Raw genomic sequence first — 135,161 nt, forward strand, 5'->3', positions numbered from 1 at the left:
AAATCTTAAAAAAAAAACACCACAGTTTTTAAAATGTTTATCATTTCATTTGATTCTTACAATGACTTTGATAGGTAGATCATTAGTATAATACTCATTTAGAAGTGGGTATTTGTCCTGTCTACACCCCTATATTATAATGTAGATTTTTTACTTGATGCATTAGTAGATTTCCATCAATAAAAGGTTTTTCTGTTTTCTACTGTATCATGGCAACTTTTATTTCAATCATTTTCATTTTTTATGAAAGCAAGAAAAATTCCAAAGTGTTAATAATACACCTTTAAAATGATACAAAATGCTTTTTTGTATTGTTTTGAGGGAGGAGAATATTTGAGGGAAACTTCAGGCATTCTGAAGATAAATATAATTGCTATACTTCCCCATAAGCAGAATACTATAATTTTCATCAAGAATATATTAACTGATTCATTTTTGTAAGAAATGTCATTCTTAGTAAATATTTATTATAAAAATTCTGCCATTTGAAATACTTCTTTACAAAGAAGGCTATAAATGTAATTTTAAAACAAATCAAGACAGAAAATAACAACAGATACCAACAATCTTAGATCTGCAAAATACCGTAAGAGAATACACCCTGAACGAAACTGCCAATGGCTGATTAAAAAAATCCATCTTCAAACATTAAACAACACTTGAAATGGGGAGAGCCTTCAGGAGGATGATATGAAGATTAAGTTTATGTAAATACTGTTGCCTATTAGGAAGGCTTACATCCTTCATGTTCACCTCTTAAAACTGTTGCTGTTCCCCTTATTTTTCCTTATATACATTGCTAAAAATATGGAGGAGGGCGAGAAAAGTGTGCATTTGCAAAATAACTTTAAAAAGTTCACTTATGTAGAATTTTTGTCACTGTTATTTTTCTATAATTTTTCAGTCACTATTTTAAAGCCCTACTATAACCCAGAACAAACATCAGAGTAACATATTTAAAGTAAATATACATGTGACTATAGAAGACAATATTTACAGAATCAAATAAAAACAGATGCCATGACTATAAAAGTGAATTAAAATGTTATGGTCAATAAAGTAAACTGAGTTCTTTAATTCTCAGCCTCTCCAGTCATCTGTATCTTTTATAGATAATATAATTTATAATTAAAAAGGTATTACCTTGTACACCAGGAAAAATGAAATGTCCAATATCACTACGCTTACCCTGAAGCCTCGTTTTCACATGATCTGGGTGATCAAAAGATATTTATATATGTAGATACTAATGACGTATAATATCAGCACATTAAAAACATGAGTTCTGATGATGCTCATTTACATAGGGCTGGGATTTCCCTTGCAGACCCATATCTCCTTCTTTGTGGGCTAAGACCCTTGTCTCTGATCACAATACATTTTTGTGGTTATTCTTGGAGCATGAATAATTCTTTCAGGAGACTCTAGGGTTTTGTTAATGAACAATGAGGAAGAATAATTGCAACAACTAGAAAAGTACCAAAATGTATTAGTAGTCTGGTTAGGAGATAGACCTTGAGGATTTCTACTTAATAGATTTAAAATAACTCCATTGAAATTTGCATGAATCATGCATTTACAGAGGAAGTCTTGTTCTGCCATCTCATGCAGTGGGGAGGCAGAGGCTTCTGACCTGGATAAATGGAGGGATCACTGGCCTGAGACTCAGGCCCCTGGTGTCCAGTCCAAGTTCAGCCACTTTGCTGTCTCCACCTGCTGAACATCAGTTCAGTTCCCACAAAGAAAATCAGATTTTCTTTATCTCAGAGTCCAGGTCCTAGCTAACTCAGTTCCAGAAGAAGAAGGCAATTCTCTCCTCCTTCAACAAAAATCTATTCATCTCCTGCTCTAGTATGTTTGACAGGATAAATAATCTATTTCCTTTCAGAGAAGTCCTATACTTTCCACATCTGTAGGTTTTCCTTCTATGTTCCAGGCAGATCAATGCAGTGTTGCGGCATTTTTACCGAAGTCCAGGTCATTCGGTCTGAAATATCCCCTGTGGGACACCAAGAGCTCAGCCAAGGCACCCTCTGCCAAGCCTTATGTACTTCCTAGTGTGGTTCTGGTCTCAGGATCCTCTGAGCCAATCTCCCTCCTCCCCAGTTGTAAGTTAAACTTCCTATTACAACTCACACAGCTATAAAAAAGAATAGAGATTACTTCTATAGACTACCATGAAGTGATCATCAAATATAATCTTAAGTGAAAAAGAAACAAGATGGGGAAAAGTATATACAGTGCTTTCTTCCAGTTTTATTGAGATGTAATTGACATTAGAGCATTGAGTAAGTTTAAGGTGTACATCCTACTAACTTGACTTTCACATATTGTGAAATAATTACACAATAAGTTTAGTTAGTAGCCATCATCTCATATAAATACAAAATTCCTTGTGGTGAGAACTCCTAGGATCCATTCTCTTAACAACTTTCAAATATACCACACATGAGTGTTAACTATATTCATCATGTTGTACATTATATCCCAGTAATAATTTATCTTGTGACTGGAAGTTTGTACCTTTTGACCACCTTCATCCAATTCCTCCACCTCCCAATATTTTATTATGGAAAATTTGAAACATAGAGTCAAGTTGAAAAAAAATACAATGAATATCTGCCTACAAACCTACTAGAGTCTATTATTAATGATGAACTATATTTGCTTTATCACATTTCTATACATCTATCTGTATTTCTGTCAATGTATTTGATGCTCATTTAAAAAATGAGTAACATATCTTTTCCTTATCCGTTTTTGGAAGATTTTATCTGTCATACGTTGCAATGATCTTTGCATCTGTCTTTTGACTTTTTTTATGGAACCTCGTTGCTTCTAAGCCAGTGTGCCAAGAAGCATGTTTCAGTAGAACACCGTACGTAGTAAGGGGGCATTTGAGCAAACTGTCCATTAGCTGATTAGAGGACACCAAGACTTAAACAGTTAAGTGGGAAGACAGGTTTGAGCACAAGGGAAAGTGCCTGGCGCCAGCCCTTAGCCGTTCGCAAACATACTAAAGCAGGGGCTGGGAATGGGGGTCCTGACTAATTTTCTGGGACAACTCAATCATGAGAAGACTTTCTATTCCCTCAGAAAGGCAGGCATGATATAATCGGTGTAACTTAGAAAGATCTTGGATGATTGAATTTTTGTTCTGCCAACACTTGGAAAATCCATTGAGAGGCACAGAACACTTGGGTCACTGATGTGTTTGCTGAGTGGATTGAGGCTGGTATAAGCCCCTGGAGGCTTACCTGCCAAAGCTGGCACAAAGGTAGGTGTCCTGAGCTCAGTAGATATGACTAAGTCAGGAAGCTGTTCCATAAAAAACTTAATAAAAGAAGAAGAAGGAGGAGGGGAAGATGTTTCACATTGCTAATCTAGGTTTTCAAAATAAAAAGATAAGGGTGCACTTAATTTTTGAACAAAATTTATTTCATCTCATAAAACCAACATATGCCCCTCAGAAAATTTGGACCATATAGAAAAGAACTCCACTTCAGCAGTGTCACTCCTATGTATATTCAAGAGAATTAAAAATTATAAATCTTCATAAAAACTGGTAAATAAATGTTCACAGCAGCATTATTCATGATAACCAAAAAGTGGAAATAACCCAAATGCCTATCGACTGATGAAAAGGTAAACAAAATTTGTGGTATAGCCACAATATGGAATATTATTTGGCAACAAAAAGGAATGGCACAATATGTTCAAAGGCTGAAAGAAAAGAAGTTCCAACCAAGAATACTCTACCCAGCAAAGTTCAGAATTGAAGGAGAGGTCAAGAGGTTTCTGACAAGCAAAAGCTAAAGGAGTTCATTGCTATGAAACTAGCCTTACAAGAAACATTTATCCCAAAGTGAGAAGAATTTGCTGAGTAATATTCAGGTGACCACTTTAGGGTAGAGATCATTCTGATGCTGATATTCCAAGGATGACACTGGATCATGAAATAGCTCTTTTTTCTCCAATTCCAAGGTGAACGATGCCAAACTACTACATTTTCTGCCCTTTGATTCCAGCTTTCTTATTGCTTTATCTGTATCTTTATAAGAAATCTCCCCCCTCACCAGCTTACTTGAGTTAACAAGAGTTAGTTTTTTTCAACCAAAAGACCCTAGGCAAAAAGGATATTTTTAAAATTTGATAATTCAACTTAAGTTCTTAAACATATGGACTACTGATATGTTTTCTGACAGAGACTATAGGGAATATTCTATTATATTAACTAATCCCCAACTGAATTCTATCTAAAGAGGCATTGATTAGTAAGGGCTCAGAACTAAATTGTTCTTCAAGTAAAATGGGGAAAGTGAAGCATAGAGACAAGACATATTTGTGAGAGAATAAATTAAAATCACCTGGAGATCTTGCTCTCAGCTGAGATGGAGGGTGGAGGCAGGAATAACAATGCATATGGGGCCAGAACCATGAGAATTTCAGTAGAAGGAAATCGAGGTTAAGACTGAGAGATGTGGGATGGAGAGAGTCTTTGACATCCAGCAGTAGTTCCCAAGTGACAGTCCATGGACAGGCTGCCTCAGATTAATCTGGGGAGATTTAACCACCTGTGGGAGTGGGGGCAGAATCATGGCCCTCCCCAAAGATGTCCAGACATGAATCCCTTGAACCTGTGAATGTTACCTTATGTCGCAAAAGGGAGTTTGCAGGTGTGATTAAGTTAAGGGCCTCGAGATGTTGAGCTTATCCGGCATTATCCAGATAGGCTCAATGTAGTCACAAAGGCCCTTAAAAGTGAAGGAGCGGAGGAGGGAGGCAGAAGGGATCAGAGTGAAGTGGTATCAGGAGAGATCATCCTGCCATTGGAGGAGGGCCTCCATGAGGAAGGCGCCATGAGCCAAGGAATATGGGTGGCCTCCAGAACTGGAAAAGGCAAGGAAATGAATCCTCCCCTAGAGGCTCCAGAAAGGAAGGCGGCCCAGTCAAGACTTTGATTTTTGCTCAGTGATACTCAGGTGGGAGTTCTGGCCTACGGCCCTGTAAGATAATAAATTTATGTTGTTGTAAGCCACTGAGTGTGATAATTTGTTACAGCTGCAATAGGAAGTGAGCACGCCATCTACAAGTTCCAAGGCTCCATCCTTGGTCATTCTGATTCAGCATTTTTTACAAAGCTGATATTTGTCCGGGTTTGGAGAATCCTGCTTCTAAGCTGTAAATATGGCTTTAAATCCATTTAGGAGAATGGATTTAGGGAATGTAAGCCATGTGGTTTTCCCTCTTGTCTTTGGGGATCTCATTTTTCTAAAGCACGTCCAAACAGTCTTCCTGATAGAGGAGAGTGTGAGCATGGCAAAGGGTCCAGAAAATCCAGAAATCAAGTCTTAACGTGTATTCATTTTCAGTGGATTTGGTAAATGTGTTATCACTTCACAGAATTCCGTTACGTTTGCCAACTACTTCATGGTACAGTTAATTCCAAACTGATCTCTCAGGGAAAGAGATTAAGGTTTGAAATCTCTTTTATAGTTAAAACCCTTTTTATTTCAAAATTCAATGTGTCTGGCCAGTATTTGGTAAGCATTCCCTGTGAGGCCCACGAAGCCCTCGTTCCCCTCAGGGACAGGTCAGCAATCCAGGGGTTTGCCAGGTGGCAGGCAGCCCTTGGTTCTGTGTTCTTACCTCCAAGCAGATCATCCTCACTATGGGGGTAAACACACCGACAGCATCACTGCAGTGGTTAAAACTGCTGCTTAGCTCAGACGAGTGCTCATGTTTTGTCATTAAAAAAACCTTGGCGTCTTATGTTTTGATGATCATAGCTCCAGCCTCTTCATCTTCGACTACCATTTTTGCTCTAATGAAGGTAAAAATAAGACAAAACAAAACAGAAACCCTCTAAGGGAGAAGTTTTCAACAGGGCCACACATTAGACTGACTTTTTAAAATAATTGTTGATGCCGAGTTTCCAGACATTCTGGTTCCATTGATCTGGGATGGGGCCCGGGCATCAATATTTTCTTAAAACCCTTGACTTCCCAGATGACTTTAATGTGAAGAGCCTCTGTTCTAAGGGACTTGAATCCTGGGGTGCCTCCCTTCTTTTGAGATTTGAAACCCCTGAGAATTCCTGCTGCTGGTGGTTGCGAGGTACTTCCTATTGGGGGGCCAGCAGCAGGCACTTTGGCCTCTACAACGTGGTTCCTTCTAGGATTGGGAGAGCAGATGGACAACGTACTCTTTTGAGTGGAGTTAAAGATTGCCTAGTGATCATGCCCTTGTTCCCAGTGGCTCGGGAACTGGTTACATTACGGCAGGTTACCCCAAGGAAAGGTGTACGATAATGACAGCCCCAAATCTAAATTTGCATGAACGTCTGGTACAGGAAATAGCTGTTAGCTAATGCACTAATTACGGCCCTATTTGTAGCTCTCCCGAGAAGAATAATCTCCAGCTGGCTTAAGCAGGACACGCTTGGAGAACTGATATTTTGGGGGAGACACTGTGCAGCTCGCACAGGATAGTCGGGAGATCCCAGCTCTGTTTTCACTTGCAGATCGGTAGCAGCGACAACTAAACGGAGACTAGAATTCCAGCCAATGCTGTCATGTCCCATGCTCAAGAGATATGACACAGCACTTTTCCATGTGTCCTATCAGTAAAATGGTAAATACAGAGAAAATGTTTCCTACCAGACTGGGAGGGAGGCAAGCACCCAAGGGGTGAAGCCAATGTTCCCTATTTATTTATTTTTAAGATTATTTATTTATTTGTCAGAGAGAGAGAGAGCACAAGCAGGGGGAGCGGCAGAGGGAGAAGCAGACTCCCCGCTGAGCAAGGAGCCCGATGCAGGACTCGATCCCAGGACCCTGAGATCATGACCTGAGCCAAAGGCAGACGCTTAACCGACTGAGCCACCCAAGTGTCCCAAATGTTCCCTATTTAGGCCACAGGGCCCATCTGTAGTCTGAAGTACAAACATAAATGGGGAAGACAAGGCCTCAATTGATGTGGGAAGCATTTGCTTGGGAGACTTGGCCTAAAAAAGGCAGCAAAACAGCAAAAAGTGGAGAGTCCTTCAAGTAAGATCCTATCTGCCTATATAAAGAGAAAGCCCTGATCTGAGCAAGATCAAGGTGTTGTCCGCAGGTGAGGAAGAATTGCATCTGCTCTAGCTAGTCACGCGTGCTGGTACTGTGGGGGTCACGGAGAGCAGGGACAGAGAAATGCCTTAGGTACACTGTAAAGTGCGGTGTGAATTGGGATGGTAGTGGTTCATTACTTAGAGGACTTTGCTGCTCAAAGTGTGGTCTTCAAACCAGACCATCAGCCTGGGAGCTTGCTAGAAATGCGACTGAATGTGTGGTTGGTTGGTTGGTTTGTTTAATTTTTTTAATATATTGTAAATGTACATACCAAAATCTGCCATCTTACCCATTTTTAAATGTACAGTTCAGCGGCATGAAGTACATTCACATTGTTGTGCAACCTCACACTCCATTCCAGAACTTCTCCATCTTCCCAAACTAGAACTCTGTACCCTGAATGTGCTTTTAAACAAGGTCTCCAGGTGATTCATATGCATAGAGAAGTATAAGGAACATTGATCTAGGGGACTTCTGGTAGTAGATCCTCTGATAAACTTGATTATAGTTTATTATTCAGTGGACACTGTGCTAAGCATTCTTTATCTCATTTAATCTCATTCTAGTTTTATCGCCTTTAATCCTCCAGCAACCTTATGAAGTAGGTACCGCCATGAACCCCACTTTACCGACAGGAAAACCTCTAAACATTTTACTCAAGATTGCACAGCAGGTAAGGGTCGGAGCTGGGGTTTCACTTAGCATCTGTGATTCCTGAGTGTATGCTTTCTTCCCTCTCGGCTTCCTCTGTGCCCAGAAAGGTCCTAGCTAGGTGCTTGCGTTTGAGCCTATGTGTTGAGGGAGAAAGGTGCCTGGATATGTAGAGAGAAGTCAAGTAAGATGCCACTGCAAGTAAATCTTTATTGCCATGGTTTTATACAACTCCTACCTCCAAGGCAGAGACTTGGAGAATCTGGGACTCTGCTCTCACAGCATTATTTTATCTTGTCTCTCCAGAAATTTTACTTTCTTAACCAAGATTTTCTTTCCTTTCTTAGGCATTTCCACTGATCCTATTTTTCTCTTTTCAGAACCTTCTGGAACAAACAGGAAGATGGAACAGGAAGTTGCTGCCGGGGAATTCTGTGCTGGGTAGAATGGTGCAGCCAGGCTCACGGCTCTCCGACCTCAAGCCCCGCGGTTTCAGGGCTCAGCATGACTCAGGGGTGCAAATTCTGGAAGGTCTGACCTGGCATGTGACTCAGGAGTTCTGAACGGTCTCCCTGGCTCATATCTGAAACTGGGAAGTTTACAAAACCCAAAAGCTTTTATAATCAGAGAAGATAAATTCCCTCCAAGGAAGAAAAACACAACGTTAAATTCCACGGAAAATGTCTGAAATTGTCTTACTCTTGTGTCAGCAACAAGGATGTCAGATGTGGCCAGAGGACAGCATGGCTGTCTAGCTGGATGAAGCCTGTTCTTCCAGAAAGTGAGCACCTAGAGGATGCCTCCGGTCATTAAAAGTTGTTTGAGAACCACATAAACTAAGATCTTTGTAATGATTGCTCAGCACTATTCATTGATCAAAGATCAAATGGACAAATGGTTCTCAACCCTGGATGCACAGTAGAATCAATCACTTGTGAAGCTTAAAAAATTTAAAAATCCCTATGCCAGGACCCATACCTAGAGATTCTGATTCAATTGGTCTGGGGTGATGCCCAGGCATTGGGATCCTTAATGTGTATCTAGGGCTTGAGAAGCACTGAATTAGACAAAGCAGAGCTAAATCATATAGTGCCCCAGATTGGTATCTGTGGTGCGAACACAGCATCTGGCATCCCATAAATGTTTATAGAACACATGTGTGGATAAATGAGCTAGTGTTAACACAGAAACCATATTAGTACTTGGGTAGTACTTTATGGATTCCAGAATACTCTTTCATATGCTTCTCTCATTTACATCTCATGGCTCCCCTGGAAAATACTGTTGTATGATGCCCATCTTACAGATGAGGAAACTGAGGCTGAATGAGATGAGGTGATTCCCCTCCCCCCATTTCCACAAAACAAATAAACTGTGTTTATTTAACTTTTGTCCACTCAGAAGTTTGATGACTATAAGGGTTAGACTGCTTGTTTGGTTGTGTGCTTTGGCAAGTATGGAATCTGCTCCTACTGCAACACTGATGTCTAATTTTAAACAATGCTTATTACAGAAAAATTCAAACAAAGGACGTAAAAAAATAGTATAATTAACTTTCATGTAATCATCAACCAGCCTCAATAATGATCAACTCAGGGCCAGTGTGATTTCATCTATATTCTCATCCACTGCTTCCTATTTTGAAACAAATCCCAGTAAATATTTCAGTATGTTTCTCTAAGGACTTGAAAGCAAAATAATCTCAAAATCGTTATCATACCTAAGAAATGAATAATAATCCCTTAATATCATCACATACCTGGTCAGTATTCACACATCTCTGATTATCTTTTTTTTTTTTTAATTTATTTGATCAGGGATCCAAGTAAATTCTATACATTGCAATTGCTTGATATGGATCTTAATCCTCTTTTAATCTGAGGGTTTCCCTTTCATCTCTTTTTGTTTTGTCTCCCTGTAATTTATTTTTGAAGAAACCAGGTCATTTGTCCCATATGGTCCCCATCCTGGATTTTGCTTGACTACAAACTCCTGCTGTCATTTAGCACGCTCCTCTGGGCCTTGTAGCTCCTGTAATTTAGTAGGTACCAGAAGTTTGATCAGATTCTGGTTGGATTTTTTTGTTTTTTGTTTTTTTTCCAAAACTCCATCCTAGGTGCTGGAAGGGTTTTGCCTGAGGGTAGCCATTTTGGAAACAAAACCAATTGTCAAGGCTAAACAGCCAACGCACATAAATTCATGGCCGGGGAAATAAGGAGGGAGCTGCGCGACTGTGCCGCCGAGTGCGGTGCGTGAGGATCCCCTTCCCAACTCCGGCGGCAGGCTGAGCCCTACCTCCCGCGATGTCCTGGCTTCACCTGTCTGTTCCTGCCTCTCCTTTCCTGATTCAACCACTCGGCGCCAGGACTTCTATGGGACCGGAAGTCAGCGTTTCCCTGAGACCAGACTGCAGGCTATTTCTAGCTGATTGATGAGGGATCAACATTTTCTGGCCGCGACTGCTGAGACTCAGAGCATTTGCTCAGGGCGACACCTAGTGGCTTTAAAAGCATAATTTTAAGGCGTAGAGGCCCTTTTTTAGTTTTTAAATATGTATTTTTATTGTAGTTTAGTTTTAAAATATGTATTTTTATTGTATTTTTTCAATTGCAAAACTATCCCATGAGGATTAGAAAACCTCAAAGGATATTGAGTAATAATAGCCTTGGTGATAAGATTTGTTTTTTCGAGATTTCCCTCACAACTTTCCTGGGGCGCTCTTCCCACTTAGTGGGGAGTCTGCTTCTCCCTCTGCCTCTGCCCCTGCTTGTGCTCTCTTTCTCTCTTAAATAAATAAATAAAATCTTTTAAAAATTAATTAATTAATTAAAATTAAAATACGGATCAAAGGTTTGAGTTCTATAGAAATAAACGCTCACATTTAAAGCAATGATTGTTAAAGATTTATGAAACACTAATTATACCTGCATGTGTATTCTATGTCCAGCAGCAGGCATAATTGTTTAATAAATAACAACAAAGCCCCAAAATACTTACGAATTGAAGACATGTCAAAAATCTCAAAACAGAAAAAGACTTTCATGATTATTAATATATTCTTAGAAAACAATGTTTTTGGGGAGTATGAGCACTTCCTAAAATTATCCTTCCATTTTGATTAACATGGCTAAACTTTAATTCCTTGGATTGTCAATGTTTGGGGTTATTTATGCAATTATCCCAAAAGGTAGTGGCTTAAGACAACAATAACCATTTATTATATTTCATGATTCTGTGCATTAATGGGGCTCAGCTGGGTGATTCTTCTGCTCCATGTGTTATCAGTCGGGGCTGCTATTGGCTGGGTTGGAACACCAGCAAACCTAGCTTTGTTCAGTTATAGGTGTGTTCCTGGTGGTCTTTGGCTGTATGGTGTTGACTGCACAAAACATTTATGGATGTGGTTTAAATTATTCATTTCTACTAGCATTTAAGAACTACCATTTGTCAAATTTTGGTGTAGTATCAAAGAAAACTGTTTGATTACACACAATTATCTGAAAAGGTTATTAAAATACTCCATTCTTTTTCAATTACATATCCATATGAGGCTGGATTTTTTTTCATATACTTCAGCCAACAAAACATCACAGCAGATTGCCAGCAGAAGCAGATATAATAACCCAGCTGTCTTCTTTTTTTATTTTTTTTATTTTTATTTTTTATTTTTTTAAAGATTTTATTTTTATTTGACAGAGAGAGACACAGTGAGAGAGGGAACACAAGCAGGGGGAGTGGGAGAGGGAGAAGCAGGCTCTCCGCTGAGCAGGGAGCCCGATGCGGGGCTCGATCCCAGGACCCTGGGATCATGACCTGAGCCGAAGGCAGACGCTTAACGACTGAGCCACCCAGGCGCCCCTCCAGCTGTCTTCTAATAAGCCAGACATTGAAGAGATTTTCAAATATGTAAAACAATGCCACTCTTCTCACTATTTTTTTTGTTTTGTGATATATAGTTAATCTTTTTTAAAATGTGTTATTTATTATCAATTTCTTGATTTTGATAAATCACTGTAATGAAGTAAGATGGAGGAGGGTGATGGGAACATGGGATCTCTCTGCATTATTTAACTTCTTATAGTCTATAATTACTTCAAAATAAGAAGTTTAAAAATATGTTACTTATGTTGACATTTAATAAATATATTGTTCTTTTTAAACAATTAATAAGTATCTTAACTATTTCTCAGTTTCAATTTCTAATACAGTAAACATCAACAGATATAACCCATATAAGGAAAAGCTCTTTGGGACCTTCAATAATTTTTAACAGTGTAAAAGGATCCTGTGATCAAAAACTTTGAGAATCGCTGCAATGTAGGTAATGGAGGAAGTGGAGAGAATGAGAAATAATATGGCTTAGACTAGGGAAGAGTAAGAAGAAGTTCCATTCTGGATGTGTTTTGAAGGCAAAGTCAACAAGATTTGTGGATGGATTGGTTGTGGGAAATGAGAAAAAGAAGTTTTTGGGGTTTTGTGTGGGTTTTTTTTTTTTTTTTTTTGCTTGTTTTGCATAAGGAAACTGGTAGGATGAAACTGACATATAATCAGATCATAAGAGGAAAAGATTTTGGGGGGAATATAGGAGCTTATTTTGTAAATGTTAAGTTTTGAATGTCCATTAAAGCTCCAAGTGAAGTAGGTATGTTTCATTTCTCTCCATCAGTCTGTTAATACTACTTGTGGGTATTTGGCAGTTTCCTCATCTTAAATCTAAATTGTTAGGTTTCTGAATTGGCCTCTCATACTTACAGTTAAACCAGTGCAAAAAGTGCTTAGAGTCTTACCAAATAATCACCCTTCACTATTGCAGGGTAAACCAGTTAGCTCAGCAGGACTCAAGCCTGGCTGCACATTAGAATCACCTGGGGAGCATTTTAAACATTCCGATAGCATGGCCTCAAGAGATTTTGATTTAGTCCATCTGGAGTGAGGCCACAGGCAGCCTATGTTTTAAAAGCTCCCCAGAGGGTGCCTGGCTGGCTCAGTTGGTTTACCGACTGCCTTCAGTTCAGGTCATGATCCTGGAGTCCTGGGATTGACTCCCGAATCAGACTCCCCGCTCGGCAGGGAGTCTGCTTCTCCCTCTGACCCTCCCCCCGCCTCATGCTCTCTCTGTCTCATTCTTTCTCTCTCAAATAAATAAATAAAATCTTTAAAAAAAAAAAATGAAATCTCCCCAGATGATTTTAATTAGCAGTTTAAGGCCACATCACTGGATTAGAGGTATGATTTTGCTATTTCTTCCTTACACAATTTTAAAATTCCTTTTAAATTAAAACTCCCTTGAAACAACTCCCTACTAATTCACTATGCTAATGGAGAAAGGAAATCTTTTCTGAGCCTTGAGTGTGCGCATAGGACTTGCCCACTGCGGGACACAGAGCCAGAAAGCTGTAAGACAGCAAACAGTGAGTGCCCCTGAGGAAGGCAAGATGCTTCCCAGAAAACTGGTTAGAATGAGCAGAACAGCCTGATATGAATCTGTGATTGTGCTATCTACACTCAAGAAAGGACCTCCGGGTTTAGCAATCAACCCACAGAGCTCCACTACAACCAACCGGTTCTGGATCGACAAGCCAAGGACTTGTTTCAACTACCCATCGCTTGTGAAGCTTTGTGACTTTTGCCTTGATAAGCCTCACCCTTGCCTTTGTTTGGAGAGAGATGGTCTTTGTGGGCCATTGCCCAGATGTGAGTAAATCCCCAAAGCTCTATCTCACTGACACTGAGTTATCCTTTTGTTTGTTTTATGAGTTATTCCTTTGAAGCCTCAGAATATTTGCTTACCTTTAATCACAATGAAGTGGGGAATGTCATGAAATGGCATGAAAATAACAAGCACTTTATTTGTTGAATTTGAGCCGTTTGCACAAGATATGTCAGACAGATATAAACATGAATTCAGGGGCGCTTGGGTGGCTCAGTGGTTTAAGCGTCTGCCTTCAGCTTGGGTCATGATCTCAAGGTCCTGGGATCGAGCCCCATGTCGAGCTCTGCCGGGAGTCTGCTTCTCTCCCTCTGCCCCTCCCCACTGCTGGTGCTCTCTCTCTCTCTCAAATAAATAAATAGAATCTTAAAAAAAACATAAATTCACTAGTATATTTGATCTCTTAGTTACTAATTCAGGCAAGATAAACACATGGGTCATATGTATTCACTAAAATATCTTAACTCTTCTCTGGATTGTACTCACCGAAGGAAATCCAGACTTTTCTAGAGTAGTAGAATAAGAAAATAAAACATTTTCCAAGAAGCAAGTTGTGTTCGTTTTCTATGCTGTGGAGCAAATGACCACAAACTTAGTGGCTTAGAACAACATACCTTTATTATCTAATAGTTTTTGTGGGCCAGGAGTCTGGGCATGGCTTTACTACATCCTCAGCTCAAGGTCTCACACACCTGCAGTCAAGGTGTTGGCCAGGCTGCATTTCCATCTGGAGGCTCAATTACATCTGGAATAATCTGCTTCCAAGCTAAATCAGGTTGTTTGCAAAATGTGTTTCCTTACAGCTGTATGATTGAAGACCCTGGCTTTGTGTAGCTACCCATTGGAAGCCATCTGTAAATCCTACAAGCCACCCAAAGTTCCTTGCCACATGGGTTCCTTCAACATCACCTGTTGCTTCGTCAAGACAGCTAGGAGCATCTTTTGCTCCAGTCTACTAACAAACATTTTTATATAATGTAATGTAATCACAAGATTAACACCCACCACTTTTGCCATATTCTGTTGGTTAGAAGCAAGTCACAGGTCCTGCCTGCATTCACGGGGAGGCATCACACAAAGGCAAGAACACCAGGAGGCAGGAAATCATTGAGGGCAGGAGGCACTTTAGAGATTGTTTGCCACAGAAGAAAAAGGGCTCGCTCAATGTCAAACCAAACAGATGATGTAGTCCTGGCAAAACTGGAAAGAACACTGGCTGGAGCAGGGATCACGGGTCCTGGCCCTGGCCGTGTCATTAACTAGATCATTTACGCAGCTAGCTTTCTGGACCTCAACTTCCTTACTTTAAAAATAAAATGAGGTGGGAAGACTCTAAGTCAGAAAGGTAGATTAAAATAGCACAGAAATACCAACATTCACCCTTAGCAAAAATTACAGATGATTACACTCAGAGCTTGTGAGTTCATGGATGTGCTCAGTCCTAAAAAGCAAGCTGCCATTAAAACGTTCACACCTGTGTCAACTTGACCATGGATGCCCAGATTTTTGGTTAGATGTTATTTCTGAGTACACCCAATGAGGTTAACATTTGAATTGGTAGACTGAGTAAAGCAGATTGCCCTCCCTAATGTGGGTGGGCCTCATCCTATTCCCTGTAGGCCTGGATAGAATAGAAGGCTGGGTAAAAAAGAATTCTCTCTCTCTGCTTGACTTTCTTCTTTGAGCTGAGACCTCTGTCTTCTCCTGCCTTTGGATTCAAGCTCAGACTGTACTTAAACCATCGGCCCTCCTGGTACTTAGGCCTACAGACTTGGATTGGGACCACACCACGATCAGCTCTCCTGGGTCTCCATCTTGCTGACTGCACGTCTTGGGATTTCTCAGCCTCCATAATCATGTGAGCCAATTCCTTATAGGAAATCTTCTTATAGACTGATACGGTACTCTGTGACAAAGTAATCCATTCCTGGGATTTTATCTTAAGACAATGTATAATTCCAAAGACTTTTGTAAAACAAGCTATATGTACAAAGTTATTAACCACGGTGTTATTGATAATAATGAAAAACTAAAAACAATGTACATGTTTCACCCCTGGAGAGTGGCTGAACAAATTATAGTGCGTCCAATTGGAAGAAAATTATGCAGCCATTAAACTAATAATCATGAGGACTATGTAGCAACACAGGAAAGTATTTACAAGTAGATGTGATTTTATTTCTTAAAAAAGCAGAACATTAAATTATATAAAAACTATAGTTATAACAAGAAAAAGTAAATAATGAAAAGAATCCATGTTTGGGTCATGGGATTGCACAATTTTTCATAACTTTCCTTTATCAGTAAGTTTTTTAAAAACAATAATTAAGGGGCGCCTGGGTGGCTCAGTCATTAAGCATCTGCCTTCAGCTCAGGTCATGATCCCAGGGTCCTGGGATCGAGCCCTGCATCGGGCTCCCTGCTCAGCGGGAAGCCTGCTTCTCCCTCTCCCACCCCCCTTGTTTGTGTTCCCTCTCTTGCTGTCTCTGTCAAATAAATAAAATCTTAAAAAAAAAACACAATAATTAAAATGTATAAAATGAAAACAATGAGGGGATTGAATTATCAGTGGTTCTTAACTGGGGTAGACTTGAGAATTTAAAATATTTATACCTGGGTCTTACCCTGTGAAACTTCTGAGATGGGGATGGGGTACCTACATAAACACACATGCACACACACAAACACACAAACACACCCAAAGAGCTGATTCTGACGCACACTGGTAGGCAATTTCTCAGCCTAAAATTCCACAAACCTCTGGAGAATAAGGGAGCTATTCCAGGGACAAGCTCAGTCTTGGCTGTGAGGCACCGCGGGAGCCGGACACCAGGCTGCTCTTAGGGTGTGCCGGGCTTGCTGCAGCCACTGTCGTTAGTGTTTGTGGCCTGGGGGCAATCTGAGGCATCGCCCTCTGTGCAGGATTGCTCCACAAGGCGGAAGGCCTCCAGGAACTCATTGATGTCGATGTGGCCATCCTTGTTGAAGTCAATGCTCCGGGCAAGGTCACAGATGCAGTCATCTGTGATGTCAATGTTCATATGAGAGCTGAACAGCTTCCAAGTCTGCCTGAACTCGTCCAGTGAGATGAACCCTTAGCAGAGAGAGGAACTCATGTCAGTGAGTCAGTCTAATTTTCAATGTTCACTTCCTCTGACATTCTTGCAGGGACACCTGTTCCTTACTGTTGAACAGACAAAGATACCCAAGGCCTTGTATCTAGTTTAAACTCCCAAGGGGGTGGCACAAAACCAATGGATCACCAGTGGTTCTCAACTCGGAGCAGTTTTGCTTCCCTTCTTCTGGAGACATTTTTGATTGTCATGACCGGGGTGGTGGTGAGTGTTACTCGTATCTAGTACATAAATGCCAGGGATGCTGCTAAATATCCTACAATACACAGGATGGACCCCAAAACAAAGAAATATTCAGGCCAACATGTCAATAGTGACACTCCTGAGAAACCACACATTAAGTCATCCCAAACATATAATTTATTTTGCTTATTAAAAGCCTTTGGACCCATACACCTATGGTCAATTGATTTTTTTTTTTTACAAGGGTTCCAAGACCATTCAATGGGGAAAGAATTGTGTTTTCAACATATGGTAGTAGACAACTGCATATCCTCATGTAAAAGAATGAAGCTAAACCCCCTACCTTGCACTACCAACAAAAACTGACTCAAAATGAATCAAAGGCCTATTGGAAGAGCTAAAAGTATAAAACTCTTAGAAAAAAAACATAGATGTAAATCTCTGTGACCTTGGATTATGTCATGGTTTCTTAGATATGACACCAAAAACACGAACAACAAAAAAGATAAATTGGACTTTTTTTTTTAATTAAAAAACTTTGTGCATCAAAGGAAACTACCAAGAAAGTGAAAAGACAATCTATAAAGTTGGAGAAAATATTTGCAAATCATATATCTGATCATGGCATAGTATCTAGAACATATAAAGAACTCTCATAACTCAACAACAAAAAGATGAATAACTCAATTAAAAGATGGGCAAAGGATCTGAATCGACATTTCTCCAGAGAATATATAAAAATTTCCAATAAGCACATGAAAAGATGCTCAATATCATTGGTTATTAAGGAAAAGCAAATCAAAACCATGAGATACTGCACACCCAGCAGGAATGGCTATAAAATAGGGTGGGGGTTGCGAGTGTTGGTGATGATAGGAGGATAAGGAGAAACTGGAGCCCTCAAACCTTGTCAATAGGAGTCTGAAATGGTATAGCCACTGTAGAAAACAGTTTGGCAGTTCCTCAAAAAGCAAAACATAGTTTTATGATATGATTCAGCAATTGCACTCCTAGGAATACATCCAAGAGAATAAAAAAACATATGTTCACATAAAAAGTTGTACACAAATGTTCACAGCGTCATTATGCATAAAAGCCAAAAAGTGGAAACCATCTAAATGTCTATCAACTGATGAATGGATAAACAAAATGTGGTATATATATCCATACAATGGAATATTAGCCAGCTATAAAGAGGAATAAAGAACTAATACATGCTACAACATGGATGAACTGTGAATACATTACACAAAGTAAAAGAAGCCAGACACCAAAGGCCATAATATTGTAGGATTCCATTTATACAAAATGTCCAGACTAGGCAAATCCTTAGAGACAGAAAGCAGACTAATGGGTGTCAGGGGCTGATGGAGAAGGGACAGGGATAGAGAGTGACTGCTAATGGGTCTGGGTTTCTTTTTAGGGTGATGAAATGTTCTATAATTGGATAGTAGTGATGCTTACACAACCTTGTGAATATACTAAGAACCAGTGAACTGAACGTTTTAAGTGAATAAATTATACGGTATGTGAATTATACCTAAAAATAGGTGGGAAGAGAGTAGTAACATTGAAAAAGGTCTTTGGACCATTGGGGGAACTGGGTGAGAGCATCCAAGACATCCCTGTACATTTTTTGGTATGTCCTGTAAATCTGTAATTATTCCAAAATAAGGAGTTTAAAAAAGAATACTTCGGGAGTGAGATTGTAAAATTCTTTCTGCTCTAGGCACTCCTCATTACTTTATGGCTATTTTTGATACAACTATAAGGGACACCACATCTTCTAATCACAGTTTTTTCTATGAGAAGTTCTCATCCAGTTTGTCTGCATTCTCTGCCCTACCCCTCTTCTATATGGATTGCTCGTAGTGCCCAAATACTTTTCTAGTTTCTGCCATTTATTTATAAGCATAAGCATTATTTACTTTGCTCCGGAAGTGCCCGAGTTGAGAGCTAAATGATCAGGAAGGAGACTGAAGGGTGGGAGGTAAAGTACGTATTTTGCGTCAGAAGTGATAGGCTAGTGAGTGTCTTTACCTGAATGATCACTGTCTATGATCCTAAAGATGGTCTCCAGGTTAGATCGGTTCCGATACAGTGTTTCCAGCAAACTTGATTGTATGTTCTGCAAAAGAAAATACATGTTCTTTCTATATCTTATGTTTAGGCTTGCCCTAATATATAATTAACCCACAATCGACCCTGACAAGAAGATACGGTTGAAACAGACTGAAGAGATTTTATTCCCAACCCCTTCAGCCTACCAAATAATCTAAGGGTTTAAGAAGTACTTATAGACCATGATAAAAATGTTCTAAAACGGACCCTGGTAATGGCTGTACGTATCTGTGAATATATGAAAAACCGCGGAATTGTACAGTTTGAATGGATGAATTGTATGGCACGTGAATTATATTGAAATAAAGCCATTTTAAAAAGTACCTAGCCCAAGGCCTCACATACATTATACATTCATTAAGTATTTACTGAATAAATCCTTTTTTTTTTTTTTTTTTTAGTGAGGGAAGCAGGATGGTGCCAGGGAAGTCAGACAGACCTGGGTTTGAGTCCCAGTTCTACAATCTAGAAGCTCGGTGAGCAGTGCCTCGTAGGTATAATGGTGCTGATAATACCATACTCTTGGGGTAGGTATTTTGAGGATAAATTGAGGCAACATATGTAAGTCACTTAACACAAAACCTGACATATAAAAACTCAACAAGTAGTTCCCTTTTCTCATCTATCGTCTTTTCTGGGTTCTCAATATCTGACTGTTTCTGATTCAAAGTTCTCCATCGGGAGCTTCATGGGCCCCAGTATGGCTTCATCCAGCATCTTCACACCATTACCTCATGGCTCAATTGTTCTTTGGCCAAGCCCTCCAGCCAGGACTTGTACTCCAACGTGTTATCCATAGAACTGCTCACCAGCTGTGGCCTCAGCATCCGCCAGGGGAGTCCTAGACGCAGCACAGACTCCACGGCTTCTGCCCAGTCACTAAGGGAGATGAAACCTACAGCAACGAGAGGATTTGTTGACTTGTCACTTATAAGTCCAGTGTCCTGCCCCGCAGTGCAGACTTTTTTGTCCCAACATACTTCTTGCTGTCTGCAGGTAATAGAAATAATGGGCACTGTCACTATTTTTGTGGGTCCAGGTAGAGTTTGCTGGAAACTGGGGTTGCAAGATAAAATACAGGATGCCCAATTAAATAAGAATTTCAGAAAGACCACAAAGTATATGGCCCAAATATTGCATGGGACATAATTATATTTTAAAATTATTTGTTGTCTATCTATAATTCAAATTTAATTAGGCATCCTGTTTGTTTTTTAAGATTTTATTTATTTATTTGACAGAGACACAGCGAGAGAGGGAACACAAGCAGGGGGAGTGGGAGAGGGAGAAGCAGGCTCTCCGTGGAGCAGGGAGCCCGATGCAGGGCTCGATCCCAGGACCCCGGGATCATGACCTGAGCCGAAGGCAGACGCTTAACGACTGAGCCACCCAGGCGCCCCTAGGCATCCTGTTTTTGTTAAACATCCTGTTTTTGCTAAATCTGGCAACACTATTGAAAAGTCACATAATGCTCCTGTAAAGGATATCCTAAAACTATATGTATATATCTATATATATATAGATATATGTATATATCTCTCTCTATATAGCATTAGTTGTTGATACGTATATGAACAGATATTGCTGTGAATTTATGATTGTTACTACTATTTTCTAATAGGGCTATATATATGTGGTCAATGTCTATTAGACATTCTATTGAGTTGAACAAAGACAAAATTTCTAACTTTGATTATAGAACACAGAATAGATATGTACACACTAAGCAAAAACAAGAAGCCAAATCATTGATCTTTTGCTAATTTTGGATATATGCTTGTAACCTCCCCCACTAGTTGCTTTTTGCTTAGTTCTGGCCTTGTCACCATCCCTTTCATTCCATTTCTTTTCACCATCTCCGTCTATATTTATCTAAATTCACATTCTGTTAAAAGCTTGGAATTTTAGGGGCGCCTGAGTGGCTCAGTCGGTTAAGTATATGCCTTCAGCTCAGGTCATGATCCTGGTGTCCTGGGATCGAGCCCCGCATCGGGCTCCCTGCTCCGTGGAAAGCCTGCTTCTCCCTCTGCCCTTCACCCTGCTTGTGCTCTCTCCCACTTTCTCTCTTTCTCTCAAATAAATAAATAAAATCTTTAAAAAATAAATAAAAGTTTGGAATTTTTAAATTTAGAAAAGATAACTGGAGCATTAAGTTGAATAAAATGAAGAAAGTAGTCAAAGATGTCCTTTGGTCATTAGTTCAACAAATATTGGTTTGATAACTTCTGCGACACAGTTTTTCTTGGCCAGCTTCCTTTTAGGAATATTTTACTTGCTTGGTCTCACCGGTTCTTTTTGTTTTTGTTTTTCTTTTTTAAAAAATATTTTATTTATTTATTTGACAGAGAGAGGCACAGCGAGAGAGGGAACACAAGCAGGGGGAGTGGGAGAGGGAGAAGCAGGCTTCCCGCCGAGCAGCGAGCCCGATGTGGGGCTGGATCCCAGGACCCTGGGATCATGACCTGAGCCGAAGGCAGACGCTTAACGACTGAGCCACCCAGGCACCCCATGGTCTCACCGGTCTTATCTGCATCATGCTTCTTAAATTCACCAAGAAGATGGGAGGAATGAGCAAATAACTTTTCCCGCAGAGATCTCAGAGCTGACTCCTCTACTCTGCTAATCCTGGGACAGGAGATGAAAATAAACATTTTTAAGAAGTTAACATAGAGGAAATAGCCATGGGTTTGTTTTTCTTACCACACTCCTCTCTCTCTCTTAACATCTCAACCTCCCTAGAGCTCAGTTTGGGGAAGGAGAGCTCAGTTTTTGAAGGAAAACCTCCATCTCCTATTTCTCCCACTTCTCCCTGCTGGGTACAAATAGGACCTGCCCCTGTCCTTCCCAGTGCCGGATAGTGGTTACAGAAAAGTTCTGGAAAAAGACCACCTTTATGGTAAAGTTATCCTACTGTACTGCACCTCAATTTCCCCATCTGCAAAAGAGGGATAAAAATGGTACCTACCAAGAAAAAAAAAAAAAAAAGGAAAGAAAGAAAGAAACATGGTACCTACCTCATAGGATTATTGTGAAGATTAAAAAAGTAAATTCATATAAAGCACTTAGAAGAAAGCCCAGCACATTGAAAGCACTCAGTAAATAGTATCTGTTATCCTACTCATATGCTTTCCTTATAATTTATTATTATGTTAAATACGCACAAGGCAAGATTTATGAATAATGAAATAACACTAATTTAGTTTTTGCATTCTTATTGGATCAAAAGAGTAATGCTGGGCACAGCACTAGGCCCAAAGTAAGTGTTCAAATATGCGGAGTTGAATGAATAAAAAGATAAAAAGGGATAAAGGTAAAGAAAAAAAGAGATAAAGGTAAATCTATACTTTGTCCTGCCTCATTGAGGAACCAGCCATTCTATAAGTAATGACCAGATAACCTATCTTTCCCACACTAACAGTTCCACACACACATGTGCACACACATACACAGAGTTTCAATCATGTTTGATGAAAATCTTCCTTGCAGTTTAAGGTATTTAGCGTAATAGTCCTTAAGTGGGCTCCATAGACCTCCTAGGAGAGTGTGAACTGCCTAAAACTCATCCTTAAATGTATGGGTATGTGAGTGTATTTGCTTTTTCTGGAGGGAGTTCATTGTTTCATCAAAGGTTAAAAGAAGTATGGGACTCCCTGGGGCACCTGGGTGGCTCAGTCGGTTAAGCGTCCAACCCTTGGTTTTGGCTCAGGTCATGATCTCAGGGTTGTGTGATCGAGCCCCACATCAGTCTCTGCACTCAACGGGGAGTCTGCTAGAGATTCTCTTCCTCTCCCTCTGCCCCTCCCCTGCTTGTGCATGCTCTCTGTCCAATAAAAAAATAAGCAAATCTTAAAAAAAAAAAAGAAGTATGGGACTCCCTCTCCCCGCCAAAGTTTACAAACCATTGGTTTGGCAAAGCATTTAAACTATCTTCTGTTATGTTGTCATCATCCATCATTATCATGCAGGGATGTAGTATGGTGATGCTCTCAGGAGCTGTCTAGATGTACAAGGCTCTCTGTTTCTACATCAAGCAGCAAATGGTGAACACCAACTAAATGCAGGGCTTTCTATGGATTATCTCAGTCCTCCAACACCCACTGAGGTAGGTCCGATTATTATGCCCATTACAAAGTAACTAATCCAAGGTCAGATAGCTAATAAGGGGTGGGACCAGCAGTCAATCTTGACAGGTGAATTCTAGGCAAGCTAACCTATTATTGTGAGGTGTGGATGTGAACCAAAAGTAAATGGATGCCGAATGAGGCCTCTTCTAAGAAAAACATGATCTTGAGTTTATGGACACTGAGCCAGCAGTTATGGATGGTCAGGCACATTTCGCCCTTACTTCTGCTCCAGGGAGTTGAAGTTGTTGGACAAGTGATTTCTGGGAAAATTAGGTGATGTTTACTTGCTTTCATACAATCAATGAATACTTCAAAGAGCTCTTACAACACCTAAATCCCATGGAATCGGGCATTCCAGTTGCCCGGGGCCCCCCTCTGAGACTGTGGTGGTGAGGCTGCGGTGAGCCTAGGGCGGCTGAGTTTTGGTCAAGCTCCCCTGGTTGATGCCTCTGCACAGTGGGTTTGACTATCACTTAATGAGTTTAAATTCTCATATGAAACTTCTTCTTGAGTGATGCCGGCCTTGATTTTTTAATAACTTGAGGGTTTAATAACTCTTGATAGTTAATAACTCAAGAGCGATTTAAAATAAGGCACTTTTATAGCACTCACACAAGGCAGATGTTAAATATTAATGTGTTCTCTTTCCACTGGGTTTATGTTAACTTTGTTTTGATTTCTAATTAGTCCATCTGATAATTAAAGAAGCTTGCTCAGTAGCACTAAAACCGCATCTGTTAGCAGCTTATGTACTCTGAGACCATCTTCTTGGTGGGAGGCAGTACTGCAAGTCTGTGAAGGGTGTGATTTCTGAGATAAGACTGCTTGGCTCAAGGCTTGCCTTCACCGTGTGTTAGCTGTGGGACCATGAGCCAGCTGATTTAACCTGTGTTCCTCGATGATCTCCTCTATAAAACTGAAATTCGTATGTATTTCATAAGTTCATTGTGAGACAATACATATAAATTCTTTATAATAGCACTTAGTGGGTGGTAAGCTCTCAGCTAAGGTTAGAACTCAGAATCATCTCAACAGAAGCCATGTAAGTAATAATACACACTTCCTTCCCAGGAAGAAAAGGGCACCGTCAACAAATGTGTGGACTGAAACCCATCTGTCAAATCCCTAGAAAACAAAGAAACTTTGTCTGTGGCTTATGGGGCAAAACAAACTCTTTAAGGATGAGAGAAAATGTAAGAGTGACCCTGGAAAGACGCAGTGGCCTGGTATATGGACTTTACCCAAGATGCTCCCATTGAGAATAACTTCTGGAGGAAGCAAATTTGTTGCTTCCATTAATGGTGGGTAGGTACAGATCTTAAAGTGTATGGAGGAGAAGAAAGAGGACCCTACATTCTCCTATTGTAGACCTTATTGCTGATATAGCTAAATTTTGTTGTTGTCGTTTTTGTTGTTTTAAGTAGGCTCCATGCCCAGCGTGGAGCCCAATGTGGGGCTTGAACTCACAACTCTGAGAGCAAGACCTGAGCTGAGGTCGAGTCGGACGCTTAACCGACTGAGCCACCCAGGTGCCCCACACATTATGAATTCTCACTTAGAATTTGGATAAATGTAATGATGCTGGACATTTCAAAGTTTCTACAAACACCATAATTCTGTTTTTCTGAAAATCGTTCATTAAAAAGTCTTGCCTTTGCCTCATAGTCAGCATGTGGGTTGCCTTGTTAGCTTGATACTGCACGATGTATGGAGTCAGGGCCGGCCCCAGCTTGACGTAGGCACCTCTGTTACTGCCAACTTCATAGTAGTTGGAGGCAGAAAAGATGGTTAACACCTACATCAGAACAGAGAGAGAAAGGCATTCAGGTTCACTGAAGAACTCAAGAACCCTTCACCCTCCTCGACCCCACCCATGGATCTTTTCAATTTTTAAAGTCATCAATGCTAGTAAGGCAGGAGTTGTGATTCAAGCAGTAACAACTTGAATTCTGATGGGACATCCATAACATGATATCTTTTTTTTTTTAAGATTTTATTTATTTATTTATTTATTTATTTATTTATTTATTTATTTATCTGAGAGAGAGTGAGCGCGAGAGGGAGAACACCAGTGGGGAGGGGCAGAGGCAGAGGGAGAAGCAGACTCCCTGCTGAGCCGGGAGGACAGGAGCCTGGAGCCCAGGACTCCCAGGATCACGACTTGAGCTGAAGGCAGACGCTCAACCGACTGAGCCACCTGGGCGTCCCACAACACGATTTCTTCACATTTTTATCTCAAGGACAACAGCAGGGGTCAGACAAAACACTTCATTTGGTTCAACTTAGAGGCAAGCTGGATCAGATAAGTTGGGAAGGCCATTATAATCGGCACACCAGTTGTGAAAGCTGGTGTGAGGCCTCACTGCGGAGCTTCCCACAGAGAACTGTGTCTTCTAAGATGTTCTGTGAAAAAAGTTTCCACACTGTCGGTACATCGGGAAATGGTAGACACTGCATCTCTTCTTGGAGATTTACAAGGAATACAGGAAACTAAAGGTCTCGGAAGTCCTGCAGTAGACAAACTTGTATTAACCAAACGTTTCTTAGATTAGTTGATCTCACTTTTTGTTCCCCCCGCATGGAAACCTGTTATTCTCCTGAAGGGTTAGTTTTCCTGGCAATACTCTCATCCTAGCGGCACTGGGCTAGGCAAACGTTGTAGGATTAAGATGTGCAAAGATGAGTCAGGACATTAAATATGCTCCTGAGAAGACAAACAATCCTGAATCCCTGCTGGGGCGCAGTGCAGAAATCCTGTCACCCCGTAGTGATGTGACTTAAGGAGTGAAAATGTGGCTGGGAAAACCCCAGGCCATATTTCTGTCCTCAAGATGGGACAATATCTGCCCCTCTGTTCTCCTCTCAGGGCACTGCTGAGTGGTGGCAGCAATCAAATTTTGAGCTTTAAAGAGGCTGTGAAGGGCGCCTGGGTGGCTCATTTGGTTAAGCGTCTGCATTCGGCTCAGGTCATGATCCCAGGGTCCTGGGATTAAGCCCCTCGACAGGTTTCCTGCTCAGTGGGGAGCCTGCTTCTCCCTCTGCCCCTCCCCCACTCACGTGCATGCGCACGCGCGCTCTCTCTTTCAAATAAATAAAAATAAAATCTTTAAAAATAAAATACATTAACATACTTAATCTCAGGAAACCCTCAACAACTGAGGGTTCCTGGAGTGAAGGGAAGTGGAAGGGATGGGGTGGCTGGGTGATGGACATGGGGGAGGGTATGTGCTATGGTGAGCGCTATGAATTGTGTAAGACTGATGAATCACAGACCTGTACCCCTGAAACAAACAATACATTATATGTTAATTTAAAAAATGTGAAAAAAAGAATAGAAAAATAAAATTTAATATTTTTATTCTTTAAAAAAAATAAAATAACATACTTTGAAAACATTTGCCATAAATAAATAAATAAATAGGCTGTGAAAGTCAAGGATCAGTGACTGTAAAGGACCTAGCTGCCTTGAGCAAGTAAAACAAACACAAGGCACAGCTGACTGTGAGCAAACAAGCGCCTGAGCTCGTCCAGGCTGGGAGGAGTGGTCTGGACCACCCCCGCGCCACTGTGGCCCGGCGCCCACCTTGCGGCTGTGGCAGAACTCGTAGCCCTCAGGTTTGCACTCATGGGAGCGGATCAGGAACTGCAGGTTGTATTTCTGTAGCAACTGTTCTGTCACATTAGGTCCAAAATAACAGCCTCCTCCTCGAACGGTGTTAGCCTTGCAACCCTCCTGGGCCATGGGATCACTCCACAGGATATCGACCACCTGGAGAGACCAAGAGATGGTTTCTTTCCTAAAATCTAGACAGAGATGCAGAGTCATTCCTATGAAAAGAAGAAGAGAAGGAGGAGGAGTAAATAGCAGAGGAGGAGAGGAAGAAGAGCATACAAGTATTTGCATAAGTGAATAATTTTCCATGTGATCAATATTTGACATATGCTTTTATATTTTTAAAAGATTTTATTTATTTATTTGACGGAGAGACAGGGAGAGCGCAAGCTGGTGGAGAGGCAGAGGGAGAGGGAGAAGCAGGCTCCCCACTGAGCAGGGAGCCTGACTCAGGGCTTGATCCCAGGACCCTGGGATCATGACCTGAGCTGAAGGCACTTAACCGACTGAGCCACTCAGGTGCCCTGACATATGCTTATATTTTGAAACCCTGAGGTTCCAGAATTTTTTATTACTCACAGAAGGAGCCTGTGTATATGTGCATATTGTTTGACAAGCATGTTACCCACTTTGTTGGAAATAAATCTTATATGAAAGCTCAACATGTAAACCAGATAAAAAGGGAGCTGCTCTGGGAGAAATCTTCAGTTAGCCCCAGTGCTCCAGGCTCCTGGACATTTGCCCCAAAGAGAAGGCAGAAGTTGTGGGACTGGCAACATGATCTCTCATGCAGTGTTCACAACACCCGGGCTGTGGTCTGGGAAAGTGCAATCAAATGTTTCAGTTCTTCAAGTAATTTCAGCATTTTTAAAAGAATTTGCAGAAGAGCTGAACAACTTTTCCAGCAATTCAGGTTCTACCCTTTTGTTACTACTCAGGAAAACACTGATGGACAATCTTCTATAATTTACATGAAATAATCAGGTGTATTTTGGTTGTTGACACCCAATACTTTCTAAACGTACTTTTGAGGGGGAAAAGTGCATTTGATTTGTAAATATTGGAACACTATTATTGAGTCATGTTTTGCAAAAGGAGAGATTTGCATTTATTTTAAAATTTCCACTCTACATTGATGCTGAAGCCCAGGATCGATAGCTCAGGGAGAATGTAACGGAAACCCAACATCTCTCTCTCTGAGGTGTCTAGCCTCAGAGTCAGCTGCGACTCCTTTTTCTCAGCGCCCTCCATCCAATCAATCCTCAAGTTCTGCTAATTTTAGCTCTTAGCTAATTCTGCATTCTCTCCTTTTCTTTATTGGATAAACCATAAAAAACTGCCAGGGTTATAGTCAGAAATGGCTGAACACCAGCAAGTTCCCATAGTGCTACTAACTCCGCGGCGCAAGCTCACCACGTGGATCTCCCGCACGGATTACAAGCGCCCCTGCCACAGCCTTGTCCCGGCGGAATGTGCGCACCGGGCGGCTGCCAGGGTCCTATCTAGGCGAACACTGTGAATGCCTACCCTGTATTCATTCTCCTTCTTCCTTCCTGCTACCAGAACTCTGATGGGGAGTTTGGGGTGGCAATGGGCATCGCTGAACGCTTGCTTTCCCAGTCTCCCTCGCAGCGAGGGGCGGCTCTATGACACACTTCGGGAGATTCTGGAAAAGCCTTTAGTTGCCTAATAACAGAGGCCCATAGAAGCTGCTGACCTAACCCACTTGGCCTTGAGCAACATAGTCATCTTTCTGACACATTAAAAACAAAACATCACGGAATAGCATCCAGTAAGTCCTGGCTTACCATCCCACCCCAATGAGGCTAGGTCACTAAACCAAGTTTACTCAGGCAACAGAGCCCACCGGCCACAGCCGACCGACCTCTACGAAACTCTAAAATATGTGAGTTATTAGGCAAATACTAATATCCTTCTGGGCTGTTCTAACCCCAGGGGGAGAGGGAAAGGGGGTGGGAAAAAATCCCCTGAATTCACAGGGAGAGAAGAGATTCGTTCTGTGTAAAAGCCCCTCCCGAAGACAGCCAAATGCCAGGGAGCAGCCCCTGGCCACCCCCACCTGCTTCCACTCCTCCGGGGTGGGCTCGGGCGGCTCGTCGGCGTCCGAGTCGGCTTCTGGCGTGACGAGCAGCGGCTCCCCCTGCGCCCGGCTCCCCGGGAAGCCTGCCTGCTGCCGGCCCCTGTCCAGCTCCAGGTCCCCGGAGCGCCGCACCCGCCGGGCCAGCTCCTCGGCGTCGGCCGGGCGGCTGCAGGGGATGCTGGAGGAGCGGCCGGCGCGCGGCGCCCCGCAGGAGCCCAGGCGCAGGGGCGAAGCGGGGAGAGAGCGGCTCTGGGGCAGAAACCACGGGGTGGGTCGCCCCGCGCAGCTCGGCGGGGTGGCCTTCTCCTGCGTCGTCGCCGGTTTCCCGTTCTCCTTCCTCGTTTTGCGCCTCAGGGTGGAGACGATCTAAAAACGGCCAGAGAAGACACAGATGGCGGCATGAAACCCGAGGTGGTTTCTTGAGTAGCCCCTCTAGGTCAGCGCGCTCACTAGCGCTGCTCCTGCCCCCCGCGCAGGAGGAGCACAGGGCCGGCGAGGAAGCCTCTAGAAACGGTCAGGGCAGTTGGATACTGCTGTGATATTCAAGCACGTGATCCGTGGGCTTAAATTTTTTTTGTTTGTATTTCATTTTTCTTGTACTTCATATATGTTGTATTTTACAAAAGTTCTGATGTGTGACAAACTGGACATTTATAAAACCTGGTCCTCTGCCACAGGTAATTGGAGAAATCCTAAGCAAAGCCACTGTTTCCTCTAGGAGCCTAGTGAATTGTAGACAAGGATGGGAAAGGGCACGTCTCAGGAAGGTGAGCCTGTATGGACTTTCCTGTTGTTCAACCGGGTGCTAAAACAAAGGAGAAGAAATGCAGCTTGTGGTTAAACTATGTTGGAATAGGAAACACTCGTTGCTTTGCCGTGGGAGAGGCAGGACTTCGTGGCATCTCACAGGAAGTGCTATTTTACCTGTTGAGGAAGGGGAAGAGCACCTCTTTTCAGCCTGGACCTAACTGGAATGGGAATCTTTTGGCCAAAGAGACTGAGTATGGTCCCTGTCACTGACTCAGAGGCATCATGGTACTGGGACCAGGCTGACGATAGAGTCACAAGCTGGAAGAATTCTGATCATGGGAAAGAGAGGGGTCAGACCACAGAGCACAGCTGTGGCACCCAGCCCCCATTCCTGGCGTGCCTGAGTGCCACAGTGGAAACCGAGGCACACAACATTGGAAGGGTATCAACGACAGAGGTCTGACGCACAGCGGGAACTCTCTGCAAGCGCATAATCAAAGAATGAGAAGAAGAATCGATTTCTGCAAATCGATGTAAGGACTGTGATCCAAGGAAGCCATGTCTTGGTGTGGACTGGCTTAGGGCAAGGACAAAGGACACTCAGAGAGGGTCAGCAGAACCTGAATGATGTTTCAAGAGGAATCCAGATTGGATAGAACAGAACAGAGGTGTTCTCTAACTTTGGACAAGCTCCAATGACTTCCTAGGCAGCTTAGCCCGGGGCATAGAGGGTGAAAGGCCACCAAACGTGAATGGAGTGGTAACCCCCTCCTTCTCTCCTTGTTGCAACTCAGAGTGAGGGCCGGACCAGGTAACTGGTAACCTTTCCATGCTCAGGTAACTTTATTTTAAGGATGTTATTATCTGCCCTCAAGAGACATCCCTAACTTTGATTTTTAAGGAGAATAACAGCGTTAATATGTATTGCGCCCTTTGTAAATAGGTGTTATGCTGGGCACTTAACATGAATTCATTGATACCCTCAGGCCACCGCTATGAGACTGCATCCTCATTTATGGTTTTACACGAATTCATTGATTAGCCCTCACACCCTGTGAGATAGCATCCTCATTTATAGTACAGATGAGAAACGTGAGGCACAGAGTTACTAGAACATTACCAGGACTGAATCCAGATATCTGACTCCGGGGCTCCTACTCTTGTGTTTCCCTCCCAAGTGATCCCAGGACTACATGATGGCTACATCACCCCTCCCCAGAGCTTTGCAAACCAACTATTGGGAAGTTAGCTTTTTGCTAAGCTACGGAAGATAAACTGTTCTTTAGCATTCTTTCCCAAAGTCCCTACTTCTCCTGTATATATTAAATGTGATTCTTCCCATGATTCTTCCCATTAAATATGAATCTGCTTTATCGTGACTTGCTGTCTCTACCTCCAGACATAGATACAGCAAAACAGAATATTTGAATTAAAAAAAAAGTGAGGTGCCAGACATCATGCAGAATTGACAAAAGAAATACTAGAGCTAGTTTTAGGTCCCTTTGGGCCCCTCCTCCTCCATTAAGAACATGAAGGGGTTAAGATTATGGAGAAGCAGAGAGGGGATTTATAATGAGGATTTTTGGAGGAAGCTGTTGAAAATGTTGCAGGTGCCCCCCCTTCCACCTCTGCTAAGGAGTTATCCTTTTCCCTTTCCAACACTGAGTTTGTGGGTGCAGGGACACATATCTCATCTTTCAGTCACCAGACCACAAGGGGCCAGAGCCAGACCTTGATATATAGGACTTGAATCCAGAAACCTTGGACTGGATGCAATTATGGGATGAGACCTGAGTGTAGACTCCATTGCGGAGGGGATAAGCATGGTTCTACATGTGGCAAGCAGGATGTGCATAGAAATTTGGGGAGCAACAGGGACAGATCAAGGCAGAGTGTGGCTACCCAACATCTGTCTACTCTTCCTCCTTAGAAATAGAAACCCAGATTCTTACAGATACCACCTGGAATGAAGAATACACTTTCCAATCTGCCTTTCAGCTAAATGTTAACATGTGACAACATTCTGAACAGAAATAGGAACAAAAATTTTGTGTACACCTGAGTGTCCTTAAAGGGAAGAAACATGCCTTTCTTCTACACTGCTAGAACATGGTCGTGACGGTTTGGGCTCAGGTAGCCATGCTGGGTCATGATGCAGCATGGGGGAGCAACAAGAAAGTAGGAAACTCGGTCCCTAGTGACTTCGAGGTGTTACTCCCCCAGCCCCGGACTGTTGGCTTCCAGTGCTTATTTACAGAAAGGAAGAGATAATCATTAAGCCATTGTTATTTGAAGTTTTCTGTCACTTCAGCCAAATGTAGTTCATACCATTTCCACTTGCTGAGTACAAATTTTGTAAGGCACGTGTACACACATTTTCATTTAATCCTCACAACATCTAGGATACAGTCACTCCTATTCCTATTGTATAGATTCAGAAACTGAAGTTATAATAAATAACTTTTTCAAGGTAATATTCTATAAGTAGCAGAAACAGAATTTCTATCCATTTGTCTCCAACTTCATGGGTCATGGCATAACCACTCACCACACCTACTCAAGGGAAAAAGAACATATTTCCCTACTTCGGTATCTGTGTGGCAGACTACCACTCCCCCAAATCTAGTTTCCCCTTCTTTGCCATAGGAATGGAAACCCCAACTTTTGTACCATGCATGTGGCCAACCAGAGAGAAGACCGCATTTCCAGCCTCCCTTCCAGCAAGGTGTGATCATGGAACTATTTTCTCAACGATGGGAGGAGAGCAGAAGAGAGGTATACAACTTCTTCCCTGTATCTTTAAAGGGCAGAAATATTCTTCCCCCCCTTCCTTCCTCTCTCCTATTGCTTGGAATACAGATGTGGTGGCAAGCCACCTTGGCCTATACAGATGAGGGCATGGGAAAGACATCCTAAGGATGGCAGAGTAACAAGACAGAAGAAGGCTTGGTTCTTGGAAAACCTAGTAAAACGAAGCTGTACCTGCATGTTCCAAGACTCAAACCCAGGGTCAGTCTGATTCTAAAGCCATGCTCTTTCATTTATGTCTCATATAACACAGACTTAGATTCATTAGAGTTGCCCAAAGCACACTGGCTTGTGAAGTAATGAGTTCTCTGTCTTTGGAACTGCTCAGCCGAATGTTGTCAAGGATATTGCAGTAGGGACTCCTGTGTTTTGGAAGGGGTAGTTGGAGTACAGAAGCCATAGGACACCATTCAAGTATAAGAGTCTGTGTTTAAAATAGAATCTTTGTTTTCTAAATTTTTACTTCCAAAGTGAAACAGAAAACAGAGATGTGTGGATATTGGAGCTTAATGCATTCTGTCTCTCACCCCCTCCTCCTGCCGGTTCTTGTAAATCCCCTGAGGGAGGCACCATCTCTGGTTATCTCTGCATCTCCCCTACCACTTTCCCTGCACAAAGTAAGCCCTTTAAACATAGCTGTTGAGTTTAATTCGAAATTGATCTTCATCTTCCTATCTGCCGATTGCCTCCTCCCTGCATGAAGTAGGCTCTCAATATGCATTTGTTGACTTTAACTGAGTTATTTGAGAAATAAAGGCTCTTCACGTACAGTGATTGAGGGGTATTTATTAGAATCATCTAGATCAGGGATGGCAAGTAGATGGCTCTCGCTGCCACTCCCCACTATAATGTCTATAGCAAACATCACTAACAGATCATAGTGTACTTGCGCCTTGCCCCCAGACGTGGAATCTTAATCCTTCTCCTTTTAATGATTTAATGGCTTCTTTAATGATTTAATGGCGTCCCCTGGAGCCAGCATGCAAGATGACATTTATTTTATGCTGCCAGTGAAACTGGGTTAAATTATTATCAACTGGGTTGTTATTATTAACTGGGTTAAATTATGGTGAAATATGCAATATTTCATTACTCAGTCAGTACCTTGTGCCTGTCTAGTTTAGCCAAAAGCTCCAGGTCGGTCATGTCTGACACTCCGCCATGAAGAATCAGGACTTTCTCATCAACTAGAGTGGCCAGAGGAAGCCAACAGAAAACATCTTGCAGTATTTTTAGTATTTTCTTGCCATGTATCTGGAAAATGATATTAAGAAGCTATTAAGTTTCCAATGATACACTCAACTTATCTGAATTAAGAGAAACTTTTATTTATTTTTTTAAAAGATTTTATTTATCTATTTAATTGGCAGAGAGAGAGAGAGACAGCGAGAGGGGGAGCAGGAAAGGGAACACAAGCAGGGGGAGTGGGAGAAGGAGAAGCAGCCTTCCCGCTGAGCAAGGAGCCCGATGCGGGGCTCCATCCCAGGAGCCTGGGATCATGACCTGAGCTGAAGGCAGATGCTTAAGGACTGAGCCACCCAGGAGCCCAAAATTTTTAAAGGTAGCATACCTTATATTTATGCATCACTTCCTTGGTAAAGCCATATCTAGATTTAGAAGCAAAAATAGATATTAAATTTAGTGACAAGAGTTATGATATAACTGAATTTTTATAAAAATTCATATTCTATATACATATACATATACTTATATAGAAAAGAGACTGAGGAATAATTGCCAAAATGTTTACAATTATAGCATTATCTCGGTTCAAGAAATTATGGGATATTTTTATTTTCTTCCTTTTGCTTATCTGTATTTCTTACCTTTTCTAAAGAGTATGGATATGTGAAAAAAAATTAATGGTTTTATTAGGAGTAGGATAATGTGTAAGTTTTAAGGAAATATTTTAAATGTCAGACATTGTGTATTCCTTTATAAAATTGGAAAACTACTTTTATTTTTTTTTTTAAGATTTTATTTATTTACTTGTCAGAGAGAGAGCACAAGCGGGGGAGTGGCAGGCAGAGCAAGCAGAAAGAGAAGCAGGCTCCCCGCTGAGCAAGAAGCCCAATGCGGGACTCGATCCCAGGACCCTGGGATCATGACTTGAGCCAAAGGCAGACGCTTAACTGACTGAGCCACCCAAGCATCCCGGAAAACTGCTTTTAAAATGCACCTAACAAATCAGAAGCTCTGACAAAATAACTTCTTACAATCACAGGTAAGTGATTGTTTGTTACCGTAAGTTCACCATATAGTCCTCATGGTTTCCTCGGTTAAGATGGAACTCTTTTGGGTAAACCAACATGAAGGCGAAAAGAACCATCAGGATCTCTACTGAATCCTTGCCTCGATCCACGAAGTCACCATTGAAGACGTAGGCCTTCTCTGGTGACGGGAGGCCATTCTTCCCAACAAGACAAGTCCGAGAAGCAGCAACAAAGGAAGGGAACAGGAAATCAGGTTGAGCCACTGTGTATTTGACAGTTAATGTCAGATCGAAAAATGCTGTGCTTTCTGGCTCTCCTCCAAACATGAATTGTCAAAAAAAGATGCAAGTATTTTTTTATTGGTCTTATATTTCCTTTCTAGCCAGGCTGAGGTTATGACATGCTCATCAAAATAGTGCTTTATACAAAGCTGGAGTCTTGCCATGTGGTATGTGCAAAGGAAACCAAACTTGTGATCCAAAGGCCAATTTTAAGTTCTGGCCAAAATATCTTCTTTTTTTTTTTTTTTTAAGATTTATTCATTTATTTGAGAGAGAGAGAGAGAGCACACCCGTGGACTGGGGCGGGGGGCAAGGGAGAGGGAGAAAGAGAATCTTAAGCAGACTCCCCACTGAGTGCAGAGCCCAACGTGGGGCTCAATCCCATGACCCAGAGATCATGACCTGAGCCAAAATCAAGAGTCGGACACTCAGCCTACTGAGTCACCCAGGTGCCCCTGGCCCAATATCTTTAGTAATAACAGCAATAGCTGTCAGATTTCTCAGGATTAAACAAGACAGTAAGTGGGAAAATGCTTTGGGAAGCACAGTATATATAAAGTAACATTACATTAATAGGACATTCATATATGTTGTTACATGTTCTACATTTTATAACTAAAAACAGGAAAATAGCTTTCAGGTGCTTTGATAATCAACAATTTTCTTTATTTGGAAAAAAGGAAATCAATCACTAAATAATGATTCCTTTTCTTTATTAACCTCAGATTTTTAAAACAGTTTACAAAAATATACTAAAATATAATACAGTGCTATCTTTTATATTATGTATTTGCTACTATGTAATTTTTAATAATTTAAAATAATATTTTAAAAAATCCAAGCAATGGTTAAGCATTTGTTTAATAGATACTGCATCTGAACTTCTAGAATAAGCCTCAGAGCAAGACAGGATCTTAAACATTCATACCTTATAAAATATAAATATTAAGTCATCCAGCTGGCCATGTAAGTCTCCTAATAAAGATAGAAAAAGAATATCAGTTTCTGTTGGTCCTTACCACTGTGTCTCATTTTTACTGTAAAAAGGGAAATACCCAGAAAAATCTGACAAAGTGATGGTAACTCATTTTTCCATATGTAAGATAGAGATAAATATTAATTTCCCTTTTGCAGGGATAGTTAATATTGAAAGCAGAAAACACAGTATTCGTTTTCTACATGATTACCATAAATAGTAAAGGAAGCAAAGATAGGACAGAATAGTGCAGGGTTGCCAACTCCAATGAGAACTGGAGAGATTCTGCCCCATCCAAAGTAGGAAGCTGCTATTCACTTATGGGCTCCTGTTAGGAGATTTTTCAAGAGATGTTGGAAATCTGGATTTTAATATGAAATCCTCCAATTTTCAAACGTTGGAAATTAATTTTAAAAATTTAAGAACATTCCAGGCCAAGCAAGACCCATCTGCAGTTTGCATGTGGCCCTCGAGGTGCCAGTTTACGATCCTTGGCGTCTTACAGTCTGCATTCCCCTACGACATGGGACATCAGTCCGCGGCAGATGTGTCAACGTCACTGAAAACATCAGGATGTGGAAAGAATCATGATTGACAGGATTTCTCTCTGGCAGAAGACCATCTGTGGGTGGAAGGAATCATTTGCTGGGCCATTAGGGCCTGCTCAAGTAACAACAAATAAACTGTCTTCTGACAAAGGAGGATCTGGCTCTTTGCAGGGATTTTGCTCTGAATGGAGGTCTTGAGGGAGGGGGCAAATCTGAATTGCCTGGGAAAATAGAGCAGAGGCTGGGCCCTCTTGCCCAGTAGCCCTTCTTGGCACCGCCTCTATTTCGGTGAACGTGGAGCGAATGCATGAGCGCTGTCAGCGTGCATCCCATCTCCGGCCAGCCGGCCTCTAATCTCCCCATCCCAGGAGCTCTCTTGTTTGCATCTAGCACGTGGCGCCATCTCTGACCGGCTCTTACCGCACACAGTGACCTCCTCGCTGTAACAGGTGGAGACACGGTTGATGTTTGGCAGTTGCACCAGGTGTTTCCTGGTTTCGTGCAAAAGATTCAAGACGTAGCGAGCATGGAGCTGCTACTAGGAGGAAGAGGAGGGAGAAACAGAGCAACACTGATATTCCTGCAGCAAAATGGGCCTCGCCTTTACTGCTTAATGACTGACCCCAATCACCCGAGACCCCAAAACTGACCCAAGTAAACTGCCCCTGGGACCCAATGCATGAATCCTCTCTTTTTCACCCATCTTCTGCTCTCGTTTCTGCTTTTCATCGTCACCAAATATTGAACTAATTTCCTCTTTCCTATCAACTCGATGAAAGCTTTCCTTGCCTTTTGCTTGGGAGAGATGCATGTGTGTCTCAGCGAGGTGTGAGTTAAGTGCACGCATGTTGATGGTACTGAGTGATCCTTGACATTACAGGGGAAACCATCCCAACTCCTCCCGCAATGAATTCTCTTCATATGGAAGAAAGAAAGGGCTGGAATCCGGCATAGAACCAAAATCTGACCACTTCTCACACCTCTGCCTCTACCACCAGGGTTTCAAACCACTGTCGCCTTTTGCCTGGACCGTGGCAGGACCTTGACTGGTCTCCCTGCTTCAGCCCTTGCTCCCTACCCTCTATTCAGAAAACAGAATGATTATTTTAAAAAGCAAGCCAGATTATATCATTTCTATGCCAATGTCTCCCTATCTCTTTGAGAAGAGTAAGAGTCCAACCACCCTCCCCTCTGCCTCCATCCCCTACACTCTTCCCCGACTCCCTCCTCATCAGCGACAGTGGCCTTCCTGAGGTCCCATGACACTAACCCCCTAAGTCCAGGGCTGCTCCTTTTGGGTTGGGTCTGGCCTCCCTCTACATCCTACATGGAGTTGTTGGAGAGGCAGGGGCCCCAGAGTGAGCTTACTTGTTTCAGTCTGAAAGCTTCCACCAGGGCAGTCGCGTGGTCAGGAAGAAGTGGGAAGGAGAGACGTGGCCCTGTGTAGCTGTCCGGGACCTCTATAGATTCATAGTCACTGAGTTTCTCCATCTCAGCGTCCTGGGGGAATGTCTTCTCAGTGAACATGCGGTTCAGGAAGTCTCCTGGTCAGGACAGAGAGGGAAGGCCAGCTTGTGATCAGATGGGCAGTCCACGGGCAGCACAAACAGTCTTCCCCTGGACCATGCTTGACGTGGAGCGGGCCAGTCTGGTGTCGGCTCCAACACCAGGGAGGAGAAAGGAATGGGAGAGTGACAACAGATTAAGGTGGGCAGGAGAAGAGGTTATGCTTTTATGTCAATGCCATTTTACTTTTATTTTAAAAGATTGCGATGTGTCAGACTTAGAATGAACAGAAATTTAGGAGCCGAGGCTTGTAAGCAGGAGGAAAGGGAAAAGCCTTGGTGGAAAAAAGAAAAAGCTCACAGGCATTTTGGTGCACTGTGAGTGTGGCAGAAGCCATGAGACCTTCCAGGGCCCTTCAGGCAAGGGCCCATCGCCCATCCTCATCTCTGGCCCGGAAGCTCGGCAGGCCGATACTGTGGAATTAACAACCTTTCCGATCCACCCGGCCAGCGGCCTTCAACCAGTGAGCCTCAGGAGTTGACATATGAAGGCTCCGGTGCCCTGCCTTCAGTGGGATCATTCCAAGGCGTGGGTTTTGCACTGTTTCCCAGGCACACTGAGTTGCTAGCTTAGTAGCACACCCCCCCCTTTAATGGCGGCTTTCCCTTCCCTGAATTCCTTCCCCACTCCCTCGCCACCCCCCACTGTTCCCTGCATTTATTCCTTGCACCCAAATTCTTGTCTCCAGGTGTGCTCCTGGGAGAACCCAGAAGCTGCCATTGATTTGTCAGCCTCCTTGCTCGTTCCCTGGCTGTCACCGGATCTACGCTTCCTCTGCCGCCCCGCTCCGTCTGACATCTACGACCCTGAGACAGGAGGACGTGCTGTATGGCAGCTCGTACTCACGCTCATGGTTGCTGCTGGGGGTAAAGTGATCCACAAGGTAGCTGAAGAAGTCATGGAGCTGAAGAAGAACCAGAGACTCGGCTTTAGAGATGAGTGCCAAGAGAACCAGGAGGGGTCCAGATCCGCCGCGCCCCCTCCGGGCACCTGGGCCGTGCTGCCCCTGGGCTGGAAGGCAGAGCTCCGGGTGACTCCGCCCCCCATCCCGCCGCACCTTGACCTGGTCTTGCTGTCCCGCATACTCTATCGACTGGAAGATGCGCCAGGTGCAATGCCGCCTCATCTCCAGCCGTGCCGCGTAGCGCCGGTACCATCTCTGGATGAGGGTTGCTGCCCTGAAGGCTGTGACAGGGACGGAGAAGCGAGCCTGTGAGCCGGGACTCCCTGGGCCGAGGGGGGGGTAGGGGGCCGGGGGGGTAGGCGAAGGGCACCTCTCCTACCGTAAGGTGGGGGCAAGATGGGCAAAGCGCCAGCCATTGCGGCCGGTAGGAAGGATTTGCCTTACCACCGGCTGGGGTGCTCTTTTCCCCCTTCCCACCCCCCACCCCCCTTCATTCTTGCTTCGTGGTTATGCTACTATCACTGGAGGTTTACTGGAATTCCTACTTTTTGCTGAAAACACTATGGGTAGAGGTGGAAAGGTTGGATTGCCAGGATTCTCAAGAAATGCAACCTGGAAAGGTGGCAAGCGGGAGGCATCCTTGGAGAGTGGGACGATGCGGGGGTAGAAGGTGGGAGGACATTGTGACATTGTAGCAACAGACTGGCTATCAGGTGTCCTGGGTTCTAGGCCTGGAAATGCCCTCATCGGCTGTGTGGCTTCCCAGGAGTTTTACCTTCCTGGGCCTCAATGTCCCCATCTGGAAAGGGGGATGAACTAGAGGACTGGGGAAAACAAACAACAGACACACAGATGACTGCCTAGAATGTCAGGTGGCAGTAAGTGCTTGCTGGGCTGTGCGCTTGCTATCCCCAGACTTGTGATGGCCCTGCGGGCTGTCAGTGTCCCCATCACCATACTTGGGTGACCGCACTGACCATCCGATCTGCGGGTGGCCTTTGGGCCTCTCCTTCTGCCGGGACCTGTGCTAGGTGGCTGCGTCCCCAGGGTGACAGGAGGAGGCTTACTTCTTCCCATGACCTTTATCACCTGTGGTCAAGGACCACGGCCAGAGAAGAGAGCCACTTCACATAAATAACGAGGTTCTTCTTAAGCTCCTGGGCCTGACTGTGCCACTGGTGATGAATGGGGTATTTGTGGATAAAGCGGGATTAAAAAGGAAACCCTGCAGCTTAATTCAGGTCAACCTCGTGAACAATAGACAGATTGATTTAATATATTTAGCCTGCATTAGAGAGCTAATAGAACTCTGGCTGATTTCCCTAAGAGGAAAGTTGCTGGTGGAGTGGGAAAAGAGAACCAGGGAGGAACTTAAGCAAAGCTGAATGTGATTTCCTATGACAAAAAATGTCAAACTGTCGCTGTTTCTCAAAGGCACTTACCAAATGCTAAGTGACGAGGCTGAAGCTCTACGGCTGACGTCTGTAGACCCATGTTCAGAACAGTGAATGCAATGTCCGGAGTAAGTGCTACAGACCTTCTAGAAACTGACGGGAAGCACAGATAGCTGGACCTCGCCCTAGGCCTGCAGCGTTAGACTCTCTACAGGGAACCCAGGGGCCTTCAGGTCTCACAAGCTCCCCACATGGTTCTTATGTGCCGTGAAGTGTAAGCAATCCTGAGGAGTATCGGGGCCACGGAGGTTCTGTGAAAATGTTGTTTGCTAACACCTTGCTTCAACATTTCGAGGCGAGTGCTGCCAACTAGACATATTCCTTCCTCAGGGCTGAGAGAGCAGGCCATGCCTCTTTCCTACCTTTCCCCCCACCCAGTCCTGCCAGTGGTTACCTTTAACTGAGATAGGGGCTGTGAGGGGCAGGGTGGTCTAAGACCCTCTACCCCCTCCTTCCCAACAGCACAATCTAACACGCCTGGGTTCCTCTTGCCCCAGCTTTGTGTGCACTACATGCGGGGCTACAAGTTACAAATGTGCCTGGAGGTTAAAACGCCACGTTAAGAACAAGGCGACTGCATGGACAGGGAAAGACCAAGGGGCACCAAGGCACCAGATAGCAAATAAAGGGCTGTCTTGGCAGTATAGCCTCCTGGAGGGCCTGGCTGCTGTGGTCAGTAGAGCATGCGACTCTTTTCTCTCTCTCTCTCTTTTTTTTTTAAGTAGGCTCCACGCCCAGTGTGGGGCTTGAATGCACAACCTGAGATCAAAATCCTCATGCTCCCCCAACTGAGATAGCCAGATACCCCTAGAGCATGCAACTCTTGATCTCAGGGGTGTGAGTTTGAGCTCCACGATGGGTGTTGAGATTACTTTAAAAATAAAATCTTTAGGGGCGCCTGGGTGGCTCAGTCAGTTAAGCGTCTGCCTTCGGCTCGGGTCATGGTCCCGGGGTCCTGGGATCGAATCCCATGTCAGGCTCCTTGCTCGGCGGGAAGCCTGCTTCTCCCTCTCCTGCTCCCCCTGCTTGTGTTCCAACTCTCACTATCTCTCTCTCTGTCTAATAAATAAATAAAATCTTAAAAACAAAAACAAAAACAAAAACAAGAGCCTCCAGCCCCAGCTACCCAGAGAATCATGGACAAACCACCCAGCTGGACCCTTTGCAAATTCCAGACCCACAAAATCACGAGCAGATAAAACGGTTGTCTTAAGCCACTAAGTTTTGGGATAGTTTGTTATGCAGCAATAGATACTTGGAACAGGAATTATATAAATGCTTTACAAAGTTATAAAACAGATTTAAAGCAAAATGAAAAATAAATCGATCCCCAAAGATTAAAAGCAAAAGTTTAGGGGTGCCTGGGTGGCTCAGTCAGTTTAAGCTTCCAACTCTTGATTTTGGCTCAGGTAATAATCTCAGAGTGGTGAGAATGAGCCCGGTGTCTGTCTCCACGCTGAGCATTGAGCCTGCTTAAGATTCTTTCTCTCCCTCTCCCTTTTCCCCTCCCCCACAACTCACACATGCTCCCTCTCTCTCTCTATCAAAAAACCCCAAAGGTTAGACAAGTGAAACTAACCTTATATAAGTTGGAAACACAGAATAGAGTTACTTTAAATGACTTGAGAATTCAGTAATTTGTACATCCCTAGTGGACATATCCAAAGGACAAAAAGAACTACAAAGAAATCTTAAAGAATTTTCAGTAATCACATTGTTTATAATAGTATTGTTACTGTTCTGAAACTATTATTTATATATGGTAGGATAAAGTAAATAATAATAGTGTAAATAATAGTGTCATTAGGGAAAAAGATTTTTTTTTTAAAGATTTTATTTACTCATTTGAGACACAGAGATACAGAGAGAGAGAGAGAGAGTATGAGCAGGGGGAGAGGCAGAGGGAGAGGGAGAAGCAGGCTCCCCACTGAGCCAGGAGCCCGATATGGGGCTGGATCCCAGGACCCTGGGATCATGACCCGAGCTGAAGGCAGATGCTTAATATCTGAGCCACCCAGGCGCCCCAGGAAAAAGATTTTTAATGAAGAGATAGATATAAATATATCAAGGCTGTTAAGTAAAAATATTGTGTTCCTAAATATAAATTGGTCATGGTGAGTTTTTTTTCTCTAAATAATACATGTTTTCTGGATCTGTTCACTGAAAAGGGATAGAAAGGTGGAGGCCAACCAGGAAGCAATGAATACCCCACACCCTAAAGAAGTAGCTACTCTGGGGACAAAAAGGTACAAGATGACCCTGGGACATATTGTCAAGCTAGACAGCAAGGAAGCTTACAGAGATGCTGAAGCCCATGTAAACAAGGTGTAGTCACTATTCCCCTTGCTTTTCTCCTACAGACCTTTGGCTACCTCTCCTCAGCCTCCTTTGCTGACTCATCCTCTTCCACCTGATGCTTCAGCCCCAGAGTCCTTCATGGTTCTGTCCTAGGCCCTGGTCTCTGATTTGTCTTTACTCTCCCTCTAGGGTACTTCAGGGACCCATGGCCTCAATCACCACATAACATTCTGATGCCTTCCAATGCATATCTCTCCAGCCCAACCTTGCCTCCAAAATGCAGATGTGAATATGCACCCACCTTCTCAGTCCTTCTACCTGCATGTCTCACAGACACCTCAACCCCAGCAAGTATGAACTCATCATCTTCCCTCTAGTCAGAATTGGTTTTCCTCCACTATCTTTATGTCAGTAATTGGCAATAATTCCTGCCCAGTCTTGCTAGCCAGAAAACCGGAAGTCATTCTTGATCCATCCTTCTCCCTCACCCCATACATCTACTCAGTTGGATCCTGTCAGTGCGATCTCCTGAATATTGTTGGAATTCACCCTCTTCTATCCCTGCTGCCAACAACTCTGGACCAAGGTATCATCATCTCTTGCTTAGATGACTTCAGTAGCTTCTGGACTGTTTCTTCTTCTACTCTTACTCCCTCTGATCCCTTCTTCACAGAAGCCGGAGGTCTTTTAAATGTGTATATCTTACTATCAACGCCCTATTTTGAATTCTTCAGTGGTCCTTCATGCCTTTAGGGTAAAGTTTAAAATCCTATAGACGCTGAGTGATCTGGGCTCTGCCTACCTTGGCAGCCTCATGTCATGCCATCCTCCCTCTCGTTCATGTCAGACCATTCAGTTCCTCGAATATGACTCGCTCCTTTCTACCTCATGACCCTTGTACATACTGAACCCTCTACCTGAAATGCTCTTTCATCTGCTTGTTGCCCAATTTTATTTCATTCACTTGTGCATGTATAATTTGGGATAACCCCTAGTGGACAATACTAACTCCTCAGCACACTTTAATTCAGTCAAATATAGTTCGCCAGCTCCTAAGATGTTCAGCTGACATTCTGGTGGTTTCCTCATAAGGAGGAGAAGCTGGTTTTCAGGAGTTGCCTGAGGAGAAATATAATGGTTTCCTTCTTCCATTCTAAGAAGCCCCTCTCTATGCAATGTAGGCTTTGGGATACCTAGAGCAAGTTTGGGAGATGGGAAACACATACCTTTCTCTGCATTCTGGAAAGCAAAGTGATGTTGGGTTGAGGTACCGCTTCCCATAGTGTAGGTACAAGGTTTCTGCAGGACACAGATAGCAGGTCAGAGGGAGAGCAAGTTGTTTGCTGACAAAAGGAAGAGGGAATCTGAAAGAAGGGAATTCAGGCAGAGTATTAGTTAGGTAGACCAAATTATCTATGGACCTTGTCTCCCACATTATAAAAAACATGAGACTATCATATGAGAGCACGTTCCCCACCTCTGCAGTGTCAGTGAATGAGGTATTCCTCCCCCTGAAAGTTCCATTTGTCATCTCACCTCTCTCCCATATTTCCAGCCTTTCTACTAGCTTTTCCTTTTCAGTCTCGAAACATCCTGAAGTCTCTTCTCTTACAATCTCAAAGCTAATGATCATCATCATCATCCTTTGACTCCTATATCCCTCTAGCTACCAGCCAGTCCCCCTATTCTTCTCATTTAGACTTCTCTCAAGAGTAGACTACATATTTTCTCCTTAATTCCTCTTAAAACCACTTTTTACTTCTTACCTATTGATCAAAACCTTTCATGCTGATGTCTCCAATGCCTTCGTCTTTTCAGTCCTTACCTTGCCCAAACAGCAAAACCATCTGTCTCCAAAAGCCCCACCTTGATCAAAATTCTACTCCTTGGGTTTCTGTGATGGTGGGCTCCCTTGCATTTGCTCTACCTCTCTGACTATCTCTCTCCTTCTTGAGCTCACTTTTCTCTATCCTTTAAATGTCCATTTTTATTTGTCCTCTAGTCTCAAATGTCAGGTCTCCTTACTCTGAACATGGTCCCTGGATGACTGAATCAATGCTCACATATTCAACTATCGCTTCCCACCTCTCAAATCTATATCTCCATCCCAGATTATCCATACACGTTAGCCCCACATACCCAGCTTCCTGCTAAACTTTCACTGGGGTCGCTCATATTCCATGTGCCACACACAGAACTCATCTCCCTAAAAGCTTACTCCTCCAGCGTCATCTCTCTCCTCTTCTTTCTTCAAACTCTGCTCTTTGACTACCATGACCTATGCATTTTTGTTCTGACTTGGAATATTCTTCCTATCCCACTCCTCTTCCCTAACTTGGCTAACTTTACTCATTCCTTAAGGCTCACTTTGGACATCACCTTAGGGAAGCTAGTTTGACAGGCCCCTCCTGTGAGCTCCCGAATATCCTATTCACATCTCCATCACTGCAATAATATATTATAGTTTCCTATTTTATGTCACTATTAGACTACCAGTTCCTTGAGAGCAAAGACTGTGTCTGAGCAAATTCATCATTATATCTCTAGAAATTAGACATGGGTCTGACATGTGGCAGGGATTCAATAAATATTAATTGAATAAATTTTTATTTTTACAGTATTTATTTATTTATTGCCACATTTATGTTTATATAACAAAGACCAATCTTTTTCTAGCTCCTTTTCAGGAAGCAATGTGAGATGTACTGAGTTAATGTTGAGAGTGGATTCCACTATATTTTTCCCCTCCCTCACATCTCTCCACTCTACTTCCTCTATTTTTAAAGGTTATTGTATTGGGGATTGTCAAAGAGTTATTATCTTTTCCCTTGCAAATCAAAGAAAAGCCTCACCTTGCTTGTGTTAGTTAGCTTATTTTGACTAAATAATCAAAGAGAAAGACTATGACCTCTTTTGTATGTGTGTGCAAAATGATTCCCAGATATAATGGATATCATGAAACCAGAATCTGAGTAATGGGTCAAAATGAGTATCCATCATGACTAAATCAATCCAACTTTCTCTAGATACCTGAACAGTTTTAGAGCTGAAAGGGGCATCAGCAATGATTGAGTCCACCAACTCACTTACAACTTGTTTTGATAATCGGTAACTTGCCTGTGGAGACACATTGTGTGCTAAAGTGTTTGGGTTTTGGAAGTGCACAGATGCAGGTGAGCATTCCAGCTCAGCTTTTCACTAGACCTTGGTCGCTTAACCTCCCATAAACTCAGTTTTCTCATCTACATATATATTTGAGAATAATAAATAATGTATTTAAAGTGTTCTTAGAATATGGTAGAATCTCAATATATGTTGCTAGATTGGATCTGATATATTTATTTTAAAATATCAGTAACCAAAAACATGTCCCTGGCTTAAATTTAGGAGGCAGTAAAAGACATACTATCTCAATATAGCATTATTATGAACTGAATGTGTCCCCCGGAAATTCACAAATTGAAGTCCCAACTCCCAATGTGATGGTATTTGGAGGTGGGGCTTTTGGGAGGTCATTAGGTTTAGGTGAGGTCATGAGGGTGGTGACCACATGATGGGATAAGTGTCCTTATAAGAAGAGGAAGAGAGAGTAGATCTCTCTCTTTCTCTTTTTCTTTCTCTCTCTCTCTCTGCCATGTGAGCAAGGAGGTGGTCATTTGCAAGCCAAGAAGAGGGCAATCAGTACAAATCAAATCTGCTGGCATCTTGATCCTGGACTACTCAGCCTCCAGAACCGTGAGAAATAAATAATGTTGGTTAAACCACCCACCTGTGGTATTTTGTTATGGCAGCCCTAGCTGACCAAGACAAGCATAAATTGATTATTTCTGGGTCAAAGATTGTTATTATTAAATAAGTCCTCTATTGCCCTTCAGGGACCTTGTTTCTTATGAGTTTATAAATCCAAAAATGGTGGCAGAATAAGACAACCTTGTCTGTCACCTATCCTATAAAAAAGATGCTGAGATAGAAATATGACACTTCCATAGAGTGAGAAAGGAGTAACTATCATGGGTCAATAAATTATTTGAAACAACCTGTAGGGATGAAAGAAATGAAGACTCTCCTCAGGCAGCACATCTACTTGTAATTAACCCTGGTCATCAAGGGCAAAAAGGATGTGCCTTCATATATCGTGAAAGGGGGCAGGGTGCATCCAGACATCAGGATGGTGCATGGATGGTGGTAACTCCATTACAGGGTTGTGACAAGGGTGAAATGAGGTTATATATGAAGAGAACTTTGCAAATGTTTCTCACTGTAATGAAAATCATAGATGTGGAAACTCTTTAAATGACACTCTCAGAAATGTCTTAAAATATCTCTCTCCCAGGGGCACCTGGGTGGCTCAGTCGGTTAAGCAACCGACTTGATTTCTGCTCAGGTCATGATCTCAGGGTCGTGAGATCGAGCCCCACATAAGGCCCTGAGTGGGGCTCTGTGCCCAGCAGGGAGTCTGCTCAGGATTCTCTCTCTCCCTCTGCCCCTCTCCTACCTCCTGCTTGTGCTCTCTCTCTTCCCAAAATAATAACCACCTTAAATATTTTATCAGTACAGAATTAAGAAAATACATCATGGTACATTAGAAGTGGAATGAAACAGTATTCAGCCATGACAAAGAACAAGGCAAATCTATATGTAATGATATGAAAATATCCCCAAGATATATCATTACATGAAGAAAAGCAAATTGCAGAGCAGTATGCTTACTCTGATCTCATCTATATAAAAATATATCAGTAAATGTAAAATCAAATAGCATACACCAGACTGTCAATGGTGATTATCTCTGGGGAATGGGCTTATGTGACAAACTTTCATTTTTAACTTATATAGTTTTATTATAACTTTGATAATTAAAAATAAATAAATCATATTTTCCAAAAATTTTTCCATATAAGACAGAAATTAGAAAGTGACTCTGACTAAATAGGTAATACATATGGCTGCCTTAATAGAAGAAAGTGGTGTATCATTGACAGATCTGTAAAGAACATTCTAGAAGTCACTAAGAAAAATGAATGGAAAGGAAAACTAAAATCATTCTCAAGGGAAGAAGTGAAAGCTTCATAAAACTGAAAATGGAAAATGAGCTGATGTGATCTGAGATTGTTGAATCGACATCTTTTGGTAACGACTAACTGCTTTTCCTGCTAGTGATTTCTCAGGTAAATAGCACATCTACACCACCTAGGTGAGATCCCTGTCCTTCTAGGATTTGACTTAGCATCATCCATATATGACATTATCATTAAAAAAAAAAAGTTGGAGGGCACCTGGGTGATTCAGACAGTTGAGTCCCAGACTCTTGGTTCCAGCTCAGGTTATGATGTCCTGGTCTTGGGATGGGGCCCCGCGTTAGCTCTGCACTGAGCATGGAGCCTGCTTTGGATTCTCTCCCCCCACCCCCACGCTTGCTCACATGCCCGTGTTCTCTCTCTAAAATAAATAAAATCTTTTAAAAAAAATGTTGGTAATTGTTTATCTTCTCACTAAGTGAACCTCAAAACACACATGGCCAAGACCCTCCCCGGGTGAGTTGGTAACAGGGGCTTTCTCTGACCTCTGTCCTCCAACCAAGCCTGTATTTCTTTCCTGTGTAAGAACATATGTCTGTTGCCCTCATTTCTGTACTTTAGGCTGGAAAGAAAGCTCTTACCTTCTTTGATATTCTTTACTATGACATGAAGGAGGCAGAAGCCTCTTTAACACACAGGTGTGACCTCTATCCTGTCTTTCCAGTTGGCTGAGGGCTCCCCGGCTGATGTAGTTTCTTCCAGACCTACAAGTCTGGTAAAGAAGGCCCAGGCCCAGGCCGGCTTACCTTGTTCCAGAAAGGCAGTGAGGACATCCACAGCTGTGGCCAAGCGTGCAGGGCTCCCTGCCTCACGGCAGTAGGCACCCCTTCACCTCAATTGGATCAGGCCTGCGAGGAGGATTTGAAAGGGGATACTGCGTAGTCAGGGTGTCTCCCTCACACCTAGGCTTGACTCCTGCAGACAGTTTCTCCCTGGCTCTCTCCCACCCTAGCCCTGGGTCTAAGCCTTCTTACCCCCCCAGATTAGGAGGCTGTGTTTCTCAAGCCACGTAGGCGCAGCCTGAGCTCCTTAACCCAGAAATAGACGAGTGCTGACCACACAGGGCGTGAGGCTCAGAGCGGTCTGGACCCGGGGTCCTCCCTGCAGGCCCCCGGGACACCAGGCACTCTTTCCTCTGGCTGGCTTTTCTCTGTTGGCAAAACGTGATGGAAACATCTTGCCTTTTCTTGTCTACGTCTCTTACGTTTCTTGTTTACTTTTCTTAGGACATAACATAAACGATTAATATGTTAAAATACTAATCACTATTCCCAGACAACTTATTTGTCAATCTAAGATGCTCATGTGTATGCTGGTAGGTACTAAATGTGCCATGGGAATCTGCAAAGAAATTTATGCTTTATTTGCATCTGTTTAGGAGGTCAAGCTTGTTATTGTTATTCAAATCTTCTGTATCCTTATGTATTCCTCCCTATCTGTTCATCTTGGAAAAAAATGTTTCAAAGATTTCCATGATAAGTACAGATTTAGCCATTTATCCTTGGATTTCTGAATCTTTGCCTATGTTTTGTAGCTCTATATTAAATACATATTGAATCATATAAAATTGCCATTACATAATTATGTATTTATAATATATGAAGGCTTATGGATGCTTTTCTTGGTAGAGAGTGATTTATGCAAAATAAAATATCACTCTGCCAAAATCCATTTTGGCTTGAATTCTCTTTTGTCTGATATTGATATTTTCACATTGATTCACTTTATTTGGTGGTTGACTGCTAACATTTTCCCTCCAAATTCACTAAAAGTTAAAAGACTGATAAAATCCTGTATTATTGAGAGTATGAGAAAAGGAGCCTCTCCATATACTACTGATGGGAATGTAAATTGTTTCACTTTGTTGGAATTAAACTAGATTAAATTTTAATTGTGATTTATTAAGTTGTGTACTTATTTTTTAGCTGAAAAACATTATTTTTAAAATATTTTTTATTTGAATATAGTTGACACACAATGTTACATTAGTTTCAGGTATACAACATAGTGATTCAACAACTCTTTATGTTATGCTGGGCTCACAAGGGTAGCTACCATCTGTCACCATACAACGCTATTACAGTATCATTGACTGTATTCCCTATATTGTGCCTTTTCTTCTCATGACTTATTTATTCCATAACTGGAAACCTGTATCTCTACTCCCCTTTACCTATTTTGTCCATCCTCCCACCCTTTTCCTCTCTGGCAACCATCAGTTTATTCTCTATATTTACAGGTCTGATTCTGCTGTTTATTCGTTTTGTTTTTTATATATGAGTGAAATCATATGGTATTTGTTTTTCTCAATATGACTTATTTCACTTAGTATAATACCCTCTAGGTTCATCTATGTTATCGCAAATGGCACAATCTTATCCTTTTTTATGGCTGTGTAATATTCCACCAGATATATATACTGTATCTTCCTTACCCATTCATCTGTCCATGGACACTTAGGTTGCTCCCTTATCTTGACTATTGTTAATAATGCTGCAATAAATACAGGAGCAAATATATCTTTTCAAATTAGTGTTTTCATATTCTTTTGGGTAAATACCCAATAGTGGAATTATTGGATCATATGGTGATTCTAGTTTTAATCTTTTGAGGAACCTCCATACTGTTTTCCTTGGTGGCTATACCAATTTACATTCCCACCAACAGGGTATAAGAGTTCCTTTTTCTCCACATTCTCACCAATACTTGCTATTTCTTGTCTTTTTGATTTTAGACATTCTGATAGATGTGAGGTGATAGCTCATTGTGGTTTTGATTTGTATTTCCCTGATGATTAGTGATATTGAGCATCTTTTCATGTGTCTATTGCCCATCTCTATGTCTTTTTTGGAAAAATGTCTCTTCAGGTCTTCTGCCTTTTTTTTTTATATATATTTTATTTATTTATTTGACAGAGAGACAGAAAGAGAGCACAAGCAGGGGGAGCAGCAAGCAGAGGGAGAATCTCAAGGGAAGCTGGCTCTCCGCTGAGCAGGGAGCCCGACGCGGGGCTCGATCCCAGGACCCCAGGATCATGACCAGAGCTAAAGACAGATGCTTAACTGACTGAGCCACCCAGGCGCCCCTTCTGCCCATTTTTAAATTGGATTGTATTTATGGTATTGAGTTGTATAAGTTCTTTATATATTTTGGATATGAATCCCTTATTGGATATTTCATGTGTAAATATCTCCTATTCAGTGTTTTTTTTGTTTTGTTGATAGTTTCCTTTGCTGTACAGGTTTTTATTTTGGTGTAGTCCTAACAGTTTATTTCTGCTTTTGTTTCCCTTACCTTAGGAGATGTATCTAGAAAAATGTTGCTATGGCTGACGTCAGAGAAATTACTGCCTGTGTTCCCTTTTATTTTTTTTATTTTTTTATTTTTTTTAAAGATTTTATTTATTTATTTGACAGAGAGAGAGACAGCGAGAGAGGGAACACAAGCAGGGGGAGTGGGAAAGGGAGAAGCAGGCTTCCCGCCTAGCAGAGAGCCCGATGCGGGGCTCGATCCCAGGATCCCAGGATCATGACCTGAGCTGAAGGCAGACGCTTAACGACTGAGCCACCCAGGCGCCCCGCCTGTGTTCCCTTTTAGGTAGTTTTATGGTTTCAGGTCTCACATTTAGGTCTTTAATCCATTTTTAGTTTATTTTTGTGTATGGTGTTAGAAAGTGGCCCAGTTTCATTCATTTACATATAGCTGTCCAGTTTTCACAGCACCATTTATTAAAGAAATGATCTTTTCCCCATTGTATATTCTTGCCTCCTTTATCATAAATTAACCATATAAGCATGGGTTTAGTTCTGGGCTCTCTATTCTGTTCCATTGATCTATGTGTCTGTTTTTGTGCCAGTCCCATACTCTCTTGATGATGACAGCTTTGTAATAGAGCTGAATTGTGGTGCCTCCAGCTTTGTTCTTTCTCAAGATTGCTTTAGCTGTTTGGGGTCTTCTGTGGTTCCATACAAATTCTAGTATTTGTTCTAGTTTTGTGAAAAATGCTGCTTTCAATTCAATTACAAATCTGTAACATGTAAACCCTTTGATCTAGAAATTTCACTTTTAAGTATCTTCTAGAACTATACACCCATACAAAAAGTATTTAAGGATTTTCATTACCATGTTGTTTATGATCATGAAAAATTGGAAACAACTTAAAAATTCATAAATTGCAGAATGGATAGCCAAGTTATTATACATACAGGATGGTCCTATGTAGTCATTTAAAAATATATAGATCAATATCCTCTGTCAAGAAAAGTTGGTTCCTATTTTTTGTTAAGTGAACAAGGCAACCTTCTGAAATATATAATCTAACCTCATTTTGAAGAAAAATCCTATTTTATTGATCATGTTTTCTAGTTTCTGTATTGATGCTTTGGCATCTTGGGGCCTTGCTATCCCCCAGCAAGGCAGTGCCCTTCCCAGGGTTAGCTGATTCCTACCTATGGCAAAGGACTGTGAACTAGGCTTTCCTAGGCAAGCCACCCAATACAGAGTCCTCATCCCCCAACCATGGCCTGTAAGAGCTTTTCTACTCAGGGACACTATTCCCCTGCCCTCATTACCCAGGGCCACTATCTGACAACTTAGGGCAGCTCCTATACCCTGGAGCTGATGAAATTATTCAAACTAGCCAATCCTAGACCTGTCTAGCCTGCTCACCCCGTGTCAGCACTTCCTTCCCTCAAAAACCACAAAAGTTCTCTAACTTACACACAGTTCCCTGCTCTGCCTGCCTGTGACCAATCTCGGCATTCTTTCCTGTGGCCCGGCAGGCACCTGCTGTGTCCCCTTCCTCTTGGGAACTGTAACAAACTATCTAATGGCAACTGGCCCCTGATCTGTTAGCCTCACAAGAGTTGAATAAAATCTACATTTTAAAACACATATGCATTAAAAAAAAAACTCTTCATGAATACAGATAGCAGTTATCTCTAGGGAATGCTATTGGGGAGAGAGCAATCTATGAGTGGGGAAGACAGGCAAAAGGTTACTACTATGTACTGTTTGATTTATTGATTTATTTAAAGATTTTATTTATTTTTATTTTTATTTACTTTTATTTATTTATTTATTTATTTGACAGAGAGAGAGAGATAGCAAGAACAGGAACACAAGCAGGGGGTAGTGGGAGAGGGAGAAGCAGGGTTCCCACTGAGCAGGGAGCCCGATGCGGGGCTCAATCCCAGGACCCTGGGATCATGACCTGAGCCGAAGGCAGACGCTTAACGACTGAGCCAACCAGGAGCCCCTTATTTTTATTTTTAGAGAGAGAATGAGTGCAGGGAGGGGCAGAGGGAGAGAGAATCTCAAGCAGACTGTGCGCTGAGCATGAGCCTGACGCAGGGCTCGATCTCATGACCCTGAGATCATGACCTGTGCCCGAACAAAGAGTCAGATGCATAACTGACTGAGCCACCCAGGTGCCCCTGATTTATTTATCTTTTAAGGATTTTCTTTATTTGCAAGCGGGTGGGGGGGACAGAAGGAGAGGGAGAGGGGAAGTAGACCCCTGCTGAGCGTGGAGCCTGACGAGGCAGGGTTCAATCCCACCCCTGAGATCATGACCTGAGCCGAAACCAAGAGTGGGAGGCTCAACTGACTGAGCCACTGAGGCACCCCGATTTATTTTTATACTTGTATACTTAAAAAAAAATAAAATACTTTAAAAATCAACTCTATCCATCTCCTATACAACCACTGTAGGACAAGCCATGCTAATTTTCTAAAAACACTTTTTACTAAACTTATTTTTTGGCTTTTAAAAATTTTTATTGTGGTAAGAACGCTTAACATGAGCTCAACCTTCTTAATGAATTTTTAGGTGTAAAATACAGTATTGTTAAGTACACCATAATATAGTATATATGTACAATATTGTACATCAGGTATCTAGAACTTACTCATCTTGCCTAACCTGCAGAACCTCTCCCTAGCTCTGGCTTCTATGAGTCTATTTTAGATATTCTGTAGAGGAGGAAAAAGTTTTTTTCCTACCCTCTTAGGATCCCTAGCTGGGTCTGAGAATTGAACTGACAAAGACAGATTAACAGGAGAAAAACATACAAATTTATTCAATTGAAGTTTCCATGACACGGGGGCCTTCATAAGGAAATGAAGACCCGAAGAGATGGATCTGTGCATTTTTATGGGATGCTGGATGAGAGGAGGCAGACATGGAGGCATGTGGTAGGTTAAGGAGTATGAGGTAATTATAGTAAACCAGGGGAAACTCAGTGAGGACTGTTTGTTAGGATTCTTTTGGGTCCCACTGTCTTCAGAGACAAGGATGCTCCATTCCTCTGGGTACAGGGAGGACACGTCTGCAGGGGGGTTCTAGGACACCTGTTTTCAGGAAGAAAGGCTAGGGGGAGGAAGTCAGAGCAGCCTTCCTGCTTCTGCTGTTCTCCCAAATTCCTTCAGCTTAAAATATTCAATATGCCAATGTGCCATATCCTGGGGTAGTGTGTCCTGAGCCCCATCAACCTCAAATAAGTGGAATGTGTGGTATTTGTCCTTCTGTGACTAGCCTGTTTCACTTGGTGTCATGTCCTCAAGGTTCATCCATGCTGACACCTATGGCAGGATCCCCCCTTTATAAAGGCTGAGTGATATTCCATCGTATGTCCATACCACATTTTCTTTATCCATTCGTCGGTCCATGAACATTAAGGTTGTTTCCACACCTTGCAATCCATCTTAATTTCTTAGCTGGTCTACTAAAACGTCAAGCTAACTGATTTTCACTTTTCCATTATCAGCCCATCAATGCACTCTTCATAATGACACAGAATGAACTTAAAAAAAAAAAAATCACTCATCAGCTCTTTGATTTCTGGATACTTTGGAGGGATAAATACCCTGAAAAAACATTCCCACTACAAAACTAAAGAGGAAAAACAAGCATCTTTCTTAAATGCCAAATACTTAGCTGAGCTAGCACATAATCAGAGAGGATGAAGGGAAAATAGGGAGGATGGGGTATAAAGAAAAGCTTGGGAGGGAAGCAGGCACGGGGGGCATGGTGGCCTGAAGGACATTTGCTTGTCCCAGGAACTTAGATCCTTGGGTTCTTCAACAATTTCGTTGGGAGGTGGGGGATAAAGAGACACGGCCTTGGATGCACACAAGATAGAGTTAGAACATCAGCCTGCGCAGGGGCTGGCTCTCCTCTGTGAAGGGGGAACCACAGGCTTGCCCTCATACAATATAAACTGAGGCTTCAATTTATACTGAATGCTCTCCTCTGTGAAGGTGGAATAATATTGCCCTCATACAATATAAACTGAGGCTTCAATTTATACTGAATGTTCTAAGAAACCACAAGCTGAGAAATTAACAGACACACATCCTTTCTGGGCGGCGTACCGCCAACCCCGGCCTTCAGGATTTCCAAAGGAACACAATCCCAAACTATGGAACACCACAGAAACCTCCATGAGGGAGAGTCAGCAAAACAAACAGCAAAGTTAGACACCTGAAGGCTTGATGACTGAATTTAGAAGCAGAGTATAAAATAAGTAGGGATTAAGAAGTTTAACAACAACAACAACAAAAACCAAAGCTAGGAACAGATGCTATACAATAAAGATCCTAGCAGTTTGAATAAATAGCAAACAGCCCATCTAAAATAAAAATATTATCCTTGAGGGGCACCTGGCTGGCTCAGTCAGTAGAGCATGCAACTCTTGATCTGGGGTTGTAAGTTTGAGCCCCATGCTGGGTGCAGAGATTACTTAAAAATAAAATCTTTTAAAAAATAAATAAAGGGGCATCTGGGTGGCTCAGTCGTTAAGCGTCTGCCTTCGGCTCAGGTCATGATCCCAGAGTCCTGGGATCGAGCCCCGCATCGGGCTCCCTGCTTGGCGGGAAGCCTGCTTCTCCCTCTCCCACTCCCCCTGCTTGTGTTCCCTCTCTCACTGTGTCTCTCTCTGTCAAATAAATAAATAAAATATTAAAAAAATAAAAAAATAAAAAATAAATAAAGAGGGACACCTGGGTAGCTCAGTCGGTTAAACGTCCTACTCTTGGTTTCAGCTCAGGTCGTGACCTCAAGCCCCACATCAGGCTCTGTGCTCAGCAGGGAGTCTGCTTGAGATTCTCCCTCCCTCTCTCTCTACCCCTCTGGCTCATGCTCTCTAAAATAAATAAATAAATCTTTTTAAAAATAATAAATAAATAAATAAAATATTATCCTTGATATTAAAAACTCAAGAGATTCACTAAAGAAATATTTCTGATTTTACAGAAAAAAATAAAGACATGACTTGGAATATGTCATTGAGAGAGATATCCACCTCCCCTTCCCCCCCCCCAAATCCCAAGGGCCGAGACAGAGGTTAGAAGGTGTGATAACACACACACTTGGGAGTTCAGCCGAGAAGACGCAAGAGAATGGAGGACAGCAAGAGAAGAGTAACTGAGCACTTTTTCCAAACTTGAATAAAAGAAATAAATTTGAAGTTTGGAGAGCATAACAAAGCCCCAGCAGGCTAAATAACAAGAAATCTACATCTAGACACATCGTAGTGAAACCACACGGCACAAGGAACACAGGTCTTAAAAGCAACCAGAGATTTAGATTACTTAAATCACTTTCCTGCTGAAAAGTTCTCAATGCCTTCGTGTTGCCTGGTTAAAATTAGGTTATTCCCCAAATTTCCATCCAAAGATCATAGTCTGTAGTCTAGAAAACAAGAATGGAAGTGACTAATGAGTAGAAATTTCTAGTCTCCATCACAGTTTAACATGTCTGGCAAGAGTAAACTACTCTTGATGTTTGATTTTATTTTTTTTATTTTAAAGATTTTATTTATTGATTTGTCAGGGAGAGAAAGAGAGAGAGAGGGAGCAAGAATAAGCAGGGGGAGGGGCAGTAGGAGGGAGAAGCAGACTCCCTGCTGAGCAGGGATCCTGATGCTGGGACTTGATCCCAGGACCCTGAGATCATGACCTGAGCTGAAGGCAGACGCTTAACCGACTGAGCCACCCAGGCGCCCCTTGATGTTTGATTTTAAAAAGGACATTGGATGATGGAAATGTAACAGTGTAGATCCAACACTGTCCAAGAAGAAACGGGAATATTCTGGGCCACCAGTGAGGGGTAGGGTATGGTGAGGCAGGGGTGACTGGTGCCTGGCTCACACTCCCCTCCACGCATCCCATTTTCCTTTGTTCTTGCTGGTACACCAAACAAGAATATCCCATCGATTCACTGTTCGTGCATTTTAGCCTTTTCTCACTTCATCCTCAGAGAAGTTTCTTTCCTGTACATGTGAAAAACAAAATCAAATTCTACAACGCAGCTGTGCCCTCCTTTGCATCCTGACATTTAAACATCACGAGAGCTGCTTGCTTGGGATAGCTGCTCAGAACCACACAACTTCGGGGATAAGAATGGAGGGACAACAGGAAATGTATTAGGAAAAATGTTTATTCTCCTTGCCAACATCTCTTTCAACATTTTATTAACTAATGAAAAATGACAATCAGAAATAATTTGGTTTCATATTGCTTTCAAAGAGCTATAAGAAAGTAGCTATTTAGAAAAAGGAGGCCCATCAGTTTTTATAAAGAAACATTAGACACATTATACGTGGGATGAGAATCCCATCCCACGGAAACACATGATCGAAGCTCAGACTAACAAACACTCAAACAGGCTCTATTCAAACTACAGCTCTCCATTTCTTTTAGAAGAATCTTTTTTTCTCAGACTCTTCCAGAAGCACTTCATAATAAACAAAGAGGTCTGGCCAGCTTGTTTCTTCATAAGCTGAGGTCTGACAACATTGCTACATGTTGTGGGGAGAAGGGGCTTGACCTCTGAGACCAATTATCTTTGAGTTGTTCAAGTCAGTACAGACAGCTGAGAGAGGGTCAAGGCAAGCGACGAAGAGAAGCAAATGCAAGACGCCTATCACCCACTTCAGCAATACAAGCTGCTAAGTGATCCTCCTGCCCCCACTTCACAAGACTGAAAAGCTTAATGAGGAAGGAACCTGTATTGTTCCTGAAATAATACAATCCTTTCTTTTTGTTTTGTTTTTTAAAGTACAGCTCTTCAAGAATTTCATTTTTAAGACATCATCTGTAAGGGAAGAAAAATAAATGTACTTAATTCAAACACCAATTTTTAACACTGCCATGATAAGCAAATGACCAAAACATCAGGCCAGGCTGACAGGTTCCAGAAGACCCCGGCAACAGGGAAAACTGCCTAGGTTTGGTTTCAGGCACAGCAAAAAGGACGCCTGCTTTTTCCTCATGTTCTACCTCACACCGATGGGCTCACCAATGCCTGAAATAAATTCTGCCGCTGTCTTCTGCCTTCATTATCTGTTTTCTCAGGTTGCCAAGGTGCTGGGCCTGCCTCACTATTATTCTGGCGACAAGCAAGTCTTCCCAGTTATTTCCCCCTCTGGGTCAGTGAAGTTAACACCCTGCCCTGAGAACGGGTCTGAGTAAGGGACGAAGGGCACTGGGCAGAGAAGATTAGCTCTCATACCAGCAAATTCAAGATAAATACCTAACAGTGACATTAACCTGACCCACACGACAACCGTTTGCCAGATGTCTGTCAGAAGATATTCTATATGTATAGATGTTAAAGATGTTACCACCCTCTGTGGGAAACACCAGCACACACCCACCAATGTCCCCAAATGAACAAATGACAACAAACGAGCAGAACTTTCATAGCATGGTTGAGTCCACTCTTCTGCGTACTTACTTTCAACCCAGGTTTCTGATCCTAGTCATGTACTTCTCTGGGTTGGCAGCAGTCATTACTGTAGTATAAATGGTGTAGCTGAAAACAGTGAGAGGAATTTTTATATGCACATCATTGCCTCTAATATTCCAAAGAGGAAAAACAAAATACCAACCTAACCCTTGGGACCTAGGAAAATAATACAAATAGAAGCCCATATATGTCAAAATGTTTAAACTTTGTAATTCAAGTGATCACACGGCGTCCTTCCTTTCTATTTTGACAACACTATGGAAGGCCATGTTCAAATGCAAAACTTCTCGGACCCCTCAGAGTTTCACACTGCGGCAATGAGGGAGAGGCATCCGTTGGCCTCACCCCTTGCTCTGCCCTATACCACAAGCAGCACGTGTGTGGACACCTCAGCCTTTGCATCTGGGCTTCAAGCACGACTCCAGGAAAAAGCCATGCCTTGGCCACCCACCAGGCATGGGCTGTCCATAGTGGCTACACTCTGCCATCAGGAGAACACCACCCAGGATAGTGGATCACACAGGCCCCGGAAATAGCTTGGAGCTCTTCAGGCTAGGTACTTGGGCCAGACTCACTAAGCAAATGCTCCTGGCCCAACGGATTCCTTATATCAAGGGAGGGTTAGAGGAAGGCCAGAGAGGAGCCTCTAAAGCTGGGGGATAAAGTCAGGGGGCCCATTTACCCAGATCTAAGGATGAAAAGCACAATGTAATTTCTTCAACATACTGCATAGCAAGAGACCAGAACAACATGAGTACATGCACATGCATGCACACACACATTAGGACCCCTTACCCTCACTCCCTTCATCTAATTCTTGTCCAGGACACCAGCTGGGATGCATGCTCAAGGCATCTGGAGCTGGGTTGTTCAGGATTAGGAAGAATTAGTGGCCCAAATTGTACACCTGGCTGAAGACAGCTATAAGTGCATGCAGAGCTCGTCCGAGGGTAATGGAGATTCCCTGAATAAGGACTTCAGCTATTTATTTACTTTGGTCATAATTCTATTCTCCATCGCTATTTTAATATTTTCTCTGCTTACAGCCCCATCAGAGGATGGAGTTCTATCGCAGGTTAGTGTAATTTTGTAGCACAGCACAAGGGGGCAGCATTGAGCTGTTTCTGTGGAGATTTCTTTCTGAACTTTCTCACAGTGAACAACCTTGGTTGCCAGGAATCATTACAAGGAAAGGCCCTGAGAGTCAGGGATCTATGTTAATTCTGGCTCAGCGGTGAATACCCTTTAAATGCAGTTCCTCGGGGCACCTAGGTGGCTCAATCTGTTGAGCGGTTGAGCGTCGGTTTCTTGCTTCAGATTCTTGGCTTCAGCTCAGGTCAAGATCCCAGGGTCCTAGGATCCAGCCCAGCTCAGCAGGGGAGGCTGCTTCCCCTCTGTCTCTCTCCCTCTGCAACACCCCCCCCCACCACCACCACTCGTGCACTCTCCCTCTCTCTAAATATAAATAAATAAATCTTAAAAAAATAAATGCAGTTCCTTTTGGGTTTTCAATTACACAACAGAGAAAAATATTACTTGGTTAACTACAATTTCTAACAATTCTATTTCAACAAAACATTTCATACGCCATTTAAACATGCATAGCCTTTAACTCAGTAACCCTACTTCTGGGAATTCAGCCAGGGAAATTAATCCAAAAGTAGGGGGGGTTGGGGGGGCATTACAAATATGTTTATTTCAGAGTTTTAATAGAGGAAAAACTAACAACTGGAGAATGCTTAACTCAACTATACAATATATTCAATTGGCTATGGTGTACCTATTTAAAATTATAAGGGCTGTTGACAGCATGGGCAATGCTTTTAAAAAATATATCAACTCTTGGGGTGCCTGGGTGGCTTAGTCAGTTAAGCATCAGTCTTTGGCTCAGGTCCTTATCTCAGGGTCCTGGACTCCAGCCCTGAGGGGGCTCCTGCTCAGCAGGGAGTCTGCTTCTCCCTCTCCCTCTGCCCCTCCCCTCTGCTCGTGCTTTCTCTCTCTTAAATAAATAAAATCTTTAAAAATATATAACAACTATTTTATTTTAATACTAATTTTTAAAAAGATATAATCATTTACATAATTATTTAAAAAACTATAAGAACACACAAAAAAAGAACATCCCTATTTTTTTTTTTTTTAAAGATTTTATTTATTTATTTGACAGAGAGAGAGAGAGCACAAGTAGGCAGAGAGAGAGGGAGAAGCAGACTCTCCACTGAGCAGGGAGCCTGACGCGGGGCTCGATCCCAGGACCCTGGGATCATGACCTGAGCCGAAGGCAGCCGCTTAACTGACTGAGCCACCCAGGCGCCCCAAGAACATCCCTATTTTTAAAATGAATGTTAGAAGGGCAAAATTGTGCCCAACTGGAAAGGATACAGTCATTTGTGTTGTGTGGTGGAAACGGCTCCTACAGGCTGGTGAGAGCCAACTGTTAGCCATGCAGGAATCAATCGTAAGCTTGAAATAGGCCAGCTGGGAGTCTTTAAGCATGGAAGTCAATAAATGCTACAACTGAAGGGGGGCTGTCTTTGTTTTTTGGGTTCCCCTCATCCTGCACACCCACCCCCCACCCAAAGAGCTAGTTTACCAGCATAACATTGGGTATCATTTGTTACCCAAACAGCTCATTTGTTAAAGTGGCAAAGTACTGACTAATTTGTTTTTCTGTATTGGCTGTTAGAATATTGCTTACAGAATAAATTTTTTAGTGTTACTCTTTTTATCAGGCCATACTTACAGAAAAAAACTTTCAAAGGGACAATTTGAAGATATGTTCCTATCACCAGTTTTGAAAATATCTTAATAGCTAAGGAATCTTAAAGTACCTGTATACAGAAGCTATTCCAGAGGCCATAGGAAAACTATTTTGTGTTTGTGTAAAAGAGGATCATTTCACAGAAAAAGAAAAATTAGTTGGGTATTTGAAACTAAAAATCGCTTTACAGGTTTTGTCTGTATTAGGCTATTTCCTGAAAAGGACCATTTTGATGTTCTTGCCTTGGAGAAAGCAGATACAAGAACATGAGAAGGTAGGAAATGCTGGGTTTGGGAATTTACTGAAGTAAAAGGAGATAAAACTGCTTTGACTTGCAGATGCTTCCTCTTTCATTTCATTAAATTAAGCCCCACCGCACTAAGCAAAGGAAGGTGTCTGTGCCCCTAAGGAGCTAATCCTAGGTGCCAGGCAATGAAGCACCACCTTGAGGGGACAATGAAGGGCAGGCTGCTGGTCTTGACAGGGGGACCTTCAGAGTTTCCGGGGCAAGTCCTGTGGCTGCCTCTCAGGTTTAATTAAGAGCTTCCTGTGACAGGAGTAGCTACCGCCCAGGGGTTCACATCAGAGGATGATGTGGGCTGCAGTCCCGAGAAGCCGCTGCTCACACAATGCTCCTATCAAGGGTACAGGCTAAAAAAGAAACAACAGCTTCGATGCTGAATTATCTGTAGACGGAGCATGGTGGTAGCAGAACGTTAAAAGGAAGCCAGTGGTGTCTAAAGTTTAGTTCTAACAGAGTGAGATTAAGGCGCTCATAACCAGGGCAGGTGGACCCAATACCAGACTGATTTAGGATGAACACATCACTGCCCTCCTTCTTCTGGATCACTCTATCCTCCTTACCTTTGTTTTTCTTCATGGACTTCTCACCTGACTTATGATATATTTGTTTATGTGCTCCTCCCCGCCTCCTCCCTATGCCCCACCAGCAGAATGCTGGCCCCATGAGAGCAGAGACTCGGTTTGGTTCACACAGCACCCAGAAAGCCTGACCTATAGGGGCCCCCAGAACCCTGCTGAGCCAAAGAGTATGGGAGTGAGTCCCCCGTTCTGGGGTGATGTATGAACAGATGCGTTTAACATGTCACTTACTTGTTACACACCGGAAACACAGACAAAACCTGCAAAGGAAAAAATCATATTACAAAGACTATTAAAAGGTAGAAGAAATATGTAGAATATCTATAGGAAGAATAAAACTACCTAACACTCTAGCCTGTCTTGGGGGGACAGAGCTACAGACTTTTGAATCCTTTCTCCTTTTAAACAATGAACATATACTGAAACAAGTTGACAAAATGTCATCGGACTTTTTAGAAAGGTTTTCAGCTGGGTGAAACTCTGACTCCAACACTGTCTTCTACCACATTTGCCTGAGTTCAGAGATTTCGGAGGAGATTTTTTTTTTTTTTAATCACGATTAACAAAGACAGCAAACATCCTGGGTAAGAGCTGGACATCACGGCACGGTAAGTTACCTGGAAGAGCGTCTCCAGGCTGAGGTTTGCCTGGCCCGTGGCATTAAGGGCTTTGATGGCAGGCGTTCTGGAAGGAGAAGGGTCAAAGATTACTTGGCACTTCAGGAAATGCCATCAGCTCTCGTACTGGGAGCCTCCGTACAAGGCCCAGCTGCCTTATCTCCCTTTCACCAAAGCAGATTCCGGCCCCCAAACATGCTTCTTGCCCAGTCTCAGACCACCATGGTAAAATTAATTCAACAGTCAAGCCCACAGGCACCATCTGCTCCAGGAAGCTGGGTGGGTGAAAATGTATTGCTATGAAATTAAGTATTTGCCACCAAACACGTGGGGCAGTAAAGCCAGGAGGAAATACCTAACAACCTGCTGTTTGGGGATGCATGGACTTCTAAAATGTTCAAAATTAGAAGGGCCAGGGGCGCCTGGGTGGCTCAGTCGGTTAAGCATCTGCCTTCGGCTCAGGTCATGATCCCAAGGTCCTGGGATCGAGCCCCACATCGGGCTCCCTGCTCAGCGGGGAGCCTGCTCTCCCTCTGCTGCTCCCCCTGCTTGTGCTCTCTCTGTCTCTGTCAAATAAATAGATAAAATCTTAAAAAAAAAAAAAAAATTAGAAGGGCCAAAGAAAGCCCCTAACTGGTTTATTTATTTATTTATTTAAGAGAAATGTTTTCCTTCCCAAAAAGTCTTACATAGAAAACCATGATTCTTGTTCTACCCTTTATTTTTACAGTTGAGTAAACAGAGGCTCAAGGGGCCACGCAGTGAGTCATGAGCAGAGCTAGTGGTGGAATATAGGGCTCCTGACCCTGAGGCCAGGGCCAGCCTTACCCTCTAACACCCAACGAACTGCCAAGAGCCCTCCCCCCACACACTCCACTACACACTACACTCTCCCATCCCGGCCAAGACATTGGTGAGGGGGCCCAGGTACGTCTTCTGGAAGGGGGTAGCGCCTCTAGTCCTCTCTGGTTCTCTCTCATTAAAAGGGCACATCCTCCTGACCCCAAGAACACGCTGCAAACTGAACGGGGTATAGAGGCTGACCTTCGGTCATCTTTCTTAGGTGCTGGCTTCCAGTGGTCGTAATTTGTCTCCACCCGGAACCACCTACAACAGAGCACATCGTCTGGTCTTACCCAAGGTCATATGGCACATAGCTAAAGAAGAAAAATATATAAAAACCTCTAGTTTCACCAGTTGAAAAACACTATTGATACAAAATGACCAGAATCTTAATTCTACTCACGCTCCATTTAAAGGATCTAGAGGCCAAATGTCTGCTGGGCCATTTCTGTTCCTCGTGATGACCACTCCCTCCCGGGGGGACGTACCACCGACAATATAATAAACGTCAGCAATTAGGGGAGTCTTGGCCAGTTTATACACAGCTGCTTCAAAGTTTTCCGACTCACTCAGGGTCTGAACAAAAAGACAAACCTGCGTTAGCATCATCACCCACAGCAGTTATCCATACCAACTGATGGACAAATGGGCCAAAGCACATTCTCCTGACAGATTAAGCCATGGCTACCATCTCAAACTGCTCTGACCTCATCCTCCTGTCATCAGAGCTCCCGAGGTGGAAGAAACCTCAGTGGGGAGCCGACAGCAGCCGGACTTTTCTCATAAAAGGAAAGAACTGTTGACAAGTTCTAGGCCTGGCTCACCAACCATGGGCCACGTGCTTTCTAGGCAGGTCACCTTCACAAAGGACTCCCCATGTTTCCTCATTCATTTGTTCTTTCAACAGGTCCTTCCTGAAGACCTACTCCATGTTAGGCACTGTGCTGGTGTGGAGACCTGTTCACTCCAAATTTCCAAGAATGACACGGAAGTCAATGGGCAGTGGTGACACAATGTATGGAGTGTCACCATGGAGAAGCAGTTGCTATAAAAGCCATAGCAGGGGACCCACCCTCACCCAGGGCATCAAGGAAGCATCCCGGGGAGGTATCACACAAGCTGAGGCCAAAGGGACAAAGGGAAGTCAGGCTGGTGAAAGTGGTGGTTGTGGGGTTGGGCGTGGGGCTGGGGAAGACAATTCTGGCTCAATGGAATAGTTCAGCAAAGGCTTGGAGGTGGAAGACAGCATACTACATCAGAGCAGTGAGCAGGGTGTTCGGATACCCCCGGGGGCTCATGAAGACTTCCAAAGGTCTGTGGCATGGACAGTTAAGGGGATCGCTTTCCGTATCTTCAGCTTCCATAGGTGCTCCTTGCTCAAGCTGATCTGCTCAAGAACGTCCTGGGGAAGAGCATGCCCTTCCCACCTGCATCTTCAAAATCACTCTTGGAAAGTACGTTTTCTGCTCACCCATCCTGAATACTGCCGAGGCACAGTGTCAGGGGTGGGGATAAAGTCAAACAAAAGAACAATTCAAAATATTAGCGCCTGCAAAGGTGCCATCATTCAGCGCATACACCGTCAAACCGGGGCGGGGCTTTGTGGGCCTTCCTCTCCTGTATACATCTTACTGTTAGGGGGTGAGGTATTTAGGGTTGAACTGGTTGGTTCTGAACTCAGCAAAATTATAAAGGGAGGCAATAGGAGTCATGGAACACTGTTTTATGTCACCTACACCATCCTGCAACAACTATCAAATAATTCGTTGCCTCTAACAGAATCCTATGAGAAAAAAGCCAAAGAACATCAGTAAGAAATACTGAAGGTGGTGATGACTTGCTTCATTCAGGTGGCAGAGTCAGGGTGGGACATGCACCTTATCTCTCTGGCTCAGGAAGTGATGGAAATGGGTGGTGACTGCTCGTGGGTACGGGATTTCTTTTTAGGGGAATGAAAAGGTTCTAAAATTGATTGTAGATATGGTTGCACAACTCTGACTATACTAAAACCAGGGAGTTATATAATTTAAATAGATGAATGGTATGGCATGTGAATTGTATGGCATTATACCTCAATTAAATATACAGCTACCTTATGACCCAGCAATTCCACTCTTAAGCACTTACTCAACTGAAATGGACATACATGTTGACTAAAAGCCTTGTACAAGGATTTCTATAGCAGGCTTATTCCTAATGGCCCAAGACTGGAAACAACCCAATGTCTATCAATAGGAAAATTGTGGCATATTCATACAACTGAATATTCTTCAGTAATAAAAATGAATGAGCAAGTGATACAAACAACATGGATGAATTAGAAAAGCACTGGGCGGAGTGAAAGAGAGAGTCTGTACTCTAGGATTTCATTTATACATATTCTAGAAAGGCAAACTTGTCTGTGGTGACAGAGGTCAAAGAGTGGTTTCAGTGGAGGAGGGTGTCAGAGGAGGTGAGGAATTGTCGGGAAGGGAACAGGAGGGAAATTTCCAGGGACTTGGAAATGTTCTGTATCTTGTTTTGTTGGTGCTTACATGGGTGGATAAATGAGTGTGTACAACTGCCAAGACACATTGAACTAAACCCTTAAGATCTGTGCATGTCACTGTATGTAAATTTTATCTAAAACATTTAAAAATCATTTTGCTGTTAGAGTCCACCAGATAGATCTAAATTCTAGTTTCATTTTTAAATGGCAACATTCAAAATACACTTTCATCTTATGAAAAGTTTTAGGGGCACCTGGCTGGCCCAGTTGGTAGAGCATGGGACACTTGATCTCATGGTTGTAAGTTCGAGCCCCATGTTGGGGTAGGGATTACTTAAAAATAAAATCTTAAAAAAAAAAAAAGTTTTAGAGGTCATCTTAAAAAGATATGAAGTATATGGGGCACCTGGGTGGCTCAGTCAGTTAAGCGGCTGCCTTCAGCTCAGGTTATGATCCCAGAGTCCTGGGATCAAGCCCCACATCGGGCACCCTGCTCAGCAGAGAGCCTGCTTCTCCCTCTCCCTCTGCAGCTCCCCCTGCTTATGCTTGCTTGCTCTCTCTCTGTCAAATAAATAAATAAAATCTTTAAAAAAAAATGTTTAAAAAAATAAAAGATATGAAGGATACACAGTTTGTCAACATCTTTAGGAAGTACCCAGGTTAGAGGTTGAGGAGAACTCCAAGTCCAGAGGGACTAAGATCATTTAGAGCTAGTCGAAGAAGGGCCAAAAAGGTTAAAGCTGGGCAGGGCCAAATCCTGCACCAAATGTGGTCAAATTACAAATTAGAATTTATATGAGGCCTGGAACTCTGCTGTCTATCTAATAGGTCATGTAAAGTAAACTTTCTTTTTGTTGTGTGCAGAACTACTTTCTAATGCCTTTGTTTTGCTAATTCTGATATTTGCAAATGGAGATTCTAAAAGGAGGGTACATTTTTATCTGCAGAAAAAGCATACTGTTATCTCTTATCTCAATCAGTTATCAAGAGTAGGCTATAGGCTAAAACTGTAGCCTGTAACAAAGATTCTCTCCTTAACCAATCTTTGGCTAGGCTCCTCTGAGCCCTCTCCTTGATAAGGCCTTAACCTTGGCCTATAAGGACATGAACAAACATAACAGAGTTTCTAACAGCTCAAGGCTACATCCCTAAGGTGACCCTAGCCCTTCTTCTAGTGCCTGCCTGAGAAAATAAGGCTGCCCAAAGAATTTACTGTTTGTTCCAGCCAGTGCTTAAAGATAGGGCCCCTGTCTTCCAGTCTCTGCAGGAGGGTAGAAGGCTACCTTGGATGAGCACCAGTTAGCAACCCCAGATACGTTTGACGTGGACAACCCCTCTTTTACACTTTCTGTAATTTTTCACGTCTCCCTCTCTACAGAGACATCCCTCTCTATTCCCTCATACTCCCTTTAAAACACCTGGTCACCTCTGTACAAATCAAAGTTGAGTTCAGTTCACCTGGACATTCTTCCCTACTACAATAGTACACTACTGATTGATCTGTCCCTACCACTGATTTCTTTTTATTGAGGTATGACTGACATGTAACATTATATTAGTTTCAGGTGTACAATGCAAGGGTTCAATATTTGCATATATTGCAAAATGATCACCACAATAAGTCTAGTTAACATTCGTCACCATCCACAGTTACAAAAAAATTCTTTTCTTGTATGAGAACTTTTAAGATCTACTCTTAACAACTTTCACTTATGCCATATAGTATTATTAACTATAATCACCATGCTGTACATGACATGCCCATGACTTATTTTATAACTAGAAATTTATAATTTATAACTACTCCTTTAACTAGTGTCCAGCTCTGTTTATCTTTGATACTTATTATCACAAAGGCTGATATGCATTTTGCAAACCCTTAGATGCCTATCCTTTTTAGGAGCTTCTTACGTGAAAGATAACATTGTTAAGTAACACAGAGCATTACAACATGAACCCACAGAAGATGAAGTTAGGGTGTGCGGGGCTCAATAGTAAGAGTACTCACAGTGCGGATAAGCCAGCTGATTGGATAGTGTCTCTGGAAAAGGGCAGCGATCACATTCTCCCACCACCAGCCTTTGTCTGCCGAGTTGAGGAAGAAACAATAAGAATAAATACGAATTGTTGCCCCAGTTCCACATTTTAAAATTCCTTATATCTTATTTCTTTCCCATAGTACAAGCTGATGGGAGAGAAAAGTTGGTGGATGAAGAGTGATTTTACTGGCATCCAGTTTTCAAAGATAAAGCTCAAATTTCATGGCACCCATAGAAAAATGTGATTTATATATATATATATATACAAATTTCTAGGGATTTGGAAATATTCTGTGTGTGTATACATGAATTTTCTGTATACATATTTTACATATACATAATCTTTTGTGCCTAGAAGCAATGATAATTATGTGAAAGGAAATAATTTGATTAATCATCCCAGGCAAAGCAGAAGTATGTAGCTATCAACAGAAGTGGCTCAATAAGGATTAGGAAGACTACAGAGAATATACCTTTCAGAACTTTAAGTTTGATTTGGGCTCACATTTTTTAAAAAAAATACAAATTTACAGTCATTCTCCAAAATTTTTTTTTTTTAACATCTTAAAAAAATCTTTGTTGGGGATTTATTTCCAAAGAAACAGTTTCATTCAAGACATAAGCACTGAGCATCTACTATGTGCCATACTGTGATCTGGTCCAGTCCCTTGGAATTTAACAGCAAACAGAAGTAATTAGGGTGCCATGAAGCACACAAAATTTTGGTAACTGTAATAAAGAAAATAAGACAGAATAATGTAATCGTGAGTAATGAGGGAGGGTTCTTTTTGAGAGGAATGTTCAGGGTAGCCTCAATGAGTTGTAGACATTTGAGCTAAGACGGGCAGAACATTCCAGACAGAAGGCGTGGTGTCAGGGCCCTAAGGCAGGGACAAGCTTGGCAGGTGGCAGAAAAAGAAAGATGCTGGTGCCCGTGGAACGAGGGAGAAGGAGACAGGCATAAAATGGTGTGCAGCAGGTGAGCACACGGAATTCTGAGGTCAGTCAGGACTCTGGAGTTGTTAGGAATGGAATGGAAATTCAGTGCAGGTTTTAAACAGGGGACCAACCTGGGCAGGCCGGCTGCTGGGAAGAGAAAGAATTAGAGGAGGGTGAGAAGCCGTGATGCCAGATGAGACGCTACCCCAGCAGCACAGGTATGACGGCAGCTAGCCGAGCGGTGCAGGTGGACAGGATGGTCAGGGACAGCCCGGTTTGCGTGGTGGAGCTAAGACCCAGGGAATGACTGGTCAAAAAATTCTCCCGGTACAATCAGTGCAGCGCAAAGAAGTGCCGTATCCTGAGACACGGAAAAACCAGGAGAGGAACAGGTTTGGGGCGGGGCAGAGTGAGGGCAAGAAGAGGGGAAAAGAAAAAAGCAAGAGCTCTGCATAAGCATGCCAAGGGTGAGGCCGCTAGCAGCCATCAACGTGGAGAGGCCGAGAAGGTGGCTGGGTATTCCAATCTGGGGCTCGGAGGTCAGGCCCAGAGATGGGACCATGACAAGTAAGTGCTCCATGGCCCCTACTCTGTGCCAGGCACCGCTCTGGGAGCGTCACATCCATGAAGCAGTTCATCCTCATCCCCTGCTTTCCAGGTGAGGAGACTGAAGCACAGGGTCAACACCGCGGTGGCGGTTGCCGAGCAAGCAGGTGACAGCCCCACACAGACACCGGGCAGGCTGGCTCTCGAGTCTGAGATCTTACCTGCCGGGTGGTTTGTTAAGCCTCCCCAAACTCTACACCATTTATTGGTCCCCCTGATAGCCCTACCTTTTCCGGGGGGGGGGGTGTCAGAGGCCCTGTTGGCATTCTCCATAATGTCCAGAAAGTTAACTGAATATCTTATCTCTATTAGCAGACACATCTTACCTTATTGTTCAGGCATTTTAACTCCATCTTAGCAGACTAAAATAGAGCTAGTTTTCATTAAAATAAGGATAAAATAAGTATTAAAAAGGCAGTTTGACAGTATTCAGTTAAATGTGCATGTCATAGAAGAACTCAGTTATTTTTAAACTGCAAATACCTTAGGTTCTACTAATCAGTTGTTAAACAGTTTGAGTCACAAAATGATGGAAACAAAACCCACCCTTTAAATATACACTTGTTTACAGACATTCTGTGTAAAACCTTAGTAACTGTCATCTGTGGTCTGAGTACCATTGGTTGAGAATCAGTCTCACAATGGGGCACCTGGGGGGCTCAGTCGGTTAGGCAGCCGACTTGATTTCGGCTCAGCTCATGATCTCAGAGTCTTGAGATCAAGCCCCGCGTCCAGCTCCTCACTCAATGTGGAGTTTGCTTGAGGATTCTCTCTCTTCCTCTGCCCCTGTCCCCTGCTCTTTCTCTCTCTAAAATAAATAAAGAAATCTTAAAAAAAAAAAAGAGAGAAAATCAGTCTTGCTCATAGCTGACTTTTGAGAAAATGCTGAAGAAACCCATTAGGATAAAGAACTGACTACTGGACGCTGATAACATACTCAGCCAGCAGCCTCCTGTTAAAGCCTTATGTAAAAAGGTAAGAACAGACCTAACCAAAGGAAACAGCAACGTGAAGTCGATCGGGTTCGTCCAATGACCAACACTAAACTTTAAGTCTTTCTTCTTAGCTCAGCTGCAAGTTCCTGAGGACAGAGACAAGCGTTTGTGGACCTCTGGGTTTCCCACGCTCTGTGGAACTGACTGATGTCCCTGAGACCTGGGGAATGGCAGCGGGGTCGTATAACCAACAGAGCAACTGGGCCAGGACCTGGGAGACCAGTCTGAGAACCACCTTTCCACTTCACCTCCCAGCCTCAGCTTCCTCCTCTGCATCATGAGTGGGGTCGATCTATCAGCCCTGCCTGTCTGACAGGACCGTCGAGAAGGTCTACTGAGAAAACTGACCAGAAAGTGCCCAGGAAGCTGTGGAGTGCTTTATAGCTGTTGCCTGTAGGAAGCCATCACACAGCCTATACGTGACTGCAAGAGCTTCCTAACAGTCTTCTGCTTCCATGGTGACCCCCACACGATCCAATTTCTAGGTAGCCGCCACAGTGATTCCCTTCCTGGCCTAAAACCCTCCTAGGGCTTCCATCACACTTAAAATCCAAACTCCTCAGTCTTCCTCTCCACCTCTAATGCCAGTCTCCCATGCTATAACCACACTACCATCTTTTGTTTCTAGAATCTGCCAGGATTGTTTCGTTTCTAGAATTCCCCCAGCTTCTGCAGACCTGGCTCCGGGATTACGGAACCCGCAGTAACCGCCCCACCCCCTCCTGCGTTCTCTATCACATCTTCTTGTTTTGCTTTCTCTCTCTCTCTTTTTTAAAATATTTATTTATTTATTTGAGAGAGAGAGAGAGCACAAGCAGGAGGGGCAGAGGGAGAGGGAGAGGGAATCCGAAGCAGACTCCACACTGAGTGCGGAGCCCATTGCAGGGCTTGATCTCAGTTCCCAGAGATCATGAGCTGAGCTGAAACTGAGAGTCAGACGCTTCACCGACTGCAGCACCCAGGCGCCCCGTTTCACGTTCTCTGTAGCACTCATCACTACCTGAAATCATCTTCATTGCTTATATGCACACTGCCCATCGCCCCCGACTAGGCTGGAAGTCCTTGCTAGTAGTGTAGTCGGGATTCATCTATATGTTCAGTTGGGGGAGCAAATGAAGTACCTGGATAGAACTGACCAGGAATATGGCTAAAAATGCTCAGGAATGTGTTTTGATTACCTCGTTCATCGCCAGAAACTGTAAACTTGTATGGACTCTGACCAGTCCATAATCCTACATAGCCAATAAACGTGGTTCCTGTGAATGCAACCTGAAATCAAGAGATAGGTATCATTTTGCCATTCCCACCAAACATATATTGAAATCCTCTGTTTTGTGCCCCTCATGGATTTTTTTTTCTTATAAGTTCCAACATAATAAAAACTCTTAAATAGCTTTCTGGAAGGTTTAACCTGGGGGTTCCATGGATAGAAATCAGTGGGTCTATGATCTTGCATGGGAAAAAAGGTACATCTTTATTTTCACTCATTTCTAACTGAAATTTCACTCCTTTAGTAATGGATGCACGTAACAAATCCTGTGCTCACAGCAGGGCCTATGATTCTGCCACCACAGACACGGCAGATATTTCCACATATATAACGCTATCATACCTACCTTGACATGGTATAATTACATATCCTGAAACACCACTCATAATTATCATTATGTGAGTTATTAGATGCACAGCTAAAATTTACTATTTAATGTGTTGAGAAAAAGTGTTAACATTGAAATGGCTATACTCCAACATAACTGGTTTTCTTTGTAATCCATAGATTTTATTTTGTGTATTATAAAACATTCTGAGAAGGGATCATAGGCTTCACCAAAGGGGATCATGCCCTAAAAAGATTGAGAAACTCCATCCTAGAAATAGCAAATGGGCTCCGATTAAAAACTTGTGTTGACTTGATCATAAGTCATGCATCTTATAAGCTCTGTGAGGTAAGAGGAAATAAGTGAGATTGTTTGCCAGTCATAATCATATTTAAATTTTAAATATTAAAAAACTATTTTACATGTATCTCTCATGTAATCCTCATGGCTATCCCATGAGTTATAGGGATCACTTCCACTTTAAATTAAGGTAACAAGCTCCAATGGTTGCAAGATACCACTATAGGACTATGAGGAGAAAAATCACACTCTAGCAGTTACTGCAGATACCAGATTTCATTTCTTTAAAGAGATACTTAGAATGTGCCTGTTCAATAAAGGCTAACCAATATTTTTTATTTTGAGAAGCAAATAGGCCTGGGTTAATATTTTTCCTTAGAAAGCTGAATTTTAGGGGCACCTGGGTGGCTCAGTCAGTTAAGCATCTGCCTTTGGCTCAGGTTGTGATCTCCGGGTCCTGGGATTGAGCCCCACGTTGGGCTCCCTGCTTTGTGGAGAGCCTGCTTCTCCCTCTCCCTCTGCGTCTCCCCCTGCTTGTGCACTGCGCACCCACTCTCTCTCTCTGCCCCCCCAGGCTGTCCCAAATAAATAAATAAATAATCTTAAAAAAAAAAAAGGCTGAGAAATAAGTCAATCAGAGAAAGACAATTATATGATCTCACTTATATAAGGAATTTGAGAAACAAGACAGAGGATCATAGGGGAGGGGGGGAAAAATGAAACAAGACGAAACTAGAGAGGGAGACAAACAATAAGAGACAATCTCAGAAAACAAACTGAGGGTGACTGGAATGGTGGGGGGTGGGAGGGATGGGGTGGCTGGGTGATAGACATTGGGGAGGGTATGTGCTACGGTGAGCACTGTGAATTGTGTAAGACTGATGAATCACAGACCTGTACCCCTGAAACAAATAATACATTATATGTTAATAAAAAATACATAAATAAAAGCCATTTATAGAAGACCTAAAAAAAAAAAAAGCTGAATCTAAAGTCTGTAATCTTTTTCTTCATTTATTTCTACCTCATCTGGTTGTAAAAATAATTTAAGGTAGCTAAATTACAAAGAAAAAATGCAGTGGCCTTAGTTTTTTAATGACCTTTTCCCAGCTCACTGAGGGCTTTCTTTTCTTTTTTTTTTTAATAAAGATTTTATTTATTTATTTGACAGAGAGATACAGCGAGAGAGGGAACACAAGCAGGAGGAGTGGGAGAGGGAGAAGCAGGCTTCCCACTGAGCAGGGAGCCCGATGTGGGGCTCGATCCCAGGGATCGTGACCTGAGCCGAAGGCAGACGCTTAGCGACTGAGCCACCCAGGTCCCCCTCATTGAGGGCTGTCTGTGAATTCTCCCCACTTCCATTCACGGCAGTAAAATGGGCATAATTCTCCCTCGCTGCTAAAGCCTTTACAAAATGTAACTATATGAAGAAAAAAAATAATCATACTGTCACTTCATTCATATGACACACTGACGCTCATATTAGGGTCACTCTTGAAGGGCAGAGCAAATTAAAGTTTGAAAGTAAAAATCACGTTGTAGTTTCCAAGATATGATAACACATAATTATAAATGATTCTGGGGTATAATTTGCAAACTCTTTTATCTTGTGGCTCTGAAAAACTGTCTTTATTTCTAAATGCCCGTGCTTTCCATTGTTTCTGCCAAGTCAGTTAACATAAACAGACCCTTAGCTGTAGCAAGAAACTCTAAAACACGGTCTGAGTTTGGGGGGGAAGAAAGCCATTGGGCTTTGGTCCTGCCTCTGCCACTTCTCCCCAGTGTGAGCTGGGGAAACGTCCTCTGTGTAAGGCCTCCCCTTCTCACATGGAAAATAAGGATGAAAATGTTGATTTGTGCTGCTCAAAGGGCTGTGGTGAGGATCTAATGAAGAATGGTATGCGAAAATTATGAACAATATTCAAGAATAAGAGATTAATTATTTTGTACATAACCTGTTCTTAATTTAGCAAAACAATTTCTTGGCCATGAGCCCTTAGCATAAAGACAATACTCAAGTGTACACCGTTAGATTTGGTAATAATAACTTGAGCACTAAGAGTCAAGCCATACCAGCAGACTATTTCTCATGGGCGCTCCAGGACACACAGGAACAAAAGAAGCATCAACATTTGGGGTGAGGTCTAGGGGTGCCTGGGTGTCTCAGCTAGTTAAGCATCTGCCTTCGGCTCACGTCATGATCTCCAGGTCCTGGGATCGAGTCCTGCATCGGGCTTCCTGCTCAGCATGGAGTCTGCTTCTCTCTCTCTCTCTCTCCCCCTCTGTCCCTCCCCATTGTTTGTTCTCTCTCTCAAATAAATACAATCTTTTTTTTTTTTAAAAAAAGGATGAGTTCTAGAGAGAACCGTTGAAATAATTTATTTTTACTGCATTTATTCCTTTGTCTACTTAGAAGAATTTCTGCTTATTGTAGGTAATGGAGAAAAGCATAAAGTAGTCAATTAAAGTAATTATTGTCCCATCATCCAGTAATAACTGCTAACATTTTAGCAGATTTCCTTTAGGAATTTAGTATACATGTATATTCTGTCATTGTTACCACTTAAAACCATTTTTGAAGTAGTTCTTCAGCTATAAACCAAATTGTTAACAGTGGCGAAGTAAAGGAATGAAATGGAAAAATGAGAAACTTTCACTTTATGTATTTCTGTATTGTTTTCATTTTTATGAGAAAAAGTTTTTGTTTGTAAAAGCAGATGACCAAGTATTTAATAAATGAGTTTGTAGTATTTGTGACTCAACCCCTAAATGCAAAGAACATACGAAATATAGTCCTTATCCTTAAACAGTGTCCCCCAAAGCCAAAATCTGGCTTTAGCAGGTTGTTTCATGGCAATAACATGCTTTGTGTACTCAATGAACATTAATTAAAGCTGTCTCTCCAGATGTTTACACAGAAATGTGAAAACAGTACATATTAGGTTGTATTTTTATGATGAAAATAAAATGATCTAAGTATAATTTCTTAAAGATCATACTTAGGAGAGTGCTGTGGGTCAATCATACTTATAGAATGAAGGACCATTTATCACTTGGCCACTATTTATCAAGCATTTATTACATGCTTTGCAGAGATCACTTCATGTAACCTTTATAACTACCTCCATAAAGTAATTATTAACCTCTCTGGGCTGTAGTCTGCAAAATGTGTCTAAATAATTTCCCATGTTCTCAAAGGAAGTAAGTGACAGAAACAGAATTCAAACCCAGGACTGTCGGACCTCAAAGTTGGCTGTTTCTAGCCATGGCACCACGCAACCCCTCCCTATGCCAGGAGGAGCCTCAACACGGGAAAGCTGAGAAAGAGCTGATATGGACAACTGATCATATTGATAGTTATTTCCCTAAGGAAAACTGGCTGACTTCTTTAAATAGATGCTCAATAATAATAAATGACCCTTCTTTCCACGAGCCTAATGGACGTAAACCTCTCTGGTGGTTTTGTTTTTCCGGGAGTTTGATGTTTTCTATACCTTAAACTGATAACACACTTAAGCAGCAGGCCATCCTAGTGATTGCAAACTTTGGTTAGCAAGTCTCTCTGATTTCTGAATATTACAGTGTACAAACTATACCTGCCCATTCTTTAAAAACTGCACATTCACGGTCAACTTGCGTAAGAAATTTCCAAAAGGATAATCCAGATTCCGGCCATGGTAAATGTGGCCTCTGGAGTCTTGAGCCACAATACTGGTGCAGAATCTGAGAAAATAGAAAAGTACAATATGAATGAATGAGAAAAATAAGAAAAAGGAAAATGAGGTTTCATTTAAAAAACAAATCCTTAAAGTAAAACAATTCTTATAATGGATACATATGATAGGTGATCCTTGTACAAGCCTATGGATTCACAATTCAAGATGAAAAGCACAGCTAGACACACCTCATCAGTGTTCATTTGGTGTTATTAGACTGTTGCCCTTAGCACACATGGCAGTGAAAAGATACGGAAAGAGAATTTCATCCTAAATCTAAATCTGAGGGGCGCCGGTGGCTTAGTCCGTTAAACATCTGCCTTTGGCTCAGGTCATAGTCCCAGGGTCCTGGGATCGAGCCCCACGTCAGGCTCCCTGATCAGTGGGGAGTCTGCTTCTCCCTCTCATTCTGCCCCCACTCATGCTCTCTCTCAAATAAACAAATAAAATCTTTAAATAAATAAATCTGAAACTGACCCATTCTGGGCTCAGCTAGACCTCAGAACTTTGCTTATTCCTCTGCTTGGCAGTATGTAGTCTATTTAACATACCATTCAAAGCTAGTTCAAACTCACTTCTCTTTTATGAATTTCTCAGAGCATGTACAAGGGCACTAAATCATTTTGTTCCACAAAATGTTTCAGTTTGTCCTCTGAGGGAAAACAGTCAACTCTTGAGGGGCTTGGCACTTTCCCTGTCCCCATCAGGGCTCCCTGCACAGAGCTAGTAAGAGAAAAGGAACTTTTAAAAGAACTCCCAGCTGGGGCACCTGGGTGGCTCAGTCGGTTAAGTGTGTGCCTTCAGCTCAGGTCATGATCTCAGGGTCCTGGGATCGAGTCCCGAGTCTGTCCGGGTTCATCCAGGTCCGTCGGGCTCCCCACTCAGCGGGGAGTCTGCGTCTCCCTCTCCTGCTCCTCCGCCCTGCTCATGCTCTCTCTCTCTCAAATAAATAGAAAAAAAAAAAAAAGAACTCCCAGCTGGAAAGAAGTATTTTGTGGAAAGGAGGAAGAGGTTTGTTAAGATATCTAAGTGTCTGTTTCTTCTGAGAATATGTAATGTTCTATGGAAAAATACTTAAAGACAGCATACCCAGTTCTGGGGAAAGAGATATACATCCATACAAACAAAACGGAGAAGTATCCTGAAAGACTGTTGGTCATTTCTGAATAGCAGAATTGTGGTTAATTTTTTCCTTCTTTTCTGTATTTGCTAATTTTCTATAAGGACTACATATTACTTTTATAATAGGAGAAAATAAATGTTACTTAATTTTTTTGTTTGTTTAAAAAAGGAAGTTTGGTTAGTTCTAAATTTTTCCCAGTATTTCTGGTCCTCAAAGAGTTGATGTCGAAGAGGGGGCTGATAAAACACTGGAAATGGCTAAAGCAGAGTTTGTGGAATCTCTCCCAGAGAATTTTTCAAAACTGGCAAGAAAACAATATTTCTATGTCAAGCCGAGTACTTTTTTTTAAGTAGGCTGCACGCCCAGAATGGAGCCCAACGCGGGGCCTGAACTCACGACCCTGAGATTAAGCCCCGAGCTGTGATCAGGAGTCAGACACCCAACCGACTCAGCCACTCAGGCACCCCGTAAGCCAAATATTTTAGCGTGAGGTAGCCCACAAGCTCAGGGGAACAAGAGGGGAGCTGCGGGCTTTAGGGGAAGTACTGCAGTGTGCTGGGGACACAGGAGCTTTTAGCAGCAGCTCTGACCACTCACCAGGCACCTGACTTTCAGCAAGTTTTCCCTTCTGAAGCTTGGTTTCTACACAACGGGTAATAACCATTCCCAGTGCCTGGCACTCAGGAGGCTCAGTAAAGGGTAGCTAGTATTATTCTGATTCAAAAAGCCCTACATCAGAAATGTGAACAGAACATTTCCTTTGTTCTTTTTTTTTTTTTTTATCTGACCAGAGAGAGACATAGCGAGAAAGGGAACACAAGCAGGGGGAGTGGGAGAGGGAGAAGCAGGTTTCCTGTGGAGCAGGGAGCCCAACGTGGGGCTCAATCCCAGGACCCTGGGATCATGACCTGAGCCGAAGGCAGATGCCCAACAACTGAGCCACCCAGGTGCCCCCTTTTTTTTTTTTTTTAAGATTTTATTTATTTATTTGAGAGAGAGAGACAGACAGAGATAGCGACAGAGATAGCGAGAGAGAGCACAAGCCGGGTAGGAGGGACAAGCAGGCTCCCCGTTGAGCAGGGAGCCTGCCCATGCAGGGATTGGGACCCCAGAATCATGACCTGAGCTGAAGGAAGAAGCTTCTCTGCTTAACTAACTGAGCCACCCAGGCACCCCCCTCCTTTGTTAATTCTAATGGCATCTGATGGTGCTTTTTGTTGTCAGGCAATTCAATACATACCTTAATATCAAATCCAAAAGTTAGAATGTTTTTATTAGAACTTTTGCTTAAATCTGCTTGAATACATAGACTCCAACAACAACAACAACAAAAAACGTAGAAGTAAAATTTTTCTTTTTTTGTAACTGAGAAAGTCACATGTCAGAATAGGAAAAAGATGGGGGTAGGAGATGAGGAATGGTAAAATTAACTTGGTTCAATTGAAAAGCATGTTCATTTAACAAGTTTGTCTTATCTGTGTCTTTAAACACTTCCCTAAAGAGGAAGGCACTCCGTGCTTCTTAACCTATCCTGCCTAGGGGTTCAGGGAAGATACCAGGGGACAGTAAAGCTGCCTTATCCCAAGAACCCTTTTTTCCCCCCATATCTTTTGGCAGCCAAAAGCTATTAAGCATGTCATTAGATAAGGCTGGTCTGGTGGCAAAACAGTAAGTCCCGAAGGCAGAAACCAGGTCAAACCTCTCTTACTTCCAGGACCTACTACTGAGCCAATAAGACTTAAGACTCTCCCTGCACTTTGCATGGGATCAGCTACACACTCTTAAGTGCTTTCACTTCTGTGTGCCATTTTATCCTGCCCACCCTGCCTACCAAATACTGGCTCTCCCTATTAGCCAGAACAATGTTCCCTGTGACCCCAGCCCTGGAGGGTACAGACTCTGAAAGAGAAGCCAGGATCTCCAGCCATGACAAACATGGAGGGATAAATGCAGGGGGACAAATGAGTGTTGGGATGACCCCCTGCATTATAAGGGTGCAGGGTCACTGGGTTACCTAGACGGTCCATATGAGATTGGGGTTAGTTCTAAAAACTTCCTGTTAACGTACATGTTGAGTTTGGAAAGTGGGATACTACCTGAATTGGTAGAGGGATAAAGAGGGGCTTGGGGAGAGGAAAAGGTCAATGTTGCGGTCAGAGAAGCTGCTTTCCTTCTCGAAGCTCATGATGTGCTGCTCAGATTTACCCAGAAAGGCAAAGAGGAAGCACTGGAAGTTTCAGGGCAGCCCCGGCACCACCCTATTTTTATCATACTGGAAATAAGTCTCCTCCCAGCCAGATGTGGCAGGAGTCCCTGGTAAATCCCAGTTAATCCACGCTAGCGTGGGACACTCACGCGGTGGACTCGTAAACCAGGTTGAGTAGCAGGCAGTCGGCCAGGCTGTAGTTCAGGACTTCGCACATGCCACGGATCTCGTCGGTGAAGGGCTGGGGCAGGAAGCGCGCCAGCTCCTCGACCACCTTTCCAATCAACGCGTGGACCCACTTGGGGACCTTATTCCTAAAAATGAAGAACCACGAGGGTGTTTGATCTGCTCAGGGGTCGAAGGGGTGCGACAGCCCAGGCCCGGCATCACCCAACCCGCAGCATTCCGAAGGGGAAAAAGAAAATTCGGAAAGGGAGGTAGGGCGAGCGAGTGTGGTCCCCAAAGGGGCGGACTTGGGGAAACTCGCCAGACCTGCAACAGGGGTGTGGGCTGCGTTCCCTACTCTGCGTTGAGCAGGCGGGTGACAACCTGCACGCCACCCTGACCCAGAATGTCTGGGGGAAGGGCGTGCCTCTGGTGACACCGAACTTGAAAGTCAAACCAGCCGCTCCGATCCTCCTCAAGCCCGACGCTTCCCAGAGCAGCAACAAATGCCAGCTCTGGTCTCCGCCGAGCCCGCACGCTCCTGAGGCCGCGGGTGAGGAGGCTGAGGTCGAGGGCAAGACGGTCCCCGAGGGCGGGGAGGGGTAAAGCGGCTCGGTTTACAGCCCAGCCGGCAGCACGCATATGGGCTTCCGGCACGCGGACTCAGGCCGCAGGCGGTGCCCCGGGGCTCGGGCCCCGCGCCCGCGCTCACCCGAGGATGTGCGCCATCGTGGTGCGCAAGAAGTCCAGGTCGAAGTGCCGCAGCACGGGCAACCAGCGCAGCTCGGGCGCCGCGTCCAGGCTCACGTTGAAGAGCGGCAGGGCTGGGGGCGAGGCGGCGGCCAACACCCCGGCCCCGGCCAAAAGTAGCAGCAGCGCCAGCCCCGGGCGCGCCCCCGGCCCCGCAGCTCTCATGGCTCGGGCTCCGGAGGCCGCAACTGGAACCGCGGCGGCCAGCGGGCCCGGGTAAGGGCTGGCGGAGGAGGAGTCGGGGCGGTGCCCAGAGCCCTGGAGGCGGAGCCCGCGGCGCGGCTGGGCCCGCCGGGTCTCTCGCGACTGCAAACCGCAGGAGAGCAGCGGGCGCCGGCTCGCATCCGCGCTGCCGGCCCCCATCCCTCCCGCGGGCGCCGCAGCCCCGACTCCGGAGAGCGCTAAATGTGCGGACCTCTCACACCACTCCCCGCCCCATTCCTCCCCATGGGGTCCAGAGAGTGTAAACTGGGGCCTGCAGGGGGTTTAAGAAGATGATTTTCAGTAGCGAAGAGGTAGCAGGAAATCCTATTGTAGGAAGGGATCTGTCCCTTCCTCTCCGCCTCATTTGCTTATATTTAAATTCTTCAAAAGTTTATCTGGGTTTTACAAGAAGGAGAATTATTTTCTGTTCAACACTCCCACGTCTTTTCAGTTAAAAAAAAAAAAAAAGCTTAAGAGTCAGTTAATATTTATGTGCCAAACGTTTTTGCTGACTCTCGTTTAACCATCAAAAGAGGCCAGAGATAGGTTCTACTAACTCATCCCCGTTTTCCTGATGAGCAATGTGAGGCTTGGAGAGGTTAAATAATTTGCAGGATGACACACCACTGGTGGGCCTGCGTGCTAGCCTCCAAGCCAGGCTGTCAGAATCCAAACTCCACCTTCAAAATCTTTAACTGCACCTCTCCGTTCCCAATATCTGGGAGACAGAAAACTTGTCTTAGGAAAATCACCGGACTCAGCGAGGCTGGGACGTTCTTAATGGTTAACAGGGGCTAAATGTATAGTAAATGTGTAGAGGAAATTTAGAAAGTTCATTTATTCCAGGTTTGTTTTTAACTCCCCCCTACCCCCCATCAAATAGAATACACCACTGGTACCTCTGATTTCCCCCCTCCCCCCATTTTTTATGGCCTGTATGTCACTGGGTTAACAGTTTCAAGCCTCTGCTTCCACTTTTAACTGGACTTGGCGTAAAATCTAAATAAAGACCCTGGTCTTAATTTGCTCATTTGCAACAGCAGTTGTGTGCTTAAGCCACAGGCGCATCCTGAGAATCACCAAAAGAGTAAACAGATTAGCTGAGTTTAAAGAGGTGCACTTGCATTAAAAAAAAAAAAAAAAAGCGACTTTCTGTCACTTAAGGTTGATATTAAAAAGATAAAAATAAAAGATCTGTAAGACAACCATGATAAAATGTATTGCATGAACAAATCTACATTGTGGTTAAACAGGCATTATTCACAATTAAGCTGAGCTTCATATAATTTTCTATATTACATTCTTCTAGTATTAAGAGGTTACACATGTTATAGGACAGTTTAAAACAAACGTTAAAAGGGAGATCTGAAATAACAAAAACTTTTAACCCTTTCCTTTCTGCTGCTTCTATGCTGTGCAGATTCCAGAGATGGTGTACATTGATTTCATGGTTCATCTATGGATCAGAACCTAGAGTTTAAAAAAATACTTCTGTGGAGAATGCATGAAGGTAAATAACTGTGTCAGAAACATGTGATATAATGTTTTTATAGCTTGTATCTCATTTTGTTCAGTTTATTTTTTCATTTTTTTTTCCTGTTCTGGTAACACTTTATTTTTTAAAAAATTTTTAAGTTAAATTCAATTAATTAACATATAATGTGTTATTTTTCTCAGGGGTACAGGTCTGTGATTCATCAGTCTTATATACCCAGTACTCATTACAACACATACCCTCCCCAAAGTCCATCACCCAGTTACCCCATCCCTCCACCCCCAGCCCCTCCAGCAACCATGTTTGTTTCCTATGATTAAGAGTCTCTTATGATTTGTCTCCCTCTCTGGTTTCATCTTGTTTCATTTTTCCTCTCTTCCCCTAGGATCCTCTGCCTTGTTTCCTAAATTCCACATACCAGTGAGATCATATGATAATTGTCTTTCTCTGATTGACTTATTTCACTTAACATAATATCCTCTAGTTCCATCCAGGTCATTGCAAATGGCAAGATTTCATTTTTTTGATGGCTGCATAATATTCCATTGTATATATCTATCATATCTTCTTTATCCATTCATCTGTTGATGTACATCTGGGCTCTTTCCATAGTTTGGCTATTGTGGACATTGCTGCTATAAACTTTGGGGTACAGGTGCCCCTTGGGATCACTACACTATCTTTGGGGTAAATACCCAGTAGTGCAATTGCTGGGTCATAGGGTAGCTCTATTTTCAATTTGTTTGAGGAACCTCCATACTGTTTCCCAGAGTGGCTGCACCAGCTTGCATTCCCACCATAGTGTAGGAGGGTTCCCCTTTCTCCACATCTTTGCCAACATCTGTCGTTTCCTGACTTGTTAATTTTAGCCATTCTGACTGGTGTGAGGTGGTATCTCATTGTGCTTTTGATCTGGATTTCCCTGATGCCGAGTGATGTTGAGCACTTTTTCATGTGTCTGTTGACCATTTGGATGTCTTCTTTGGAGAAATGTCTGTTTATGTCTTCTGCCCATTTCTTGATTGGATTATTTGTTCTTTGGGTGTTGAGTTTGATAAGTTCTTTATAGATTTTGGATACTAGCCCTTTATCTGATATGTCATTTGCAAATATTTTCTCCCATTCTGCCAGTTGTCTTTTGGTTTTGTCGACTGTTTCCTTTGCTGTGCAAAAGTTTTTTATCTTGATAAAGTCCCAATGGTTCATTTTTGGCTTTGTTTCCCTTGCCTTTGGCGATGTGTCTAGCAAGAAGTTGCTGCAGCTGAGGTCAGAGAGGTTGCTATGTTCCCCTCTAGGATTTTGGTGGATTCCTGTCTCACATTTAGGTCTTTCATCCATTTTGAGTCTATTTTTGTGTAAGGTGTAAGGAAATGGTCCACTTTCATTCTTCTGCATGTGGCTGTCCAATTTTCCCAACATGATTTGTTGAAGAGACTGCCTTTTTTCCATTGGATATTCTTCCCTGCTTTGTTGAAGATTAGTTGGCCATAGAGTTGAGTGTCCATTTCTAGGTTCTCTATTCTGTTACACTGAACTCTGTGTCTGTTTTTATGCCAGTACCATACTGTCTTGATGATTACACCTTCGTAATAGAGCTTTAAGTCTGGAATTATGATGCCACCATTTTGGTTTTCTTTTTCAACATTCCTTTGGCTATTTGGGGTCTTTTCTGGTTCCATACAAATTTTAGGATTATTTGTTCCATTTCCTTGAAAAAAGTGGATGGTATTTTGATAGGGATTGCATTGAATGTGTAGATTACTCTAGGTGGCATAGACATTTCAACAATATTTGTTATTTCATCCATGAGCATGGAACGTTTTTCCATTTCTTTGTGTCTTCCTCAATTTCTTTCATGAGTATTCTGTAGTTTTCTGAGTACAGATCCTTTGTCTCTTTGGTTAGGTTTATTCCTAGGTATCTTATGGTTTTGGGTGCAATTGTAAATGGGATCAACTCCTTAATTTCTCTTTCTTCTGTCTTGTTGGTGTATAGAAATGCCACTGATTTCTGTGCATTGATTTTATATCCTGCCACTTTACTGAATTCCTGTATGAGTTCTAGCAGTTTTGGGGTGGAGTCTTTTGGGTTTTCCACATAAAGTATCATATCATCTGCAAAGAGTGAGAGTTTGACTTCTTCTTTGCTGATTCAGATGCCTTTTATTTCTTTTTGTTGTCTGATTGCTGTGGCTAGGACTTCTAGTACTATGTTGAACAGCAGTGATGATAGTGGACATCCCTGCTGTGTTCCTGACCTTAGGGGGAAAGCTCTCAGTTTTTCTCCATTGAGAATGATATTCACTGTGTTTTTCATAGATGGCTTTTATGATATATCCCTACACTGTGAAGAGTTTTAATCAAGAAAGGATGCTGTACTTTGTCAAATGCTTTTTCTGCATCTATTTAGAGGATCATATGGGTGTTGTCCTTTCTTTTATTAACGTAGTATATCACATTGATGGATTTGCAGATGTTGAACCGACCTTGCAGCCCAGGAATAAATCCCATTTGGTCATGGTGAATAATCCTTTTATTACTGTTGGATCCTATTGGCTAGTATTTTGGTGAGAATTTTTGCATCCATGTTCATCAGGGATATTGGTCTATAATTCTCTTTTTTGGTGGGGTCTTTGTCTGGTTTTGGGATCAAGGTAATGCTGGCCTCATAGAAAGAGTTTGGAAGTTTTCCTTCCATTTCTATTTTATGAAACAGCTTCAGAAGAATAGGTACTGGGCACCTGGGAGGCTCAGTCAGTTAAGCATCTGCCTTTGGCTCAGGTCATGATCCCAGGGCCCTGGGATTGAGTCCCGCATCAGGCTCCCTGCTCGGTGGGGAGTCTGCTTCTCCCTCTGCCCCCTCCCTCCCACTCATGCTCATTCTCTCTTTCTCTCTCTCACACAAAAATAAATAAATAAAATCTTTTAAAAATTAAAAAAACATAAGAATAGGTATTAATTTTTCTTTAAATGTTTGGTAGAATTCCCCTGGGAAGCCATCTGGCCCTGGGTCTTGTTTGTTGGGAGATTTTTTTTTTATTACTATTTCAATTTCCTTGCTGGTTATGGATCTGTTCAGGTTTTCTATTTCTTCCTGGTTCCGTTTTGGTAGTTTATACATCTTTAGGAATGCATCCATTTCTTCCAGATTATCTAATTTGTCGGCATATATATAGTTGCTCATAATATGTTCTTATAATTGTTTGTATTTCTTTGGTGTTGGTTGTGATCTCTCCTCTTTCATTCATGATTTTATTTATTTGGGTCCTTTCTCCTTTCTTTTTGGTAAGTCTGGCCAGGGGTTTATCAATCTTATTAATTCTTTCAATGAACCAGCTCCTAGTTTCATTCATCTGTTCTACTGTTCTTTTGGTTTTTATTTCATTGATTTCTGCTCTAATCTTTATTATTTCTATTCTCCCACTGGGTGTAGGCTTTATTTGTTGTTCTTTCTCCAGCTCCCTTAGGTGTAGGGTTAGGTTGTCTATTTGAGACCTTTCTTGTTTCTTGAGAAAGGCTTGTAGTGCTATATACTTCCCTCTTAGGACCGCCTTTGCTGCATCCCAAAGGTTTTGAATAGTTGTGTTTCCATTTTCATTTGTTTCCATGAATTTTTAAAATTCTTCTTTAATTTCCTGGTTGACCCATTCATTCTTTAGTAGGATGCTCTTTAGCCTCCATGTATTTGAGTTCTTTCTGAATTTCCTCTTGTGATTGAGTTCCAGTTTCAAAGCATTGTGGTCCAAAAATATGCAGGGAATGATCCCAGTCTTTTGGTACCAGTTGAGACCTGATTTGTGACCCAGGATGTGATCTATTCTGAAGAATGTTCCATGTGCACTTGAGAAGAATGTGTATTCTGTTGTTTTGGAATGGAATGTTCTGAATGTATCTGTGAAGTCCATCTGGTCCACTGTGTCATTCAATGCCCTTATTTCCTTGTTGATCTTTTGCTTAGATGATCTGTCCATTGCAGTGAGGGGGGAGGGTGTTAAAGTTCCCTTCTATTATTGTATTATTATAATGTGTTTCTTTGAATTTGTATTTATTGGCTTATGTAATTGGCTGCTCCCATGTTAGGGGCATAAATATTTACAATTGTTAGATCTTCTTTTTGGATAGACCCTTTAATTATTGATATAGCATCCTTCCTCATCCCTTATTATAGTCTTTGGTTTAAAATCTAATTTGTTTGATATAACGTTTGCCACCCCAGCTTTCTTTTGATATCCATTAACATGATAAATGGTTTTCCACCCCCTCACTTTCAACCTGGAGGTGTCTTTGGGTCTAAAATGAGTCTCTTGCAGACAGCATATTGATGGTCTTGCTTTTTTGTTCAATCTGATACCCTGTGTCTTTTGATTGGGTATTTAGCCATTTACATTCAGAGTAACTATTGAGAGATATGAATTTAGTGCCATTGTATTGCCTGTAAAGTGACTGTTACTGTATATTGTCTCTGTTCCTTTCTGATCTATGTTACTTTTGGTCTCTTTCTTTGCTTAGAGGACCCCTTTCAATATTTCTTATAGGGCTGCTTTGGTGATCACAAATTCTTTTATTTTCTGTTTGTCGTGGAAGATTTTTATCACTCCTTCTATTTTGAGTGACATCCTAGCTGGATAAAGTATTCTTGGCTGCATATTTTTCTCATTTAGCACCCTAAATATATCATGCCAGTCCTTTCTGGCCTGCCAGGTCTCCATGGATATGTCTGCTGCCAATCTAATGTTTCTACCCTTCTAGGTTACAGACCTCTTGTCCCAAGTACTTCCAGGATTTTCTCTTTGTCTGTGAGATTTGTAAGTTTCACTTTATATTTCAGAGTGTTGACCTATTTTTACTGATTTTGAGAGGGGTTCTCTGTGCCTCCTGGATTTTGATGCCTGTTTCCTTCCCCAGATTAGGGAAGTTCTCCGTTATAATTTGCTCCAATATACCTTCTTCCCTCTCTCTCTTTCCTCTTCTTCTGGGATCCCAATTATTCTAATATTGTTCTGCTTTATGGTATCACTTATCTCTCGAATTCTCCCCTCATTATCCAGTAGTTGTTTATCTCTCTTTTTCTCAGCTTTTTTAGTCTCCATCGTTTGGTCTTCTCTAGCACTAATTCTCTCTTCTGCCTCATTTATCCTAGCAGTTAGAGCCTCCATTTTTTATTGCATCTCATTAACAGCCTTTTCGATTTTGACTTGGTTAGATTTTAGTTCTTTTATTTCTCCAGAAAGGGATTCTCTAGTGTCTTCTATGCTTTTTTCAATCCTAGCTAGTATCTTTATAATCATTATTCTGAACTCTAGTTCTGACATCTTACTTATGTCCGTATTGATTAGGTCCCTGGCAGTCGGTACTGCCTCTTGTTCTCTTTTTTTGAGGTGAGTTTTTCCATTTTGTCCAGAGAAGAATAAATAAACGAGAGAACAAAATATTAAAATGGCAACAACAACCCCAGAGATATATACACTAAACAAATCAGAAGAGACCCGAAACCGGAGTGGGGGAGGGGGCAGGGACGGGGAAAGAGAGAATATAATCAGACAGGTGAGCAGAGTAGAGCAATACTGTGGATTCTGGGTGTATTTTGGTCTGTTTTTTAGAAAACTATAACCCAAAATTGTTAAGAAAGAAAAACTTACATATGTATAAAAATAAAATTAAATACAATTAAAAGGTAGAATGTATCTGTAAAAATGGAAATTAAAAGACAAGAAAAAACAAAAGGAAAGAAAACAACAACAACAACAAAGGAAGGGATATAAACAGACAGGTGAGCAGAACAGAGCAATACACTACCTCCTGAGTATACTTTGGTCAGTTTGTTAGAGGAAACTACATCTCAAAATTGTAAACAAAGAAAAAGTTACATATACAAAAATAAAATTAAATACACTGAAAGGATAGAATGTAACTGTAAAGACGAAAATCAAAAAAGACTTTAACAAAACAAAACAAAACAAAAAAGAAGAAAAAAAAGAAAGAGAATATGATCAGACAGGTAAATAGAACATAGTCATATACTAGATTTTGGGTGTACTTTGGTCTGTTAGAAGAAACTCCATCCCAAAATTTTAAAGAAAGAAAAAGTATATATATATATTTAAGAATATATGTATATATTTATAAGTATATATACTTATATAAGTATATATATAGTGTATATATATGTAAAGTGTATATATATATACACACACACAAATATAAGATTACAACGAAAGGATAGAATATAACTGTAAAAATGAAAATTAAAAAAGAATTTAAAAAGGAGCTGATAAAATAAGAAATTGGTTGAAAAAGGAAAGAAAAAAATTTAAAAAAAAGAAAATTAAAAAAAATTAAAGTTGAAAGACTAAAGAATCATGGGGAAGAAAGCCATGAATTCTATGTACTGTATTCCCCTAGCGCTGGAGTTCTGCCGTTGTCATTGATCGGTAAACTTGGTCTTGGCTGGCTGTTCTTGCTGATCTTCTGTGGGAGGGGCCTGTTGCCGTGGTTCCCAAATGTCTTTGCCAGAGGCAGAATTGACCCGCCCTTGCCCGGTCCGGGCTAAGTAATCTGCTCGGGTTTGCTCTCCAGAGCTTTTGTTCCCTGCAAGCTTTCCGAACAGCTTTGGAGGACGAGAGTGAAAATGGCAGCCTCCCAATCTCTGCCTCGGAGGAGCTGGGAACTCTGGGCCCTGCTCCTCTGAGCCCTCAGAGAAAAGCAATCAATCACTCCCGTCTCCCTGGTCTCCCACCGCACTCCATGCTCACCCGGCCTGTGACCGAGCATTTCTATCTCTGGCACCCGACCCCGTGTGGAGTCTCCAAACCCAGCAGATCCCTGCGGTGCGCTCCCACGCCGCTCCTCCCGGGGGAGGAAGGGGAGTCTCCCCAGATCTGCTGCTTGTTGGGTCCCTGCTGGAGGAGCAGTGGCCCGACTGTGCCGTGGATCTCGGTTTATGGCAACCCCGAGCTGAGAGCCTGCTCCACGGCTCCGTCTCTGCAGCTGGCTTCCCCGCTCCGATACCTGGGAGCTCTGCCGCACTCAAGCACCCCCGGTCTTCCTGTGACCCCGAGGGTCCTGAGACCACACTGTCCCAATGAGGGTTCCACCCCCCGGCTTAGCCACTGGAGCGACGTCCCTCAGCGGAGCCGACTTCTAAAAGTTCCGATTTTGTGCTCCGGGGCTCTATCACTTGCCAGAAGTGGCCGACGGAGGCCCCCTCCCCCACCGTCTATCCTCCCGAATATCGCCTTGGATTCACTTCTCCGCACGTCCTACCTTCCAGAAAGTGGTCGCTTTTCTGTTCAGAGAGTTGTTGCTCTTCTTCCATCTCTGGTTGAGTTAGCAGGTGTTCAGAATGATTTGCTAGCTAGCTGTCTAGCTGAGTTTCTGGGTCCGGACGAAACGAAGGTCTCCTACTCCTCCGCCATCTTGGACTCTCTTCTCTCATTTTGTTCGGTTTAAAAAGCAGTGTGATAGTTTCTGGAGCGCCTGGGTGGCTCAGTCGGTTAAGTGGCTGCCTTTGGCCCAGGTCATTATCTGAGGGTCCTGAAATCGAGCCCCACATCGGGCTCCCTGCTGAGCAGGGAGCCTGCTTCTCCCTCTCCCTCTACCTGCCGCTTCCCCTGCTTGTACTCTCTCTAATAAAAAAATAAAAAATAAAAAATCTTTAAAAAAAATATAAAAGCAGCATGGTAGTTTCAACAAATTGCCACATATCCTTCAACACTCCTCCCATGCAATGGTGGAGCTTATTTCCCCTCCGAGACTGTGAGCTATACTTAATGACTTGCTTATAGTGAATAGAATACCACTTTAGTGATGGTGTCTGACTTGCAAGACAAGATCACAAAACACATTGCAGCCTCCTTCATGTGCTCTAGGATTGCTCGCTTTGCAGGTAGCCAGCTGCCAGGCCCTAAGGACACTAAAAAAGCCCTGTGAAAAGGTTCCTGTTTTGAGGAACTGAGACCTTTTACCAAGAACCAGAGAACAACGGAGTCTTCTTGCTAATAGCCATATGAATGAGCTATCTTGGAAGTGGATCCTCTACCCCCAGCAAAGCCACCCCCAAATTCCTGATCCTCAGAAACTACGGAATAACGTTCACTGCTTTAGCCGCTAAATTTTGATAAATTGTTATGCAGCAGTAGATAACTAATAAAGACTTGGGTAACATGAGTGTTACCACCCTAACACCTCAAATTGTAGGCATGGCTTTAGAACTGAGCAGTAGGTGGAAGCCGGAAGGACTTTTTTTTTTTTTTAAGATTTTATTTAAGAGAGAGGCAGAGGGAGAAGCAGGCTCCCTGAAGAGCAGGGAGCCGGATGCAGGACTCGATCTCAGGACCCTGGGATCATGACCTGAGCTGAAGGTAGACGCTTAACTGACTGAGCCACCCAGGTGCCCAGCTGGAAGGACTTTGAGCAATATTAGTGAAAGCCTAAGGTTCCTTGAATAGATTATTAGAAGTCTGACAGCTATTAAGTAGGCTGCCAGTAGTAGCTTCAGGGGAAGTGAGGAACATGTTATTGGCAACTGGAGAAAGGTGGTTATTACTCAGTAGCAGGACATTTAACAACACTTCCACAGTAATGTGGAAGGTAGAAAATTTAACAAAAGAACCGAATAACCTAGCTAGATTTCCAGTCAAAATGTTGAAGTTGCCACCTACCTTCTTCTTGCTGCTTATAGTAAAACGTGAGAGGAGAGAAGCTTAGAAGGACTGCTACAAAGGATCCAGCAAAATGGTGCAGCCACTTTGGAACACAGTTTGGCAGTTTCTTACAAAACTAAACATACTGTTTTCCTATGATGCAGCAACTGCTCTCCTTGGCATTAAGCCAAAGGGGTGAAAACTTATGTCCATACCTGCACATAGATGCTTGTAACAGCTTTATTCATAATTGCCAAAACCTAGAAGCAACCAAGATGTCCTTCAGTAGGTGAATGGATAAACAAACTGTGGTATATCCAGAGAATGGAATGTTATTTAGCACTAAAAAGAAGTATCCAAACCATGAAAAAACATGGAGGAAACATAAATACATACTACTAAGTGAAAGAAACCACTATGAGAATGGTATATAGTGTCTTGACTCCCAACTCTATGACATTCTGCAAAAGGCAAAACTTGAGTAAAAAGATCAGTGGTTGCCAGAGGTTAGGGGGAAAATGGGGGTGAATAGGCAGAGCAAAGAAGATTTTAGGGGACAGTGAAACTATCTTGTATGATACTATAATGGTGAATAAATATCATTATACATTTGTCTAAACCCACAGTATATATAAAACTAGGAGTGAGGGCACCTGGATGGCTCCGTCGTGAGGCAACTGCCTTCGGCTCAGGTCATGGTCCCAGGGTCCTGGGATCGAGTCCCACATCAGGCTCTCTGCTCCGCGGGAAGCCTCCTTCTCCCTCTCCCACTCCCCCTTGCTTGTGTTCCCTCTCTCACTGTGTCTCTGTCAAATAAATAAATAAAATCTTTACAAAAAAAAACAAAAACAAAACTAAGAGTGAACCCTAATGTAAACTATGACTTGTGGTGATAACCATGTAGGTTCATTAACTGTAACAAACATGTCCCTCTGGTGCACTCAGTTTTGCTGTGAACCTACAACTGCTCTAAAAAAAGTGAGTCTATTTGGGGGCACCTGGGTGGCTCAGTTGGTTGAGCAGTCAACTCTTTGTTTCGGCTTAGGTCATGATCTCAGGGTCCTGGGATAGAACCCTGTGTCAGGTGCACTCAGCAGGGAGTCTGCTTCAGGATTCTCTCTCCCTCTGCCCACCCCCACCCCCACTTTCTCTCTAAAATAAATACATAAATCTTAAAAATAAAAAGTCTATTTAAAAAAAAGGATCCAGGACTGGTTTTGAAAATTCCCAGACCTAAGGTATATATGGGAACTTAGTTTGTCACAAAGATGGCACTGCCTTTCTGCGGAGATATATGTAACATAGTAACTGACAAAGAATTAGTATCCGGAATATATAAAGATCTCCTACAAATCAATAATTAAAAAAAAAAAGCTATAAAAAAAGAACCAAATGGCAAAAATCTATGTGAAACAACCTCAATCTCTCTAGTAATCACTGAAATCCAAGTTAAAACAGTATCATTTTATAAACGAGAGTATTTCCTCTTGGGCCTTTATTATTCATTTTCTTACACATGTAGTTTGCTTATGCTATAAATATTTTTGTATTTTGTTCTTTTCACTTATAATAAGTATTTCCTATTGTAAACATTTTTATGGCTTCAAAATATTCCATCATGTGGACAAATTGCAACTTAACCATTTCCACACTGAGATTGGATTGACAAAACAATAAAAGCAGAATTTTAAGGATATAGTTACCATTTAAGAAGTGCCCTATACAAACATGGTGTTTAAATAGTACAGAATTAGCCGTGCTCTGTTCTCATCTGCATTTTTAAATAAGTACTGACCAGACTGTACTAGAAAAGTTTACTTCCTTATAAAAGAGAAAAAGCTCCATGTCAGTGCCTTACTTTTCTATTCATTTTCAAGATCTTTTTAAAATCTCATAAAATATGTTTAAAAAAACAATAGTTAATTTTTAGTTTTAATTTTTATACAATGAAAGGATGTGACGTGGTAGAACTGTATTATTCTTGGTAACACAGTTTAAAATGTGTTTATCTAAAATTGTTTGAAGAACAGAATATTCTAATTAAATATTCTGATTAATTCTGAGTTGCCATGTGACACTTTAGATTATAAATTTCCAAAGAATTAGAATATGAGGTAATGAAAACAAAATAACTTTTATGAAATTATACCACCTTTTAAACCATAACTTTTTTGATTCAGGAATATTTCCTACTGCTTTCCTGTTCATCATAAGCATTAGTTTGTTAGCAAATAGCCATTTCACCCTCTTGACAGCTGAACTTCCCCCTTTTTAGGATGCTCTCAGCCCTATGCTGTGCCTTTTCTGATAGCTCCATAAGCAGCCTTCTATTATATAGTCATTTTGTAAGCCTATTTCTTTCATTGGATTGAAGGTTTCCATATGGCACAAACACGGTGTTTGCAACCCACATACTGAGCATTCAATATACATTTTTATATTTCAAATTAATTCCCCCCAAAATGGAGGAGGGATAAAACAAATATTTGTAGCAACTCTTGTTTCATTTCACAAAACAAAAAATAAAAGAAAAACAGGTATCTAATCTTTGATGAGAAATTTACTGAATGTTTACTTTGTGGCACTTACTAAGTGCTTATAACATTCTCAAAATTTTCAAAACAATCAAGGAGGTAGGTGGTATTATATTTACACAGAGAGAACTGACAGGGAATAAATGCACTGAACTAGCACTAGTGATATAGTAGAGAACAGACTCTGCCTTTTGTGGAACTTGCTGAAATCGCATACAAAATGTATCAGCATTCTAGATTTATATATAACTTTATATATATTATGAGCTTGGAAATGGGAGTTCATCCCTGAAATGGATCCATACTTAGGACTGACAAAAAACAGAGATTGAAAAGTTGAAGCTCAGACTCTGATGACCTCTTCAAGGTAAGAGGGACCCTGAAAGATCACTCTGCCTTTGCTGACAGCATCCAACCTTGTGAGAATCTGATCTTCGGGTTTACAGAATATATTCTCAAGAGAAGATTTATAAAGTAATAAAAGGAATTGGGTAGAATTAAGATACTATGCGATTAAAGCAATAAGAGTTAAGACTTTCACCTTTTTAAACTAGGTATTTTTCTATCTTGCATATAAACCTCAGATAAGAACAGGGTGAAGCCACAGTAGAACGGAAGTCTGAACACAGAAAGGACTTTGGCCTCCCGGCCTCTAAGTGGGGTACGAAGGTCCAGGGGAAGGAAGGGTAAGACTTCCAGGTACCATCACAAGTCATGCAGCAAAGCTGTGAACCCTAGCTGCTATGCCATTTTGAATTTTATTTACCTCTCTCTCTCTCGAGACACCCAGTTCAAAAATACAAACCCCTCCCCCCAAAGAGAGAGAGAGAGAAAGAGAGAAGTTTCAGGTCTGAAATATCAAATTTGCATCAGACACTCTTCCTGTTAAACACTGAAGTTGCTGAAGTTGACTCAGAGCTCCTCTCACCAGGCCAGTGCAACCTAATCAGTAAACTTCAAGATCTTCACAACTCATCTCCCAGGCCCCAAAGTTTCAAATAAAACCAAAAGTGAACACAGAAAGTGAACAAGAGAAGTTTTAGAAGCTACTTCCTAATTCTGGGTGGGCAGAAAATTGCCTTTTACTCTAAAGTAACATAGAACACTTTTCTTATCTATCACAGTATGATCTAGGAAATCTGAGGCAAAGGCACCAAACTATTTCCAAATGCAATGACTTGCAAACAGAGGATGACCATGGCTCTGTGTCCCCTGAGATCTACTCAAACATGCCTAGGGAAGGGAGACCAACACAGCACTCAACACACACAACAGTACCTATGTGACATTAGGAACCTTTTATTGAGACAAAGCAAACAGTGGCCTGAAAATACCACAGCATGAAGGCAGCTGAGGAAACCAATCTGATTTCTTTTTCCTCTATGGCGGCCCAAATGACGAACTAAAGACACTCCAAGATTACTATTTATACTTAAGGCAATTTAAAAAGCGAGGTCTTAACCAAAAAGCCTGTACCTGGCATTCAAAAAAATACATTTTTTGGATGGACTAAAAGACCTAATTGGCTACGGAAAATCTGTACAGCAGGGACCTGTTTTCAGCAGGTAAGCCTATATACAAGTAAGAATCTCTTACTCTTGTAACATTGTCCTGTTTTAAGAGAAAATGTTTAACTCCCATGCCCTGCAGAGGTCTCTATGACCCCAGAGAAGCACAGACCTATCTCTATTAGAGAACTATTTACACTGCACTATAAATACACATACAACACACATCTGCCCCCTCCTATTTCCCAAATAGGCTGTGAATGCCTTCTGTGAGGGGTTATGGCTCAGTCATTTTTATTATCTACAGTGACAATTAGTAGGCACCCAACATTTTTTTTTTTTTTTTTTGCATGAATGCTAAATGAAAATGATTTTACAACACCACTACTGGTTACATTTCAAACATTCCCACCATTACCCATCTCCAAAACAAAAACACTAAATTGCTACCAAGTTTACTATGTTTTTCACAATATAGCGCTTCAGGACTTTTTAATGTAAATAAACATTTTTGATTAATTTTCAAAATAATGATACAAATTTAGCACTCTTCTTGGAATGGAAAATTTGCTTGGAGATTACTTCATTCTTTTTCTCTTTTTCAAAAGTGCATCTCGTAGTGCCAGCTGGAACATAAGAAAAAATATTTAAACATGGGAACTCTTGGGTACCCCGTTATACTAATTTGGTTATATGGCAGTGTACCAGACTGAAATCACTAAATCAACAAATCATCCTGAGATAATTGTGTGTCTTCGGTGTGTGATGGATACTATTCCATGAATTCCCAAGCACCATTCTTTGATTCCTCGTAATTTTTTAAGATCCCTAGCTTTTGAATTTTAACAATATAGATATGTGTTTTTATTTGTTTGCTTTGTTAAAAGAATTTTTGGGGGTGGGATTGCCTGACTCTGTATCTAAATGTTCAAATTTCTTGGATTTTATGATTTTTAAATTATTGACTCCTTGCCTTTATTCATATCTGGGTCTTGGTATGTCTTTGTAGATGGGCAGGATAGCTAAGGATAGACAATTAAGGTAGAAAAATTAACAAGTTCATTTTAACCTAATTTGTATGGCTGAGGAGGTATTTCTCAGACTCATCTGTGCCTTATTTTCTCATCTGTAAAATATAAAATCACAGTACCTGCTCATATTGTTGTATACTGATTAAGTTAGTTAAAAAACGGAAAGCTCTAGAATAATCAAGGCACAGGGTAAGAACTATATGTTAGATAATGATGTTATAACCCAAGGTTACATAAGTTTCATTCTGCTCATTAAACTTTGTAATAAAGCACAGACTACTCACTAGTCTCACACATATCTCAGTTCCCTTCTCCCTTCAGCTGCCACCGTTTGAACATAAGGAACCTGTATATTCTCCTTCCTCTTCCTTTATACCTTTCTAAAGGCCTGACTTCAAGATCCTCCTCTCTCTGCCATAAGCTTCACCTTCCTTTTCTAGTCTCACCTTTTTATATATTCTTTTCTTAAAAATTAAGATTTACTTATTTATTTAACAGAGAAAGAGAGTGCACAAGCAGGGGGAATGGCAGGCAGAAGCAGAGGGAGAAGCAGGCTCCCCGAGGAGCAGGGAGCCCAATGCTGGGCTCTGTCCCAGGGCCCTGGGATCATGACCTGAGCCGAAGGCAGATGCTTAACTGACTGAGCCACCCAGGTGCCCCACCTTCTTATATATCCTATGAGTATACTCTAAAAATGTACAGTTAAGACCTCATGTACACTTTTAAGCCATGTAAGACCCTTTTATTCAGGACAATAAAATACCACTGAGAGGTAGAAGGGGTATAAAATGTGATGCTCCTTTTCCAGAGGGTGCTTCGGGTGTGTGAGATAATAGAAAATATATACTGGTCTCTAGCCCTGGTTCCTGGCACAGAGCTCCTAAAACTGGTAATTTCCTAAGTGATAAGGGCATCTCCTTTTAATATTTGTCTCTGACCCGGTCCCTGACACAGGGGTCCCAAAACCCTTGTAAATTCCTAAGTGATAAGAGCACTAGGAGCATCTTTTGTACTAATGAGGCAAGTAAGTGGGCTCCTGGAGAGGGGCTGATCCAAGAAAGACCTTGGAATTTTTGGCAGCCCTCACCCCCAACCCACACACTTTTCCAGAGAGGGGAAAGAGGCTGGAAATGGAATTAATAATTGATCATGCCTATGTGATGAAGCCTTCAAAAAACCTCCTTAGTGTGAGGTTCTGACAGCTTGCAGGTTAGCGAACACATCCGCACCGGGAGGGTGATGAATCCCACTTCTGTCCACAGGGACAGAAGCTTCTGCATTCAGGACCCTCCCAGACCTTGCCCTATGTATCTTTTCATCTGGCTGTTCATCTGTATCCTTTATCACATCCTTTAATAAACTGGTAACCTTAAGTAACCATTGCGCTGAGTCCCATAAGCAGCTGTAGCAAATTAATCAAACCTAGGGAGAGGGTCACTGGTCAGAAACATAGGTTATCACCTGGGCTTGCGACTGGTTTCTGAAGTGTGTGTGTGTGTGTGTGTGTGTTTTGGGGGAGGAGGGCTGTGGAAGGTGGCACGTGCAGTCTCATGGGACTGAGCCCTTAACCTGTGGGATCTGACACTATCTCCAAGAAAACAATGTCAGAATTGAATTGTAGACACCCAGCCAGTATTACAGAAAATTGCTTGTGTAGGGACAAAACCTCCACACACTGGGTGACCGTAAATGTCAGAAGTATAATGTGTGAATAGCAAAAGAAACACACAAAAGGTAGACTGAAATGGGTTTTTCTATTTTAGGGTCACAGGTCAGTTTGGGGGATGCTCTGAAGTTGCACTGCCCGATCCAGTAGCTACATGTGGCTTTTGGATGTTTGAAAAATGGCTAGTCCAAACTGAGATGTGCCGCAAGTGTAAAACACACACTGGATTTCAATTAGTTCTAAAACAAGAAGGTACAGTATCGGGGCGCCTGGGTGGCTCAGTCGGTTAAGCGGCTGCCTTCGGCTCAGGTCATGATCCTGGGGTCCTGGGATCGAGCCCCATGTCCGGCTCCCTGCTCAGCGGAGAGCCTGCTTCTCCCTCTCCCTCTGCCTGCCACTCTGCCTACTTGTGCTCTGTCAAATAAATAAATAAAATCTTAAAAAAAAAAAAAAAAAAAGAAGGTCTGGTATCTCTAATAACTTTTATATTGATTACATATTGAAATGATACTATTTTGGATATATTAGGTTAAATAAGATATATTATTAAAATGAATTTCACCTCTTTCTTTTACTTTTTTATTTTAAAATTATTTATGTGGTTTGTATTGAATTTCTATTGGGGAGTGCTGGTCTAGGGTGAAGAAGAGAATTAAGAGAAAATTAGGAACCTAGAGTCAAGTTTTATAATGGAGAGATCTTGAAGAAAATATAGGGCAAGGATACATAAATAGAAATTCTGATTAATTTCAGGTTCCAAATGGCAAGGAAACTGGAAAACAAGGAAAAGATATTCTTGAACCAACAAGTCCAATGTCCAATGAACTCAACTCTTACTTTTAAATAAAAAATTCTTTCATCTCATGACTCAAGAGGTGCTGGCCAGGAACAAAGCAAGGCTTCCAAATCATGCCAAAAAAATCTCGCTAAAACAACAGAGGAAGTAGGGAGTGGGGGAACATCCAAGGTCACAAAATCTTCATAATGAAGGAAGGAACAAACCATGGTGCAACTCAGTGGTTACTATTCTTCAACCGTACAATCTTATAAAGGTCTGCTGAAGGATAAGCTAATAGATGAATCAATTCAACTGTGAATTTAAGTTGAATTGGCAAAATTCAGATATTTATATATTAACATTTATTTACTTAGGGAGAGTGAGAGCAGGAGGAAGGGGCAGAGGGAAGAGAGAGAATCCCAAGTAGACTCCCTGCTGAGTGCATGGAGCTCGATCTCACAACCCTGAGATCCAGAGTCAGATGCCTAACTGAAAGCCATCTGGCATCCCAAAATTCAGATATTTAAAATCCGAAATGGCACCTTTCTTTTCACCTCAATTTTAACAACCTCTATTCAAAATGCTGTCACTTTATTATTTACATAATGTTGTTGGACATAGTTTAGAACCAGAAAAATGAAATAAGCAGATAGGTAGGTTTTATTTTTTTATTTTTTAAATATTTATGTATTTGAGAGAGAGAGAGAGAGCAAGTGAGCGAGCACAAGCAGGGGGAGCAGCAGAGGGAGAGGGACAAGCAGACTCTCTACTGAGCAGGGAGCCCGAAACGGGGCTCGATCCTAGGACCCCAGGATCATGACCTGGGCCAAAGGCAGATACTTAACCGACTGAGCCACCAAGGCGCCCCAGGTAGGTTTTAAATGGCACTTAACTCAGTTAATGCTGCCTTGGTGCCCCCATAGATGGAACACTGCCCTAGAAATCTGGCCGTTAACATTCCGGCCTGGCAGACTTATCTTGGCTAGCAATTTAGGAACACTGATTTACTCTTGACTTGATTTCCTGGTGATCCTTCAGAATACATTTAGAAATACTCTGGTACATTCCCCGTAGAGAAAGATATGAGAACATGAATTTGTTTTATTATAATAAATTACTAAAATAAGCAAGCCTACTGAGCAGCACCAGACTACACAGCAAAGGCTATAAACAGATAAAATGAAATCCTCAAAACCTGTAAACATAAAAGCTTTGCAAAAGGGCACATAAGGAAGGATCAAAATATTGTATTTCACAGATGGCAATGTTGAGCATGTTCGTATAGGGATGACCTTACAGACCATCTAGCTTACACTCCTTTCGTTATAGAGGAAGAAAATGGACACCCCTTTGGTCACACAGGTGAATCTCAACCAAGTCAGGTGTAGGATTTACATGTCCTGACCACTTTCTACCTCTCCATGCTCTCCAATACTCCCCATTAATCCTAAGACACTCATAACACAAGGTCCTAAAGGCACAACTGTCTCAAGAGTAAAGAAGTCTTAAAATGACAACAGTATTCAAACCAATCCAGCTTCATTGAACTCACCTGCTTTTCTCGGAAGGAACGCTTGTTTTTTGCCCGGACATTATGGCTATATCGCATCATCATAAAGTTCTTCTGTTTTTTCTTCTCTTTATTTGTGGAACTGGAAAATGGGTTCATTTTGGTTTTCTTCCTCACAAATTCTTTTCGGTCTGTCTTTCCAGCCTAGCACACACACAAAAACACTTCAAGAGTTATCTAATCCACATACGTGTCTCCTCTATGCCAGGCTCTATTCCATCCTCTACTGGATGCCAAGGACAAAAAGATGGATGGAACTCAGTCCTTGCTCCCCAGGAACTCACTCCAGGGGAGAAATGACCATGATATATTGTAATGGAGCAAGGGAAGCTCAGCGGAGGAAAAGAGCGTAATTCAGCCAGTCAGATCAGAGGAGCTTCCTAGAAAGGGAGATGGATGAGCTGTTTTTGGCAGGATGAAGGCACTCATGGTGGGAGAAAGGAGGGGAAGGCTGGAGCATTTCAGGAAGTACAGATAGAATATGAGAAGGTAGAGAAGAACAAACATGGATTTTTAAACTTATCTAAACAGGTTTCAGTACAAATGGAATGCACAGGGTATTGTGGAACCAGTATGGGATGATGCCTAAAACAAATAAAGGTGTAGAAAATAAAGCTGAAAAGGTAGGCGGTTGGAAATGCTGGAGATGTGCAATCACATGCAGCCCACAGCACCTGCCAGAGGCTATTCTTTAATGAGTGTAAACATTTCCCTGCTTTCCTAAGAGCTCGGATAAATGCACTGAGCCTCCCAGATACGAGAACAGGTGCTAGTGCCTTTGTGTGTTCTCCATCTTGTTTTGGATGTTGGTTACATGGCTATCTAGTTGTTAAAACTCATCTAACAGAACACCTAATATCTGTGCATTTTATTCTATGGTAATTATACCTTTATTTAAAACATCAAAATAAAAGACTGCCATTCTGTGGCTATTCATTTTATTTCATTTTTCATCTTATTTGCTTTCTGTTTGAAGAACCAGGGAATGGTATGCTTCACTTACCATTGCCGTTGCTAGTCTTGTCTCCTTGTCAGACTTTGGCTTCTTATGAAGGCGTTCAATGTCCCGAAGAGAAAGTAACTCACCCCTGGGGTAAAGAACAAATATAATATGAAACCAGGGTGGAGGTCCTTTCCCTAATACTTTCATCACCACGTGAGCTGACTGAAGAAGCCCCGGTATATGTGTTGTTTTACCTGGGCTCCTCATCACTATCGATTTCAATATATTTCCTCTTTTGGGCTTTCCCTGGGGCAGCGTCGAGTTCTTTCCTCATTTGGGCCATGCGGATTTTCTGGAAGTCTTCCTGAGTTAAAACTCGGCTCGTGCTAATGGCTGCAGCTTTGGCTTTCCGCTCCTCCATGGGCATGCTGTTGAGCTTCTTGGACTTGAAAGTACACAACAGAGGTTAAAGAGCTACTAGCTCAAGTGAAAGCTAACACTATTAGTCCCCCCCCCAAGGCCCAGCATGAATTAGGTCTTAATAAACATCAGAGTGATGCACCTGTACAAGGAAATTTCAGGACTTACTATTTCTTGCTGTTCTTCATCAGAAGAGTGGTGCACATCAACCCACTCACCATCGGCATCTGCCTCCTCACTGAGACTGGTACTTTCCCACCCATCTGTGTGAAAAACAAGACACTGTTAGTGCTGTCACTTTGTGTACTCATGGTAAGTTGAAATAAATCAAGCAAAAGTAAGGTAAAAGTCAATGGAGCTCTACGGACTAATACTTGAGCAATATTTATTGTTAAATAAACCACATCAATGGGAAATACGCACGACCATGTATCTACCATGAGCTAAACCTTATAATCACTTTCTTTAACTCTCACGACTCAACAGAAGAGGAAGAGACCCTGTAAGTTAAGATACCTATCCCAAGCCACACTGCTAGAAAATGTGGCCTACGGTGAAATCATAAAAATCATGTCTGATTCTAGAGCCCATGTTCTTTCCACCAAACCATGTCCATCAAAACAGCACCTGGACATTATCTTGGCCACACAGCGAGGGTCTGACAACTTGTGTAAGCATATTTATACATGTTTTTAGAAACTAGTTAGAAACAGTCATTCAGAGAACTGAAGTTGAAGATTCTGGATGTGAAAGAACCTTGCAGATACCTCAACGAAGAGGCATTAGTTCTTAACGGAGTCACCACAATAAGCTTTCGAAATCACAGATACTTGCAATTTTTCAGTTCCCCATAAGAAAGTGTTTCAGCTTTTTTGGTATGGCGTAAACACAACCACTCCTACTGAGGCCTCAACTCTATCTCTAGTCTGGTATCTTGCTATGTTCCACCCTGTATCCTACATTGTAACAGTTTCTTAAATCCTTCAGGGCTTTGCTCATAGTTTGCCTGGAAAATCTCCACTTCTACCATTCCTCACTTATTATTCAAGATACAGCTCATGGGTCAACATCTCTCTGAGGCCTTTTTTTTTTTTTTTTAAAGATTGATTGATTTATTTGAGAGAGTGCAAGCACTCGAGCAGGTGGAGGGACAGAGAGGGAAACAAGGAGACTCCCCACTGATTGGGGAGCCTGAGATCATGACCTGAGCTAAAACCAAGAGTCAGATGCTTAACTCACTAAGACACCCAGGTGCCTCCCTTTGAGGCCTTTTTTGAACCTCTGAGGTAGACCTGACTTCTCTCCTGCCCTTAGGCCCCATTTCAATCATAGATCTTGGTAACACTTTATTGCTGAGCTATTTATAAAAGATCTTCAAGGACAGGCACCATCATTCATCTTTACATTGACAGTGGCTAGCTCACAGGTAATGCTTTAAGAAGTTTTGCTGATATGATGAATTAATTAATATGAAGAGACAGGACTCCAGCAATCAAGGTAATAAAGGCTAACCATGGAAATCAGAATGGAGTTTTCTCAAGCATTCTTCAATAATGTTCAACAAGTGTTCTCCTTCAACAAGGAGTATCCTGGAAGATTGCTCAGGACTAATCCTCATCATTTTTTCTCGACAATGAGCAAAAACTATTATTTTTTCCCAAGTGGCCAGCATGCTCTTGATAAGGGGCAGCTGTCCTGAGGACATGACATCTACACTACACTGCAAGTTCCCTAAGAGCAGGAACCATGCCCATTTTGATCCTCAATGTCTGTAACAATGCTTGGCACATAGTCCTTGCTCAATAAATACCTGTCCAGTGAATGTTCAATCAGCATAAAGATTTCAAGGTCAATACAGTATAGGAGTGATTTTATCTTGAAAAATGGTGAAATGAAAATGAACCTTCATCGTTTTCAGCATCCTCTTCTTTTTCAACTTCTAGAACTTCTGCTCCTGGAATGTAATCTTTAGCATCTAATTCTCCATATTCTTGCACTCTTGCTTCTATGGAGGCCTCTGTAGGCTTACCCTAAAGGAAAGAACACTGTTTTGTTTTGTTTTAAAGATTTACTTATTTGAGAGAGAGAGCGAGAGCGCGTGTGCGCTCGTGCAAGTGGGGGGAGAGGCAGAGGGAGAGAATCTCAAACAGACTCCTTGCTGAGCATGGAGCCCCACACAGGGCTCGGGCTCATGACCCTTAGATCACGACCTGAGCCAAAATAAAGAGTTGGACGCTTAACCAACTGAGCCACCCAGGCGCCTCCCCCAACCCCCAAACACTGTTTTTAGTAAGGTTCTTAGACTGCATTATTCATGAAAAGGATGAGGTCTTGAGGCACCTGGGTAGCTCAATCAGTTAAGCATCCCACTCTTGATCTCAGCTCAGTATTGATCTTAGGGTTGTGAGTTCAAGCCTCATATATGAGTTTAAGCCTCAGAAAAAAAAAAAAAAGGATTCTCTAAGATTATGAATGTAGAAGAGAGAATCATGAACAATGGAAGTAATCAAAGGACAAAAATAATCCACTTATGCCTTGGGTCAAAGTAAATCCCTCAGCCAGAATTCTGCCTATTTTTTTGCTCTCCTCTGATCTGGATCAGGAAACTGGTAGTTAATAGAGAACTGTTCCAATTCTCAAGTCTTGCAATCATCACCTCTTTCTGTTACATACACACATTTCTCTTCCTTCCCAATTCCAAAGAGGTGCTATCTGGCTGGGGAACAGCCTGTTCGATACTGGCATCAGTTACTGACTGATCTCCGGAATTCCAATCTGTTAACGATGTCAAAAGCTTTCAGGATGAAACAGCCTGACAGGTCTATAAGACTCAGTCAGCATCAAAGAGCATGTGCCAACTACAAAATAGTTAAGGCAATGGTATTCAATTCAACTGTATTCTGAGAATAAAATTGCCAATACTCATAGTGGAAGCTTCATAAACACCAAAACTCATACTGTAGGAAGTTATTCTCACCTTCTGAGACTGTAACCTTTGGATCAACATACGCATGTTTCACCTACCCGGAATTTCTTCTGCAACATCTTAGGATTCAGTGTTCGGAAGAGCTGAATCAAAGTTCTAGCAGACATCATCACATCTGTAAAATAATATCTTTAATTAGGAACTCCAGAGCAAAGAGTCTATTGAGAAAAGAGTCACTTGATATTCTTTGATCTACAGAGAATAACATGCATCTTACTCTTATCTCTGTGTGTTTTATACTGAGCCAGGTCTTGGAGAAGTTCTTCAGTCATGGCTAGAGGACATCGAGCTGTTATCTCTTTTATAGCATTGATTCTAGAAAAGGAAAATGAATTTAAAAAGCCCAAACAGCAATCTCAGATGGTTCAATCCAGGGAGGTTTCCTAAAAAGACTAAATCAAAAGGTATATAAATTGGGGACTTCCAGGGTCAATAGTCCTTTAAAAATATATCCACTGCCTCCAGGTATGTTCTACATACCCTACTGTCATGACCTCCCCAGAGTTCTTGTCGGTGACAAAATTGTTGGCCACAGTCATGAGCACTGATTGAATGATCTGAATTGGGAATAAAAGAAAAGAGATGAGTGCTGATAAAATGCCTCTACCTACTCGAACATGCGAGGATGAAGGGACAATAGACTATTCATAGTAAAACAGCCTTGCATCTTCAACATGGGAGCTGGAAGGAATCAAGACTGAGGAAGACCGATAAAAATACTTCGGGTTTCGGTCTTCCTGGCTATCCTTAGATTAAATTTTGCTCTCTTTTAGTATTATTTTTCAATATGGATTTAAAAAATTGCTTTGACTCAGGACCATCAAATGATTTTATTCTATTTTATTTATTTTTAAGTAGGCTCTACACCCAGCATGGAGCCCAACACAGGGCTTGAACTCATGACCCTGAGATCAAGACCTGAGCTGAAATCAAGAGTTGGATGTTTAACCAACTGAGCCATCCAGGTGCCCCTCCAATGCTATTTTAATCAAATAAAGGAATTAGCGTTGAAAAATAATCACTATAAAAATTTACTGATATATTTTTTTAATTTACTGATATTCTTGTCTTCTCTGACAAAAGATTTAGCAATTAAAGTCAGAATTCTCAACAACTTATCTAAAACAAACTTTACTTTTCTACAGTAATTTTTTTTTTTTTCCTCCAGTTTCTATAAACGTGTGTGTCTATCTCCTTAAGAGTTAGTGTCTTGGGGCACCTGGGTGGCTCAGTCGTTAAGTGTCTGCCTTCGGCTCAGGTCATGATCCCAGGGTCCTGGGATCAAGCCCCGCATTGGGCTCCCTGCTCAGCAGGGAGCCTGCTTCTTCTTCTCCCTCTGTCTACCACTCTGCCTACTTGAGCTCTCTGTCAAATAAATAAATAAAATCTTTAAAAAAATAAAAATTAAAAAAAAAGAGTTAGTGTCTCTTCTTCTCATTTTGAAGAAAAGGGGGGCAGGGGCAGTCATCCCTGTGGGAAAAGCTACCATGATATATTTAATGGTGGCACTGCTATGCAGACAGAGGTAAGGTTTAAGAGTTCTCACCTCTGGGGGTACTAAGTGATGAGATGCTTGGGCAGCAAACAGAAGGATCTTTGTTACTTCTAAAAATGTAAGAGATCAGAAAGATCATAGTCAGCTTACTGTTCTGTCTCTCAGGACTATAGCAAACATGGCAAGCACGTTCTCACCTTACATGCCACCGCTACCTTACATGCTATCCCAGCTGGAACACCCAACCCCCGGATCCCTGCCTGGCTCACTCCCTCACTTCCCTCAGGTCCCTGCTCAGCTGCTGCCTTTTCCAAATGTCTTTCCTGACATAACCTAAACTGGAACCTGCCCCAGCACTCTTTGTTCTTTATTCTTCCTTTTTCCTCAAAATACTTATCTTCACCTGGACACTGTATACACAGCACTCTCTGGATCTCCCTCCAGAATGTAAGCTCTATGAAGGTGAGGACACTCTTTATGTTCTCTGTGGAATTCTTAGCGACTAATTCAGTGTCCAGCCTAGAAATCACTAAGTAAGTGAATAACTACAAACAAATATATACACATGCTCTCCCTTCAAAGGGGCAGTGTATATTAGGAACAAGACCTCTGGCAGAAGAAAGAAGTGAGGTGAATCCTAATTTGCCATTTATTTGCCGAGTGACCCTGGTCTTTTTATTTCTACACCTCCCAGGACTGAAGTGAAGATCTGATGAGATGATGTAGTAAAGCATTTAGCAGCACAGCGCTTGGCTCATGTTAGATGTTCAACAAATGCTGGCTTCCTTCCTATCTTGGTTCAAGTTCAAAGGCAAAAGCAACCATCTCTTCTTTCCTGCTTTTATGTTGTTTTTAACTAAGAATACACATGAAGACAATGATAACAGTAAGATAAAATTCTGATATCTATTACAGTTACAGTAGGTCAGACTTCATTTTTAGAACTTTCTACCTGTTTACAGTACTACAAAAAGACTTGCTTTGAGAATCCAGTCTTTATTCTTCCAAAAATAACTATTTCTTAAAGTTGATAAGCAGAACATTTAACCCATGGCAGACTGGGGGAAAGAAAACATAAGGGTTTCTCTCCCCTTTTCTGAAACAGAACACACTTTACTCCTAACTCTTGCCTTTAATAATTCCAGAAAAGGCATGGGTGGTTATTCTAACCCAAGGTCACCGAAGGAACATGGCAAGTGGGAAGCTTACCTCTTTGGTGGGGCTGCAGAAACCTTTGCACAAATGGATAGAAATTAAAGAGAAAAAGCTGTGGAAAGAAGAATGCACAGATTTTAATATTTATGTAACTGAAGCTATAGTTTTATTTCTCCCTAACACAATTTTATCACAAGCTCACCTAACTAGGGATCATCTTTTACTTTTGTTTTTTCTCAACAAGCATTCATGATTCAGTGTGCTATATTACCCAAGGAAAGGAAGGCTATACTGCTGCCATCCTCATTATGTCAAGGAAGAAGAAGGTACATGCAGAATAAACCAGGGGGAAAAAAAGGCAACCAAAATGTAACATTCTTCTACTTTTAAAATCGGTGTGGCTGCAGAACTTTTTTAAGTCTTCAAAGATAAACAGGATTATAGGAAGGAATAGCAATGATATTAAGGCTCCAAAGCAAGGGATAAAATAGTAACTCAAACCTGAATAACATCTGGTATAATTTAATCACCAAAACCCCCACAGTTCTCATTTTATTACTGGATACCAGTCCAATCACACTGGAGGAAGCTCTGTATTAGCTCGATATTACTCTGAGCACTCTAGAGTCTACCTAAATAAAGGTGACAGGGTCTAGTTATTAAAGCAACTGTATTTTTTTTTAAATTGTAGTTGACATACAGTATTATATTAGTTTCAGGTGTCCAGCATAGTGATTTGACATTACTACACATGACAAAATGTTCACCAAAGCAGCTGTAATCTTTAACTACACAAGGAGAGAAACTTCGGAAATGGATTGGTCTTTCTCAAAGTTCACCATGTCAGAATAAATTAATTTTTTCTATTTAGCCACAAAGCAAAACCAGGACCAGGACCAGACAAGTAATACGGAAGATTTAGGTTCAGTACAAAGATGGATGCTCAACTGTAGTCAGTTATGAAACTCTAGTATCATTTCTATCAAACCATGCTTAAATTACACATCACTTCTGCTTTCCTATCAAGCTCAAATTTGGGCCTGACATGAAATTTCTGCGCAAATGTAACATAAATTCATCTGGTAATCCTGCTGTAGGACTACAGCCCGTGGAGAAAAGGCATTTTATTCATTAAGATGTTAAGTTTTTCTTAGAAAAAGGGAACAAGTGCTTTCATTATTCACATGTACTTTCATTTTTAACTGAATATTTGTTGACACTGCTAGATTTTCAGTAAACAAGACTATTTTACTTTTTTTCTTTAAATAAACTTTTTGAAGGGGGCACCTGGCTGGCTCAGTTGGAAAAGTGTGCAACTCTTGATCTCAGGGTCACGAGTTCAAGCCCCGTGTTGGGTGTGATTACATAAAAATAAATAAATAAAACTTTAAAAAATAAACTTTTCGAAGTAAGCAACACATTCAATGATGTACAGAACAGCAAGTCTCAAGAGCGAAATGATAGGGAACAACCTCAACGCCATTGCTTCATGGCCTAACTTTTTGGAAATCTCACTTTCTACAACGGCAGTTAGTCTATTTAGTATGTGGTAAGTTTCCATATGTACACACTTTACAGATATACATATATATGTATATAAAATACCACCAAGGAGCTCCTACAATTTAATTCAATATGAAATAAATGACCAGAGAATTCAGGTTTGCAAACACTGACAATCTCCTACCAGGGTGGTCTGGAAGCCAGGAAAGCTATAAAGGGATAAACAAACTGCAAAATGTAGTTATAGTCAATAAAAATACACAGGTTATGTTGACTCAGAAAAACGTATATGTAAAACAAAGTAGAAAAACAGAACACAAAATAGTCTGTCCACAAACTCAATATATGTATAATTTAACATCCATACTTACTGATAAGAAAACAAAGTGATAAAAATTGCTGTTTTGGGAGTGAAAGATTTTATTCTTCTATAAATTGTATGGGTTTAAATGGGTTTTGAGGGATAAAATTAAGCCACTGTTCTACCTTAGTGGCTTTCCTTTTACCAAGAATAATTCTATTTCTAATATTCACCGAAATGAGAAACATAATGTAATTCAAACCTCGTGAATTCCCACCAATCTGGAGATGAGGTTCATGAGCATCATTTTCACCTCAAACCTCTCTGTAGAGCTCTCTAGCTGCTTTAGTAGTTTTTCTGCAAAATCTGAAAAGAGAAGATCAGAGAAGTACACTGTGAGTCCATGGTCTGTACACCACTATCTAACAGGTGTAGAGAAAGGCAGTTGTTAGATCAGTGACTGTGGCACAGCTGTACCTGAAATCTCTGCTGGTTAAGGATCCCCAAGATTTTTATTTATTTTTTTAAAGATTTTATTTATTTATTTATGAGAGAGAGGGAGAATGGCGGGGCGGGGGGGGGGGGGGGAAGATGGAGAAGCTGAGCAGAGAGCCCAAAGTGGGACTCGATCCCAGGACCCTGGGATCATGACCTGAGCCGAAGGCAGACGCTTAACCAACTGAGCCACCCAGGCGCCCCGGATCCCCAAGATTTTTATGACTGACTATTTGATAGGAGCTCCACTTAACAGTTCTTGGAACCTTGCTTTCCAAAGTATGGTCCACAGACCACCAGCAGCTGGTCCACCTGGTAGCTTGTTAGAAATATAGAATCTCGGGCCCCACCCTAGACCTACTAAATCAGAATCTGCACCGACAAAAGATTATCAATTTTTCATTTAGTCAAGCACAATGTCCTACCACTACTGTTTGTTAATGACATAAAGTAAAGAACTCTTCCACATTTTTCTTATTTTGCTGTGGACTGGGAATTACAACTTTAGAACATAATTCCCCAGGCTACAACCAACTAGTAACAACAATTACTGATTGTCTATTAAGTGCCAGGGATCTTACATTCCCTGGTAACAGGCAGAGGTAAGGCCAAAAAGGAACCTGGGAAGTTATAATTATAATACCTTGGGGATCATGAATCAAATGAATAGCTGAAAAGTTAAAGACCTCTGGTTTTTTCTTCTTTTTTTGTTTCTGAAATAAAACGAGAGGAAAATCATTTACATTACACCACACTATTGTGGGAGAGAAACCTGTAACAAATTTGTTTCAAAAGCCTTTCTTTCAACTAGAACTAAAGGTGGTTTTTGTCTTTTTACATTAAACCTTGGGAATGTTCCAGCAAATAGCACCTGTGAGACTTCAAAGAATTTAGAAATATAAACATTAAAAGACACAGAAGGGCCAAATTAATGAGTTTTCAGACTAACCATTATAAAATATAAAATGTATTTCATTGGTACACTCTTCTGAGAAGATAAATCTAGCAAAAATACCCTAGTATGAGCCATCTTGATCAGAACAAGTGAAAAGTGAGTTTAATCAAATTTAATCAAGTCACAGATTTTGCTAGAGCTGAAAACATTTTGTCATCTAAAAAACCAGTACTTAAAAATTCATCACACATTTCTAAGTTTCCCAAAAAATGCCAATTCTTTATTTCAAATACTTAAAAGCGTTTCCTAAAAACCCCATATTCTATAGTCTAATGATTCCTACCTCATTTGCCAGGTACAAGTCTCACCTTGAGCACTTTCATAGCCTTTTCCAACCTCTTCTTGTGTTTGGAACTTTTCTTCCCTGTGGCATATTGCACTAGAAGATCTCTTGCTGTTGGTCCTTCATCCTGAAGAAGAAACTACTTTGTAAACAAGGAAAATCTGCATAGAAGCAAACAGTAAGGCTTTCAAAGTCTTCTTTGCATTTGTACTCTGCAACCGCTATCAAAAAGGAGCATGACTTAAAATTCAATAAAAAATATTTGCCTATGTGTACAAACAGGTACATACCTGGAGCACTGATTTTTGTTTTTATATTTTGCTTTTAATTTTTATCAAAGTATAAAATACAACGTTGTTTTTATTTGAAAAAAGAAACTGGAAACACTATCACTAGGAAAATGCTTAAGCTATAATACATTCACATTCTGAAATATGTGGAGGTTAAAAGAATGAGGTAGATCTGTATGTACTAAATGCATTGGTATATCCATATATACAACACAAAGAAAGCAGGTTGCAAAATAATATACATATCATTTATATATATTTCAAAGATCTAATATACGCATAACATATACACATCCACACATAAACACATGGGAAAGCAAATGGTTATCTGTGAAGATGGAACAGGGAAGTAGAAATAAGACAGGATCAAGAACTTTTATCTATAGTACCTGTAATTTTTTATAATAAGAATATATTATTCACACATTATTTAATAACAAAATGAATTAAAAGATCTTATTATTCTCATATTCTTGTTACCACAATGCTAATATGAGAAAGAATATTTTTTCTTAGAATTTCTTTTTGATTTTACTAAAAAGTATTTTTTAATAAAGAAAATTTCATGACATCATAAATCTTCATTTAGCCTTTTTAAAAGAGGTCACAATATTCTTCCTCTCCTTCCCTAAACACTCTATGATATTGACATCGTCTCAAAAAATATACTGGCGGCAATTTTCACTCTAAGTTTATATAATGAGTTCAAGGCATAGCTTTAGAACTAAGAACAAGGCTAAATGAATTTAACTTTTATTAGTCCTTTAAAACCAATCTTAGTGAACATAAGTGACAAATTCTAAATAGAATAAAATCTCAGCATGCAGAACACAATAAAGGATAAAGATAACATGTAAGTGTCTTTCTAACTTGAGCAGTCATGCATTTTACAATCTGTACTGAGAGCAATAAAGAAATCTGACAGACTACTGTAAAGTTCAGAAGCATCTATGGTTGAACGTATAACCTCAGATTCTGAGTCGCTGTCCTGTTTCTCCTCTTCATCTTTCCCAAGGAAAAATGTCAAAGCAGCAACTAATATCTAAAGACCAATCAGAACAAGTCAATTACTCACTCCAGCTTATAACAAAGAATAAATACTTTTGTTTACGCATTATTCATGCACAGAACTAGGATCTGAAGGAACAAGATCAGACTGATGGGATTTGGGTCCATTTTTCTCAATCAAAACATAATGTTGTTACACCACTGTTTGTCCTAAAAGTATATATAATTTTAAAAAATTATCTTTAGATTAAAACAGCCAGGTTCTACATAGTTATCTTTTAAGCAGACTACCAGGAATTTCTATATCCCTGCCTCTGCCCCAGAAAGTGACATTTTTGTCTTTGACTTTCTAACAGAAAGTCAGACATGTTCTTAAATTTCTTTCAGCTGTGCTTGGGCCCAATAAAAGAAGAGTCAAGAATTACAGGGGAAAACAAACACTAAGGCTATCATTTACTACAAAGCATTTAAAAAACTCGTAACTTTGTTTGCCTCCTCTAAAGCACAGATGAACCAGGGAAGCAGCCTAAACACAAAGAGAGCACTACTAAACATGAACTGCACGCCCATACAGCACCTCTTCCTCACATGCCCATCTCCTCGGTACTCACAGTGCCTCCACACAGCCCTACAGACACTCACCTTGGTGACCTTAGAGAAACATGCAGTTGTGATCACATTGACAGTTTTGGCATCATTCCTGGAGTAAGACAAATGAGTGTTTTCAAAGTAAATCTTCATTCTCTTGCATTTCATAGCATTGACAATGGCACAAAATAAACAATATATATTTCTGACAGGTTAGACTCCATAGTTTAAAAAGTTGTGGGTTGCAATAAATAATCATGGGTTGCCAAACAAAAAAAAAATCATGGATTGCTAAATTGTCAACCCCAGTGAACATTTAATTAAACTTTAGCCCAGTCTTATGTCAGAAAATTATGCAGCCATTTAATATGGATTTTTTTGAAGAATTTTTAATGACACAGGAACATACTCAAGAGAAACAAAATGAATAAAAATTTAATAGTACTGCAAAATTCCAACCATATTTAAAAATTCATGTTAAAGGGGGCATCTGGGTGGCTCAGTTGGCTAAGTAGCTAGCTCTTATTTCAGCTCAGGTCATGATCTCAGGGTCCTGGGATCTAGCCCTGAGTGGGGCTTCGCACTAAGCGGGAGTCTGCTTGAGGATTTCTCTCCCTCTCCCTCTGCCCCTCCCCCTGCTGTGTGTGCACACGCTCTCTCTCTCTCTATATATAAAAAATGAATAAATCTTTTTTTTTTTAAAGATTTTATTCATTTATTTGACAGAGAGAGACACAGCGAGAGAGGGAACACAAGCAGGGGGAATGGGAGAGGGAGAAGCAGGCTTCCCGCGGAGGAGAGAGCCCGATGCGGGGCTCGATCCCAGGACCCTGGGACCATGACCTGAGCCAAAGGCAGACACTTAACGACTGAGCCACCCAGGCGCCCCAAAAAATGAATAAATCTTAAAAAAATTCACGTTAAAGAAAAAACAGGAGAAAATATCATAAACTATTAACAGTGGATCACCTCTGGGTGGTGAAACTATCAAAAAAATTTTAAACAACCTTTCTAGCTCCTGATTTTTTGTTGCAATGAATATTACTTTTATAGCGAAAAAAGACATGAATTGGGAACAATGTACCAACAAACCAAAGTTTACAGAGCCTGATACTTTATATACATGGGATAAACTGACTTGGAAATCCTCAGAGTGACAGAGCAGGAAGAGCACAGATTTCAGAGTCTGACATCTGGGTTTGAATTTCAGCTCTGCCCTTGACTAGCTACTAAGCTTACACTCCATGAACTTTAGTTTTGTTACCTATAAAATGGGGATAATTCCAGATAAGCTGCATTATGTTGTTTTAAAGGTTGAAAGAAATAATATGAGGTGTAGGTGGCTCAAGAAACGGTTGCCAATGTTATTAGTTATTTGGATTGCTATTTCTAAAAATTTCCAACTTAATCTATGACAGCGGTATATTTAAGAGCTCAAGATCAAGAAAAATATTTGTGTATGTACTCTGTAGTAATTATAAATGAATGAGAGTCTCCTTCTCAAGAGACAAATACATACCAGATGTTTCTTCTGTAGAGTTCAATCATCACATCCAAAGATATCTTGGCTGCAGTTGCATTGCTGTCTCTTAACATGGTGTACATGAAATTCTGCAACACCTTAAGAAAAAGAAAAGAAAGAAGACTTAATATAATACACTGCTGGTACATAATGCAAACATGAGAAACAAAAGGGTACTTACTATATTCACTTTATTGTTCTTGTGTTTTGCATTTATATTCTTGATATCAGTGACAATATGTGTGTATAAAGTCTAAGGAAAGGAAACAAAAACATATATTAACTAACATTTCTAACTTTGCTCAGTTTGGAGAAAAGTACAAATGCATGGGAGAGTTTAATTTTACGTACTTTTCATTGTATAAGACACCATAAACAAAACAAAAAGCAGCAGCTAAAATGCAAAAGGAAAGTTGTCCTAAAAACGTTAAACAAGGAGTTACCATATAACCCAACAATTCCAAGAAAAATGAGAACATATTTCCACATAAATATTCACAGCAGCATTATCCATAATAGCCAAAAAGTGGAAACAACCTAACTGTCCATTGATGAAAAGACAAACAAAAGGTGGTATACCCATACAACGGAATATTACTTGGCAACAAAAAGGAATGAAGTACTGAGACATTCAACAACATAGATGAACTATGAAAGCAGTATGCTAAGTGAAAGAAGCCAGACACAAATACTACGCGTGTTGGGTGATTCCATTTATATGAAATACCCGGCAAGGCAAATCTATAGAGACCAAAAGTAGATTGGTGGTTACCTAGGCCTGAGAGAGATGGGGAAATGGGGAGCGAATGTTAATGGGAATGGGGTTTCTTTTTGAGGGGGATAAAAATGCTCCAAAATTGTTTGTAGTGATGGTTGCAAACTCTGTGAATATACTAAAAACCACTGAACTGTACACTTTCAAAAGATGAATTGTATGTGAATTATATCACAATAAAGTTATTTTTAAAAAGGAAAATTGCTCCATTTACTTGGCCCCTAACTACCATGGTGCCCAAAATATACTCCCATAGACAACTTTTATCTCACAATTAGACCAAGAAGTACAATTGCTAAAATCAAACGGTGGCAGTCTCTTAACACTCAGAAAAAAAAATTTTGAAGTTAATAAATGTAAACTTAAATTTTTCTTTCTTAAATTTCTTTCACAAATCTTCAGCTCTGGTCTTACTTATACAAGCAAATACAAAGTCACAGGGAAATATTAATAACAAAAAAAGTGTTTTGGGAGATAGGGTGGGGGCTGTTATAGCTAGGAGTGTCCAGTCCATGCTCTGATTTAGCTCGTCAGTATAGTACAGTTGAAAAAGGCATGGGTTCTGGAGCCATACTGCCTGCCTGGGTTTATATTCCTGCCTCCCCACTAACATGGCCCATGATTCTGGGCATCTTACTCTACCTCTTTGTGCCTCAGCCTTTTCATTTGTAAAATAATGGTAATAATAAACCCAATCTCATTTTGTGAGTAAACAAATAAATATGTAAGAAGCTCTAAATGGTACCTGGCAAAAAGTAAGCACTCAATAAATGTTATCTATTAGCACCATATTGTATGCACACAAACGTTGATTTTCTTCCTATTAAAATTATTCTTAACCGTATCCAATAACGCGAAGTATCAAGAATTCAATCTACAAGTTTAACATCACTGCAAGGAAAAATGAAATATAAGGGGGGGAAAGCAATTTTGCTCTTTACCTTTCGCAGAAGCTTATCATGGCAACGCAGAAGTTCAAAGAAGAGTTCTAGCAAACTTGATGGGTTGATGAGATTCTTATTTCTCAGCAAGATCAAAGCTTTGCAAAATGTCTAAGGAAGGAAGAAAATATACTACATGATAATGATGAAATTAAGATGAGAAAAGGGAGAATGTACACCCCAAAAGAGCATGCTGTCTTCTACTAATTAGGCACTATTCTGGGCATTAGAACAGAACAGTCAGTCTCTGCCCTCATGGACCTGCCACTGGGAGTGGGGCAGGAGAGCGGATAGAGGAGCAAGGAAGCACATAAACAGGTGTATCTCAATAATATGTGTCATGAAGAAAGTAAAACAGGATAATATAATTGATACACAGTGACTGAGGGAGGGCTACTTTACACATGGAGTTGAAGGAATGTCAAGATATAACAAACCCGGGGCCCCTGGGTGGCTTAGTCAGTTAGGCATCTGCCTTCGGCTCAAGTGATGATCTCAGGGTCCTGGGATCGAGCCCCGAATCAACTGAATCAAGCTCCCTGCTCAGCAGGGAGTCTGCTTTTCCCTCTCCCTCTGATCCTCCTCCCTGCTTGTGCCCTGCTGCCCCCCCGACCCGGTCTCAAAAAAAAAAAAAAAAAGATACGACAAACCCCTAGTGATCAATGAATGAACAAAGATAAGAAAGGTGGGGTAACAAGAAGAGAATAAACTGGAATCATCGATCTGAATTTGTGACCTTACAAGGCATTCCTTGGAAGTACTGTTAGTACCAAGAATCAGCCAACAGCACTCGTAGCACTCTGCTTACACCAACTTTCATGAGTAGCCTTATCGCCCAAGGTTTGGCTTCTACTACCGTCCTCCATTAATGGAACAAGTAATCCTTGGAGAATAGTTGATTCCAAGTCTTGGGGCAGGAAAAGCAGTAAAAAAGGTTTTGGAATTATTTCTGCCAGAATATAAGGATGCTTTCAAAAATATCAGGGGCTTTGCCGAAAGGACTGAAAAGCTCCCACTGGCTAGGTGATAACAATTTGAACAAAAAATGATGAATAATGCTTAAAAAAAGAAATGAATACAAAGGACATAAAAAGCCGGACGCGCCTGGGCGGCTCAGCCATTAAGAGTCTGCCTGGAGTCTAGTTCAGTCACACAGAAGCCCTGGAGCACAAACTGCAACACGAAGTTGGACCTACACCGAGGGGAAGAGGCTGGGCTTTTGTACCTCTGGTTTAGTCAGGTACCACCTGTAGGCTGAGAGGGCGACCTCCCACGTGCTAGGGCTGTCATCTAGCTAGAGACAAGGCACTGGAAAAAGGATAGCTGGGGGCCAATAACAGCCAACATTCACCACAGGTGAGGGAAATGGGAGCACGAGGCTGGTAAAGGGGCTCTCAGCCAGGACCGAACATCAACCACTAAAGTGACAATATTTAAATGCTCAAACTGGCCAGTTAATGAATAAATTTATTAAATTAAGCATTACAGGAGTGTTCCTAATCAATTCTGGTTTGGCACTGCCCAATTTGAACTGAATTTTACTCCAACTCTTAAAATTTAAAAATAAAGGAATAAATAAAGCATTGTAAAAACTGTAAATTATAATTAGGGTTCTTAATGCATAAGAGATTTGAATGACTAGGGATGCCTGGGTGGCTCAGTCAGTTAAGCGTCTGCCTTCAGCTCAGGTCATGATCCCAGGGTCCTGGGATCGAGTCCGCCATCGGGATCCGTGCTCGGCAAGGAGTCTGCTTCTCCCTCTGCCTCTGCTGCTCCCCCTGCTTGTACTCTCTCTCTCTGACAAATAAATTTAAAAAAAATCTTAAAAAAAAAAAAGAGAGATTTGAAAGACTAGAAGAAATCATGTATTTAGAAGAGCATCCTGGCAGGGTTAGCATGCTGGAAGAACAGAAAGATCAGAGAGAGAGGGGGATGTAGCAGAAAAGGAGATGAGGTCAAAAGTACTGGTGGGGGCGCCTGGCTGGCTTAGTCGGTAGAGCATGCAACTCTTTTTCCTATTTTTTTTATGATGTTAGTCACAGTTAGTACAGTACATCATTAGTTTTTGATGTAGTGTTCCATGATTCATTGTTTGCATATAACACCCAGTGCTCCATGCAGAACATGCCCTCTTTAATACCCATCACCAGGCTAACCCATCCTCCCACTCCTCCCCTCTAGAACCCTCAGTTTGTTTTTCAGAGTCCATAGTCTCTCATGGTTCGTCTCCCCCTCCAATTTCCCCCCCTTCATTCTTCCCCTCCTGCTATCTTCTTCTTCTTCTTTTTTTTTTTTTTAACATATAATGTATTATTTGCTTCAGAGGTACAGATCTGTGATTCAACAGTCTTGCACACTTCACAGGAGCATGCAACTCTTGATCTCAGGGTTGTGAGTTTGGACCCCACATTGGGTGTAAAGGTTACTTAAAAATAAAATCTTAAAAAAAAAAAACAGGGGCGCCTGGGTGGCTCAGTCGTTAAGCGTCTGCCTTCGGCTCAGGTCATGATCCCAGGGTCCTGGGATCGAGCCCCGCATCAGGCTCCCTGCTCCGTGGGAAGCCTGCTTCTCCCTTTCCCACTCCCCCTGCTTGTGCTCTCTCTCTCGCTGTGTCTCTCTCTGTCAAATAAATAAATAAAATCTTAAAAAAAAAAAAAAAAAATTAAAAAAAAAACAAAAACAAAAAAAACAACTGTCCCCCCCGCAAAAAACCCAAAACATTGGAAAGCAGATCACGTAGGGACTTACAGGCCATGTAAGTATTGTAGAGTTTTACTCTAAGTATAAATGAGGAGCCACAGAAAGATTTTAAGGAACAGGTGACACATTCTGATTTACATTTTAAGAAGACGTTTAGCTGAGGCTGTTCTCATTTAAACACATATTATTTGCACACATAAACACAGCACAATATATCAATCCAAATACTGGACCTACCATTCGAAGATCTGGATCCAAGACAGTGTGATTGTAGGAGAGAAGATCTTTCAGCTCTTGAGGAAAATTACTTAAATGTTCTGGATAGCAGTGACCAATCTGTAACAAAGCAAAGGTTCTTCTGAAGTTTCTCTTTCTCTCCTATAATTCATACGCACATATTTATGATGCTCTGCAAAAGGAGAGTAAAAGGCTGTTTCATAGAAGTAGATGGTTTCAAATCATTTCTTTTTATTCTACATGCTATTTTTCTGACCTCTTTCATATTTCTTCTAACCTTAGTGAAATATGTGTGACATGAGTTAGAATCTGCTCTTATGAATTTGATAAAAAACCAAACAGCCTGAAAGTTTTGCTTTGGTGGGTTCTGCGCAATACTCCAGCAAAATCTTCTAATTCAGCTTAGGGAGAAAATAAAATTTGCAAAAAAGGAAGCTTAAAAAGTTTCCATTCTTGAATGGAATAAGGTTGGATAGTACTAGAAAAATATTCTGCAAACTGTATAAAACAACTGGTCTTTGTTTTACTCAGAAATCATCTTACCTGTGCCATAAACATCACCAGCTCTGCCAGTTCTTTGCTAGGTTTGTTTGGTTGTAATTTGAAAATCTCCACATTGGATTTGTAGTGATTATACTGCTGTAGAAACTGTAGGAAAATAAAATTTAAGTTGTCACCTTCTATTATATGACTTTCTCAGTAAAGAATGAGAAATTACTTAGTAGACATCTCTGATAGTGGCACGGACAAACAGATATGGTAAAAGTGTGTAGAAATATCTTTTCCTTACCTGCATTCTTCAAAATAAGTTTTGAAAAATGTGAGCACATCATAGGTAATCTAAAGACCCTTTCCTTTATCATTAGAAATGTAGGTGATGTGGTGTAAAGCACATTAAAGCAAGCGTCAAAAACTCAGATTCAATATATAGAGCAGTCATAGCAGCAGAAAAATATAGGTCAGAAAAAGGAAATTATGTCGCAACTATGTAAAACTCTCCAGTCAAAATTCCCCTCTTCCTTTAAATAATGATTAAGATTTTATCCTGGAGTTCTAGATAGGATGTGTCAACAGCCAAAAGCAATACACAGAAATAATGATAATAGCTTCCACTTATTCAGCACTTGCTGTATACCAAAGTCATTATGTACATTATCTCATTTAATTATATTTAATTCTAACAACCACCCAACAGTCTAATGTTGGAACTCACCAGGCCTCAGTTCCATGCCCTACATCTACTCTCCAGCCCTAGACCACAACTTTAAATTGTGTGTGTATGAGAGAGACACTATGAGAATGAGTATTTCTTTTTTTTAAAGATTTATTTATTTTTAGAAAGAGACAGCGCGTGCGTCCGTGCACGCGCTCATGAGTGGGGGGGAGGGGCAGAGGGAGAGAATCCTCAGGCAGACTCCCTGCTGAGAGGGGAGCCCATGACTGGGCTCCATCCCAGGACCCTGAGGTCATGACCTGAGCCAAAATCAAGTCAGTTGCTTAACTGAGCCACCCAGGCACCCTAAGAATGAGTATTTCTTTGTATTAGCAGCCCTAACGGGGCCAGTTCACTCCAAATTCATTATCTCCAATTGCCTGACATGTGTTTAGATACCTAAAAGACATCTTAAACCTAGCATGATAAAAAAAACATAACTTTTGATTTCCCCCAACAAAACTCTTAGGCCTCCAGCTTTCTCCAAGACCAGGAGTCAAGAAAAAGACCTACAGCCCCTACATGCTTCAGATAAGTTCCTGCTCTTTTGACTCCACGCCACCATTGACAGGAGTGAGGAGGGGGCCCCAGAACTCCGTGTGCTCCTGGCAATATCCTTATCTCACTTCTTTCCCCCTCCTATCCATGGCCCAGCCACCACTATCTGCCTTGAGAACCTAAGAACTGGTATCATTACGCCCCTTATGTTCATCAGTCACGACAAATGTCCAGGACTCCCAGGTCATCCCTCATTCCCCTCTAAGCCCCAGACCAGCGGAATTAAGAACTCTTGGGCGGGGCCAGGCCATAATATTTTTTAAAGTACCCTAGCCATTCCGATACTCTGGAAAACTGTTTCTCTCCTGACACACTGCTGCCCCGTTTTCTTCCGCTCAGGAAGTGTCCTCTTTCTTCCTCGGTGCTACTTCCAGAAAACTGGCATCCCTCCAGATTGGTACCCTTTCCTGCTCCTTAACTGTCCCCACTGCCGGCTTTGAATCTTATGTCTGGAGGTCCATTTCCGGCTCTCGGAAACAGACGTCGATGGAAGGCATTCTAACATACGACTCATCAAGTGTTACCGACTTATTCAACTTAGGGGTTTCTGAAAGCAAAAGGCTGAAAAATCTGCATGGAAGTTGGAGGCTGGGGGGGCATTTGTCCCTCCACCTCTATGAGGTCGGAAGATAAACGTTTAGAAAATCCAAACGGGCAGCAAATTTCCATGCGGCGGGGAACGAAACCAGAGGCATGTCCCTTCCTCAACCTCGTCTCTCCTCCCGAGGGCTCCCTGAACCTAACCGGAGAACTTGGGGCGAGCCAGGACCCCAGTTCCATTCCACACCTTCCCCTATGTCTCAACCAGTCGCGCCCCGGCCTCTAGCGGCGCTACGCCGCACTCCCACCTCCTCGACGTAGGCTGGCGGATCCCGCTTGATCAGATTCTGTAACTGCGGCAGGTTGCTGGGCAGCTTGTTATTGTTTCTGTTAGACATGCTGGCTGCTGACTGGCTCCGCAGGGAACAGTTTTAAGAAACCCCACACCGCCGGCAACCACCAACCGTGTCGGCTAGGTGTGGGAATCGTGCTTCCGAGAATGACCGGAAACAGCACATGGGACTCTCGGCAGGCGGCACCATCTTGGCTCTTAAAAAAAAAAAAAAAAAAAAAAAAAAAAAAATCAGCGAGACTACGGGAGCCTCGGAGTGTCAAGTTTACTCCCACTACCGAAATGCCAGTAGTGGTTTACGCGAGGTTTTGATTTTTTCCCCCCCGCACACATTAGTTTATATCGTCATTCTGACATTCCTATGAAACAGATAGATAAGGATTAATCGTTGTTTAAATCCCACAGCCTAAGGACAGAAGCTTTTTCCTTTGGGAGTGGATAGCACTATCCTATTTTAGAGTGGGGGGGAAAAAGCGATGAGGTGCGTATTACTCTTTGCTGTAACTTTAAATACCGTTTTTGTTTTGTTTTTGGTTGTTTCAACCCACAGTAACCCACCCAAAGGATAGGGGTGTGGCCTGGATAAAATGTAATAATGCTGATTGATTTAAAATTGCAAATTAGGGACGCCTGGGTGGCTCAGTCGGTTAAGCGACTGCCCTCAGCTCAGGTCATGATCCCAGAGTCCTAGCATCGAGTCCCGCATTGGGCTCCTTGCTCAGCAGGGAGCCTGCTTCTCCCTCTGCCTGCAGCTCTCCCTGCTTGTACTCTCGCTCACTCTCTCTCTCTGTCTCTCTAGCAAATAAATAAATAAAAATCTTTTAAAAAATTGCAAATTAATTTGTATTTAAAGGACAACCATTGTTATAACCTTTATAAGTACTCTCCAGCCACAGTTTTTTTTTTTTATTATTATTTGACAGAGAGAGACACAGCAAGAGAGGGAACACAAGCAGGGGGAGTGGGAGAGGGAGAAGCAAGCTTCCCGCCGAGCGGGGAGCCCGATGCGGGGCTCGATCCTAGGACCCTGGAATCATGACCCGAGCCGAGGGCAGACGCTTAACGACTGCGCCACCCAGGCGCCCCCAGCCACAGTTTTAAATTCAGATGCTGGTAATTCGAAGAGAATACATTTCTACAATTTCACAGTGTGCAAAAACAAATATGATGAATGAATGAATTAACGAGTTAGGGTGTTGTTAATACAAAAACACGCGCGTGATCACTCACTCTATGCCAGGCACTGTTGCAAGTACTTCACTTGCATTACTCATTTAATCCTCGGAAAAGCCCTCTAAATTAGGTACTATAATTATCTGCATCTTACAGAGGAGGAAATAGGCTCAGACAAACTGACTGCCCAAATTCATAGCTGGTGTGGGAGCTGAGGATTTCAGTCCAGGCAGTTTTGATTGTACCTAGATGAGAAAGGAAAGGAGACTCACAGCTGTCACCTAGTAACTGGTCTGGCATTAATAGAAGGACAGTGGTATTCTTTGCTTAACATAAACAATTTAGGTGCACTGGCTGGCTTAGTGGGCTAGAGCATGCCACTCTTGATCTCGGGGTTGTGAGTTCAAGCCCTACGTTGGCTATAGAGATTACTAAAATTACTAAAATAAATTAATAATAATAAAAAAACCAATTTCACAAAACAGTAACTTCATTTCAGTCCAGGTCATCACAGAACTGGATAGAATGAGCCCAAAACAAGATAACTCTGTAATCACACCCGAGGACAAACAAAATCAAGAATGTTGTGCAAACCACCATTAATTTTCAACTATGTTTAGAAAATGGCTATTCTATTTATTAATTGTTGAGTCAGGTGCTTGTGAAGTTATTAAGAAGTAAATGTAGGCAGTAAATTTTTTTTTTAAAGCCTATTCAGAGGGGCATCTGGCTGGCTCAGTCTGTAAAGCCAGGGATCCTTGATCTCAAGGTCATGAGTTCAAGGCCCACGCTGGGTGTAGAGATAACTTACATGAGTAAATAAATTTTTAAAAATTAAAAAAAACCCAGTCATAGATTTAAATTTAAAAAAATGTTTTTAACTAGGTTGTATTAGGAAAAAAAGTATCCTCAAAATGAAATATATTGAGAAATTTTTTGAAATTATTTGATAGAATTCCTGTCAAAATCATAAGCTTATGTACTATGAAGCTTTCATCACAAAGATATGACATGAATAAAACACTCAGGCTATGTCACAAACTTTTATTTGCCCTCTGTACGTCAGGAACTAGCGTAGCTGCTAGGAATACAAAAATAAATGAGGCATGGGCATTTGCCCTCAGGGAGCTCACAGACTAAAAAGGGAGATAAATAGACAAGGACTTTTAAAATGGATAAAAATGTTCTTACAGTAGAGCAGTAGAAGCCACGGAAAGGACAACCCAGCCTAGAAGAACCAGAATATTTCATAGTTATGGTACTACTTGCTTGAAATCCTGAAAGAAGAGGAGTTTTTCTGGAGGAGGGAAAGAAAGTCTTTCCACATAAAGAAAATAGCCTGTTTAGAGGTATAAAGTCTTGAAAAAGTCTGGTGGATTTAAGGGATTGCCAGAAGTTTGGTGTGACTAAATGTTGGGAAGGGAGTGTGCAGCAGGGAACGAGCTGCGAAAAATGAGTCAGCTGAGGTTATGGAGTCCTAATGATGAGAGGCTTTCTGTGCTCATCTAAGGAGGGCATGTAAGTCTGCTCAAGAGAAAACTAAGGCTGAGAGTGACTAACTGAATATGTATTTTCTTAAATTTATTTATTTTGACAGAGAAAGAGATGGAAAGAGAGAGCACAAGCAGGAGGAGAGGGAGAAGCAGACTCTCCACTGAGTAGGGAGCCCCATGCAGGGCTCAATCCCAGGACCCTGGGATCATGACCTGAGCCGAAGGCAAACGCTTAACCAGTTGAGTCACCCAGGCGCCCCTTGAATATGTATTTTTAAAATATTAAACAATGGCTAGGGGCACCTGGGTGGCTCAGTCGGTTAAGCATCTGCCTTCAGCTCAGGTCATGATCTCAGGGTCCTGGGATCGAGCCCCGCATCAGGCTCCCTGCTCGCGAGAGGCCTGCTTCTCCCTCTCCCACTCCCCCTGCTTGTATTCCCTCTCTCGCTGTGTCTTTCTCTGTCAAATAAATAAAATCTTTAAAATAAAATAAAATAAAATATTAAACAATGCCTATATTGCATGTAACATAATCTACATATGTTTAACGTATATGAGCCAGATCAACACCAAGAGAACTCCATATTCATTTCTATATTTAGTCTTGAATTGGCAAAGAAACTTTTCATCTTTTTCTGATCTCCAAATAACTTTTAACCTGAAGTGAATTATTCTAGAAAAGAAAATCTCCTTTTACCTTTGCAAAAGAGACCCTATAATAATTATAAAATAGATCGTATCATCTGGATTCAAATGGAGTAAAAATCTCTTTATTAAAAACGCCTAGACTAGGGGCTATTTTAAATTTTGATTGCATAAGAAGCACACTCTTCTTTTATCTTCATTTGGGGTGCCTTTTGGGGGGGTATAATATTCCAGACAGTAGCGTGAGCACCAGTTTTGAGCCATTAAATCTCTATTACAAGTACTAGGAAGAAGGAAGGTGTTTCCGGAAGGGCAAAAGGGTGCACCCCCCCCCCCAACTGAATTAGCCTTATAAAAGTTCCAAACAATGTAATACTAATGCATTTATCTCCTTGGTCAGAACTTAGTGAGATGGATAGTCCTACAAAGGAGTGTTTTGGTTGGGTACAATGAAGCTTTGAATAAAGGAAGGAGAGATTACGTTTGTTTTGAGGAACAAGGAAAGGTTTCATGAAGATAGGTGTACTTGAGATAGGTCTTGAAAGCCATGTAGTTTTGATATGCAGGGGGATACATAGAAGACAAAGAAACAAGAACTCAATTGAGACAGGTAGTAACCTCCATAAGAGTTTATTAGTATCATCTAAGTAAGAGAACTTTGTGACGTTCCTTAGGAAATATGTCCTTCTTTGTAAAAGGAAAATGTTGAACGAAGCCAATCTCATGCCAACCTCATGATGGGAGGTACGATCCATATGATGATCAACTGAAATTTTCCATTAAATTGATGCTAAATATATTTATTCTCTTTATTTATTTAACCTTATATAAAACAATAATACCTGGGAATGATGGGTTTAATGTGCTGGTGATATTTTTTTGAGCCCATCTAAGGTCAACACCTCTGATTCCACATGAGATCCCATCCTTTATTTTTTTATGATCATATATTTATGTATTTATGTATTTTTTTTTACATTTTAATCTTTTTTAAAATTAACATATAATGTATTATTTGTTTCAGGGGTACAGGTCTTGATCATGTATTTATTTTACAGATTCATTAAGATGTAATTAGTCTGCAAGAAATTGGCCATAAAGTGTACAATTTGATGAGTTTTGATGTATATGCATCCACAAAACCATTATCACCATCAAGGTAATGAAAATATCCATTACCCCCAAGTTTCCTTGTGCTCCATCATCCCCTGACAAACATGCAGTTGCTTTCTGTCACCGTAGATAAGATTGCATTTGCAGAAATGTTATACAAATGGAATCATATGTTATTCTTTTTTTTTTTAAAGATTTATTTATTTGAGACAGGGAGGGAAAGAGAGAGAGTGAGCAGAAGCTGGGGGAGGGGCAGAGTGAGAAGCAGACTCCCCACTGAGCAGAGAGCCCAAAGCAGGGCTCAATCCCAGGACTCTGGGATCACGACCTGAGCCGAAGGCAGACGCTTAACTGACTGAGCCACCCAGGGGCCCCATACATTATTCTTTTGTGTCAGACTTCTTTCATTATATAATAATTTTTTTTAATGAGAGATTTTTTTTTTTTTTTTAGATTTTATTTATTTACTTGAGAGAGAGAGAGAATGAGCACAAGTAGGGGGAATGGCAGACAGAAGGAGAGGTAGAAGTAGGCTCCCTGCTGAGCAGGGAGCTGGACATGGGGCTCCATCCCAAGACCCTGGGATCATGACCTGAGCCAAAGGCAGACACTAACTGACTGAGCCACCCAGGTGCCCCTCGTATAATAATTTTGAAGTGGATCCGTGTTGTGTATGTATATCAATAGTTCATTCCTTTTATTCTTTAGTAGTATTCCATCATATGTATATAATGCAGTTTGTTTGTCCATTTACCTGTTGACTATTTGAATTGTTCCCAGATCAATATTTGTGTTCAAGTCTTTTTTTTTTTTTTAAGATTTTATTTTATTTATTTATTTGACAGAGAGAGAGAGAGAGAGGGAACACAAGCAAGGGCAAGGGGGAGTGGGAGAGGGAGAAGCAGGCCTCCCGCCGAGCAGGGATCCCAAAGCGGGGCTCGATCCCAGCACCCTGGGATCATGATCTGAGCTGGAGGCAGACCCCTGATGACTGAGCCACCCAGGTACCCCGGTGTTCAAGTCTTTATGTGGACATACGTTTCCATTTCTCTTGGTAAATGCCTAGGAGTGGACGGTTGGATCATATGAAGGGTTTTATTTAAGTTTTTAAGAAACTGCCAACCAGTCCTTTGCTTCCACCATTCCACTAAAACTGTTTTTATCAAGATCACCAATCACCTTGATGTTGCTAAATTCAATGGTCAATTTTCATCCTTTATCTGCAGCATTTGATACAGTGGTCTCTCCCTCCTTCTGGAAACATGTTTGGTAGCTGGCCTTCAACTGGTCTCTCTGCTTCTTCCTTGCCCCCCATTATGTATGTTCTTATGGCGGTGGTCAGAGGGACCCTTAAATGGATCAAGTTACTCCCCAAGTTCCCTTCTCACTCAGAGTTAAAGCTAATGTGCTTCAGTGGCATAAAAGGCCATACATAACCTGACCTCACACGTCCTCTCTTCTCTCCCATCACACTCCCCTTTGCCCACTCTGCCCAGGCAAAATAGCCTCCTGCCTCCAATGTGTCAAGCCTCAGGGCCTTCACACTTGCTGTTTCCTTTTTATAAAAAAAAATATTTATTTATTTTGAAAGAGAGCGAAAGCGTGAGGGGAGGAGCAGAGGTAGAGGGAGAGAGAGAATCTCAAGCAGACTCCCTGCTGAGGATGGAGCCCGATATAGGGCTTAATGACCCTGAGATCGTGACCTGAGCTGAAATCAAGAAATCGAGAGTCAGGTGCTCAACTGATTGAGCCACCCAGGTGCACCACCCCCTTTTTAAAAAAGATTTATTTATTTATTTTTAGAGAGAGATTTTTTTTTTATTCTCACAGAAATACATTTGCTTTAATTAATTTATTTATTTATAATTTCAAGTTTTTATTTAAATTCTAGTTAGGTCACATATAGTGTAATATTGGTTTCAGGTATGGAATTTAGTGATTCATCACTTACATATAACACCCAGTGCTCATCACAAGTGCCTCCTCTGACATAAGCACCAAAGTCTGGCTCCCTCACTTTCCTCAGGTCTCTGCTCAAGAGACAGCTTGTTGGCAAGGCCTTCCCTGACTTCCTATCCTGCCTCCCACTCCGTATTTCCTTCTGCTCTATTGTTCTCCATAGCCCTTGTAAGCCCTGGCCTAGTAAGTATTCACCAGCTTAATTATTTGTTATCTGTCTTTTTACCACTAGAGTATGAATTTAATGAGGACTTTATTTTGTTCACTTTTCAATCCTCCACATTTAGAGCAATACATGGCGCATAGTAGGTCATCAGTTAATATTTGTTGAATGAATAAATACACAATCTCTAGTGTGTTCTGCCTCTTCCATTGTGTGATTTGATTTATTAAAGTAACAACTTAAAATATCTTAGACATCCGTAGGCAAAATGTACTTCAAGATCAGTAAGTGACTAACACGTGAATTCTAATTACTGTCTCTCTTGTTAGAAGCCAATAATATTGATCATGTTCAGAAAAGCCAGGCATGTGTTTAGGCCTTTTCTAATTAAAATATCTTGTTTTTAAAAACTATTAGATTAGCCACTGGAGGGAGCTCATGCTTTTTTTAAAACAAGAAAATTCTATCATTTGGCAAAATGACCACATGCAAACTCAACAGCAAAGTTCTTTTCAAGGTTAATATAATTTTTCATTGTTCTTTATTTTTTCCCCCTCTTTTTTTTTTTTTTAAAGATTTTATTTATTTATTTGAGAGAGAGAATGAGACAGAGAGAGAGAGCATGAGATGGGGGAGGATCAGAGGGAGAAGCAGACTCCCTGCTGAGCAGGGAGCCTGATGCGGGACTCGATCCCGGGACTCCAGGATCATGACCTGAGCCGAAGGCAGTCGCTTAACCAACTGAGCCACCCAGGCGCCCCTTTTCCCCCCTCTTTCAGCTTTAGTATTAGTTTTGCTCAGAATTTCACCTATCCTTCCTTCTTTGCGGACAATGAGAACTGTCGGGTCTGCCCTTGGATAAATCTATCAACCCTGGGCTCAACAGGGACGAGCTCCACTATCTTTCTCTGCTGTTTTTTTTTTCTGAAACAACCACAACCAAGTTCTTATGTCAGAATGTTCCTCAAGAACCATCTAATGGTTTTTATTTTTATGTCTTTATACTTCAAACTTCAAAGGGTGATAACATTTTAGTCGGCTTTGAAAGATATTCAGTGATTTTGTGGTAGTGGGGAAATAACACCCTTGAAGATAAATCACTGCACATTATATCAATATTTAATCTCATAAAGGGGAAAAAAATAAAAGCTGGCTCTTATCCTTTTGCCAGATATCTTGGGTGTGCCAGATAAAACCAATGCAGTTTATTGCCTTATTCTCTAAGATCTGCTGTTACTGCTGTAATAATTTAGACAATGTAAAGACTATGAATGTGGTTGAGTTCCTGCTTTTCATTGTCAGAGGAACCCATTAGGAAAATTCCCATCTTGGACCCAAGAGGTTCTTTTTTTTTTTTTTTTTTAAGATTTTATTTATTTATTTGACAGAGAGAGACAGCGAGAGAGGGAACACAAGCAGGGGGAGTGGGGGAGGGAGAAGCAGGCTTCCTGCCGAGCAGGAAGCCCGATGCGGGGCTCGATGCGGGGCTCGATGCGGGGCTCGATCCCAGGACCCTGGGATCATGACCTGAGCCGAAGGCAGATGCTTAACGACTGAGCCACTCAGGTGTCCCTAGACCCAAGATGTTCTAATACCACTTTATAGTTTTTCCATCACATGAGAAATACAATAGGCTATGGCTAGTTTTTTGTTTTGTTTTAGCAAGGTATATAAACATTTTGGGGTCCCTTTCAAGAAGACAAGTTGCAATAAGGGGAGAGACATGTCATATGTATGCATTCTCTCTTTGCTGATTAATTATCCTTGCCTTTTCTTTTCTTTCTCTAAATATTAGGAAAAAACAAATCTCTCTGTGGCCCAAATGATACGAAGGTTGTGGTGAGATTTCCTCAAGGATCCACAACCTTGAGGATCTTACTTATTTCAGGAAATAAATCAAAGTGATGAGAACACTTTTCTCCTTTCCTGTTGAGCAAGGTCGTTGAAAGATGAGACTTCCAGGGGACCTGTGAGCTAGACCTGGGAGATCGTAGGCTCCTCGCCCCCTCGCCTGTCCTCAAATGTGGGTTCCACTTCCTTTCTAGCTCCCAGAGGCTGCTCCAAGGGCATAGTCTTGAGATAATGGTGTGATGTTTGAGAACACCTACACAGTGTATGTGACTGAACTCAGTTAAGGCCTCTTTATAAACTTTTAGGATTTGGTGGGCCGGTGCAGGATCCATTCATCTTGCTGCTGCCCAAGACAAACCTAGTGTGTAAGTTCCCTTTGCTTATTAAAACTGCTACCTATCTGAAGTGGCCTGCCTCTTTCGTTGGTCTCTCCCTGACCTCTGCCTGAAGGGGGCTGGGTTCGGATTACAGGAGGCTCCAGGGAGAGTTGTGAACCTATACCTCCCCCAGAATGTTCTTCTCAGTTATAAAAGGAATAGCATTGCCTCTGTTGTCTGCCCCACCCCCACCCACCAACCTGAGAGACTCACAGAAAGTAACTGGACAATTGGAAACTCTCACCTTCAGGTAGAGGAATGAAGCAATGTAGAAATACCTAGACATTACTTAGCATTGTATTTGATAGGAAATAAAGAAATAATGACATTCTTTCGGAGTCTTCTAATTTCCATCACGTTGCTATCAAAATAACCGAAGACAAAATAACCTAAGACCAGAGAAGTAGTCTTCTCATATTTTGGCAGTCCTAGATTAGTTCCCTCAGCAGTTTATTTTCAAATATAAACATGTTTAAAGGAGTACAGGGAGCATCATTGTAAAATGTGGCCAGGTGAAGCCATCAGGTAGCCATTAAGCAAAAACTATAGTGTACTGGACAGAATAGTGAACATTGAATGCTTTGCAAGAAACTTTAGAGATCATAGTCCCTCATGCTTCAGTTTACAGATGAGTAAACTGCTATTCAGAGAGCCCATGAGACTTGTCAGAACTACTTGGCCAATGTGTGGCAGACCAGTAATATCTTCATTTCCAGAATCTTGGTTGTACTTCCATCTGTAAGGGTTCTCCCAGTGTGAAAAGTCTGTGTTTGGGGCTGTAAGAGAGAATAATAAAGATAATGCAGCTAACACTTAGTGCTCAAAATAAAAAGTATATGTAATCTATGCCATTTGGGTTCTCTGGGAAGCAGGCACGGAGACAGAATCGGATGTGCCGGAGGTTTATGGAAGGTAACCCTTACAAAAATAAAATAGGGAGGCAGCAGAGTTGGGCAGAGACCGCCTCAGACTGTGAGGCAGATCTGACGAAGTCTTAGTCGACCCAGTGGGGGGCTCCCCAGTTAAAGACTGCCCAGAAGGGGAGTCCTGCACTTGGCAGACATGGCCATGCCCTAATATTCTTTCTGTACTCAGTCATTGGCTGGAAGCTGTCCAGTAAGACCTTGGCCTGAAATCTGACGTGAGGCAAGCTGCGGCTAACTGGCCTGCTTGCAGCTGAACAGCAAGCTCTTTGTTGCACGGTGATCCGGGCAGCAGACCTCCATGGCTGCCACATAACCCAAGTGGCCTTCTGGAGTTACCTTCAATATCCAAGTAGGGTGACGCAAGCCTCTATTCACCAATGAGAAATCCAAAACCTTTCCCGGTATTTCCAGAGTCCCGTGAAGGCTCATATTTAACACCGAAAGTTACACAGCAATGTTTTAAAGCTGGTCATTCCGCCACAGGAAATTTCCCACTGCTCTTCTCTACCTTTACTCCAGCCGGCTGTGCCCCTTCCCATCTCCCTCTCCTTCCTCTCTTTTTGCTGCCCCAGGATCCCCAACACCCTCCCCAGCTGCCAGAGATAATTCCTGTTTCCTTGTTTTTCAGAGAAATTTAGCTCACTCTTGCTTTGATCTCTATTCCATAAAAACTCCTATGCCAATCTGGCCCTAATCCAAGGCTCCAAACCAGAGAGATCTATCTAGCCTTGAAGTAAATTCTGCTGTTGGTAATATTATAGAAATGATTGATCACACTTTTAAGTAACAAAATTCCTGTTATATGGTTTATTTTGACATTTCTCCTCTCATAATTACAGAATTTGGTGTTCAGTTCCTCCTGCTGGAGGAAGTTCAGGTTGTCTGATGGTTAAGAAAGGCTGTGGTAGGTGGCTGGGCCTAATCAGTCCTGTGCTCTGCACAGAAGGCAGAGGCCAAGGCCTTGTTCCCTCGAGATGGGGATACCAGCAACTCCCTCGCCTTTTTAAAGCAAAACAAATTTTTTATGAAAACAGTCAACTTGCAACAGTATAATAAAATACTATATTTAAAGGATGAAATTTCTTTATTAATTTAGCAAGCTTTTTTTTTTTAAATCTTTTTTTTCTATTTCTTTAAAGATTTTATTTATTTATTTGACAGAGAGAGAGTTAGCGAGAGCAGGAACACAAGCAGGGGGAGTGGGAGAGGGAGAAGCAGGCTTCCTGCCGAGCAGGGAGCCCGATGCGGGGCTCGATTCCAGGACCCTGGGATCATGACCTGAGCCGAAGGCAGACGCTTAACGACTGAGCCACCAGGCGCCCTAAGATGCAAATATTGCAACCTCCCCCTGTATCTTCCTTTCTGTGAAGCAAGCAATTCTCTGTTTTCCCAGGAGCGATAAAGAAATCTCAAATAGCTTTCCCAATGAACTGACCTAGAGATCACTGACATTTAAATTCACAAGTACAGCTTATAGATTAAATATTTTACTGATTCCTTTACCAATTGCTCTAATACAAAAACTTTGTTCAGATACAAACTGCTTTCTGGTATAGCAAAATAATTTAAATTTTAAATCAGGGAACAATTCTTACTGTTAAAGTTTATGACAGGGTAGTCATAGTGGAAGGATTTCAGTGTGTCCAGGAACATTCTGGGATGGAGTCCTGGGTGGAATGGGAAAGCAAGATTTGAATCATGAATTGGGTGGGAGTCAGATGGGGGTGAGGGGTGAGGGGAGCAGATGAATAAAAGAGCATTAGCAAAGCTGAAGGCAGAAGTGAGCATGGTAAGTTTAAATGATAGTGGTAAGAGTAGTTGAGATTGATTTGGGAAAGGCCTGGAAGATAATTTAGGGTGAAGCATATGTCATTTAAGTAAAAAAAAAAATACGTATTAAGTACTTCCAAAGTGCCGGCCACTGTGGATGCAGTGGTGAACAAAGTTTTCTGCAGTCAAGAAACTTAAATTAGTGTTTGTGGTAGGGTGGGTCCAGGCAATAACTACATAAATATTTTTAAAAGATAATTTCAGATTATGATGAAGTTTGACTGACTTATCAGATTGTGATAAAAGAGAATGAAACAGATTATAGTTCCCAGATCTTTAAAATTGTGTGTCCTTCTAGATAAAATTATAACAGGCATCCTCTGCATGTGTGTTTTATTCTTTTGTTAGGTTATGTTTGCATTCTTAGTATTAACTTGCATATGAATTTCTTAGTAGGAATCTTTTTTTTTTTTCAAAGATTTTACCCATTCATTTGACAGGGAGAGACAGCCAGAGAGAGAACACAAGCAGGGTAAGTGGGAGAGAGAGAAGCAGGCTTCCCGCCGAGCAGGGAGCCCGATGCGGGGCTCGATCCCAGGACCCTGGGATCATGACCCGAGCCGAAGGCAGACGCTTAACGACTGAGCCACCCAGGCGCCCCTCTTAGTAGGAATCTCTTAAAGCCACTTGCCCATTTTGTGAACGTTGGCTCAGTTAGCACTCTATTTTGTAATCCTCATAATCCCGGTTCTTGTTCAGAGTTAGCTAGACAAGCCCATGCCCACGTAAGTGGCGACCCATTATGGCCATGCTGGAAGTGACTGAGTGAGGGCATGTGTCAATGCCATCCAGTTGTGGATGTCTCACTTTTTCCGCAGGAAATCTCCACGTGACACATGACCACCTGACAAATGCTCTTGAGTGAAGCTGCCAATATCAACTGCTGGGTTCAGATTTAGAGAAAATCTTTAGCTCTTTCTTGTTTTTTTTTTTTTTTTTAAGGAAAAATGTTACAAATATTGTCATTTCATCCATTCCAGAGGGTGCACACACCTGACTTTGGAAAGCATTACAATAGAGAGGGTCCCAGGATGGTTATTTCATTAAGGTTGAGAAGGGACAGAGACTCTGGGATATGACATTTGAGCTGAAGCTCAAACAATGAGGCAGGAACAGTCATGCAAAGAAGAAGGCACAGGCGATCAGGGAGGCAGAAGCTATCCGAGTATTACGGGGATAAAGGGTTTACTATAGAATCAGATCTCACACAGATGAGGAAGGATCTTTGGAAGTAAAAGTCTGGGAGCATATTCAGGGAATTGGAGAAAAAGTCACTGATCAATCCTTCAGGAGCACTGGTACAGCTGGACAAATCAGAGTTTGTGAGAAAATCCAAGAAGCCCAACCCGTCCAGTGAGACTGCTAGGGGCCTATGGGAAGCTGTCACTTTTGTGTAACCCCTGCTTCTGTGGGTGCACTTCCAAGTATCCGCTGGAGGGTTTGGGACCATTGTTAGTCATAAGGCCAGCAGTCATCGAAGATGAAGGGAACACAGAGGAGAGCAAGGGCAAGCTGGAATCCCCTGGATACCACTGTGTCCGTCATTATATCTAATCAAGAGTAATGGCCATCCTCTCATTTCCGTCTTCCAAATCTCCCCCAAGTGCCTCTTTGGTTAATTATGACTTAGAACCACACGGGGAAGAAGATTCCGGGAAACAGAGTTCCCAGGTTAACCAAGCTGACACAGCACAACCCAGCACGACAGGGAACAGCATGTGCAAAGGCCATGAGAAGGAAATGAACTCAGTGTGCTTGAGAGACAGAAAGGTGAGGCTGAGGCTCAGGAAGCAAAGGGGAGGATGGAGGGAGATGGTCAGAAAAGCAGGCAGAGCCTAAAGTCATATAGGGCTTTGTAGGCCCTGGTATATTTGATTTAATTATAAATTCCAGTATTTTAAGCAAAGGGGTGGTATCCTAGGAGTTGTGCTTTGAAAGGATCATTCTGGCCATCAGAATGGTAAGGAAGCAAGAGAAAAGTTGATTAAAAGAGACAGGAGGGAAAATAGGAAGCTATTATAGTCCAGGAAAGGGACAATAATGGTCTGGACTATGAGTATAAAAAGGTAGATACAGAGAACTTGTCAGGTGAGCTTTTTGCCTCATTTTTCCAACATACTTTTTTCAGTCCTGGGAACATCTCTCTGTGTATGAGATGTGGAACTCTCTGTTGCAAGGAAGGTACAGCAGAAGCGAGTGGTCACAGAAGGGTGGGACTGACACTGAGTACTTTCCATGCATCAGATCTATGCTGGGCCCATTCCTCACAACAGTCCTGAATGAGGAAACTGGTCCACGGGGAGGTTAAACAGTATACTTGAACCAAGGTCATATAGATAATAAGCGGTGGGCTTCTGATCTTAACCCAGGTATCTCAGAATCCAGAATCTTAGCTCTTTCCACAGCATCATGTAGTCTCTCAGGTTAAGGCCCTTGCAGGGAGTCATGTCCATTGTCAGCAGCTGCTACCTGCCCAAACTTCACACCTTTCTGGCTGCGTCTCAAGTGTACCTCAAATGGACAAGGCTGATATTCTTTGTA

At 41.8% G+C, this 135,161-nt stretch overlaps 3 protein-coding genes across 8 annotated transcripts; all 3 read right to left on the minus strand.

The window, feature by feature from the left end:
- Positions 1-15,629: 15,629 nt before the first annotated feature.
- On the minus strand, positions 15,630-48,447 carry PPEF2 (protein phosphatase with EF-hand domain 2). 2 transcript variants are annotated; one of them, XM_036098311.2, is made up of 17 exons: positions 48,372-48,447; positions 43,774-43,846; positions 38,949-39,076; positions 38,738-38,795; positions 37,694-37,869; positions 36,746-36,860; positions 35,730-35,776; positions 34,551-34,717; positions 33,878-33,914; positions 33,412-33,561; positions 28,729-29,115; positions 26,619-26,804; positions 24,688-24,830; positions 21,430-21,536; positions 19,643-19,806; positions 18,831-18,918; positions 15,630-16,567 (listed from the first exon to the last, which is right to left on the minus strand). In XM_036098311.2, exons 1-17 carry the CDS (start codon positions 48,396-48,398, stop codon positions 16,314-16,316), a joined length of 2,307 nt encoding a protein of 768 aa, XP_035954204.2. In that variant the 5' UTR covers positions 48,399-48,447; the 3' UTR covers positions 15,630-16,313. The 2 variants fall into 2 exon arrangements, with proteins under 2 accessions (XP_035954204.2, XP_077924903.1); XM_078068777.1 differs by lacking the exons at positions 43,774-43,846; positions 48,372-48,447 and adding an exon at positions 40,238-41,175.
- NAAA (N-acylethanolamine acid amidase) lies at positions 48,372-80,751 on the minus strand. 4 transcript variants are annotated; one of them, XM_078068778.1, is made up of 11 exons: positions 80,366-80,621; positions 79,638-79,802; positions 76,040-76,166; positions 71,724-71,814; positions 67,975-68,051; positions 63,882-64,054; positions 63,680-63,742; positions 62,636-62,702; positions 62,250-62,278; positions 58,364-58,441; positions 57,047-57,721 (listed from the first exon to the last, which is right to left on the minus strand). In XM_078068778.1, the coding sequence occupies exons 1-10, from the start codon at positions 80,566-80,568 to the stop codon at positions 58,366-58,368; spliced, it is 1,071 nt and encodes a 356-aa protein (XP_077924904.1). In that variant the 5' UTR covers positions 80,569-80,621; the 3' UTR covers positions 57,047-57,721; positions 58,364-58,365. The 4 variants fall into 4 exon arrangements, with proteins under 4 accessions (XP_077924906.1, XP_077924904.1, XP_077924905.1 ...); XM_078068780.1 differs by lacking the exons at positions 57,047-57,721; positions 58,364-58,441 and adding an exon at positions 48,372-48,473 and having other exon boundaries at positions 80,366-80,751; XM_078068779.1 differs by lacking the exon at positions 57,047-57,721 and having other exon boundaries at positions 58,396-59,236; positions 80,366-80,751.
- Positions 80,752-94,556: 13,805 nt separating this feature from the next.
- On the minus strand, positions 94,557-121,303 carry SDAD1 (SDA1 domain containing 1). Of its 2 annotated transcripts, XM_036072599.2 has the most exons (22): positions 121,047-121,303; positions 118,971-119,075; positions 118,428-118,526; positions 115,491-115,601; positions 113,956-114,027; positions 113,772-113,872; positions 112,307-112,364; positions 111,624-111,698; positions 110,392-110,493; positions 109,772-109,841; positions 108,896-108,999; positions 106,884-106,941; positions 105,726-105,784; positions 104,660-104,736; positions 104,397-104,494; positions 104,218-104,294; positions 103,097-103,223; positions 101,362-101,456; positions 101,028-101,218; positions 100,834-100,918; positions 99,813-99,974; positions 94,557-95,411 (listed from the first exon to the last, which is right to left on the minus strand). In XM_036072599.2, exons 1-22 carry the CDS (start codon positions 121,134-121,136, stop codon positions 95,364-95,366), a joined length of 2,064 nt encoding a protein of 687 aa, XP_035928492.1. In that variant the 5' UTR covers positions 121,137-121,303; the 3' UTR covers positions 94,557-95,363. The 2 variants fall into 2 exon arrangements, with proteins under 2 accessions (XP_035928492.1, XP_035928494.1); XM_036072601.2 differs by lacking the exon at positions 121,047-121,303 and having other exon boundaries at positions 118,428-118,599.
- Positions 121,304-135,161: the final 13,858 nt, after the last annotated feature.

The sequence above is a fragment of the Halichoerus grypus genome, chromosome 3 (assembly GCF_964656455.1).
Source record: "Halichoerus grypus chromosome 3, mHalGry1.hap1.1, whole genome shotgun sequence".
Classification (NCBI taxonomy): Eukaryota; Metazoa; Chordata; class Mammalia; order Carnivora; family Phocidae; genus Halichoerus; species Halichoerus grypus.

Coding starts and splice junctions, on each gene's coding strand:
- PPEF2 (XM_036098311.2), bottom strand. CDS start 48,398: ATGTCCTCACTGCCTTTCTGGAACAAG. Junction 39,077..43,773: donor TTTCCAGAATGCAGAGAAAG/GTATGTGTTTCC, acceptor TCCCTGTCACAG/CCTTCAGGGCAGCAACCCTC. Junction 24,831..26,618: donor AGTTCTGCCACAGCCGCAAG/GTGGGCGCCGGG, acceptor GTTCTGATGTAG/GTGTTAACCATCTTTTCTGC.
- NAAA (XM_078068778.1), bottom strand. CDS start 80,568: ATGAGAGCTGCGGGGCCGGGGGCGCGCCCGGGGCTGGCGCTGCTGCTA. Junction 79,803..80,365: donor ACGATGGCGCACATCCTCGG/GTGAGCGCGGGC, acceptor CTTCATTTTTAG/GAATAAGGTCCCCAAGTGGG. Junction 63,743..63,881: donor CTAGATCCTTTAAATGGAGC/GTGAGTAGAATT, acceptor GCTCTGTTGTAG/GTGGTTCCGGGTGGAGACAA.
- SDAD1 (XM_036072599.2), bottom strand. CDS start 121,136: ATGTCTAACAGAAACAATAACAAGCTGCCCAGCAACCTGCCGCAGTTA. Junction 115,602..118,427: donor TGGATCCAGATCTTCGAATG/GTAGGTCCAGTA, acceptor TTCCTTCCTTAG/ACATTTTGCAAAGCTTTGAT. Junction 104,295..104,396: donor TAAAACACACAGAGATAAGA/GTAAGATGCATG, acceptor ATTATTTTACAG/ATGTGATGATGTCTGCTAGA.